Genomic DNA, 104,384 nt, shown 5'->3' on the forward strand with positions numbered 1-104,384 from the left:
AGCAGTCACTTCAAGATATTAGCGAGCATATGCATATGTACTCTAAAACTGCTAAAGTAAAAAATTTAATAGAAAAATATCCTTCTAAAAATCATTTGGGCTAGTATTGCCTATCAAATCTATAATTATAGCTCTTATTTTATTGGCCCATCGTACTCCTAACTATAAAGTTGTAGAGTCAAATCAATATATATATATATATATATATATATATAAAGTTATAACCTTACCTTTTATCGTTGTATCAAGACCTACTCTTATATTATGTTACACTACATTATATTATATTGTATTATCTTATATTATATTACTATATTACATTAGATTTCAACCATTTCCATATTTTTCTAAGTAGACTTATATAGGAAAGATTCAAATTGGAGCTTTTCTCTAATAGACGCTTAACTTTTGGAGAAAAGTAGAAAGATATTTTAAATCTCTTACTAAATATCTCAAAATTATTTTTTGTAAAACATCTTTATGCAAAAGCAAAAGAATCCAAGATACTGATAAGTAAGAGCCCAATTCCTCAAACCATGCCCTGCAGTACCAAGAAGGCATAATAGTGCATGCAGTATCTTTGATTTTTGTTGGTACAAATATATGCCAGAAGCATTCATTCATCCTCCGTCCTACCATTTTAGCTTTTTTTACCTAGATATCAAAGATAGTACGAAAGTGGTCTCCATTGTCACCTCTTGAGTTCTCCAAACCATAGTCACAAGGCTGAGGACAATCCCTTCGTCCTTGCGTGAAGTGCCGGTTTCTTCAAACACATCATATGGATCAAAACAGCCAATGATCATACATCACTGATGGCCATGTAAGCATGTCATATATAGTTCATGATGGTTCCAAAACGTGCAGTCTCAAGTTTCCTTTATACCAGGGAGGTTTATTCTGCCATAGAATGCCGAGAAAAACCCAACCAATCGAACTATGTTATCACAAATCCACACCGTTAGGAATTACTGATCATTTGATTTTGAAATCAACGACTGCCAGGCTGAAAAATAGTAAACTGTGCAGATAACAATACTGAGTCACTTGTTTTAGTAAAATTTGAAGTCTAATAGGTGTAGGATAATGCAAGAAACATGAAATGAAAGACTCCGGAAGCATTGCCAAAATTGGAGTTAGTTCGTTCCCCTCCACAAGCTTACCAGAAGCTCCCATTTCATGTGGCAAAATTGGGTAGAAATAAAACGATGCCTCTACCCGTCAACAAACTCTAATAAACTCTCCACGGCATGGCCACAAGCAGCACATGTTTTCGGCACCGTCTTTAGGTCTGGTACACACCGGCGGCATGCAATACGATCTGCGCATGGTAAGCAGGTAACCGTTGCCTTGGCCCCTTGGCAAGCAAATTTGAATTGGCACGTGGAGACTCCAGCAGTTGGCCTTGCTCTGAGGCTTGAGGGAGTTGGCACCAAGCTGTGGTGGAGAGATGGACTTCTTCCACCCATTCTCTGCAGGTCGAGCAACTCACCAGGCAGCACATATTAGACCAGCTCACATGAGGATACATACATTACCTACCTACTTAGCTTAGCAAGCACTTCCGAGCACATCTCTAAGTTTGGGACAGAGAACTCAGTTTGCCTAGGATATTTGGGTACTCAAGGCGAAGTTCAAGCATTGGTCTGAACTCGAAGAATTCTCGCTAAAATCTCAATTTAGCAAGAGGAAATCTCTACCTACTTACCTGCAGAGGTGGGTAGTCTGGGTCTGATGGCGGATGCTTGCATAGGTTGATGCCAGGATGGGCGCAAGGCTCGAACCCACGCACAACAGCATTGCAAATCACACATGTTCTAGGGGTACGCGTCGCCATGCAAGCTTCACATGCCTTGTGAAGGCAGGGTACAAGCGCCAAGGAGCCTTCCCGGGATTGGCAGACAACACAGAAACCGCGTTCAAGCTGCATAAACATCGGTAAATCTACATGGTTGCCAGCAAATCTAGCCTAACTTCAAAGCTAAGAGGCTCTTTTAGGAAGAGATATCCTCACCAAACCATGGTCCCACTGTCTCTGAAAGTAAGTAGTGAAGGGTGTGTCACTGCTACCGGGGCTCAAATTTGGTAACTGAATTGGTGGTACCCGGCCACCCGTTGGTGGTATCCGAATCATATACTCTACATTGGATGAGCTCGTGTATCCTGGCCTTAGGAATCCTGGATCAAAGAGATCCCTCCCAGAAATGTTAGCACCTCTCTCATCAGAGCCTATACTGGCAATACAATCCTTCTCCAATGGCTGGCTTTCCATGAGCCAAGTCGCGTCCTCACTGAATTCAGAGATGGAAGGGGAATTTGGGAGCTCAGCTAAGTTCAGTGGCGGATGGTGAACTCTAGGGGACACCTGTGTATCTGTGACTAGGAGGGGCTGCTGCAGCTGGGCTGAAGGTGAGAGCAGCTCGTGGTGGGGCCGAGAGAAAGATGGGAGGAGAACCATGTGAGTCGCAGGGCCAGCGCCTACGGGCACCACCCTCATCCTGCAAATACCTGGGAGAGCACGCATGAAGTCGCTGAGCTTCAGGAAGCCAAGTGAGGCATGGTCGAGCTCCATCCCACAAGTTGCCCTGAAGTCCCCCTTCAGGGAGGATAGAGGATACCATTCTCCTTCCCCCAGACGCCTAGATGCCTCCTTGAGGAAAACTGGTAGCCACTTCCTGAACTTTGACAACCATGGAGGAAGGTTTTGATCAGACAGTTGGGCATCTGGCTTTGCCATTTGTTGATCAGTCGCTTCGTTTTTTGGCGAACTAGATGGTAGCCTCTCTTCCCACGATGCTGACTTTGTATTCCTCATATCATGGTCCTGAAGGAGCTGCAGTTGCAAAGAAGGGGTTTTGGAAGACTCTTTTGGTATGGTTGTTTTAGCAACAGCACCTTTGATCTCAACCTTCTTGCCAAAGATGGTGACAAAGTGGGTTTCTAATGCAGCTGCCACTGTTGCCTCTTGTCTGAAGGTGACGAAACCAAACCCTCTGGACTGCACCTGGTCACCTGCCTGCATGCCAATGACGACAGCCTCCTCTACAGGTCCGAACTCCGCAGCAAAGAATTCCTTGAGATAGTCTGTTATATACCAAATAAATGCAAACAAATAAAGTTCACTGAATATGACACTATCTCATCGCAAATTTAAGTCTACTGACAAGGGGAAGAAGAAAGAAGGCGGATGAGCCCACCTGAGTCAACAGAGGGCGGGAGACCCCCTATGAAAACCTTCCGACGGAAGTCCTTTGGTAGCTGGTTGGAAAAGATAAAAAGATTACGAATGATTCCGGCAATCATGCAATTTTCTGTCTTCCACGCAGTTAGCCTACCTTGGTTACAAACTTAAAGGGAGCCTGCTTGAGTCCGTGCGAGCAGCACACGACTCCTTTAAGCTCACCCTCCCCATGGGCATAGTAGCATTTGGCACCTCTAACACACCCACCTTGAGATTCATGGTACCGGCAAATCCCTGTTTTCGGCTGAGAGTGACCGGAGCTTGGTCTGCTACACCATGAGCGTCTCAGACACCAAGAGTTCTAACATAAGTTAACAGACGACAATATTTACAGATATCCTATTTTAAACTTCCAAACTAAAATGTTTACCTTTCGGTGGCTGCAGCTTCATCCTTGACTTCTAATTCATACATCTCTTCATGCATCACAAATTCATCTGGAGAAAGAACATTTTCATTCGTGAGGCTGGAAGGTTTCCCTGATACAACAAAAAAATAAAAATATAAATGGAGGTCAAAAATTCCCCTAGTGATTATCTTCCATTAGGTCCTGGCGTTACAAAAGGTAAAAATTGAAGGCTTACGGAATCCTCGACTGGTGGGGCTTAGAATGAAGTGCATGTCTCGTGACTTGGCCATGTCTATAGGTCTTTCCCTTCTGAGAAAAGGCAATGGAATGTTAGCAGATATTAACCTGAAAGAGCAGATTCCAAGTTCATATAAAAAGTAGTAAACCGAAGATTGAAGGCCTGGCTGTTGGCGCCAAAACGCAAGAGGAGCTGTGCGCAATCAATGAACCCGTTTCTCACAGCAAAAAATAGTGGTGTTTCTTTCGTCTCAGAGGCAAGATCTACGCATTCTGGAGCGTGAAGCAGTAGTATCTTGAAGAAGAAACAAGCATAGTAAGGTTTTTACATAAAAAGAGTCTAAAAAAAATGGAAAAACAAAACAGGGAGAGGTAACGGAAATGACAAAGGTAGAAAGGAGTACCTGAAGTGCCTGGTAATTGCCCTTAGCAGCGGCAACATGAACTGGTGTCAGTCCTAATTTGTTCCTGTGCGATACTCTGGCACCGTGCTTCAGCAGGAGCCATAAAATCCTGGGACATGGTAAGCACTGGCATTAGCTATCAAACAGTTCAAAACATAATCAATTGTATGGTATCATAGATGAACAAGCAGCAGATAGCTGACCTTGGATCCTGCGAACTAGAACCAACTCTGAGGCACCAGTGAAGCGAGGAATTCCCGTCGAGATCAGTTTCATTCATGTCTGGATTCTCCTTGAGGAGCAGATTGATAACGGCCTCATCTCCGGCCTGCGATAGAAACGGGAAGGGCTATCAGTTTTTCTGCAGCGACTTGCAGAGATCGAGTTGTTAAGCGGATCCATACAAGCCCAATTACCGGTACATGCGGATCAGAAGTAAGCACTTCCTAACAAGATAAACGGAAACTGTGGAAAAAATCATTCTGTGCAAAATCAAGCACTGAACCCTCGCCCGAAGTTCAGTGAGAACGATCAAAGAAAGTCTAGGATTGGTCAACACTTGGCGAGTTAAAGGACCATCAAAGGTTTGCCTCCACTGGACCTGTCCATCTAATAATTTCTCCCTGTTTGTGCCCCGAGGGAAGGTCAATCTTACAATAGCATCATTGTCAACGAACTCTCTACTGGACGGCCGGGGTTGACCTGAACCGCGAGCCGTGACCGGTACACTCGGACGGCTCATCTAAAAAGGACAAGGGACCGCAGCCTCCGGATACAACGTACGGACGTGTAAGTGAATGCCTTTTTATGGGACCGGCCTTCTAAGTAACATGGAACTCTGATCCAGAAACAAACAGACAAAAAAAATTCTAAAACGGGTGCGTTATTTAATACCTGGCACGCACGAACCAGTGGCGCCACGGCTTTTTTGTCGCTTGGACTGCCCCGATGATCGTCGCCGAACACGTGAAGAAGCTCGATCTCCCGGAGCAAAGCCTTTCGCTTCTCGCGACAGCTCTGAGTGGACTCCCAGCCATCCACGAGCCGATTCCCACCGAGTCGTCTCCCCGAACTCGCCGCTTTCGTCGTCTCCCCCAGCGTTAAAGCCTCTCCTAACACCGAATCGTAGACCGTCCTATAGCTCCTCCCGCTAAAACCACCTTCCCCGCGTACCGTCACCGGCGCGGTAAATTTATCCGCGGCAACAAGAAGCAGCACCGCCAGCGCCGTGACTCGTCCCGCCATGGCATTCGCATACGCTATTTCAGCAACTTCCCTAGTTCTCTCAGCCAGCAACCTGATGGCTGTGAAATCCTGCAATAGAACTCGTTAGAGCAGAAAATGCCTCAAATAAGCTCCTGGAAGTCTTTATTCGTTAAAAGCAAACCCTTTCTCTCAGAAGAGTCAGCAGCTCTTCGACTGAATCGCACGGGGACCAATCGACCTGCATCCTAAGGGAGTGCAGAGCGGAGAGGCGCAAAAGAGAAATCGATTACAAGAGATGGAGGAAAGAAATTGGAAAAATACCTGGAATTCTTGGGATCTACTCGGGTCTTGGAAAAGATAGCGAAAACGAAACGATAGGAGATACCGATCTACCTTTTGCTGGACAAGGCGATCTCGAGGGCGAGACAGGAGCTCCCGTCCTTGGATCTGAGATCCGTCCTCGCGTTCTGTCGGAGGAGCAGCTCGATGCACTTGGCAGAGTGCATCTCCGCCGCGTTCTGGAGGGGAGTCCGCCCGAATCCATCCATTTCGTTGATATTGACAGCCGTTCCGGTGTCCCCTTCGATGAGGACTCGAGCGCATTCCACCGAGTCGAGCTTGCAAGCCAGATGAAGGAGTCTGGCAGCATAGCTAGGGTTCAGGGTTTCTTCATCTCTGGCGTTGTCGTCGTTCGGATCGGCTTTAGTCAAGGCCTTGTCAAAGATGGTCTTGGCCAGAAAGACGAACTCAACACCGTCGTCGTTCCAGATGGCCTCGGCGAGACCCCTTTCATCGGTGCTCATCTCATCGGTTTCCTCGTCCTCCATCTCTCGAAGCTCGTCTTCGTCGAAGAGGAAAGCGCCGGTTTCGCCTCTGGTGTAGGTGAAAGGAGCCAGGTCCTTAGACGGATTGACGGCATCCATCTTGTTTGGATTCATGTCGTTCAGCTTGAAGCGGACGACCTGTGGAATAAGAAAAAGAGACAAAGATTTTTAACAACAATAACTCCGATCCATCCCAAGGCAACAAGGATCTGGAATATGATATTCGTAGATTTCTATTTCCGATGGAAAGATTAGTGAATGAAGCACGAATCGAGGTAGGAAACCCTAGATTTCTACAGAACTCTCAGAGGAATGCCAAGAAAAAGAACATAGCGGAGTGATTAATCGAGATTGGTAGCAGAAATAAGAAACTATCAAGATCGGCCTTGGAATCGGGAGATCGCCATACCTCCTCCATCGAAGAAACCCTAAGCCCGAGCAGAACCTCGCACGATCTCTACGCCGATGGTGCTCCGATCGGAGATCCAGCGATCCAAGGTGGGAAGAACAAGCCCAAAAATCTCGCGATCTGAGCTTCTTGCATTGGAAACATACGGAGAGGAAAACGAGATTGTTGGAAGAAGGGAGTGAGGTCCCCAGAAACAGGGGAGAGAGGGGGAGGCAGGGAACGCAAGATGACCAGAGATGGAACCATGCGCGCGCCCCTCCCATTTATAGAGCGCGGATTTGAATCGTGTCGGTGGCTTCCGTGGCAAGCAACCTCGGTCCGAGATTCACTAGCAGGTCTCGTACGACACACAGCTTTTTGTAGCTGCCGTGTTAATTTTTCATTGGCCAGGCTTGGTGGGACCTACAGGATTAAGCTGCTGTCCGCCTGCGGACCCCTCGGGTTCGTCTTTGACAACGTTGACAATGTTTCGGATCTTCCGGGGTGTGGCTGCAGTCTCCAAGCCACCGCTCTTGGTTTCTTTTTGGAAGAAGATAGGACCACTTACACTCACAGTCTGCAGTGAATCACTCGAGCGGTGAGACTTTGAGATACCCCTTCGGCCCATGATTAGGTTCTCATACACACTTGTGCAGTTTTTCGCGCATCATTTGATTGAATATAAAGACTTTGGGCTGTGAGTCCGTGATAATCGGCAGAGAAAAATTGGGCATTGGCGTGCGGCCAGGTTTATAATCGAATCCTACTTAGAGAGATCCGGTATCCCTCGTCGAGAGATTTATGTAACTAATAAAGATGGTGACATACAATGGGCTTAGACCTAGTATCACTTGCTATAAACTCAAAACCCAAAAATTTAAGCTGTTAGAAGAGTCCAAGCTAATACACCCATGCAACTCCCTTTTGATTAGTCAGGTCACTTTATGGCATGTTGTAGGAAGATGGTTTCTATAATTTTAAATTCAGTTGGAATCTGTTATGGTTAAGATGCTAAGAGAGGGACCATGGATTGCATAGGTCCTCAAATTGATTTGGAGGAGGAATGATTTCCAACCATCCGGTGGAAGCATTCGGGGTGGCCCGAATTTGGATAAGGATCCAGCAGCTTCCAATAGAGTACTGGAAACCCAAGCTTTTCCATCCCTATGGTTGCGACTATGGTGGGTAAACCTAAAACAACAAATAAACCAGAAACATTTGGAGATCGATGCAAGCATGCCAAAGGTTGTGTTGGAATTAACTTCAATCAATCTGTTAAGAGAGTTTTTTGTGTATGCCATGAGGGGAAACCTGTGCATGCGGAAGTTAAATATGAAAAGCTTCCAGTGTTGTGCTATCAATGCGCCATTATTGGACATAGACACTAGGAGAACAGGCAGAAATCTAAATTAAAGGAAGAAGAAAAAAACTAAATAATCCACGATTATTGAAATCTAAGTAATGAATCATAAATCATTACAGCATCAGGATCATTGCCAGGCCCCAGGCATCAGCTGATTATATCGGTCTTTTTGACAAAGTCAAGCCCATAACCAAAAATCAGCAATCAAAAAAAAATCCAAACAACTTGAAAGCACAAATCGAAGTAATGAATCATAAATCATTACAACATCAGGATCAATGCCAGGCACCCCACCTGCTGATCATATCGATATTTTCGACAAAGCCAAGCCCACAACCAAAATCAGCAATCAAAAAAACCCGACAACTTGAAAGCACAAACTGAAACCACATCCAATGTAATGATAGATGAATAAATTACAGAATAATACAGAAAAGCCTATCAAAGATCAAAGGTAGCAAAACCCAAGGGGATACAAAGAATACCCTCAGAAACAATGATCAATGGATATACAAATATGAAATTGAAAAACATATCTTAATCCTTTGTTAATATTCCCCCCATTATTCTTCTAACATAACATAACAATCTGTTCTTAAAAGAATGGAATCAAACCAGAGAAAATTATGTTAATTGGAATCAGAAGATAACTCGAAAGGGGGGTCAACAGCATAAGAATGAACATTGCTGGCAAGACCAGTCTTATTTCCTTTGTTCCTGGGTCGTCATCGTCATCGTCATGTACAGGCGCCAAATGAGCCCTCTCCATAATAGAATTCACAAGGAGATGAATCACTGGCTTAGGAATGATGGTGTGGGTGAGAGAGAATATTACAAAAACTCCTGAATTGTCTTACTGTTACCTTTCCCCTTTCATTTATCATCTATTTACAAGAAACCATTGTCTTTTGGCTCCCCCATCTTTGTTGATGGAAAGAAGAGATCTAGACTAGCATGCAGGCGTCAGCTAGAGGGGGTTTGACCTGGAGCTTGGCTTGCCGTTGGGACCAATAGCCATGTGCAGCAAGAACCCGGTCCAGAAGCTCTTGAGGTACTGGTTCCCCTCTCCTTTGACGAGGAGATATTTTTGCAGTGTGCACCAACGTCTTCCATTTATCCTGCATTCATTAAACCCCCTTACAATGATTTTTACGACAAAGGCATGACACATAACTTCTCCTTATAGGCAAACATTACTATAACAAAACAAGAAGATCCATTCCAAAAGGAATTTCTTTGGCCATAATGATACCCTGACAAGGAATTCCTTCGAGAAAATTTAAGCAAATTAAACACTGAAAGGATTCAGCAAGAGTCCATGGTTACAAATGCCTCGATACCCTGTTATTCCAAGTAAGACATACATCTGACCCTTTATGTAAAAAAGGAAAAGCAGATCACCTTTGTTTGGGTAACATAACTCACACTAGCATATTTAGGGCTTTCCCTAAGAAACACTAACCAACTTAAAGCTATGAAGAAATAAACTAATTTCAGTAAATATCCGCATCTGGCACAAGAGCTGCTTACTATGGAAAACTAGTGCCTGAGGTTCATGGCTAGGAAAAAAAAAGTCCAAGAAAACGAGTTTTCAAGCAAAGTTTTAAAGATGCACTTTAAGCATTAAGAATTATTAAATAGCGTGATGTTAGCTCTCCGTTCTTACTATATGTCGGTGTTTACATTGCCAAAATGGGTCCTTAATAGGATTGATCAGATGCGTCGTGTATTTCTTTGGAAAGGAGTGGACAAAGTTAGTGACTTCCATTGCTTGGTGAATTGGGATTAGGTGTGTAGGTCTCCAAGGAATAAGGAGGGTTGGGGATAAAAAATATTGAGCAAATGAACCTAGCATTTCTTGCAAAATAGGCTTGGAAGTTTTTGCAGAGAAGTGATTTTCCTTGGTGGAAGCTTATTCAAAGAGCTTACTATCGGAAGAAGAAATTTAGGATGAGGACTAGAAAAGGCCTAAGAAGCCTATCCCCTATTTGGAAAGACATCAGCAAACAACTGGAAGCCTTTTGGAGCTATTTGTTGTTTAAATTGGAAAATGGCACGAACATCTGCTTTTGGAACGATAGCTTGCTAGGGCCCTTGAAGCTCTCCTCTTTGTTTATTGAGCTCTATGCTAATGCAGCAAGGCAAGACTGCATGGTTGCCTCACAGTGGTCATGGAGAACACTCTCTTGGAAAGTTAAAGTAAAAGTACTCCTTACAAAACAACAGATGAATCAACTATATACTCTCAAAGAAGCTCTTTCTCATGCAAGACCGTCTCGAATTGGTGATGCCCTCCTATGGAAACTCTCGCAAAGAGGTTATTTTACAATTTCTTAATAATGGTGGCCTTCGCTGTGGAAGGTGGCTTGTGCTCAGAAATCGACTGCATACAAGAGAGATTCTTGCTAAGAAAGGATGGCGGGTTAGTGATGGATGTGTGCTGTGGGGAAGAAGAACTGAAACGATCTTTCATCTACTAAGTAGGTGCTCATTTGCCCGTAGTTTATGGACAACAATTAAAGTGCAGCTAAATTTGAGAGGATGACCTACAATTAAAGTGCAGCTAAATTTGCCCGTAGTTTATGGACCAAATGGAGAAACAAAAAATTCCAACCACCAATGAAAAAAGTTGCAGATCAGTTGATTGCTGCTATCTATTCCGAAATATGGAAGGAGCAAAATGCTCGAATTTATTAAAGAAATCAAGTTCTATCTATTATGTTTTGTAAAAAATCTTATCAATATTTTTTAGCTCGAAGTATTTGTATTTAGAGAAGCTACTTCATCCTCATCTCAAACTTGAGAATAACCTCGCAGCATTGGCATTGCACATTGAAAAACGTTGATCAATATTTTTTGAAAATGGTTGACTCATATTAAGATACAGAGTTTATATAGTTGCACATTGAAGATATAGAGATCCTTCAAATCACTTATAAGATTGTTCACATTCTTCAATAGTTTAACAGGTCTACTTATAGACCACTGCCTTTTGTAAAAGAATTTTATTGCTTTCTTATGTTTTTCTTTCTTGCAAATCTTTTATAAATAGTTTCTGTAAACTCCACTTTTCTAATAAAGGCTGGGTGGCTTTGCCTCTCTTCATCCAAAAAAGAATTATTATAAATGAGGGAAAATCTGCCAATTAGGTGATGGAGATTAACTCTGAAGCTTTGAAGGAATGCAGAAGTACACGATGCAAGGAGATCTCATACCTTCAGATCTACATAGGTCCGATGCTTAGCATTGTCAAAAGCTTGAAGTTTGACATCTCTCCACCTGAAATAAGTAATAAGAGACCAAAATAAGACCCATCAAAGATCCCTTTTTTTTTGGGGGGGGGGGGGAGTTTTTAACGCAGACCTTCCAGTTCCAAGCTTTTCAACTGCCTCAACCAGCGCTTCGACTTCAGAGACAGAGAATGGCCTCCTAATTCTACGTTGAACAAACTCAGACCGCCTTGGTTTATGCAATGGAACCATGGACACGGCATCAAAGCTCATGGCTGGGACAGGAACTAGAGCTCGTGAGTTTGATGTTGCTGCTGCCGCTACTGGTTTATTTACTAATTTAGTATCAACAGGAGAGTGAACTGAATCATGATCACTCTCAGGAAAATGCAGTGCAGAGGTCACCGGAGGCTCCGGACTGGCATTAAATATCTCTGTAACTGGTGCAGGAGAAGCAGCTGGATGCCTTAAACATAAAAGAAAATTTCTAAACAAGGGGTCACAAAATTAATTTCATGAACAAACATTTCAAATGCTACAGGAATTAAATGCAATTCAACAGCCCCACAGGACAAATGGGAGCCTATATAATTTATAAGATAACTTATATCAGTAACGAATATGAATATCACATCTAATGCGGCTAAATATTTTTTCTTTCTTTTTCCATATCAGAAAGCTGTCAGATGAGGACAGGAACAGATCGTCGTCATTAAACTTCCAAAATAGGAAATTAGATAAACCTATTAAAAATACATTGCTGAGTTGGTAAAACAGTCACCATAGCATTCAGTGAACTGCAGTGAATTTTTATGAAATATAGACATGAAATGAAGGAGAATTGACACCAGTGTTGTTAGATCAAGAAATAAGACAGTTGTTGTAGTTAACTGTGTAAACAAAGTTGCACAATGACATTACCTGGCTAATGGTTCAATCGCATCACAGGGACAATGGGTATGTGGATATTCAGGGCTTGTGACCGGTGATGAAGCTCCTGCAGACTTGGGCTCCAGCATAAAGCCCAAATTGTCCAGCTTATCAACATTAGATATTCCAGCTTGGAGTAGGGTTTTATTATCATCTCTAACCTTCTTTCCTTGGAGTAGAACTCCCACACGCAATCCACCTCCAAGAATAGCTGTCGCAGCTTCCATGATTGTCCTCTACAACATAAAACATACGAGAGAGATTTACATCTAAATTCACAAAGGCCATTTTCCTAGCCACTGAAAGTATATAAAGACAATCGAAGCCTAGGAAGGTGCAAAATCATAAAATAAAAACGAATCAAGAAAACCAAGATAAAGATCAGAAGAAAAAGATCCATCCGACCAATAGTTAGACCAATATAACTTCTTTTTCTTTTTCCTTTGAGAAATGATTAATATAACAAATATTAAAAATAGATAGAGAAGTAAACTGACTAATGCATGATTCACAAGCCAGGTTGTAAATATTACATAAACCTTCTAAAACATATTATTTATGGCTATGGATCTGCCTTAAATCATTGGCAAGATTCACATTTAATGTATTGGAAGAACATTTAGCAATCCAGATTCCCTATGGAGTAGAAAATTATAACATGTATCTAACAAACATGATAGAATGTGGTATTTGCACAGTACACCAGAGATCAGGAACGAACTGAAGTGAAGAGGAGGAACGAACTGAAGTGAAGAGGAGGATCGTATACCTTAAGCAAACCAACAGTAGCAGTTTCTGAAATCTCTATGAAAAGTTCTGGCACATTGAATGATTTGATACTGAGTTTCACTGCAAAAGAAAAGTACTTGTTTCTCATAAGACCATAATGACAGGGTCAAAAAAATGAAGTCAAATATTAAAAAGTCATCATCTTTCCATCAAAACCTATCATACCATGGAAATTTTCAGATTTATATGATGATATTTGACCGGAAGCAGGAGATGATGTGCCATTCCCTGCAAAAGGTAAAATATTTTGTTTAAATCTCCTAAAATTCAAAAAGGAAGATAGGGATGGTAAACTATATAAAACTTATATAAGGAGATACCTCCATGCAGAGCAGCATGTAAATTATTTGTTTTGTAATTTATTTCTTTTTCAGATGAGTTACACAAGCCTTTGCTACTAGTTCCCCCATCAGATAGTGACATTGAGCGGTGCTCAAACACCTTTTTCCTCTTAAATGAATACCTCTGTGTCCTTCGCCGTGTGTAACAAAATTTCAGACTGTGAAAAGCAGGCTTCATATCTAAATCTGATTATTAAAAAAAAAATCTAGTTTATGAGGTTTGCCAACATACAAACATTATTTACCAAAAATAGGACAGAAGTGACAGTATTGAGGTCATCTTCTGACAGGCAGAAAAAAGTCATGGAGATAATCAGCATACCAGTTTTAGAAAACAGCTTTCTTATTTTATGATATTGAGGCTTCAAGGCCTTAGAAGTTATGGTGCGAGGATGAGTGCACCCGGAAGAGTTTTCGTCATCATCTCTATCTGCAATTAGTTCTGTATCATCCCGACAAATGAGAAAGGAGCTAATACGAGGAATGTGATGCCCATGCAGAGGCACCTCAATGCTGCTGTCTGAGCTAGCCAAAGCAGGGGGTTTAGCATCCAGCTCCACTGGATTGTCCGAACTCCAGGAGTGCTGGATGTTTTTAACCACTGCAGCTTCAGCTTCATGCTGCTCAGATACGAACCGTGTCTTGATCCCATCCATGAATTCAGCTTCACATGACTCTGCAGAACCAGGAGAGTAACTTTCAGTGCAACAATTCTTGGCAGTTGTGCCAAGAGAATATCCAAGTGCTTCCTTGCTGCCATTAGCTGCAAAATCCCCAGTATAAATATCCTGGTTCAATACATCAGATTCTACAACAACAAAAGTAGATCCTGAAGCTGTTGCTTTTGAAATTTGCGAATGTTCCTTCAAAGTGTGGGCAATCTGCCTCTGGATGGGAAGTTCAGGAGCAGATGAAATTTCCTTACATCTTACTTGATCAAAAGCTTCATCTTGGCATAGCTTCTCTTCATCCAGTTGTTTCTCTTCCTCCAGTTGCCCCTGTTTAACATTCTGGTTAGAATTTCCGAGTATGCTATGCAGGGTCAAAGAATTTTCTCTCTCTAGTATCTTCCCTGCTACAGCTGCGAGCAAGTCAAATGCACACATTTGGCCATCCACCACCTTCCTTCTAACTGAACGCTTTCTCTGTAACTCAACTATAAGAGATTAGAAAGAGTTCACCGAAACCCATTTGGAAAAGGGGGGAAAATCCAAGTAAATGGCTTGTGATAGAAAACAAATACCTTGGCAGATTTTGGAATTTGAGGCATTGCAGGAACGTGGTAGCCATTGAAACTCTTCTTAAACACCATGTCTCAGAGACTCATGACTTCAAGAAGATCATCGAGCAGCAAGGAAAACATCACTGATTCCACGACCTTTCTTCAGATGCAAAAATGGAGACGCATACCGTATGCAGGTTCAGTTGCTCCATTAATCCAACGAGTATATGAAATACATACCATGGTGCTGGAATGAAAGAAACAACCTGCAAACAGAGCAGATATTAAATTTGCTGACAAAGAGATGCTTCAATGGGTAATATATATATATATATATATATATATATATATATATATATATATATATATATATATATATATATATATATATATATCACAAGGTACTTGAACCAACCATGAAGACCTATGACTAGGTATGAATCAAAAATAAAGTTACTGATTGTAAAATCCCAACACTAAACGCCCTTCTCCCAGAAGCCTACCAAAACTTCATTGTCCACAAAACTAACAGATGGATAGCGGTTCATATGGTGTCATACATCACACGAAAGACATTTCAACAAAAAACCCTAAGATTGAACCGACAAAGTATCGCAGCTTCTAAAAGAAAAACTAATCAAAATGTTTAACCCCTGCTACAGTAATCGATCAGAAAAAGGATATATGCTTCAGCTTCCATTATAGCAGGATATTTAACAGCCAATCAATTTCTATTATATTGTCCAAATCCCAACAAACTGCTAACGAATCTAAAAGCTATATGAAGGAGTGATAGATTTAATGAACATCAGGAGATCCAATTAAGGAAAGAAATCCAAGAAAAGCGTTAGAAGCTTCATAAAGGGAATGTAAGTGTAATTAATGGAATCAGAATTATGAAGCACCGTATTAAAACACAAAACCATGAGATATTAAAAAAAAGATCATAAATTTAAAGCGGAAACAGATCAAAGATGTTACCTTTAAGCGCCTCTGATGATCCTTAGATCCGCTCATTTCTAAAGAAAGTCATACCAGATTAAAGAATCTATGGCATTTTGTAAATAATTCCTGCAAAGTTATAATAACAGAAAAACCTCTTTCCTTCCATCTAAAGCAAAATAAAGCTTATATCGTCCCCCTTTTCAAAAAAAAAATGTTTACAAAGGATCAAACGAGATCAAGTACAAGAGGAAAAGGAAAACGGTAACAGCATCAGGAACCGCGAGACAAGGAATTCAATTGATGGAGAATTCAACAAAAAAAACACGAAATCCATAAAAAAGATAGGATCTTGATTGTCCTGTGGCCGTTTTTCCTTTGAAAAAAAAACAGAATTCAGGAGAAAGTTTTCTTTTTCAAATAGATCATCACAGACACGTCCAGAAGAGAGCAGAACCAGCACGGAAAAGGAATCACGAATTTTTCGAGGATCGGAGAGAAAATAATTGGAAATTAGCTCTCAAGACCGTCTATCCGAAGAATACGGGTAAGAAACAGCATGGAATCCGATCCGCTCCTCACCTCCGCAAGAAAGATTCGGTCAGAAAACCGCATAAAATTCCTCAAGATTCTCGTCCGAAGGAAGATCGCCGAGAAATAGAACAATTCCGGCCAAGCCCGGCAGCGACGATATCGCCAGAATGCGAGAAAACCACCCCCGATCTCGATGGGAATTCAAGATTTGCTTCATGCACGCGATCTCATTATTTTACCAAGAAATCTCTAATTCGGACGGAGCCTAATTCGGAAGCCTAATTTTTCTCTTCCATTTCTAATCGCCTGCTCTCTCTCTCTTTCCCTCCCTCCCCCTGACCGAGAGAACACCAAACCCCATAAAAACCACCCTCTGTTTTCCTTAAGCCCCAGCTTTTATACCATTGACACCTGCGACCGGGTAGTCCGGTAAAATCCACGGGTTCCCAGATCGCCGGTAACCAAACCTCCCTCGCCTTTTCCTCTCCAAGTGCTGAACTTATTCCCTTTTGATGCCCGCCACGTGTACAGACCAGCGATCGTACGGTTAATGATGGTGATCTTTGATCCGAGACGTGATATGGCAAGTATTGCCTTCGTTATTGCTCAAATCAGCATGGCAGCAAGGCTTGAGTTATTAGGTTACTAAATATTCATCTGGCAGACTTGCACATTAAATCTTATGACCGAGTTAGGAGGGCCGTTCAAACTTTCATGAATAACTAAAAGGCTATGAATGTTAGTATAACTGCTACATGTAATCCTGGTAATCATCATTTATTAGATGCTAAATCTTTTACTTGGTGGTAAGTGAAGCTCAAGACCACTTATCACAAAAATAGCATACAAGTACACGTATACATTAATGTATATAATTTTCTACAGTTTTAATTGGCATCAAAAAAAAAATCCATAGTTTTAATAATTCTAGTTTTAGTACCTCTTTTAAGTAAAGAGTCAGAGTTAAATGAATCAAGATGTAAACCCCTGCTTCATGCGGATTAAATAAAGCGTTATTTCTCAATATCGCAAAAAAAATAGTTAATAGTTAAACATGCAAGCATAAGTAGTGGGAATCGTGCATCTCCAAGATATATTCGGCGAATAACCGATGTGGGACTAAACACATACTCACATGAGTCCTCACAATCTCATCCCTATTTAAGTCCTGACATCTTCGTCAGGTTAAGGGTTAAGTTCATTCAAATCTAATCATAAATACCATGGTTGGCCTATGGTCAACCCCAATAGAACCGTGCTGCAGTGTTCTCTAGTCTACATAGGTTATAGGCTGAGTCCGCTCTAATACCGTTTGTAATAACTCAGGATCTTGCCCAAAATAACTAATTAGAAGATATTATTTGCGTTTCTTAATCCTGTATAAGTAGTCAAAATCTATCTAGCAAATAATCAATATGAAACTAAATAGACATTCGTATGAGTCCTACAAATGTCTGCCGTCCTTCCCATTTGAGCCGGTGACGTTGCGCCGGGGAACGGATAGCGTGGCCCATGGAGCGGCCGCTGAGGGCTAGCAACATTGGTACGGGGATAAAGGGGAAGGCGAGGTGAGGGGTGGAAATAACTATTTTGTGCGGTGGAGAATGAGTGGGGTCCGGACGGTCGAGGGCGAGAGGAGAGAGAAGCACCATGCCACCAAGTCTCCCGCAGCGCGGAAGGTCTACTCTGATCATGCTACTACAATGGTTCCTCGCGGATCTCCAGGCTCCAGCCAAAAGAATTCCTAATCATCATGCCCTTCTTATATTCGAGTGATTAAGAATTTTGATAAAAACATTAGAGCCATGACTTTCTAGATTCGAAGGAATCAAAACATTAGAGCCATGATATAATTTATTTGACTTAAATATTTATATATTTTTAGCATAAAAACTAAAAAAAGAAGAAGAATTAAAGGTAAAGGGAAGACTATGCATGATCTTAGAATCGACGTTTCAATATAACTATTAAACTTGTATTTATTGTTTTGTCCTAAGATGATATTATTGCTCGAAAAATATCATATTTTAAAAACTTTATTTTTTTATTTCTTATTTATTTTATTAGCTAAGATAAATTTAATTGTGGTCCCCACTGCCCACTTGGGTAATCGTAGATGGCTACCTAAAATAACAATTTTTTTTTGCATGGATATTCTTCTGAAAATTTAAATTTACGTAAATACCCTTTTAAAATTTATATTTATTTTTGTCCTCTCATAAAATATTGTTTTGTATGAATGCCTCTAATATAACAGTTCTTCTAACACCATTAATAAAAAGCATATTTATTTTAATTAAAAATAAAATAAATTTTTGAAACTATCTTTTTGTCTTCCATCGCCATCGTCTTATAAATATTTTTTTTTGCACATTTAATCATTAAAAATATTTTAGTCATTAATTTTAATTTGAAATCGTTAATTTTTTAACGACATTAGATGGCATGGGTACATATGCAAAAATAAGGATAAAAAAAGATAAAATAAAAAAACAAGTGTTTTACGAGGATATATATGTAAATATTAATTTTGAAAGAATATTTATACAAAATTTGATATTTAGATGGCCCTAAAAAACCCAAATAAGAATAAAACCCCATTCGGAATCTTACGCCAAAAGGATCATATTAATGGCTTTTTTTGAACTACCAGTTTTATCTGGCATTGTTTTTGTGGCTGCTGTAAAACTAGTAGACTGCTCTTGATTTATATTAAATGAAAAATATATGACACGCAATACACATGGAGAGACAAGAGCAGCGTAACAGAAGATTTGCAATAAGGCTAACATCTACACCTCTATCAGCATTTATTAAGAGTAGTTGACGATGTTGAGAGATTTTCCACATAAACACTAGTTGAACCAGCATAATAAAAATGAAAATTAATTCCTCACGCTTCCGATGACAGATCGAAAGTTGAATTCAGCTAGAATAGCTTAACTAATTTTTTCCGCACAACAAGTGTTAGCTTGCAGCCATCGCATGGTTGAAGATAGAAATGTCAGCGCGTGCTATGACTGTGATTAAGAGAGATGGAAGGCCAACTATTAAAAAAAATAACAGAAGAAAAAGAAAAAAAAAAAGAACATGAGGCCATATAAATTATAAAATATTGCAAGACCAAGCCTCGTCTCTATCCAACGACATCTACTGCGCGGAGTCATCTAGTAAAATTGCAAGCGTATACAGCAACAGCCAAATTAAAAACTTAAGATATTTAGGTGAGTTTTTCATAGTTATATATATATATATATATATATATATATACACACACATGCAGCCAATGCAGATTACTCTCTCTCTAAAACATTTGAGAAAGATCAACAGATCAGCAGATATATTCATCTTGCTCCCACCTCTAACTCGCCTCTCTCTCTCATCTCAGAGACCAAGAGCGTAAGAATCCAAGTTGTCTCGTTCAAATTAGATTGATACGAAGCTGAGACAGAGATATTGCCGATACAAACTATAATTGGGATGGACAGACCGATCTCTAACTCGGTGGCGACTAAACATGCCTAAAACCTTTACCAAGACAGGAAAAAACGCCGGCAAATTTTATAGGATTTCTGTGTCATCTTCCCGTGGTTAGATGCAGTAACAAGATAATGATGATATGACAAGGCGACAATCGACAACCAACCTAACTAATAGCCCGTTTGACCTTCGTCATCTGGAGAAGGAAAAAAGCACGAGCTCCTGGTTACCCCTAACACTTTGAAATTAAGAAGTCTTGATCAAGGTCATGCAATTAACACGAAAAAAAAACATAAACAACGAGGACATATTCCAAATTTCTCGATTGGTCTGGAGTTTGGTGTTATTTATCTGCCATTACAGTAGAGGACCATGATATGTGAGAGACTCGATTAAAATAGTAATACTGGTAATCAGAGCAGGACCCACGGCATACGTCAGCACGTCGGACAATTGAAAACTTGGTGGCTTGTGGGAGATCATGGGTTCATGAACGCATTGCAGGGAAAAATGATCATACTGCACAGTTTATTCCAACAACCGGCATTGCAGGCTTGTAGTGGAGCTACCTCTATTATTCTGAAGCCCACCGACACTTAAGCATGTATTTAAAAAAAAAAATCTTTATTGTTTTCCAAATCAATTCATCATATCTTTTTTATTAATCCTTTCAATCTTTAGATTCACATATTGATCCTCACAATCCTATAACTCTTTCCATATATCTTTTGGGTTTAGTTAAGAAGGCCTAAACTGAATATACTTAGTTTAGTGTCTGATAATATTAAAAAACATGCTTAGTCTCTCCCAAAATCTCTCCAATGCTCATTCAACTCGCTATTCTTCCAAGCTGTAATGGCACTTATTTGGGCCCCCAACAACCTACCTATCTGCCATGTTATGGCAGTAGGAAAGTAGATTTACGCAACTTGGAATGAGACTTTCGGGTAAATAAAGCATCCTAATATCAATTTACTAGTAGTTCTCATTCTACTAACTATTTTGGCCTTAAAAGGGAAAGAGGGAGAGGAAGGATGAGAGATGGTGGGCGACTTAGGTAGAATGGATAATGGGAGCAGTCTCAAGTATAAACTATATTCATTTTTAGTCAGATTTTGTACTAGACCTATTTTGATTTTTTTTTTTTTGTGCCGAACCCGGTCTATGATTACGGAGAGGGGTGACCTAATTCCCTTGTCTTGATTACTTTCAAGTTTTTTTTTTTTTCAAGTCTATGATTGAATTTTTATGTAAGGAACAAAAACCTAAGTTTTTTTTTTATAAAAAAATCCATCATTTGTTTAAGGAATACCAGCATACACGTACAATACAGCATATTGCAAGAATTAATATACAAATTAAAAAAAAATAGAGGGATTATGAAAATATGGAAGATTATAGGGACTCATATCCCAGAAAATCCAAAAGAAGAGAGGTTTTGTTTGGTTGGGTGGTGGTGGTGGGTAGGGGGCCAGCAATGATAGCAGCAAGGAAGAGATTATAGGTCTTTGCCTGCTATATCATTTTAAGGCTTGGTGCTCTATGTAATACCCTAAAAAAAAAAAAAAAAAAAAAGAGAAAAAAAAAAGGAAAGAGAGATGGGCCGGCCCGAAAAGACCGGGCCCATCCCTCTTTTTACGATCGTGCCCTAGGCACGATCGTGGATGAAGAGAGGAGAATGGGAGAGGGGGGCGGCGGCGTTGGAGGGGATCGTCGGAGAGGAGATGGGCGCCGAGGTCCGGCCGGCCGCGGAGGAAGACCACTTTCCTTCGGTGAAGATCCCCACGGGTGAAGAGACCTTGGAGCCGTGCGCATTAATCCGAGCTGCTCGCGGACTTTCTCCACCGAGTCCTCGCCGGAAAAGTCGCCGGAACACCCCGTCGGACCGAGGTAAGTGTGGCTCCTCTCCTTGCATGTCATTTGCTAGATTTAGGGCTGCTTTGGTTAGGGATTTGCCCGGTGAATCGTCGGAGAAGAGCCCGAAACAGGGTACCCCTGTTTCGGCCTCTTCTTTCCGGGTTTTGGCCGCCGCCGGCCGCCGGGATGGGCCGGGATCCATGGCATTGGGGGTCGGTCGGGTCTGTGTGAGGGTCGGAGAGGGTTTTCTATGATTTATTTGAAGATGGGGATGGTGGACCGAGGGCTTCCTCTCGTGGTTTCACCCTCTTCTTCTCTCCCTCTTGTCGGTTCGCTGCCGGCCGGCGACGACGGTGGGACCTGGACACTGTGGCTGCCATCGGGTGGGGGAAGCCAAGCCACCATCATGGTGGTTTTTCCGTGGATGAATGGAGGAAGGGGGAGGGGACCCTGTGTCGGTTTTGGGGGAAGAAGAAGAAGAAGGAGAAGAAACTTCTTCTTCTCTCCCTCTCTTGGTCGGCCACCATCGCCGGCGACTGCAACAGTGGCGGCCGGCGATGGTTCGGCCAGTGGTGATGTCGGGTTGGGGAAGGAGAGGGCACAGCCACCATGGTTGTTGCCCTTGGATCAAAAAGGATTTGAGGGAGGGAGATGTATTCCCAACCATGAAGAGAGACGGATCATCCCTTTCTTTTGGTCTCTTCACTGGGACCGGCCATCATCGCTGGCGTGGCAGCGGCCATGGCTGGCGACGACATAGACCGGTGGTACAGGGTGGGAGTCGGGCCACCCCGACTGCCCTAGATTTGAGGGATTGAGATGTTTGGGGACCTGGTGATGGACCCCATAGTAGATATGAATTATGGTTTAGAATATTTAAATATTAAATAATTTAGTTGTGATTTATAATTGATGTTGTAGAGGAAGAGTCGGCGGAGCCAGGAGGTTTGATCAGGGGACTCAGCACCCCAGCGCGTAGGTTGTGATTCGGACCGTATTTGAGTCAGTCTACAATTTCGGTAAGGATCCTTGTACGCCAATCCTGCATGATATAATATTTTTATACTTAGATATGTATGATATGCTATAATCCAGATAAATCAAAAATAGTTTTATATTAAATTATATTTTGATCGTGTTGGCTTGTGGTTGATATTATGATCGTATTCTCTTGTGGTTGGTATTATGATGGATGCATGCATGCGCATAACTTACACCTACATAATTGGACTGATGGATGTGGTGCACTAAACTAACTATGTGATATTGGTTGCCCCGTCACGGGCTGGAAACGTGACCGTGGTTAGTTTAAAGCCGGAAATAAATATAAAGGAATTGATGTGTGGATGTAAACTGGATTGTATGAAAAGGGACTTTGGGTTTATCTTGTTATTATGGCAGGCCCCGTCACAGGCTGAAAAATGTGGTACTTTGGTAGGCCCCCTCACAGGCTAGAAATGTGGAACTATAATGTGCAGGCCCCGCCACAGGCTAAAAATGTGATACTTTGGTAGGCCCCCTCACAGGCTAGAAATGTGGAACTATAATGTGCAGGCCCCGCCACAGGCTGAAAATGTGATACTTTGGTAGGCCCCCTCACAGGCTAGAAATGTGGAACTATAATGTGCAGGCCCCGCCACAGGCTGAAAATGTGATACTTTGGTAGGCCCCATCACAGGCTAGAAATGTGGAACTATAATGTGCAGGCCCTGCCACAGGCTGAAAATGTGATAATTTGGTTGCCCCACCACAGGCTGAGAAATGTGACTGAGATTTGACCCAAAGTCGGAAAGATAATTAATCCGGATCAAGTTAATATAGAATGAAAAGAAAAAGCATTGAAAACATTAATGAAGATTTATGAGCTATCGTATGCTATATCATTCTTGCGTGGTTGGACTTTTATTGATATTTGACGTACATACTTATATTGATTATTTGAGCCTTTTGATAGCCGGTTTATGATTTCATGAAATGTACATCGATTTGTCGTGGTTTTCGAATTCATATTATTATTGTGTTGGTATGGATGTGTAGGGATTCTTACTGGGCTGTAAAGCTCACCCCCTCTTCTTCTTTTTCTTTACCAGAGTTACATGATGCATTGATTTGGACGGGATGGGCGCAGAGTGCGAGTACCCGAGTCATTAGTTAGTTGGTTTGTTTATCTTTCTTTGATGTTGATGAACATTTGAAGATCTTGTAATTGAACTAATTTGTTTATCTGGTGTGGACATGTTAGATTTGTCTATTTGAATTACTAAATTAATTGTGGATTTATTGGAATTTTTGATAATCATAGGCCTTGCATGATCTTTAGGGCACTGCTCTAGGGCTCATGCGGCCGGTCGCGTTTCGGACCCGGGTGCTGGGTTCGGGGCGTGACAGAGTGGTATCAGAGCTTAAGGTTAAGGTATCCTAGAGTTTATGTTCAGGTGAGTATCAGTGGAGAATTATGATAGAAAAACTATCAGAGATTTGGTTTATAATCACTTGAGATTGTAACAAGAATGATATTATAATCTAAGGTTTAAGACCACTAGGGACTGTGGCCCTAGTGGCATTAAAGTTTGAGGTTTAAGATTATTGGAAAATGTGACCAGTTGGAATCTGAGCATATGATTAAGATCACTTGGGTTTGCGACGGAAATATATCATAGCTTAAGGTTATGATCACTTGGAGCATGACAATTAAATTCAGTGCTTAAGGTGTAAGATCACTGGGCATTGTGATAAAATATATGCATCGGGTTTTGGTTTTCGATGAGTGTGGAAGGAAAGTATAAATTATCTTTGATCATGATAAGAGAGGTTTGACCTAAGATAAGTGTAGGAAGGTCCACAATGGCATATCAGTTATACCATATTCGGATATTATTTAAATGACCTGCAAGTTCAAATTTGATATGGGTTTTGATATAATCGTACTTTTGGTTTTGCTGCTAATTATTAGAGTGGGATTTGTACGTAGATCTTCCATAGTATTGAAGTGAGCTAAGAAGATTTCATAATATTGAAAGGAATGTTCTTCAAAGTTGAATATGTATGTGGTATTGGCATGTTTGGATATTACAAATAGGTCTATTTTTTTATTGATATATTTGATTTTATTTTGAGGCTATTGAGTTGGCATATTGATGGGGGAATTCTAATTATTGAATTCATATATTTGGATTGGGCTACTGAAATTGTTTTATAATTGTTGGAGACTATTGGATGTGTTAACTTGAACGCAAGTCTAGATTTATGATCTAACCAGAAATCTTTGTAAAATACAATATTGAGTAGAGATTTCAATTTTGAGATGCTTATATGAGTTATCACATGTAGCATTGATGTTAAACATTAAGAATCTTAGTGAAGAAAGATTTGGAGGATAATGGAGTTAATTCTATTCATAGTAATATTGGCTCAACAGTTCTAACCCATTGAGTTTGAGGTAAATTCTGTTGGAAGGAAAATCAATGTAGATTTTCTAATTAAATTGCAAAGAGAATACAAGAATTACCCCCTTTAAATTAAATCTAGATATTTTGGATTCTAAAAAGGTTGTGGAGATTGTGACCTTAAACTTGATTAATGGCTTGAGGGTTAGTTATGGTTAGTATCTTCTACATAAATTTCAATTAAAGTTTTGAAATCTGGATTTTCTTATTCCTAGTGCAAAGTGATATTTTGGTCATAAATCATTTAGAGACCTTAGAGTATTTAATGGATTAAATCAGAGTGCACAGCGGAAGTGTGGTGGTTTGAGTTATTTTGAAATTGGTTAAGGACATTAATATTTGATGTAAAAGGTATTATGATGGAACACTTGAGTTAGTTTCTAGTAGAGGAGAATGGTGTTGATTCTATGGATGATCTAGAGGTAGCTATGTAACTTTCACCAATGGGTTCTTCTTTTGTTGACAACCTTTGGAAGAAACTTGGGCATGTTAAATTTAGTGTTAACGGTTGATGATTCCTTGGTTGGTTTTAGACTTGGAATGTTTTAACATGGATCTCTTATTTGTTGGAATGATATGGGAGAAAGAAAAGAAAAATGATTATAGAATATTAGGAGCATTTGATACTAAAGATTTTTTTCCTATTTCTGTCAAGCCAATTATGATCTCTGGGTAGAATTAAGAGAAATTAATTTCTTTGGGATATAATTATGGCATTTTAATCCAAGGTTGGGAGTTTAGAATTCTTTTGAAGGAGATCAAAAGAACTTACTATGTGTGGTAAATAGAAAGGATCAAGTTTTGAGATGATGTAATTTTTGTATGTCAAAACCTTGTGGGTAGGTACTCCGAGAGGGAGACTATTTGAAATCTCAGGGATGATATAATGGATGCAATTTTTTTTAAAATTTGAGGCTTCAAGTAAGTTAATTTCGAGGACGAAATTTTTTTTAAGGGGGAGAGTATGTAATACCCTAAAAAAAAAAAAAAAAGAGAAAAAAAAAGGAAAGAGAGATGGGCCGGCCCGAAAAGACCGGGCCCATCCCTCTTTTTACGATCGTGCCCTAGGCACGATCGTGGATGAAGAGAGGAGAATGGGAGAGGGGGGCGGCGGCGTTGGAGGGGATCGTCGGAGAGGAGATGGGCGCCGAGGTCCGGCCGGCCGCGGAGGAAGACCACTTTCCTTCGGTGAAGATCCCCACGGGTGAAGAGACCTTGGAGCCGTGCGCATTAATCCGAGCTGCTCGCGGACTTTCTCCACCGAGTCCTCGCCGGAAAAGTCGCCGGAACACCCCGTCGGACCGAGGTAAGTGTGGCTCCTCTCCTTGCATGTCATTTGCTAGATTTAGGGCTGCTTTGGTTAGGGATTTGCCCGGTGAATCGTCGGAGAAGAGCCCGAAACAGGGTACCCCTGTTTTGGCCTCTTCTTTCCGGGTTTTGGCCGCCGCCGGCCGCCGGGATGGGCCGGGATCCATGGCATTGGGGGTCGGTCGGGTCTGTGTGAGGGTCGGAGAGGGTTTTCTATGATTTATTTGAAGATGGGGATGGTGGACCGAGGGCTTCCTCTCGTGGTTTCACCCTCTTCTTCTCTCCCTCTTGTCGGTTCGCTGCCGGCCGGCGACGACGGTGGGACCTGGACACTGTGGCTGCCATCGGGTGGGGGAAGCCAAGCCACCATCACGGTGGTTTTTCCGTGGATGAATGGAGGAAGGGGGAGGGGACCCTGTGTCGGTTTTGGGGGAAGAAGAAGAAGAAGGAGAAGAAACTTCTTCTTCTCTCCCTCTCTTGGTCGGCCACCATCGCCGGCGACTGCAACAGTGGCGGCCGGCGATGGTTCGGCCAGTGGTGATGTCGGGTTGGGGAAGGAGAGGGCACAGCCACCATGGTTGTTGCCCTTGGATCAAAAAGGATTTGAGGGAGGGAGATGTATTCCCAACCATGAAGAGAGACGGATCATCCCTTTCTTTTGGTCTCTTCACCGGGACCGGCCATCATCGCTGGCGTGGCAGCGGCCATGGCTGGCGACGACATAGACCGGTGGTACAGGGTTGGAGTCGGGCCACCCCGACTGCCCTAGATTTGAGGGATTGAGATGTTTGGGGACCTGGTGATGGACCTCATAGTAGATATGAATTATGGTTTAGAATATTTAAATATTAAATAATTTAGTTGTGATTTATAATTGATGTTGTAGAGGAAGAGTCGGCGGAGCCAGGAGGTTTGATCAGGGGACTCAGCACCCCAGCGCGTAGGTTGTGATTCGGACCGTATTTGAGTCAGTCTACAATTTCGGTAAGGATCCTTGTACGCCAATCCTGCATGATATAATATTTTTATACTTAGATATGTATGATATGCTATAATCTAGATAAATCAAAAATAGTTTTATATTAAATTATATTTTGATCGTGTTGGCTTGTGGTTGATATTATGATCGTATTCTCTTGTGGTTGGTATTATGATGGATGCATGCATGCGCATAACTTACACCTACATAATTGGACTGATGGATGTGGTGCACTAAACTAACTATGTGATATTGGTTGCCCCGTCACGGGCTGGAAACGTGACCGTGGTTAGTTTAAAGCCGGAAATAAATATAAAGGAATTGATGTGTGGATGTAAACTGGATTGTATGAAAAAGAACTTTGGGTTTATCTTGTTATTATGGCAGGCCCCGTCACAGGCTGAAAAATGTGGTACTTTGGTAGGCCCCCTCACAGGCTAGAAATGTGGAACTATAATGTGCAGGCCCCGCCACAGGCTGAAAATGTGATACTTTGGTAGGCCCCCTCACAGGCTAGAAATGTGGAACTATAATGTGCAGGCCCCGCCACAGGCTGAAAATGTGATACTTTGGTAGGCCCCCTCACAGGCTAGAAATGTGGAACTATAATGTGCAGGCCCCGCCACAGGCTGAAAATGTGATACTTTGGTAGGCCCCCTCACAGGCTAGAAATGTGGAACTATAATGTGCAGGCCCCGCCACAGGCTGAAAATGTGATACTTTGGTAGGCCCCATCACAGGCTAGAAATGTGGAACTATAATGTGCAGGCCCTGCCACAGGCTGAAAATGTGATAATTTGGTTGCCCCACCACAGGCTGAGAAATGTGACTGAGATTTGACCCAAAGTCGGAAAGATAATTAATCCGGATCAAGTTAATATAGAATGAAAAGAAAAAGCATTGAAAACATTAATGAAGATTTATGAGCTATCGTATGCTATATCATTCTTGCGTGGTTGGACTTTCATTGATATTTGACGTACATACTTATATTGATTATTTGAGCCTTTTGATAGCCGGTTTATGATTTCATGAAATGTACATCGATTTGTCGTGGTTTTCGAATTCATATTATTATTGTGTTGGTATGGATGTGTAGGGATTCTTACTGGGCTGTAAAGCTCACCCCCTCTTCTTCTTTTTCTTTACCAGAGTTACATGATGCATTGATTTGGACGGGATGGGCGCAGAGTGCGAGTACCCGAGTCATTAGTTAGTTGGTTTGTTTATCTTTCTTTGATGTTGATGAACATTTGAAGATCTTGTAATTGAACTAATTTGTTTATCTGGTGTGGACATGTTAGATTTGTCTATTTGAATTACTAAATTAATTGTGGATTTATTGGAATTTTTGATAATCATAGGCCTTGCATGATCTTTAGGGCACTGCTCTAGGGCTCATGCGGCCGGTCGCGTTTCGGACCCGGGTGCTGGGTTCGGGGCGTGACACTCTACTCTCCACTTAGGATGAGTTGGCTGCTGCATATATGATAGTCCCGCAGCCCTGCTCTTCTACTTGAAATTGTGTGATTGAACCCGGCTATTGTTGCCAAGATATCTTATATAATTGCAAGAGTTTAGGACGTGGATTCTTTCTCTCTAGCTTAGAACATACCCAACCAAAGGGTCTTTGGGGGAATAGCTGCCAAAGAAAGAAATATGATTTGGATAATCAGATTAGACTAGAAATGTGGAGCGAAATGGTTAAGATATGCATTAAAAAAAACAATTACTATGCATCAGTACATATCCTAGGATGGTGGGGAGGAATGGAGTTTGAGAATCTTTCTTTCTTTTTTAAAAAAAAACTTAACAAAAAGACTGTAGGGATGTTAAATGCCCAATTCAAGTGCATACATGGGAGGTCCGAATGAATGATGTACATGAAAAAGGATGACCGAAAAGAACGATGAGAGAGTGAAAGAGCAGAGGGAGGAGAGAGAGAGAGAGCATTGCCCCTTTATGTCAAATCCTGCAAAATCATCGAGTCCCTCTGCACAGCGTAGCTTTTCCTTCTCCACCGCCGACTCATGGCGCGACACATACCTTCCAAAACCTCCCATCATTCATGAACTTGGAGCGAAAAAAAATGATTGACTATGAAGCTCCGCTTGTCTCTTTTTCAGGAGGCAGAGAGAGAGTAGATTTGTGATTCAGGACCACGAATACAAGTGCGTAGTAGCCGATGATCGACGGTATGTAAAGGCGTCGGGCATGCAAAGCATGCATTAGGGGCTGATAGTATTTGCTTAGAAGATGGCTTAGCTATGATGATCGACTGGATTTAGAAATAATACAACAATGACAATCAGCACTTACTGCTTTAGAACATGTATAGGATTTTGAAAAGACTTGACACTTTGCAGGTCACTCATATCTTTCGGAAAGTGAATAACGCCACCGACTGGGTTGCTTCCTTTGCTGCACATCACTCGGAAGAGTTTTTTTGAGAGAGCCCTGAGGTTGTTCCTCCCACTCTTCGTCAACTTCTTTTGTCGGATTATTCTGAGTGCACTCACACTTGTCTAGTATAAGCCGCTGTTATATAACGCAGCATTGCTATTGGTCTCACCTGAGCTTTTTTTTTTTTTTTTTTTGTCCCCTTCCATGTTGATTTTAGCCGGTTCAAATTGGAGACTTGACACATGAAGTAAGTCCTTCTGAGTTTAATAACAAATAATTTTATTTAGCCTGCATTTTTATTGAGCTTTGCATACTTACAGTTGACCTGTGTTCTATAAAATGGCCTCCAGTGATCTTATTTCAGAAAAGTAGATGATCAAGAAGAGCTTGGCCAATAATTTATTCAGTTGACCAAGAACCGTTGCAAATCTCCATTATGACTGCTTGGATTGACTAACTTATTAGTTTGGTAAAGACAGGGAACAGGGTGAAGAGCTTCATCTACTTTGTATGATTTGCTGAGTGATATCAAGGAAAAGAAGGAATTGGCTCATTTTTGTACATTATCGTGCCTTCTAGTTTGTCTACCCTACTTTTGTTTCTCTCTCTACAACAGTGCTATCTGGAGGGACAGGTATAATCAAAAAGGCATATCTACTAAGATGATCAGGAGAATTTACACTTGCGAATTCCGGGTATATATTTTTTTTTGATATAATTAGGAATTCATGCTTCAACTGAAAATAGACATGTCCAGCTTGAATTGGATGAATGCTTGCAATTGTCCGTGCAAATGGTTTGGTCGGTCCAAATTTAAGACCCAAACACCAATCCGCTCAGCCTGATAAAACCAGTTCGACGTTCTCGATCCGGCCTTGGATTTAGACTGACCCGCACTCAATCCAAAACCAGAGACGCACTCCAACCGGACCGAACCGATCTCATGGGCGCCGATCCCTCCCATCCGCCACGAACAGGTGTCAAGAACTTGGCAATCGGGGCCGTTGTGGACGTTCTCTGAATGCGCTCCTGTGTAGTGTTCCCGCTCGACGATCATGAACCCAACGGCCCAGATCTTCTAGGACACGGGTAGAAAACCGAAGCCCGTTGTAGGGGTAATCCGTGTAAAAGCGCAGGGGCACTCGACGATTCAAAACGCAGAAAATTAGGCGACGGGAACGATTTCACCCCTCTCTTCTTCCCTCTCTCGGACGCTCTATTCTCTCGATCCCTTCGTCCATTCGAATCGCCCCGTCTTTCCTTTAGGTACGCACGCCCCCATTGCTCTCTCTCTCCATTCTTTCTTTTCTCTTTCCTTCTAATTTTCTTGGTTAATGGAATGGCCGGGCTAGGGTATATCAGTTTCTTCCAGCGATTCCTTTAATTTGAACGGAAGAAAGAATAATTCTGCTGCAAATTTACTCTGTTGCAATCATAGTCATTAAAAGTGAACAAATCTTTGATGCCCAAGAGCCGATAAAATGAGGGTTTGTGTTTTAGGCGCGTCGAGTTCATTGAGGAGGAAGAATGAGTAATTACTATTGATAAGCAGTTTAACAAGATAAAGTCAACGACAATTTTCTGTCTTTAACTTTGTCGAACAGCTATGCTTTCTTTAGGAAGTGCAAAAGCAATTTGGAAAACTAGTCTTTGTATCTTTTCTGTGCTGAAATATTGTTTAACATCAGAAGAAATTCAGGGTATATGCATAAGTCAGAAATGTTCCAGGCCAAAACAAAGTTTTGTGAAATTTATTCCACAGCTGAGATTCTTGATTCCATGTGGTTAATTGTCCAATTCTAGTTCAATTTGTGACATTAACAAGACCTTTTCCCCCAAGAATACTGCATGATGATAATATCTTTTATCTAAACTTTAATGTGGCACTTCAGGCATGTCAGCAGGCTCGATTTTCAGTCCTTGCTAAAATAAGTTCGGACTCCCCTTTATTTAGCTCCCAAAATGCATATCCCCTCACAATAGATGGTCATGGGAACTACCGAACTCGGCTTATCTGCTTATCATATCATGGTACTTCTTAAAGCTCACAGTAGCCATATCCAAAGCTTGACACATGGGCACTGATATCGACATTCCATGGGTTTATCTAAGACTAAGTGTTATCCTTCTTTGTCGCCTCTACTTCTTCAAGGAGAATTTGAACATGGAGCAAACATGCAAGCATCTCTTCATATAGGGTAGTCCAGTCCTCTGTTCTTCCTCCACTCTTCTCGAAGCCTTCCACCATGATGGTTGTCCTTGGAGCATCTTGTTGCCAACTTTCTCTACCCCATTCACATCTAAGATGGGTCAAATCTAATTCTTATTCACCCTTGTGCAGTGATTTTGCCACATGTAGGATTGTAGTGGAACCAAATGAAGGTGTTCACAAAGAGAAAAAGGGGTCAAAAAAATAAAAAATCTAACGTCCTATGAACACTCTAGACAATGTTTGCATGCAGTCACTTAAGCAAGTTACATGCATAATGCCCTTCCATCACATTGCTTGCCCTAAGAAGTGCCACTTCACATAAATGCTTGCCCTTTATGCGTAGCAGTCCTTAAATTTAGAGGACTATCCTTGTGAACGCAAGGTCCAAGTCATAAGTTACTTCAACTACACCAAATGAAATAAGAAAATGTCTGCTCAGAGGGTCTCAACCCCCTCCCCCCTCTGCAACACACACAACCCATAACCCTAAACATGTAGGATGTAAAATCATTATGCAGCTAACTAGCTCAAGTAAAAGGAGGGTTAGGTGCATAAAGACTTCTATTTATTGGTGGATGCTTGAAGCTATGTTACAGATTTGTATGGCAGGTTTATCCTTATAACAACAAGTGGGTGTGGCATACACTATGCTTGCCTGACTTAGCAACGAAGAATGTGATTTTGAAACATGCAATATTGCTTGATATATATGTACACACACACATATGTATATGCGTATATGTGTATATATGTTATGTACATGTATATATGTATATATATGTGTATATGTATGTATGTATAGACATCCTCAATCTTGTTTTAGAGTCCACAAGACACCGTTTAAATGATGATATGTCGTATTGAGCTTTGGCAAGGAAATGCATTAAGTTGCAGGTGGGGGTTAATATTTTTAGTAGGAAATTGTGTGGTAACTACATCAAATACCTGTGGACTTCATAATTTACCTTGTAACTTGAATGCACTTAAAATTTCTATTCATTGGACTTAGGTATTGGATAGGCTTGTTATTTTATTTTCACAGAATGGTTAAAAGTTAATAAAGTTTTCTGTCTGAGCTGTACCAACACATCCTTCTCACCAGACATGCTGCTAAAAGATGATTGTTACTAATCTTGTAGTTTTGGAACATTTATTCATGTTATGATTTGATGACTGAATGATATTGTTATCAAAAACCTGATTGATTTCAGATGGGATCACCAGAAGAGGCCATAGAAATAAATATCTTGGAAAGACGCTTGTTGGCAGGTTCAACTTCAAATGAGTATTCTGATGCTGATGACGACACAATTCTCTATAGTGCATCTTTTGAAGAGATGGAAGATAACTATGTCAAATATCAAACAGCTCAGTGGATTCTATATTCCTTACTTCTGATGTTGGCATGGGGAATAGGGGTCTTCATGCTGCTTTACTTGCCAATACGAAGACGCATATTGCGGAAGGATTTTCAGTCTAGGAAGCTATATGTGACCACCAATGCTATTATTTACAAGGTAAAATCAAGAAATTGTTGGTTTTATTGTTTTTATTGTAATGCTCTATGACTACTTAATTGCTTAAAAGTGGAGTAACAGATGTTTATTATAATTACTACTCAGCTTTGCTTGAATATATGTTATATGACTTTGAGTTATTTCTTATAAGGAAACTATTTTTCTTTTCCTCCTTTTTCTTTTTGATGGGTAGAAAGAGTCCAAGTACTTCATGCAATTGCAAAAGATGACAATCTAGTATATTTATGTATGATAGACTTGGCTATTGGTGATATAATGCTATTGTCATAAGCTAGGTGAAATTTTTATGGCATAACATTTTAACTTTTCATTAGGTAGTGATTATTGAGGATGAGGTGGCGCATTGTCTTGCTGATTAAATTGGTTGTATGGGTAATTTCATGAACCTTTGGCCTTGCACATGCTTTTGGTACTTATTCTGGCACATGATCTCATTCCCGACCCCCTTTTGCATTTCTAATTCATGTATAGATAGATCCACAAAGGACATTGACGGTATCCCAAAGTGACATGATCTAGGATGGGAACTTGGAGTCTTCCAATTTCCAAGATGAGGTTGAGATCTGATACATGATCCACGTATCTCAGACCTATCTGTTCATTACCTAAGATGAAGGCCTAAACCAACCTAGATCTTCAGTTGAATAAATTTGGATATTTCCCCTTTTTAATTGGATCCATGCCATGCTAGATCTAAAAGGGTAATTATCCAATTATGGTCCTAGCAATTCAGGGTCCTGGAAGAGGCAAACTGGTGTTAGATCTAACCTCCTTTTTTTTGTGGGGGGAGGGGGGGTACGACGTGGCTGCTCCAGGATTCGAACTTGTGCCATTGTGCTTGTCAGTCCAAGCCTTTTACTATGGCACCAAGTAATGGCCTCTCAGGTCATGTTGGATCTCCACTCTAAAAACCTACTGGAACCTAATATAGAGCTTTTTGCCAATAGCAATGTGGATTGGGAAGGAACGAAGTTCAAAGAGGAAGAAGGGGGATAAGCAACAAAAAGGGATTCCATTGTCTTAAAAGAGTATTTTTTAGTATTCATGGTGAAATTCTTCTGAAGAACTAGAGATGTGGCTATAATAGTTGCAGAAGATGATCTGATTTTATGGAGGTATTAAAGACTTATCTTGTAGAATCCTACCCATTGTACTTTGATCTTGAGTTCCTTCAGGAGATTTTGCTTGCATGATTGAGGGTAAGACATGCAATGCCTCCAGTTCAGTTAAAGGGAAGGAGCTACTTTGCTGATTAATATATGTTGCAATGGCATGGTTGGATAGCTTCAAGCTTCTTCAAACAAGTTATTGGAGATGGAAAGGGAAACAGTTGGGCAAAGGGCACCATGTAGCTGGAAAAAACTTCTCTGGTGTTGTATCAGTTTCCGTCAGCTATCAACTGTGGTTTCCCCTTTTCTTTCTATATCTCCTTTATATAATATCTTGCTGTTGCATATAGAAATCAAGTCCAACTTGTAATATAAAGTTGCTGAAGTTCTAATCTCTATTTGTCTGTACTATGAAAAGTGTTGTACAATAGATCCAAGTAACATAAATGGCTTCACTCTTTGTTCATTAGCTCTAGACAAAAAATTCAAACTTTATTATGCTTTTTCTTAGATCTTGAATTTGTCTTCACTTGTTTATTCACTTATTTTATTTTGGTGCAGGTGACAAGACCACTATCTTTCCCTTGTTTTGGAGTTCTGAAGAAGGAGAAGCATGTACTTCTCCCTTCAGTTGCAGATATTGTAATTGAACAAGGTAAGGGAAGATCAAGAAATTGAAATGCATTGCATGAATATGCTATATGCGTAACATGTAGACATCTTTTTGTAATTTTCTGGCACCGGCTAAACTATCTTAGTTTTCATTCAGTGTTCCATAAAATCATTAGTTAGGATTGGTCCAACCCCACATAAAGGTATAGAGCAGTAAATTAATATGAAAAAGGAACATATTTTGATTTCAAGAAGGTTTTTGAGAGTTATTGTTGGATTGCAACTCTTCATAAAGGCACCAGCCTTGTGTATTTAAAACAAGAATAGAAAGAAAAGATGATATTGGGAGGCCAATGGAAAAAATTTTCCATCTGGCAAGTGAGAAGGTCATTTCTCAAAAATTTCTTAAGGTGTGCCGACATCTTTTCTGCTGCTAAGTAGTGCAATCAGGTCTCCTACATCTTGTAATATCATTTGTCTAAAGTTGTTTACCATGCATTTTGCATGTTTCTGTAAGCGCATTTTCCAGCTGCTTAACCTGTTGGCTGAAGCATGAATGCCCTGCTTTCCTACGGGAAGTGGGTGGGTGCTATTCTTTATGAGTGTGGAGTTGATTAACAAAAAAAGGGGAAAAAAGACTGATAGTTCTCGATTTTTACGTTTGGACTGTCTTCAACAACATGTTTCCAGCTTCTAGATGCAACAGTTGTTATTTACATCTCTCTCAGGCAAGCAACTTTGGTTTGAAATACAAATTTGAAATCCTAATTAAGCAGTGTAAAATAGGTCTTTTCAGTTAAGTCATGGATTTGGATTATACACCTTTTTGGGCCTAGCACTGAGACTGCTATGATTCAACAATCAGTAGTGTCCTGGACTCTACCACCGGTGTCCAAATGGGATTGAGGTAACATCAAAACAGCCCTTTGTTACATCGTTCCCGTAGAGTGCATATAGGACCATCAAGACCTTGCCTTCAAGGACACACATCGGCTAGTTGTACTCCATCTATTGCTCTTGTTTGGCCCTTTTTGCCTTTTATAGAGAATATTTACTCTCAATGAACAATTATTCTTCAGGAATATTAAATTGTTAATTTTCCCCTTTCCACTTTGCTAGTTTTTTTTTTCTAACTTTGGTTGGTATTAGGAGCATTTTTCTTGTTTTTTGTGTGAGAGATGCATGATAAACTACCCTGCTAACTTGTGAAAGTTTGAAACTATTACATTATCATATCATCAGCACATAATGGTTTCTTTAACCTTTTGAATGTTTAAGGTTTTTGTCTGCATGGAATACATCTTAAATGCCCCACAATTAGCATGTAGTGGTGCTCAATACGCCAAGTGGTTATTTAAGGCTGATTCATGCTGTGCGCAGTTGTGTTGTAGAAATAAAGATGAATTCATTTTACTGTGGATCAAAGAAACCAAAATGGTTTATACAAAACCGTTTTTTAATGAGAATCAAAGTTTTGATTCGAACATTTACAATGAGGGCTGAATCATCACCGTGATACTTGTCAACACACTGTTTTTTGTTACCAGGATATCTGCAGTCCTTTTTTGGGATATACTCTGTCAGAATTGAGAATGCAAGAGTAAGAAGGCCTGCAAGTGATGATGTTCAGATCCAAGGAATTGCTCATCCAAGGGCTTTCCGGAAGGTATTCCTTACTACATTTTTTTGCCTTTTGCCAGAATGTCATAGTTTTGATAACTCTACCCGTGCTTTGCACAGGCTGTTTTAACACATATTTCAAATATGAGGAGTGAAGGCTTCAGTCAGCAGGCTTCTGTAAATGATGATCCCCAATCTTTGGTTTCTGGTCCTCAACCTGGTACTTGGGTATGCCAAATTTTTCTTTCATGCTTACATCCCTTCACTATATATTTTACTTTTAAATCAATTTGTTGTGCAATAAAATATGTTACTATTGTTCCAAGCTTATCAATAAAATCAGCACTGAGCTTACATTGGCTAGCTGAACTTTTAGTATTAAGTCCTGCAATTACAAATTTATCACACTGATAATCTAAATGGCTGACTTTCAGTCATACCAATGGGTTTTTAAAAAAAATCCATGCTTGTCAACTTGGGAGCTCAGAAACCATTTTCTCAATTGAGCTTAATATTTGTCTCAATTTCTTCTTTGTAAAGTTCCAGCTGTTCACATGTCGTTATTGTGAAGAGTGTAAACATTTTTTGTATTACTCCCATCACTGGCAGCTGATGTCATCTTTTGGTCATGACTTCTTAGAAAATTTAACATTGTTTTGTAACACTTCAAAACCTAAAATGTATCATGATATGTCGATTGCTTCATTGGAAGAGATTTTCTTGTAAACCATGAATTTGCTTGCTAATTTTATCACAGTCTTAAGTACTTTATATAAAAGGCTTAATTCTGTTGAATTGTCCGATGTTTAGATTGCAGATATATATATATTGCAGAAATGTTATGAGTTTGTGAAAGTTCAAATTTTATTTTTTTATTCCATAATCACTGCTAGTTCCTGTCAGTGTCGGCCACCAAATGTTTTTAGCAAAGTTACTTTTTTAATATTACAAAGACTTTCAAATTTACAACAAAAATGCTTGTTTGCTAATTCATGCCATGTAAGTCGAACGAAGCTCCAAATTTCATTTTGTATGCCAACATGTTAAGTCTCATCATAATTGTCTTCGATTGCAAGCTCACTTGTACTCTATTTTCCTTGCCTTTACCTGCAGATGTCACCGTATGGAGATATGATATTGCATAAACTTGAGGAGGTTGAAAGTTCTATAAAGGTAATAAATCTTGAATTTACTCTTGATTATTTTGTACCCCCTTCCCCCCTGCCAGATTTTCTGGGAATTATAAAGTTCACCTCATTTGTTGATTTTTGATTGTCACTGAACTTGCAAAATCTCCCTGCCCTCCACTTTACATTTGCTTTTTAATGTGTTCTTCCAGCATGTAGGTTCTAACCATGGCTATAACATCTAACAGTCACATTCTTTTGCAACCAAAGTACACTTATTTTTTCACCATATAATGGTTTTCTCATCACTTTAAAGCAATCATTTAATATAAAACTGCATATTAAAGTGACATGCTGGCTCCTTGCGCATGGCAGCGCCGTATGTCTACTTGATTTCTGGAAGCTCCTGCATCCTAGATCTGTTAATGGTAGCTGCCAATGTTTTTGGATGCCTGCAATTAGTGCCACTTTACATGGGGCAGCTAGGCCTGATGTGTATTTGATGCAGGCTGTAACTCTCGATAGGTGTGGCCCATCAGTACCTGCCTTTTACCTTGTACCTCCACTGCCACATGGGCAGTCTTTTCTTCTCCAGTATACCTTGTGTCATCACGTAAAATAGAGGTCATTTTTCTCTGACCTGTCTTCATCTCTAGCCTCACCCTCACATTGTGGTGAATTATTCATCCACCATAAGCTGATCAAATTAGGTCCATGTGACAAATGCTTTCTCCATTCATAAGATTCCCTGCTCTCTTAGCAACCTCCCTCAACCACCTTAGAGAGTGTCGGGCCCTGATGCGCACCATCAATTAATGATTGGGATCTTTTAAGTGTTACGTGTAAAATTGACAAAAAAACAGTTTTACGTAAGTACTGCTTATTGTGTCAATAACACCCACATATTCCAAAACTATGACTTGCCATTCCTGTGTTTACGGGGGCTGTGTTTCAAAAAGCAATCAAGATATAGGCATATGAGTTTTGATTGTTGGTTTAATTTCTTGATGTATCAATATCAAGGTATGTCAATTGTATAAGCCACCATTGGGGTTCATCAGCTGGACATTCCATGCATATGCATGCCAAGGTGCATCAATTTGGACTCGAGAAAAATATTGGAAAATGACAGCTTTCTATTTTTTGCTTCCAGCTATCTTATTCTGTTGTTTCAGGTCTTTATAGCAGGAGTTTTTGTTTCCTGTCTCTCTATAAAATTCCTTTCCATTCATTTTTATTGACTCCCCTATCCTTCCAATTCCCTCAACCAAAACACAATTCCTACTAAAGTCAAAACAAGAACTCCTCTCCAATATCAAAGACCTAAGGTTTGATGGGCATGAGGCTCACCTCTGCCACCACCTTTTCTCCAGGCCCCTCATATCTATTTTAGACTATGGCACAAATTTCTTCCATTAAAACCTGAATCTTCATGCCCAATAGCTTTCTCCTAGGACAAGATTGGTGCTTGAAGTTCCCGCATTTATTCATGGTCATAATAGTGGAGGCGGTTCACTGATGCTGGTCCTGCAGACTGCAGTGGTGTCAGCAACTTGGGTATGATGTAATCATGACAAATCAAGTTAACAACATAGTGAAATTTAGGAGGCATTAACTTTAAACATTGCACCCTGCAAGGTCAGGAAGCCGGAAATTGGTAATGCTGCAGATCAAAGAACTCCTTAGGCAGTGTACTGAAAAAAAAAGGAAAAAACTCCTTAGGCAGGGCCATGTTGACTTCAACCTGTGGCCATCAATTTATCTTATTGGCTCCTGGAGATAAGAAAAGATGAAAACATAAGAGCACGAAAGTATGTAATAGGAGTAAATAGGGCGTAGCATATATAATTGGGAAATAGGAAAGCAATGCCTTAGAAGGATATCTGCAGAATTGGGCAAACATTTGTCATATATGGTCATAAAAGGGGGGAGGGGGGGAGAGATTGTATTTTTCTTGTGAAATAAATTATACTGCTAATAGGGGAACCTCTGCATACCTAAAATCTTTTCTTTCCCTAAAGAATATTGTGGTTATTTGCCACCACTCAGATTTGAACCTGAGATCTCTCACTTGGAGAGATGGGTGCCAGCTACCTGCTGTTGGCCACACAAAAAAAAAATCTTATCAGGCTTAAGTTTCCTTATGACCTTAGCTGCTAATAGCTGAAAACAAGGTATTACTTATGCTTTTGATTTGTGTTGTAATTCCTCAATTAACAACATGTTGTCAATTATGCTGCAGAAGGTACATGCCTGGATTGAGAAGCAGGCTCGGAAAGCAGAACCTGTAGTTTGATAAGAGGGAACTCCATATATGCTATTGATCAAGGTTTTAGTTCATTAATTTGCATCTTTACGTGATTTTTCTTATATATGTATATGTACATTTATGTATGTATGCACGGTGGCTCCAACATTTTATGCATGGTTTGCAGATGAGCTTAGCTTTGCCCCATATTCTTTTCTACATTCGTGCAGCACCTATCATAGGTCCATAACCTCCAGCTTTCATTGCCTGGACCTTTTTTTGGTGTTTTTTCTTTTGATACTATCACTAGATTATGTCTGCCTAATCAGAACTTTCCATTTTCTGTTTGAAGTCTCGTAACATCCAACGTATCAGTGCATAATAGTCTTTGTCATATGTCTAATTCCTATTATTGATGATTTGGCTTTTTTCATTTTATCTCCTCCGACATGCAAGCCACTCTTTTGGCATGCATGGGCAGAAATTTAATTCCAGCATTCATTGTCTTCTTACCATCATTTTCCCTAATTCATGCTTACTGTTTGATTGAGTTATTGCATTAGAGAGCAAAAAATTACTGCTTAGAGATTGGTATATAATACACCACCCTAAGCCCAGCTTCTGATTTAGGTATCTGTAGATAGTTATTTGCAGTGCCAATAATAGTGTCATTTATATGGTTGAATTAGTTATTTTCAGAAACAAATTTCTGTTTGTGTGGGCTATCAATTCTACAGCTCATTTATCAAAAGTGCCTGAGCTTTCTGTTGTGAATAATATCTGAAAAAATGCTGATAATTTTGGCAAGAAAAATCTTTTCAACAAGCAAGTAGCTATATTTAGTTACACTCAAGTTGATTTCCACTTAGATCTGTTCAAGTCTATTTGGACGATAATGATCCTACATCAATGATTTGAGCCATTGGATGTGATCTAGCATCTCTAAATTATTTACATGTAAAAAAATCATATGATTTGGAGGCCTCTAGTTTATGCATCAAATGGTCACAAAAATTGGACAGTTTAAGTAAAATTAAATCATATATATTTTTTGATCAATTGATGTATAGGCTAAGAATTTTTAAATTACATAATTTTTGGTATATAAAAAGCTTAGTAGTAGATTATATCTAATAGCTCGGATCATCGATGTAAGACCTTCATTATCCAATATAAATCTGACTATATCTGTGTAGAGATCCACTAAGTGTAGCCAAATCCATCTCTCTCTCTCTCTCTCTCTCTCTCTCTCTCTCTCTCTCTATATATATATATATATATATATATATATATATATATATATATATATATATATATATATATATATATATATATATATTGCTTTCTAATAATTTTAATTTAATCTAAGCTCCTGGTTTTGAGCCCTGAATAAGAAATAATTATACATTTTAATAATTTTAATTTAATCTAAGCTTAATTAGCGTAGCATTGGCTAACTAAAATAATCATTTACATGGATCTTAAAAAATGATGACAGCAATTTCCACTGTAGTTTGGACATAAGTCTTGTTTTGTAGAGGATATGTTTGTTACACTGAGGATTCAAGTTTAGCGCAAGTGAGATCCGCCCAAGCAAGTAGTATTTTTTCTCATCTTATCCGCATATGAGATTGTGGTTTCCCAAATAATTGGCTAGCCTTGTCTCAAAGATGATTGACTAGGCTCAACTTGGATCTGATATATGACTATGTTCCAGCGTTCCAAATCAGTAACAGATTTGATGGTACCTTCACCTCACGTAATGTTTTCCTTAACTTGTTGATGGAGCATCTTATGTTGCAATGAAAGCTAAATTAGAAATTTCCTCCCACAATTTGCAAATTGTCATCGAGTAAATTCTCAGGCCAACTGTCAATTTATGCAAATTAAAACCTTCCACGATGCGGAGTCTAGACAGCAGTAACGCATCTCAGGCTGATGATTTTGAAAAAATCTATTGACCTTGACATCAGAGTTGAAGGTCCCGAGATGAAACAGTGGCAAATAAAAGACTGCACATCTTCAATACATTTGGAGTAGAGCTGATCCTGAGCCCGATTTGAGCATAAAAAATGTCTAATTTTAAATAGACTTGGCCTGAAGAATTTTTAAAATGAATGTAGTTTAGGTCCGAAGAAGCCTGGCCCATTATTGATTAATTCTAATTTGGAGCTGTATGATGAGGTGCAAAACCAAAAAAAAAAAAAAGCGTCAATAGGTGGTCCTAATGGGGCTTGCTTAAATTAAATTAAAATTATTAGAAAGAAACATATATTTTGGCCGGGGGATAGCGATAGAGCTGGGTTATGGAAAACATTGATTGCACCGAGCGCATGTAATGAGGGTATTTTTTTTTTTTTGGTAAATAAGAGGAGGGGAGGGGGAGGGACCAGCCCACCCGCGTAGCAGCCCCATTACTGGGCTCCTCTTCCACTAGGGAATGTTCGATACAGATCGCAGGTTTCGCGTGCCTTTCCCGATCCGTGGGTTCACCGCCTCACGTGTGGGTACGCCATCTAGTGCCATCTTGATACAAGTGGAAGGAAAACATAACCGCCAACAAGCCAGCCGGGAGTGGGGCATCCGGTTTCCTAATTTAATTGACACCCGCGTGTTTCGAACCCGGGCAACTTGGGCGGAATTATCACCTTCTTACTACCAGGCTACTACCTTGGTGGCCCAGTAATGAGAGTATTAGAATGCTGTCTCGATAAAGACTTGGGTCCTGCAACTTCCATTTATAGGACTCAAATGCATGATCTTCACATGCATATGAGGGTAATTGACAAAGAGAATGTATTCAATGACAATTTGTTGTTATATATGTATGTGGGAAGAGACTTCTGATTTAGCTTTTTTTACGACATAAGATGCTTGACTAACATGTTAATGAGAACATTGCGTAAGTGATTTGGAAGGGTTGAACATATTCACATACGAGATCCAAGTTGAGCCTGCTCAATTATTTGGGAGACCACATTTCTCATACGTAGAAAAGTCGAGAAGAATTAACTATTTGCTTGGGTGGGATCTATGTTGGGTTGAACTCCACAGTATGAGAAAACACTGGGACCAACGTATCCTCTGGAGACTACAAATATGACTTTCATCCAAACTATAGCTTTAAATACTAGATAATTAAGATTACATTGAATTAAAATTATTGGAAACAAATATATATTTTGCTAATTAAGCTTAGATTAAGTTAATTTTTTTTGGTAGATATATTTAATTATTTCTAGATAAGCTTAGATTAAATCAAAAATATTAGGAAAAAATATGGTTATTGTTTACTTAAAAAATTTATTATGGTCCCGGCGGGGCTCGAACCCGCGACCTTCGGCTCATAAGACCAACGCTCTAACCAACTGAGCTACGGGACCAGATGTTTGAAAATGTAATAAAAAAATATTAATAGCAAGATCGACATGTTGTAAAACTTTTTTTTAATAAAACCTAGCTTCATTTGTTGTCAAAAATCCAACATGGGTCTCATCTTTCTTTTTTTATCGAAATTAGATGCCTATTATATGTGCCGCATGCATGGCGGCGCTTAAAAACATGCTACATGGTCAAATCTAATTGTGCTCCCATTAGGACAAATCTTTGTCAGACTTTGCTTGTGCAACCAATTATTTCCCTATGCTCCTTTAAATATTTTAGGTTGTATGTTGTCATCTGCTCAGCTCTTTCTAATCTTATAGCGATTGTGAATTGTCATTGAAATCTCAAAACCTCTCCATAAGAGGCTAAAATATTCTAATGTTATATGGACATCCAAAAAGGTGTCAAAGAAGACAACAAGATGGGCTTTTAGGCACATGGTTCCAAACAATGAGGGCTATGTTTAGCAATATAATATATTTGGTTATCAATTCCTATGTATTATATGCTTGATGTGACATGTTTGGTATTTAACTAGATAGTGAAGGAAACAAGGCATCTTGATGCCCGCCCCCTAATCTCATTTCTCAAATTGTTGTGCTCGACGATTTGCTTTAATTGAGAAGTTAGAATGTACCAATAGTTGCTCCAAAGGAATATTGTATTAAGCGCATGCAAATTTTTTTGGCATTCACAAGATATAATTTGAGCATATTCATTATCGGCTTTACATCGAGATGATAGCTACACTATATTAGCATTGAGCATCTACTGTGCACATGCATATGAAGAGAGAAATAAATTATTCTTCTTTTTTTAGTATTGTTAATTTAAATTAGAAAGCAGATGCAAATACAATTAGTTGCTGAATTTACAATATTTTTCTTGGATAAGAAGAAATAACCTAAGCCAAAATACGTATTGAAAATACCTACTGAAAATACCTACAACTACGTCATCTTTGGATGCTAATTTGAGGATGAGTATTAATACGAAATTATCGGGTTAAAGTGGCAAACTCCATCGTAAAGTTGGTAGATAAATTTATTCAGTCAAAAGCCGAGAAAGATATTTATCTGCACATGATTATTTCAGAAAGAAGGTGAAACAATGTTAACCATCCAAAGCATGCTCTCTCTCCCTCTACCTCTAACTTTCACCTTAATTTGCTATGAACCATGCAAACACCAACTGAATAAAATTTTATTTGCTAGAAAAACGAATGTCGATTGCTAAATATGTTCGAGGGACGGATAGCTATTCTGCATCCAAACATATTGATCAAGATGATATAATCTGGTTTAATTTTCTGCATGTTTTTAGCAACATTTTTAACCTGCTGAAATCAAAATAAAAAGCCTTTCCATTTCTCGGGAGGGATAATGAGAAGGGATGCTGCCAGAAAAGCCGTCAATGGTGTTTATCCTCACGGTTTCTTCACAGCCTTGAGTCAAAAGTTTGATCCCTCTCTTTTCCCTCCCTCCTTCCCTCGAAAGTCATTCCCGTCCCTTCGCGCTACCGAAGCGATAGAATTGATTTTGCTCGCGTGGCGCTATTCGGTGGCTCGCCGTTGAACGGCACATCGGCACGTGCCGAAAATAAGACACCATCCCGAAAAATGTTCGACCTTTTCGTGGTTATCGCCGAAAAATATTCGTCGGAGTTCCAAAGAGAGATAAATACTAGGAAATCAGCTTACGTCTCGACGTTGGAGTCCGGTGCTTCGCCGGCGTCTCTCATGCTTGGTTGGTCCGCGCCCTCCGCGGAGCCTTTTCCCTGGAAGCGAGGGTATTAATATTGGTGGTAGATGTGAAGGTTTGTCGAAGGCTGGTTACCTCCGGTCAGCGGAGCGGAGGTCGACATCACTATCGATGGAGAAAGCTAGGGAGGAGTGGCGGAAAAGATTGGGCACCAAGGGATCCTCTCAGCAGGGGAAGATAGAGTGGTTGGCCCGGCCACCGGCGGCTGCAGATGATCCCGGTTAGAGCCGGTCACCTGCTGGATTCTTCTGGTGATCGGAGATTCCTGTGCTTTCTCGGCCCAACACGTGCACAAGCCCAATCTCGCTATACTCTGCACGACTCCAGCTTTTATAGCGCTCCTCCACTACCAACTGGGCTGCCTTCTTTGCTGCACTGAACCATGTGCCTGCACTGGCACCTTTCTGTAGTATTTATTTTCTGATTTTATCGACCGCATTTATACACATCGGATATAAACAATCATTGTACAAAATAAATAAATAAATAAATAAATAAAATAGTGCTCCTCCATGCGCTGACTTCTGAGTGGGAAGCTTGTGATATCTCCATCAAGATGCATGCTGATTCAGTGTTTAGATGCTGGAGGAGCCACATAGAGCACTAGAGGATACATGTGATTTATGTTGCTTGTAGATTGACACCATCATGTAGAAGTGATATAATCACAGTGATATTTATGTATGTGACATATACCTCTTCCTATTAAATGTTCTTTTCTTATTCTGTTTGTCTGAAATTTTGGAGCACTTGAGATATTGTCATATATATACTCATCAGAATGCATTACTATAATTGAAGTGGATCAGTAAAAGTCGTGTGAACATATTAGATGTATGGCGAAGTCGAGGTAAGGGCATCTGAATGAACCCATGCATTTGCTTATTTGGTGTCTAAAAGCTCCCTCGATCGATAAATGTGCTGGATTCTTGTTGGGGTTAAGTGGGCAACTTGTCGTAAGGATGTGCCTAGAAATCTGCAGGATATAAGCCTCCCCGAGGTGTATTAAGTTCAATAATTTGCTTGATTTAGCTTAAATCAATTTCTATTTAATGTTTCAAGTCCCGAGCCAGATAGTTGAATAGTCCCAAGTTTCTAATAGGGCATTCCTTTCTTTATGCATGTTTTTTTTTCTTTTCTTTTTCATGAGGAATAATATTATCCCATATTCCCATGTGCCCATTATTGTTTTGATGATTGAATTCTTGAATTCTTCTCGTAACTGTATCTGAATATTATTTTCTTCTCCCAACAATTTTTGTTAATTTAATTTTTTGAGAGGTCCTTTCCCAAGATTTATTTGATGCAAAGTGCTCGTCGGCGTTGGTTTGAGCTGCGGCTCTAGCAATCCTCCTTTTGCTTCTCGGTCACATCCTTACGAAGAAGGTACCACTTAGGCACAAACATTCGATTTCCCTTGGAGCAGCCCATCCAAGCCTTATTGATCCTTCTCTATCACAGATGAGGAAATGGAAACAACTAAGTATTAGTTAGGTTTAGGTTGCGAAAATAGTAACAGCGGCTAAAGCCATTAATTGGTAAGGTTATAGAATAAGAAAAAGGAATGGGATGGGGCATTCATGACCAACTAATGGTTGAGTTGTGATATTCAAAAGTTCAACTCCAATGTAGTAAAATGTCGATTAGTTATGGGATGAATTAAGCCATGTGACCATTTCTGAATCTTAAAGGTAAATGAAGATATAGCCTAGAGTCTTATGATGTAAGTATTCACATAAAATGTATGGAAGTAATTTATAAATTCAAATTATAGTTAAGATCATAACCAATTTTTATTTATACTGATTTGATTTGATGGAGGAGATTTTCTTCCGTTCAACTCGAATCTCTAAAAAAATATAAAAAAGATGAAAAATTAACAAAAATAGGGTTTAGATCCTCTTTATCTTTGTTGATAATCAAAAAAATTTAGGTACATAGTCTCCATTTATAATAGTAATCCGTCCTTACACAATTCTGGTTAGATTTCTCTTTTAATTCGTATATGACTAGTTTTCCAAAAATAGGCATGATTAATAAAAATAAATATAAAAAAACTAAAATTTTATAAAAAGTAGATCTCAACTCCTATATCCACTTTTTTTTTTTCCTGTTGTTCCACCTAATTCTTTCTTGATTAAGTAATATGTCCACTCATATTTTTGTCGAAAAAATATTTCTATTTGACTAGTCTATTTGGAGCTGAAAATGATGAAATTTGGACTTGATCGCTAGTCGTGCGGTCCTTTAAAATGTGATGCCATATCATAGATCTCAAAAATTATCCAAATTTTTTTAAAAAAAAATTATCTCAATCGAAGCATTGTATGAGTAAATGGTATTGCATGGTGGAAGAATGCATGCACCATCTAGAAAATAATCTCATGTTGATGCACATGGGTTGAGCAAGATGAAAGGGAAAGTAAATTATATTCTACACCACGTTCATTAGTGTGACTGTGTACCATATTAACTAGGTCATCTCATTCCTTTGGGCCAACCGGGACGAGGCCTACAAGAATAAGATGATCCGATTGGATTTGTTCATGGTCATATGGTGCATGTTGTGCAGGATATATGGGAGTTGCGAGATCCCTATGTACATCCCATCCACAATTTATATTTCATTACTGGTGTTAGTTTAGGGGGATCCGTCGCGTACCAATGTGGAAGCATGTCAAAGTCCGAGGTTTGTGACCTAGCCAAATCCTGAACAATAAATTATAGAGTCGTCCTTTCGAAAGAGATAAATTATAGAAGAGGCTCCGTTTTCACCCAGCCACAACATTTGCCCACACGACAGCGATTGCTCCTATAATGCAACTTACGTCCAACCAGAATGATTACTTCCTCCCTTGGATGACACATAAAATATATATCTTAGACTAGAGATAAAATAATTTGTACATGTTCTGTCGAATATTATACTAGTGGCAGTATATTCATTACAGCATATACATCACCGAGAATTACTTTCCTCAGCTCCTGTACCCCAATAAAGGACTTGGTCGTTTTCACTTTTCTCCTGCCCCAAGGCTTCATCTAATCTAGTGTTTTTTTTTCTGTGATGGTCCTGTGGGTAGTCCAACACGTGGAAAGGATACGATGGATACTGCCGTCATCCCATGGATTACTGTATCAGCCGACGGTCTGTGGTCAGCACAGCAGACAGCCTTCTGCCACAAAACTTGAAGAAATCTATTATCAAATGTGGCCCGAGATGTCAATATCATGGGACAGTGCGTCAACCACTGCAATGAATGAAATGGGTGAGGAAGTTTTGTTCCGTTCTAGCTAGTTATCTAAAAGAAAACATTAGTCAAGAAGAGGTCTCGGGAAGCTGGACGAACATCATTGGCTTGGTAATTGGTCACTGGTTTCTTGGTTTCAATCAGCAGGTTTTTTCAACTTTCCTCCCTATATAGTTTTGGATGCGTGTCTCTGAATGGAGAAGGCTTTGAAATATTGCCCAGATATCCGTATGCGCAGGTCGAAGCCGGAGAAAACCAAGCATTGACTAAACCGAGGAGTGGTTGATGGTAGGGTGTAAAAGGTTTTTTTTTTTTTTTATATCAATTCAAAATAAGTTAAAAAAAGAAAAACGCTCAAGGTTGCTCCTCTAGTATTCTTTTGTTTCTATCAAGTGCTGACTTAATTGGTGTTCACGGGATAATCGAACCATGCATGCTGGAACCTCATCTGACATATTATATCAATATTCGCTAAAAATACAATCAAACTTTTTTTTGCTTTCCTAATGCTTGATAAAGCTTTCTCTCCGTATCCAAGAGGACCAAGACATGCATGTAAGGTTCCTAGACTTGGCAGAAAATGCTAAATTGTAGAAAGATGTGATTCCCAACTTTCAAAAAGCATATCACAAATGGGGCTATGTTAGTTAAAAAAAAATCCAACACAAAAATATTACATATAATAGACTAATAGTCGACAACTCCATTATTGTTTCCTTTCCAAAATATGCCCGTCATCATCAATAAAAAATTAGAAAAGTCATAAACTTCACCTTCATTACTTCATGTATTTTCAATCAAAAAAATAGTTTAATATATATATTATTCTTGAAAGCAATAAATTATGATGAAGTGGGTGACAAGTGACGAACACTTGTTTTACAAAAGGAGCCAGCCTATTAATTTGACAATTACCTCGTCCATGCTTTCCATCTTTATAAACCATCGGCATGAGCTGATTCATCTAAATTCCTTGTCAAAATTGTTCTTGCCGAGGGCGAATGAATGATTGAAAGAATGGAGGGTCGAACAATATATACAAGTCCCGGAGAGAAAAAAATCTGCCACCCTTATATCATTCACGTGCATGCGGTCCCTTTCGCACACCATGCATCACAAATACGTCACTCCTCCTGGATACGTGTATCACGTCCATCTCTTGCCACGTGGCAGCCTAATGGCAGCACCAACAGTCGGATTAGAGCAGCACGAACAGTCAGATGGCCGTCCCACGTACGAAGCATCGTGTCGTGGCACGTGGCGACAAGAAGCTTGGCGCTCAAGCTAGCGGCGATAGCTGACAGCGGCGAGGAAATGCCGCTACTTGGCCGTCAAACTCGCAATCGACCACGTCGCCTCGCGCTCTAATTCAGCGGCGCGCGTGACCGGCGAATCGTCGAAACCACCGACGGTAGCCGGTGACGGTCTCCCAGGGTGCGCGCCCCGCGAAGGTTCCTTGCCGAAAAAGCAGAGTTTTGGAGGTGGATTTTTACGAATATTTTATTAACTCGAGCATCGTCATAAATAAGCGAGCCAAGGACCGGATGGTTCCTCCCCAAGAGTGGAGCCCCGGAGCCCTGTCCTCTTCTCTCCTCTCCTCTCCTCTCCTCTCCGTTCGTTCGTTTCTTCCGTCTAGGGTTCCAATAAGGTGCGCTGTTCTCCATCACTTCCTACTAGATTTCGATCGGTTTCTAGGTCTCTTGCTCGAAATACTAGCTCTTTTCCTGCAAAAATTGCTGCAAATTTGCCGAATTTCGCGTTAGTTAGAGCTAGATGATGTGGTTTTGATTTCCTGTTTCGATCGGTATTTCTTGGAAATCTTTGATCCTTGCTGTTTGGATGATCTCGTGGTCTTATTTCGTCCAATTCCTGGGATTAATTTTCGATTTAGCGGCGCTGTTTTTGTCCGTCATCATTGTTAGTGCATGAAATTTTACGCTCTTTATTTGCTGGCTTACCAGAGATTCTTGATCCGTTAGAAGGGTTTAGAACTCATCATCTCACCAGAGTTTCTGAGCTTTTTTGGCGTTTTCTTCTTAAAACATAGTGGTAAAAAGAAGAAGAAGAAGAAGAAGAAGCCATCGAATTAGCTTTAGAGCTCCTCTTCTCAATAGCCTTCCGATTTTTTCTCTGTTCTCTGTTTTTTTTTTTCCGTTTTGTTTGTAGAAATCCGTGGTAAAAAATGGGTAGAGTAGCGTAGGATGGCAGAATTCGATGGTTCCGGGGACGCGCATCCGTGACTTGCGAGGAATGACGAGTGGATTCAAATACGAACACCTCTTCGGTGACCAGAATTCCGTCAACAGTCTCAAATCAGGAGGGCCACCCATATTAGACCAGAAGGGCTTCATCGACCTCCCAAGTGTCCCCCATAATTCAACTCTCCCCGGTCCCACATCCTCCATCCTCACCACAAATGCCAATGCCTCGTCTTCCTCTCTGATTACAACCGCGGAGATGGATCCTGCGGAAGATGCGGAGATTTTCTCCGACATAGTCCTCAGCTACATCAGCCAGATGCTCATGGAGGAGGACATCGATGAGAAATTCGAGCACCCAGCTCTTCTAGCTGCGGAGAAACCCTTCTATGATATCCTTGCTGAGAATAGTTCTCCTTCATCCGATCAGCCGCCGCCGCCGCCGTTTTCCAGCCAAAGCTCGGATAGCCCTGATGACTCTGCCAACAATAACCAATATGGGAGTTCCAGCGGCGGTGTTATCAACAATTTGGCGGTGGATGATATCTGGCCCTATGATTCACTCGAGTATCAGCAGCTACAGACTCACCCTGTTTCCGTTGATTACTCCTCTCGGTCTTCCTTTTATTCCGGCAGCGTGGTGGAAGGATTGGATGAGTCTTTCGGAAATACGGCCGCGGTTCCTGATCTCCTTTCTGGGAGCCAATTACCTGCTTGGGAGCAGTTTAGGAGGGGAGCCGAGGAGGCGCGCAAGTTCCTGCCGAGCGAGGATAAGTTTGCGATTAATCTGGAGGCCAACGGGTTCTCGTTCCCTCGGGAACTGGAACAGGAGAATGGATTGGTCGAGGTCAAGGCAGAGGAGGAGGAGAGGGAGTATCTGTCGCGGCGGTCGAGGGGTCGGAAGAATCCGCATGGTGATGATTTGGAGCTGGAGGAGGGGAGAAGCAACAAGCAGTCGGCTGTTTTCCCTGAGCGGACCGTTCGCACCGAGATGTTTGATAGGGTCTTGCTGTACACCGGGGATCCAGGCAGAGGTCCTTCTGAGCTTCGAGCTGCAATGCAGAAGGAGGCGAGCAGAAGGTCTCAGAGCGGCCAATCTAAAGGGTCTGGCGGCGGAAAGGGTCGCGTGAAGAGGCAACCCAAGAGGGAGGTGGTGGATCTTAGAACCATCCTCATCCACTGCGCTCAGGCTGTGGCGATCGATGATCGCCGGAACGCACACGAGCTGCTGAAGCAGATCAGGCAGCACTCTTCCCCTTATGGAGATGCGACTCAGAGGCTGGCCCAGTACTTTGCCGACGGGCTTCAGGCTCGGCTGGCTGGTACGGGGAGCGAGATCTACAACTCTCTCGTGGCGAAACGAAGAGGTGCCGCTGATATCTTGAAGGCGCACCATCTTTACATGTCGGCGTGCCCTTTCAAGAAGATCTCTCATTTCTTCTCCAACCAGACCATCTTGGACGTAGCTGAGAAGGCGACGAGGGTGCACATCGTAGACTATGGCATCTACTACGGCTTCCAGTGGCCATGTTTCCTCCAACGCCTCTCCGCTAGGCCTGGTGGGCCCCCGAGGCTTCGGATCACTGGTATCGATGAGCCCCAGCCAGGTTTCCGTCCGACGGAGCGGATCGAGGAGACGGGGCGTCGATTAGCTGATTACTGCCGGAGCTTCGACATTCCCTTCGAATTCCACGCCATTGCAGCCAAATGGGAGACCGTCCGAGTCGAGGATCTCAACATTGATAAAGACGAGGTGCTCGTCGTCACCTGTCTGCACCAGTTCAAGAATCTCATGGATGAGACCGTCGTGGTGGATAGCCCGAGAAATATGGTCCTGAATACCATAAGGAAGATGAATCCAGTTGTATTCATCCACGCTATCGTCAACGGCGCCTACAGCGCTCCCTTCTTTGTCACACGCTTTCGGGAAGCCCTGTTCCACTTCTCGGCGTTGTTTGATATGCTCGAAACGAATGTGCCGCGTGAAGATGCTCAGAGGCAGCTGATCGAACGGGACCTCTTCGGAAAGGAGATCCTTAATGTCATCTCATGCGAAGGCTTGGAGAGGGTGGAGAGGCCCGAGACTTTCAAGCAGTGGCAGGTGAGGATCCTCCGGGCGGGGTTCACGCAGCTCCCGCTGAACCGAGACATCGTGAAGAAAGCCAAGGAGAAGGTGAAGATGAGCTACCACAAGGATTTTGTCGTAGATGAAGGTAGCAGATGGCTGCTGCAGGGGTGGAAAGGGCGCATCATCTATGCCCTCTCCTCCTGGAAACCCAACGACGCAACCTAGGTTTCTTTCCGCAGACTTTCCCAACATATGCTGTAAATGGACACTCATCTTCCACTAGTCTGTCTTACCTATGACTGCTCTTGATGACTTATGGTAACCTCCTAGTTCTTAAGTACCTTTTTGTTTAATAACATGGATCTCTCTTTCATAGTTTTTTTTTTTTTTTTTCGTCCTTCGGGTGCATGACTTACTTAGGCCTTACAAGGACTTCCCGGTTGTGACGCAGGTGACCGACTGAGGCCTGGCTTTCAGAACGCAGATGGTGTTGAAGTAGTAAACGGGAAGTCCGAGGAAAGGATTCCCACAAACTTTCCACGTAGAGTGGGGTCCCTATCACCGTTCGCTGATATGAAAATTTTGTAGGATTGTTTTGTATAATATTATGAAGTGTGTTGGAACCTTTGATTAATGACAGATCAGATAGCGTACCTTGGCAAACAGATTTGTGGTGCTTTTGATTGATTGTACCCGGGTTGCTCCATGTCGGGTACAATTATAGTTATTAGTTGGCCCTACTGCCATACGGACGCCTGGTGGCGGATTCTGTAAGGATGCAGGTGCTACCTACGTTCCAAGCCCTGCTTTGGCTTTGATAATTGGCATATCATCGTGTCTGTTTGGTAGCTACTCCACCCAAAAGCATACATATTTGATAAATGAGATGTAAGATCATATCTGATTAATAGCTGGACTCTTGTGCTTTTCTTTCATCCTCCACGGTACAACTGGTCTTGCTTTAGCCGGTAAAATGACATGGAAAAACCTAAGCAACCCTTCCATAATTCAGATATGTTAGAGCCACGCCATTTGTTTTGCCAAGATGAACCGCGTGGCTACGATTATCGCGCACGCATTCGTCTAACCTGTCACCAAGCATTGGAGCATTAGGTAGTATTTCTGTGGTAGTCTCACGCCGACACATTGGCCGCTGTGAAGAGCAGAACTCTCCACCAAGATGGTAGCATGGTAGTAAGGAAGCTTGAAGGAAGCTTGGAATTCACCTGAGTTGTCTAGGTTTGAAACACACAGACGTTGATTAAATCAGAAGACCGCATGCCGACACATCCGGATAGCTCTGTGTAGATATGCTTTCCTTCCATCAGTACTGAGATGGCATTGAGGTGATGTACTCACACGTAGATAACTCAGTGGCGGAAACTTGCGACCCACATCAAATATTCCTTGGTGAAAGGGGAGCCCAATAAGGGCTGCTACGCAGGTGAGGTTCTGCCCCTCCCCCTCCCCTCCTATTATGTACCAAAAAAGGAAAAAAAGAGCGGAACTCCATGGTTTGCACTCATGGGGCACTTCAGCCAAAACCTCCTGAGCACCATGACAGCAAATCTTCTCAAGAACTGTCTGAGCTTCCACATCATTTCCCACGATAACCACCTCTACCATGAATTGCCATCCAGAAGAACAGTCTGATTGCGCACTTGCACCAATCCCATTTCTGAAATACCAGAATAATGAGCCTTCCTCACTTACCACGAGATGGAAAATCACATAAAGGATGATTATGTTTTGGATTTCTTCTCATTTCATCCGCCTAGCTGACTCAGGCCATCTAGCTCCCACAATCTGCCTTTTTTTACCTGTTCTGAAGAAAAGTCTGCATCGACAAATATACCAGAGTTTATATTAAGGTGGCTAGTGGCAAGAAATATAGCATCAGATAAAAGCATAGAAAGTTTGAATAAGTTACCAAAATAAATATTGAAGAGAATGGCAGGGGGTCTTTTTTTTAATGTTAAACAATCAACCATTGCTCCCCGATAATCGTAAGGATAAGGCCCTCATAAGCAATATAGCAGAGTGACACCATCATATCAATATTTTGTGAAAGTGGTTTGCTTGTCCCACTCAGGTGGTGGCTTGAGTCCATGCCATCATCTTTTTTTTCTTTTTCTTTTTTCAGAGGGTGAGTACATGCCACCATCTACACCATATATTCTATATTTTAAAGAGCCTTTCCAGCAATGTTAAGATGCAGAAGAAAATCCTATAAGGAGCTTTTAATTTGGGATACAACATCCTGTGGAGATATGCTTTCATGACAGTTCCAACAGTAGTATAAAAGACCGTATCTGCAATGTCTTCATCAAGCCACTGCATGCCCAGAATAATAATTTATAACAGGAAGAAGAAAAATGTTAGGAATCTTTTTGGAGGTAGTGATAGTCTGTTGGCAAAGAGACAATCTGCATTGACATTGTTCATAAATCTCTAGTATTATAACCGCCTCGTCAGTCATCACAATATCTCTAGCTTCATAAAGAAATATCAACACAGTGCTCAAATTAGTTCTGCACCATGGTTTACTTGGGGGAGGAACCACCTGATAATACACCATGCAGATCAAGACAACATGGTTCAGTCAATCATCCATCAGGAGTGCCATGAAATAATACTTATGGAGAACAGACAACGCAAGGGCAAGCATATGTTAAAATAGCTGAAACCCAACTTGCAGTTTAAAATTATGTGCGATGCTATCAAGACCAAATTATATAGGTCATCAAGACCAAATGGGACCATATAAATGGTATTCGAAACAAGTTAAATGCAATAAGTTACGTTAAAGAACAGCCAATGCTTACCCAATCTTGTCACTTTGCTCTGCAGATATAATATTGTTCTTGAGATTGGAATGATCTTCCATGTATTTGGTTCATACATGAGATAGTTGAGAAAGGTTTCTGTCCTTACAATCTTTACAAATCTGCTCCCATAAATAGATGAAAATAAGTAGGGGCTTACCAACAAAGTAACAACAACAAATGGGCACATTCAATGTTTAAAACTGCAGATAAATGGAAAAAAATGAAGAGAAGTTTGATGATTTTGTGCATCACGGTTGAAGGTCTAGCCAGATCTAGTCCACGGTCTAAATCCCATGACAGACAAGTGGCAGAAAGAGAAGCTAGTAAGCACTTGACAAAAAGCTAGCTAAATCTAAACAAAAACATGCATGCAAAACATGCATCTCAGTAAAAATAATCAGGAATATACCGTGCATGAACATCTCAACAAGTAGAACAGAATCATTAAAAATAATCAGGAACATACAGTGCATGAATATCTCAACAAGTAAGATATACAGTGCATTATAAGTTCCCTAAAATGGGAGAAGAAAAAACAGCAAGCATGCAAAACATGCATCTCAGTAAAAACAATCAGAAATGTACAGTGCATGAACATATCAACAAAACACATACATACTTTTTGCCTACTATTGCAAAATATTTATCATTAATCAAATGATTCTCCCTCATCAAACCACTTGGGACGATCAAATCCAAGGCCACCTGCAGCATACCAAATTGCCAGCTTAAACAGAGTGCTACATCCTCTGAATATAAAATAGGTAGAACTTCGTGAGAATGGTAGAAAATGATGAAAATCCACTTTGTGTCACTGAATAATAAAGTAGAAAGATCCACCTCTCGAATAAGTGATGCATCATAAGCATATCCATCACGCATTTCGCACTTGCCCCAACAATTTGGAAGATAAAATGAGGACTTAAGACATTGCGAAGTCATTTAGATGGTAAAAACTATGTCAACAACTTAATTAATGCCAATATCATGTGATTGAAAACAGTATTTTCCTTTTGATGTTGTTGAACATGCAGTTATTAACATGATTACTGGCTAGCTGTTCATATAATGCCTGAGATGGATTGAGTACTAGCTGACCAATGTTTAAGATAAGAGACTTTGTTGAGGGCATTTCAGAATAGAGATTAAATTCGAACTAGAAAAAAATAGAGGCTTTCATTTGAAAAGGATGAATATCCAAACAACAAGGTCCAAAGAATTCTTAAAATCCTAGATCTGCCCCAAACCTATTTTTTCTGATTTGCTGGGTTTAAGCAGTTTGCGATTGGATGGAAGCTCTCAGGGCTTTAGCTTGTCTCTTAGTGTCAGGACCAGGGTGGCACCACAGTAAGTGGCCATGTACGTAGGTCAAAGGAGGAGAATGGATAGGGTAGAGCAGAAAAATAGAAAGTGTGATAGGGTAATTGCTTATACACTGGGATAAGATCACAGGAACAGGCAGGTGATGTCCAACCAGGGTACAGGTTTCTTCCCTAACAAGTTTCCTATATTATTCGTATACACTATTCATTGCGAGCATTGGATTTTTCTTCTTTTGTTGGGGGGTGGGGGCAGTTTCCCTCCTAGTTTGTTGTCCCATCATCATTGATAAATTGATATCTTTTCTTCCTTTGACTTCTCTTGAAGTATACTTTGATTTTGTTAATGCTTACTTTACTGCTTGCCACAAAGATACGTGGGGATGAGAGGCTTTGGAGGTGGACGATTGATGGATATGTTTAGACTTCTAATCAAACAAATTAATCTCTGCATCTGGAATCTCAATCCTTAGTCTGGCAGATCAAAAGCTCCTACATGGCTGTTTTTAGTGACATCTCCACTCACAACTATCTCTTAAGATTCTTTTTTACTTGTATAAAACTATAATAGAACACAAAAACAATGGAAAGACATTTAACCATGTTATTGTTATAACCAGGAAAACACTAACCATTTAATGCATAGCTTCAACCACATGCCATGCAACAACCAACTATCAGTTTAAGAAAGGGGCTTTTGCCTCAATAAATATTCAATCATAAATATTTGAAAGGTGAAAAGGAAGAACAAATAGGTCTAAGACAGAAATATGTAACATCTATTCATCAAGATTTGTGGAATAAAATAACTTGCTACTGGAATCTGGCACAGATGCTACATTTAAAGTTACACTTTACATAAGGAATCAAATTGATGAAAAACATCTGGCAAAGCATGAATTCAAAGCTTCAGCCCTTGAAGGAAGCATCATTACTCCATTATTTTGTAATCATGTTTTTAACTAATTACAGAACTATAATCATGAAGATAGTAACATGGCTGTACTCTAGAACCTTATCAGGATGATAATGACTGTATCTTCCTGAGCAGATAGCAGTGACATATATTCAGAAAAAAAGGCAACTTTTAGAAGCATGAAAATTTATTTTATATCTGAATTGCTCAACAAGGTGCAAACTAAGCAGCTGGAAATGGGTGCAAAATGGAAAACTTTAGCATCTAATGCATTAAAGTTTTCTAGCATAGGAAAACTGGATATTGGAATATATTTACATGCTAGTGTGTAGTATGCTTACATGTTACAATTAAAGAACCAAGAATATGGCAAAAAAACTTAACAAAGAACAATTAAATCTCACAGTGTACATACAGTATGTATTTGGTTTGCATTTACATTGAAATTTCTACACTTAGATAATAGCATCTTATCAATGAGAACACAAGTTAGAGGCAACCAATTAAACAAAATGCCAACTGTGGTCATGTTCCAAGAAAGATACCGAGGGGGTTGCAACGGCAGAGACACCAAGCTGTCAAGATTGTACCCATTACAACGCCATACTTTTTATACGCCTGCTTTGAGTACCCGCTGCAAGTTGGTACATACCGACAGCTTGATGGCAGAAGCAGTGATATCTCTCCTATTTATAAATAATCCAAAGTTAGCAAGTCAAATAACTCAAATGGTAACCCTTGTTTCTATTCAAAACAAACAAGAAAAAACAGAAAAGAGAGAGAGGTCATGCTGTCCAGAATTATATAATATTTAAGACGGAGATGCTAAAATCTCATCAGAAAATCCTTAAGTCGCATTTGTAAAACTTCAGCGTTAAAAAATGCTGCTCTGGAAGTACATACACATCTAAAATGCCTTGCCTCGCATTCTACATGTAACAAACACTCAAATATACCATACGCATAATTTTACAACACTTAAAATATATGTATAATATTTCGCTGTAATAATCCGGATATTACTACAATTCATTCTTTAGAAGAAAGATACTGCAATTAAGATACCGAGAACGCTATCTAACTTCTGTGACACCAAGAAGCCTCATCTTACTATGATGATAATAACACCAGCAACCCTAACTTACTTTTGTAAAATTTCAACATGGACAAGGCCGCTCTGACCCCCAAATCCGTAACCTCCTCATCTGAGAATCCACAAAACAGAACAACGTAATCAACAAACTGAAAAGAGACGACTACAGCACGAGATGAGAAGAAAAGAAGAACAAACCAAAACCCTACCCTGCGCCGCCTTCTGATCCGAATCCTCCTCCGCACCATCAGCAGATGAAGATCGAACTCGCTGCATTTCATTAGAAGGAAAGACGATTAAATAGAAGAAGAAGAAGAAAAATAATGAAAGGATTCGAGATCGAGAGAGAAGTGGGATTCGAGGAGTGGAGCCAGGGTTTGGCGAATTACGAGAGACAGAAAGGGGTGAGCGCGGCCTACGGTTCCGAAAGAGAGGCGAAGAGCGCCATTGCTCCGTCCGAGGAGAGTTTTGGAGAGAGAGGGAGGAGTTCGAGAGGAGGAAGAAAAACAACGGAGAACGCCATCACCGATGCTCGTCTAGTTCGGCCAGCTAGATTTGGGCTATAATCTTTTAGAACGGATATAATTTTATTGGATCTCCCTGGGTCGAGCCCAAGCCCATTCCACCATGGGCTCCCCTCCCCCCTCCCACAGCTTTTTTAATGCCTTGATGGGCCCCCAGACAGCTCATGGTCTTGTTCAAGATTGAACATCCATTTCCACCGGCTCTCCGTCGATCAAGCCCAAGGCCATTTCCTACATGGATCCCCAAGTCCTAACCCCCACTTATTGATGTTGTGACGGTCTCCCAGAACTCATTGAACCATTTGATGGTCTTATGCAACATTGACCATCCATCACACCCAGATTAGCATGGAGGCCGAGGTTGCATTTGATGGTCGTGTATCTTCATTCATAATCGGACGGCCAAGGTTGCATTTGATGATCTTCCCTTGTATATATTGTTTCGCTGTAGCAGGCCTTGTGGGTTGCAGGCCGAAAGGTGTTTTTTCTTTTAACTAAAAACCCCGTCCTCATGCACTCTCTCTTTGGATAATGTTAGAAAGACTCACCAAAGATAAAGAGTATATTTGTTACCGATACTTATGAAGTCTAATTAGAAAAAATCTATTTAATTTTAAATGTCTTATTGGCTGGAGGGTGATAATCATCCATCAAATGCCACTTTTTGATTCAGTAGCTTATCAATATTAATTCGGATAATTAAAAACATATTGATGAGGAAAAATCTAATCTTGAGCAAATAAATAGATGAGCAGAATATATTCATTCATGCAACTATTCATCCATTTAAAACAGTCATGTGGATTGCATGTGGTAGAAACAAAATACTTCCATTAAATACTCTTTCTTTATTAATAAAACTATGTGCATATATGTCCTAATTTTTTTTTTTTTTTTTGATGAAGAGGGAGGCAAAGTCATCCAGCCTTTATCAGCAAAGGAAAGTTTACAGAAACTATTTACAAAGGATTTGCAAGAAAGAAAAACATAAAAGGGTAATATATAAAACTCTTTTACAAAAGATAGTGATATGTAAGTAGACATGTTAAACTATTCGGCAAGCTGAACAATCTCATAAGTAATTTGAAGGATCTTTATATCTTCAGTACGCAACTATATAAGCTTTGTATCTTGATGTGAGTACGCAACTATATAAGCTTCGTATCTTGATGTGAGTCCACTTTTTTCTAAAGAATAGATTAATGTCTCTCAACGTGCGACACCAATATTGCAAGGTTATTTCAAAATTTGAGATGAGGATCAAGCAGCTTCTATGAACACAAATACTTTCGGCTAAAGAAAGTTGATAAGAATTTCTGCAAACACAGTAGATAGAATTTAATTTCTTTAAGAAATTCCAAGCATTTCAGTCTTTCCATATTTTCTAACAGATAATAGCAATCAACTGATCCACAACTTTTTTTATTGATTGTTGGAATTTTCTATTCTAAATATTTAAAATATACTTAGAGAAAAATGGAAACATCCTACCCGTTTATCCAATCACGGTCATCATCAGTCAAGTACATCTTTCTCTGGAGCTAGTCATATGCATGACAAGTGGCAAATGTTAATACCCTAACCTTTTCTTGCTGTAGATGTATGGGCAACATCCTCAAAGTGAGATCAATAGGCTGCAAGCAGCATACATGGAGCCATGCATCAGAGAGGGACTCTCCTGAAAACTAATGCACCTTTACCAGTGTTCAGGTGCTGTGATCCCAATGTCTCAAGGAGGAAGATGACTGATTTCATGTTGCCCACAATCTATACTAGCATCAGGGATGTGTGAGTGTTAGTAATTAAAATTTTCACTTCGTGAATGAACAGTTTAGATTTTTGTGCACGCGTGTGCGCGTTGGTACATATGTGTTTGTTCTTAACAGGTGTTCTCAGTGTCAGATCATAAGGGGGGTGGGTATAAAGGGAGTATCTCCTAAAAAGGTGGAATTCTTTCTTGGTGGATTGGTGAGTAAAGATGATGCTTAACTACGACATCTATTTAATCCGGCAATGAACTATGTGATATCCTCCAAACGGCCAAAAGGATTGCTTAGGGAAGTGAGTTGGTTCAGACATCCTTCTCTTGCTTAGAAACCCGGAGAAGGAAAAGCAAAGAGAAGACCATCACCAACCCTTCAGTTACCAACAAATGTTTGTCAAGCAGCCAATATCTAAAATAAAAGTTTAGGAAGGACAACGGAAACAAGGGCTTGGTTCTTGTCTAATTGTTTTTGCCAACTGGAAAAGGACCCTTTTAAATGCGAGAACAAATGATGTAGTTCTGAGTTCTAATTTCCTTGATGTCCAAGGATAACGGTATGGGTATGTGTTTGGAAGCAACAGGAACAATGCACGAAGAATTTCCTTCATACTTTTTGCCCTTTTGCATGAAAAATAAATACTATCACTACCACGTTAAGCAAGCCTTTTTCAGAATGCATGTCCTAACGTTCGGACACTGTTTAGGAACTCTATCCTTTTCGGAAGGTTGGCCAATGTAAAGTCGAATAAATTAAATAGAACTAGACTTTCGCTACACTCCAAAGCTAAGCGAGGCCAGCATTCCCCTGGGGCGACCTCGTCAATTCACCTAACAAAACAAGCCCAAGCTACAACCATATCCACCAGTATAAATAGATATTTCGAGCTCTTGTAACTCCGTATCCACCTATACTTTCGAATCAATTCTTCTGGCCATCTAGCTAGATATCATTCCTTCTCTTTCCAGTTAGTTCGATCCACGCCATCACGGAAACAAAAATGGCCCTCTCTCTTCTTCCTTCATCCCTTCTCATGGCAGCCTTGATGTTCTCGACGGTCACTCTGCTTCTCTCGCTGGATGGCGTACGTGCACAACAAACTGGCATAACCAGGCACTATAGATTTGACGTATGTTCTTATATACAAGTTACATTAAACCATCTATCTATCTATATATATAGATATTCCTTTCTTCTGAAATGAATCATATTTGCAGATAAGAATGGCCAATGTGACACGGCTGTGCCATACGAAGAGCATTGTGACGGTCAATGGGCAGTTCCCAGGTCCCAAGATCGTTGCTAGAGAAGAAGATAGAGTTGTGGTTAAGGTGGTTAACCACGTTCAGTATAATGTCACTTTACACTGGTACGTCTGCTAAAGGAACTTCGTTTTCCCATTACACTTCTATTCAAGGTGTTTGAGTGTACCAACGAGTGTTTAGTCTCCCTTTTTTTCTGCATGACGATTTTTTAACAATAACATGAATGTTTTGCGAACCAAATGATGTGCGGAACGAGCAGGCATGGTGTTCGCCAGCTGAGGAGTGGATGGGCGGACGGTCCGGCGTATGTGACCCAATGCCCCATAGGGAGAGGGCAGAGCTACGTGTATAACTTCACCATCGTAGCCCAGCGAGGGACGCTCTTCTGGCACGCCCACATCTCGTGGCTGAGGGCCACCCTCTACGGGCCCATCATCACCCTCCCTGCCCGCGGCGTCCCTTACCCCTTCTCCAAACCCTATAAAGAAGTCCCCATCGTCTTCGGTACATGCATATATGTTTTAGTTGTTACAATCTCTTAACTTCAGGTTGTCTTTGATTAGAAGCTTAGTAACATATATGGAGAATTAAAAAAAAATTGTAATATTTGTAGGGGAATGGTGGAACGCTGACACGGAGGCCGTCATTAGCCAGGCTCTTCAGACGGGTGGTGGTCCTAATGTCTCCGATGCCTACACCATCAATGGGCTTCCTGGTCCCCTGTACAACTGCTCGGCTAAAGGTACCATATTAAAGTTATGTATCCTGATTTACCAAACAAAAAAAAAAGTTATATATCCTGGAGTTTTTTTTTGTAGTTTTTAGGCAAAGTAATAGCAAATTAATGGTGGGTGCTGATGTATGGTAGATACATTCAAGCTGAAAGTGAAGCCCGGAAAGACGTACCTACTCCGTATGATCAATGCTGCACTCAACGACGAGCTCTTCTTCAGCATCGCGAACCACACCCTCACCATCGTTGATGTTGATGCTGTTTACGTGAAGCCCTTCGACACCGACACCCTCATCATAGCACCAGGTCAAACCACCAACGTCCTCCTCCGTTCCAAGCCCAGCTTCCCCCATGCCACATTCCTCATGGCTGCAAGGCCCTATGCCACCGGATCCGGCACCTTCGACAACTCGACGGTGGCCGGCTTTCTTGAGTACCAAGATCCCAAGACTTCCTCCACAGCCAGCTTTGATAAGAAGCTCCCACTCTTCAAACCAAGCCTCCCATCTCTGAACGACACGGCGTTTGTCGCAAACTTCACCAGCAGATTACGGAGTCTGGCAACCGCTCAGTTTCCGGCCAAGGTACCACGGACTGTGGAGAGGCAATTCTTCTTCACCGTGGGGCTTGGCACGAGCCCGTGCCCGAAGAACCAGACTTGCCAAGGGCCCAACGGCACCAAGTTCGCCGCGACCGTAAGCAATATATCCTTCGCGATGCCGACCACAGCTCTCCTCCAGGCCCACTTCTTTGGGCAGTCCAAGCGCGTTTACTCCCCGGACTTCCCTTACAGCCCTCTAATCCCATTCAACTACACGGGGAGCCCTCCCAACAACACACTGGTGAGCAATGGGACTAAGTTGATGGTGCTTCCGTACAACACCACCGTGGAGCTGGTGATGCAGGACACCAGCATTCTAGGGGCGGAGAGCCACCCGTTGCACCTCCACGGCTTCAACTTCTTCGTCGTCGGGCAAGGCTTCGGCAACTACAATCCGGCAAAGGACCCGGCCAGGTTCAACCTGGTGGACCCGGTGGAGAGGAACACGGTCGGGGTGCCCGCCGGTGGGTGGGTCGCCATCCGATTCCGTGCTGATAACCCCGGTAAGTGCATGTAGAAATGCCTGCTCGACCTAGGCCATGCCATGTCCTTATACCTCGATCAATGCTTAGCTTTGACTATGAATATTGAGCTGTGTTTTTGGGGCCCGTGCAGGTCTGTGGTTCATGCATTGCCACCTGGAGGTCCACACGAGCTGGGGTCTGAAGATGGCGTGGTTGGTCTTGGATGGGAGCCTCCCCAACCAAAAGCTGCCTCCTCCGCCATCAGATCTTCCCAGATGCTAGGCTTTGGACCTAATGGAACGGTCCGGAGTTTTCTGAGGTTTGACTGCTTGACTGATAGGATGCTCCAGGAGTCCACTCCATCCCATTTTGTTTGTGTTCGTGTCCTTTACTTCTTTCGGTGTGGTTTGTGATTGCTTCACTAATTGGCGTACGGTCGAGATTCGGGAGAGGAGAAAGCAATTTCTTGTTTTTCTTGGCCAACTTGGCCTGTACGATCGTGTCATTTTTTTCAATGGCGTGACAACAACCTAGGATTTCACGTCATTCATATTTTGTTTGTTTCAGCAATAAAAATTGAGTGAATTAATAACTTAATGTGAATTTCTAAATTGGTGGGGTCTCTTTTCTTTTTTTATCACATAAAGTATTTCAATAGCTTCAAATGAAAAACTAGTTATGAGTTCCAAAATAAGGTTTAAAAAAAAAATATTCCAAGCATGTAAAATATACTCTGATGCAGAGAAAGCGAGTCAAAGCGAGCACGTCGCCTTCGATAAAGAATGGAAGAGGAAGAGCAAGCACATTGCTCTCTTGTTTGATGCAGAGGAAGCGGGTCGAGGCGAGCATATCGCCTTCGATGAAGGATAGAAAAGAGAGCAAGCACGTTGCTCTCTTGCGATCACACCAATAAAAAACTTGTAAAACAATTTTATTACTCAAAACTTCAATGATCCCAATACAAGGGAGTGGAGCCTTTATATAATAAGGGCAAGCTACACATAAGTAGAAAGATAAGAAAAATAAAGCAAAATTTTAGAGCAATAATTCTAAAAATGCTGAAAAGATTTAATGGGTTGGTTGGCAAAGATTCAATGGGTTGGCTAAAGTAAAATCTTAGGGCAATAATTTTAAAAAAATGCTGAAAAGATTTAGTGGGTTGGTTGGCAAAGATTTAGTGGGTTGGTTGGCAAAGATTTAATGGGTTGGTTGGCCTTTCCTTCTTTGATTGGATTCTCCAAACTAGGCGCAGCTGAGATCGCGGGTAGGTGATTTGGAGTAGTCGCTTTGGTTGGCCTTTTCTTCTTTAGCTGGATTCTTCAAACTGGATGCGGCTGAGATCGCGGGTAGAAGATTTGAAATGGATGCCTATATCATATTCTCTTATTAGTTATTTCTCATAAACTTTTCAGAGTAGAAATGTATGCATTTCCCATGGGTTCCCCCTGAACGTAATTCTTAATATCACCATTTAGTTTGAATCAAGATTGAAGCCAAATCAAAACCTAATTTCTAAGCAAGGCACTAAAACAGTTGCATGAATTGAATCAATCTATAGGGGTTTTTGAATATATACCATTCAAAAATTGTCTTAATGCATACTCGAAAACCCAAATATATATTTTCCAAACTATGCTCGAAACGAATTTTGTGTCATACAAGCGTATTTCTACAGGAATTAAGTTTTTAAGGAATGTAAGCAGCAAATTTCATGAAAAAAAAAAGAAAAAAAAACACTATTGATCTCGGTCTTGTACAACGATTTTCAAAAGATTTAACACATCTTTTGTAGTTAACGAGATTATTAACTTCGTTCATGGCGTATCTAAGAGAAATCTTTCTCCTTTGAATGAAAGGGGGGGAGACCCACCCAATTGATTGAGCAGCAACCAAGCTACAACGTTTGGATATCTAAAAAAAATAAAAACATGACATTCATACAAAAAGGCTCCACGATTATCAAAAATAGGATGGGGGAAAGGCTTGCACCAGAAGTTGTCAAAGGAACAATTCAAACAAAACGATCACTTCAGACTCATTGCAGATATCACTACCGATTAAGACCTGACAAATAAGGCTGAAGGGAAACCATCACCAACCTAGTACCCAGATTCTCTCATTGCTTACATCTTCCATAAAGCAATCCACATTCCTGAGTCCTTTACACCCCTATACTATCTATAGCCACTACAAGGATATGAGAGAACGATGGCTGTAGCATCCAGAAACTCATGAGCACCAAATTTCAAAACAAACTTCCATAAGAACTGATTTTTGAGTGAACCACAGCATATAAACCATTATTTTATTTCGACTGAACCACAACATATAAGCCATTATTTTTAATTCTCTTCTTAGTCTGTCATCAAGTTCTTCAGCTTAAAGCTACACCAACGAATAATTAAGGGTCCATTAATGGAGCCTCATCATTGGCTATTCAGAAACGAGCACCGGTTTGGGCAAAGAGCGCCCCGAAGTCTTTTGTTGGTGTACCCACATTCTCTGGCTTTGACGCCAGATCAAATGCCTTGAACTTTGCCTCCTGATATTGCAGAGCCTGTCAATCACAGAAAGCAATCCTTAAATAATTGGTTTACATTTTTGTAGAAGAATTTGCAGTTATGCTAAATGGTAGCAAATGATATTGCCATATTCTTAAAAAAGAAAAACAAATCACTTGTACTTTGCCGTGAGTTTGTGGCCATGATACATAAACATGGTGCCTGCTGGAACTGTCCTAATTCAAGTCTAATGATCAGCAGGCAGAATATGCTTGTCAGCAACTAACATATGCTTTACTGGTTGCAATTCTAATTCTTATATTTCACAAATCAAACCAACAAAGTTGCTCAACTAAGCCGTACCTGAATGCAAGCTTCTGCAACATCAGCCCTAGGTATCGTCCTAGTTTCTGTCTGGAGAAGCTCATCATCTTTTCCCACAAGCAACTCTCGCTGGCCCCCATCTTTATCTTGCAATCCTCCAGCTCTGGTCAGGAATATGATAGGTCAATACATGATCCCATAACTGGGCATGTATGATGTTACACTTGAAATGTTTAATTGCAGTTTGATGCACAAAGATGAAATATTAATCTTCTGGTGAGTAGAATCAGCAGTTGGTTGTTCATTTAAAAGGTTATCATGATACAGTTATGCTTGCTTTAGAAATTTGGAAGTTTTTATGATGAAAGTGTCACACAAAGAGCCCATGATCTATGACTAGTTTGGCTCCTGTTATAACCTGATTGTCTGGCAATAAAAAAATGCCACCCCCTGCTTTCCAGGTTCAAAGAAAGAAAAGGTAATGGAAAAAAAAAGAGAGCATTGTCATATGCAAGTGCACCTGATGCTCTGGTTTAAGCAAGAATTCTTAAAACTGATGGTTTTTTCTAGTTAAAACTTTTATAAGTAGAGAACAGAACAAAGAATTTGCATCTTCAAAATGGCATCACCTGACTGCTAAAGGTGTAAAGGCAACCATAGGTTCTGAATTTCAGGTGTTAAACTCATACTTTGATTTTGGAAAAGAAGGTTATGGGTCAGAAATATATATGCTTTCACTAAAATTATACTAAACTTGTGTATAAGAAAGAAATGATTGGTTTTGTCTGTGAAGCCCATTCTCTAATTTCTGAAGAAAATGCGAGCAAGCAACATACATATACATAAACATACACATATATGCATACATTCATCTATATTTATGTGTAATATGTATATCCAACAAAAACCCGATATCCAACTTACTTAGGACGAAGTACAACCAGTGAAATGGAAAGTCATATATATGAACATTAAAACAATATATATAAAATGACCAGAAGTTATCACCCAAAAAACTAATGCAGTATACTTTGATTTTTGATAATATATTATCAAAAGCCAAACCTTATAATTGTGTATGGAATTCCAGAGTCTGCTAAGTATTGCTCTGCCTTTCGTTTCCACACCTGTAATTCTTCAAACATCACCATTATCAGGACTTAACATTTGTGAAGCAAACATTGAATTCAAATCAAGATTACGAAGGTCATTCCTACTAGACCTTAGAGGTTATGAACTATATATTCAGAAGATTCTTATGGGCACCATTACGATAATTTGGATTTGAGAAAAGCAGCCATACTAATTACTGTGGACATTACAGTATTATCTAAAACTTACTGCAATAACTGGAAAGCTAGAGATATTAAATTTAAGTGACAGTTAAAAGAGGAATGCTTCACAGCTTCACCAGATCCAAATTGGAAAGACCAGACACTAAAGAAAGGCCCCCTGTAGTACAACGTAAAGTGCTAATTTTACCATGTGCCGCTGCCCAACGAAATTATTCCCCATCGAGCAAGTGCATATGAGTAAACAATCTGCTTAGTTGTTGCAAGAAGACAAAACAACGTCATTCTAAGGGTCAATTGCTCCAAGTTGAATGCTTCTTAGTATTTGGAGGCACCAACTGAGAAATATGTCAGTGAACAAATCTTAGATGCTTGGTTTTCAGTGCTAACACGGGTACCATGCAAGCTGGTGGACTGAAAGAAGCATAGAATGCTTAAAAAGCAATGACACTACCTTTTTTATCATAGTGACACTTTATTGAATGAGTGTTCTGGGATTTAAGTGATTGAAGGAACTTCTGGTATAAGAACTGGTGGCATTTCCATGTCATTTTGGATATTTCATATTAAAACATAATTATTGCATAACTTGGCAATTGATGAAGTCCTTTGGGACTTCATCTGAAGGTGGAGATTGAACCAAAGCTATTTGGCAATTTCTGAAGATGGAGATTCACGCAGATATGCAAAGAACAAACTAAGATGCAAACTACATAAAAGTCAAATGTTCTTCTCTTAAGTTTGTTGAAATCGCATCCTTTAACTATACCATCAACCCAACAAAATTTTGACAATAGATCCCTTAGATTCATACACATTCCAGTGAGGGCAGTAAACATAATAAACGGCTTGTTAGTAATCACTGGAGTATCTGCGATGGTGATGAAATATTGTGCATCCACGATGAAAATGTTTTGTTCAACGCTAATACAGGTTTAGTCAAGCATCAAATCTCACAAGATAGCTTGCAATTCAAGGGCAAAAAGAAAGACATGGCACCAAACACGAACTGTCAACTGACCCAACAACTATCAACAAGGAGACCAAAAACAGAAGTTAGAGAAGAAGGAAAAGCAAAAGGAGAAACATAAACATCTAACCATAACCACCTAAGAAAATATAAAAAAGAATACAACTACAAAATTGAAATCCAACCACTTACCAGTATATTTCCATTTCCAAGGCTGTTCAAGGGATGATTAGGGTTTGTTCCGCCCATAGACCCAACCAAAACTATATGCTTCACCCCAACAGCCTTGGCTGTACAAGAGGGTGACAATGTTTAACTAAGCATATAGTAATTCAAAATTGGATGAATGAGTTAGATAATAGCGAGACTTACCAGCATCAATCTGATTCTTCTGACCAATCCAATCAACCTAACATACCAAACATTCAGCCCATGAGTAAAAGGGAAAAGGTTTAGTAGAAGTACTGGCTTGCAAGAAAATCAACAACTGACTTATACCTGCTCAGGATATAGTCCATCTTCAAAATAGAACTCAGGGCGTCCACCTTTGGATGGGTCTAACCCTGGCTTCATTTTTGGAACAGCACTCGTGAGAATGATCAGAGCATCAATTCCCTGTACAGCAGGAACAATACTTGCAGCATCCCTTATATCAGCTACAAAAATGTCATCAGCTCCTCCAATTTTTTCTTTGCTTTGCTGAGTCCTAACTAGGCCCCTCACAATGAACTGATCTGTTCTCTCCTTCAATTTTTTATAAACAATTTGACCTGAAATTGAATCAAGAGGGGGAAAAATCAAAGAATGATATAGTAACAATTTTATTTTCAGATAGAAGAACAGAAGGTAAACCATCCAATACTCTATCTGCTACTGAAAATCTAGGGATATTTTCCTTTTTATTTTAAGAATAGGAGAGGCTAATCCCCCACTTTCTACCCTATACCCACCCTATCTGTTGAGAGCAACTCTAACTGGAAACAAAACCCGATCCCCTTGGTGATACCATCAGAGCAAGCGCTCAGTGGTCTGAAAATCCAACCACCAAAACCTTCATTTTTGCAATTTTCTCCATCATAATTGCTGGCTACAAATAACATGGCATCACCTGGAAGCACTTTAATGATGGTATAAAATGCAAACTGATGATGATTGCAGCAGGCCTTCAATAAGAGTCATAAGGTAATCGTATTATTTGACAACAAGTGACACGATTTAAACATATGCAGGTTCCCTTGGGACCAAAGCTTCACTAAAGCCTGAGTTTTGGATACCAGTTACAGGCATGAGGGCAAATTCACATAGACGCGCATATAAGCACTTTAATATTTGGCAAAAATCGATCTTTCTTTCTCGTACAAAATCTGGTAATAAACTTTATTAGCGAGAACATACGTGGAACGCCATATTTAACTAGCAGTGAACCATTTTGATTTTATGACTTCATTGCCGTCTAGCAATCAGCTGGATCTGATAATTCTATCAGCATGCTTAACAAATCTGATATCATTACAGTGGCCAGGTTTGTAGATCACCTTTTATATGCATGCACAGAGTGATTACTTCCAGGTTCTTACCAAGAGAACCAGTCAAATTCACCAACTTCGAACCTATGTGATTTCCATATATCATAACAGACTCCCCAGTCCCAAAAAAGCTCAGACTTACCTGCATCTCTTTTGTAGCGCTATCATCATGTCATCCAAAAGGACAAGCATCGCGCAAGCACTTACTAAAGTGTCATCGCGACCGTATTCATCCCATAATGTCGTTGTAGTATAGTGGTGAGTATTCCCGCCTGTCACGCGGGTGACCCGGGTTCGATCCCCGGCAACGGCGAAACATGGTTTCTTTCTTTTTCTTTAAATAAATCTTTCGGCAGGGGAAATAAATTTGCTTTATTTTTTTAACTAAGTTAAAAAAAAAAATCTTTTGTGGAACGCATCTCCGTTCTCAAATTTTCTTTATGGAACCCTAATATCATTTTCTTCTAAAACAAAGATGCATAGCTCGCATCTCCGTTCTCAAATTTTCTTTATGGAACCCTAATATCATTTTTTTCTAAAACAAAGATGCCATCTTATAAGCATCAAATCATGACACAAACGATTTTGGTGAATTCATCTTAATTGACACTAGAAATCCACGAGACGCTCAAAAAAAAAAGAGAGAACCCTCGATCGAGATAGAACACGAATAGGTAGTTTTCTTTCTTTAAATAAATCTTTCTGCGGGAAATAAATTTGCTTTATTTTTTTCAAACTAAGTAAAAAAAAAAAAAATCTTTTGAGGAACAATAGCTCGCATCTCCGGTCTCAAATGTTCTTTATGGAACCCTAATATCAAATTTTTCTAAAACAAAGATGCATAGCTCGCATCTCCGTTCTCAAATTTTCTTTGTGGAACTCTAATATCATTTTTTTCTAAACAAAGATGCCATCTTATAAACATCAAATAATCCCTGAAACACAAATGATTTTGGTGAATTCATCTTAATTAACACTAGAAATCCACGAGACGCTCAAAACAAAGAGAGAGCCCTCGATGGAGATAGAACGCGAATAGGTAGTTTGATTCGGGAAAAGAAAAGAAACAGGATCGGGAGCGGGGGTCACCTGTTCTACCTCCGGCGCCGGTGACGAGAACTGTGCTCCGGGGGGCCTCCGCCATGGCCGTCGCTGTGAGAGAGAGAGAGAGAGAGAGAGAGAGAGAGAGAGAGAGATGGACTGGAGCCGGGGTAGGGGAGGAGGGAAGAAGACCGTTTGGATTTCTCCAGAAGGTCTCGGGCAGCCTGGACACGGGAGGGAGTTATTGGAACACGTGTCGGCATCGTAGCCATCGGTAGTTCGACGACGGCACGCCTGGAAGTTTAGCCTATGACCCATCGGCCATCGCCATCCTAGTTTGATTTTGGCCGAATCAAATTGGTTGCCTGCACCCTCGTGTACGGGCAGTCAGTTACCGTGTATAAAAACAATTTAAGCGCGTGGGCCTTTTTGGCAGCGGATGCAATTTGGATTAGAAACCATCATGCCCGATATAAGGTTGGGAAATGGTTGAGCCAAACACCATCCAAACCTGACCCTAATCTAACCTGAAACCCAATCTATCCAGGTCCTAACCCGATCCAACTTTATACTAAATAAGCTTATGAGAGATCTGCACGTTCTATTTCATTTATATGTTCAATCTTGTTAAATTATTTAATTGCATGAGTACATCCAAATATGATCCAACCAAAATAATACTAACCTAAAAACAATACTAAGATCTTTTTTCGATCACGAATTACCAGTATAACATATTTAACTAGATTAGTGTGACCCAAAACTCAACACTGATGCTGTTCAAAACAAACTTAGCTTGAGAAAATGAAGGGTTAGGTAGGGTTGGAGAGATCAATACAAAAGTTGGCTTGAGTTAGGATTAGCCCTCGACCTAACCTAACTTGTCCCAGCAGTGGCACTATATTTTATGCTCCATCCGGCTAATATGAGCGGCATCAGGATTATGGCGATGAACAAGGGTAACTTAGATTCTCATTAATCTCGAATTACATGCATTACGTTAAGTTCTGCGAATAAATACAATCCAAATTCTACCAAGTTTAAAGGTAGAGAAGGATAAACGTAGAAATTTCCATAATGAAGTCTCACATCATGCTTAATCAATCAGCAGATAATGATATGCACAACCTTTTCTGTAGCTGCCATAACCTAGTTATACTCGATGTCCTTTCGTTTCTTTTTTTGCTTTTTTTTCTTTTGTTTCTTTTAAAGTGGGACAGGCGGAGACCCAAGTAATCATACCCAACGTCATGTTCAACTAAGAAACAGTTACAAAAATCTCACATAAAGAAAAGAAACCCAAAAATCAAAATAAAAAAACTAAAACAGAAGAAGTAGACGAAATAGCAAAGCCAATTATAAGCCATCCACCTGAGTGGTCTAAATTGTGGATTGCATTCTAAATTCTTTACGAGCAGAAGTAGAACAAAATTCAAACTTCTTAGTAGTCTCGAAAGCATAGATCAGTTCAGAACATTACCTGGTCATTCATTCAAAAGACGTTTATTAGTGGTAATGTGATGCACACTCTAAAGTGTTTGCAAGATTTTTTTTGATTAGGTATTTTTAGCACTGTGCATCAATTTGTGTGAAAACAAACTGCTATTTTAATGGGCAGAAAAGGTTTAATTCAGATCCCTTCAATTTTTCTTTGTCAAGATTACAGCCTGGTTAGGAGAAATTAAGCCTTGCACGCTTCGAACTTTATTATATACTCTCTTAAATATTATAGGCGTCGCACCTTATCCTTACCACGAGGCAGGGACCGTCCTATCAGTCATATCAAGCGAAAAATAAACCATCGTGATTGGAAAATTTGGCCTTGTCCAGTCTAATCCAAATTGGAGTGGATCCTGCTCGTATTCTACCAGCCTGCCCGGACCGAACCGAACAAACTTTATTATTATTATTTTTTTTTAATACATCGGCCAGTCACACCCAACGAGCGTGAAAAAGTTAGAAAACATTATTATTTTTTCAAATTGGTTTAGAACTATGAATTTGTTTGGTTCAAAAAAATTTTAATTAAATTTTTTAAAACTGATATTTAAATATATAATATTTTAAAAATATTTTTTTGTATATTTGATTGATAAAAAAAATTGTCATATTCAAAAGTAATTTACGTTTGAGATCAATTTTTTTTAAAAATAGAAAATATTTAATATATATTTAATAAAAAAATATTTTATTCTATCTAAAAATATTTTTGAAAAAAATTAATTTTCATTTTTTATATTTCGGATGTATTTTTTTCGCATAAAATAAAAAAAATTATTTTTATAAAATAATTTTTTTTTATTTTTTAAAAAATAATCATATATATATATATATATATATCGGAATTTTTCTCTCCATTTTCCACGAAACGAAGGAGTCCTATATTATTTTTCGAACCAATCTCGGTTTCAATTCAAGTTTATTTGATCAAGAGGTGAGACCAGGCGTTGTAGCCGGATTGGGGGGTGGGGGCTCTGTTCGAACGCCCCGGCTGCGTGATGGTGCCATCCGGCCGGGTCGACGCTGGGAAGGCGGAGGCGGTGGACCAGGGGGAGAAGCCGTCGCGGCCTCAACCGACTGGTCGGTCGTGGGCGGATGTGACGAAAGGAACGGCGAGACCGCCGCCGCCGCTCTGGACAGACCACAAAATCTCTGAAGCTGATCTGGAGGCGCTGAAGATGCGTTTCACGGACGTGGTGGAGATACCGCCGGAGGAGGGGGAGCTGGCAAGGGCGGCGTGGAGGGATACTGCAGTCATCGTTCGGAGTGTAGGTCGCCGGGTGCCAGCGGAGTGGATCTGCCGGGAGTTGCGAAGGGTTGGGAAGCTGGATTACGATGTCGAGGCCTTCGTGATGTCGAGCGAGACCTTCTCCTTCCGCTTCCGGACGAAGACGCATCGGGAAGCCGCCATGGATGCCGGGCCGTGGCTGGTGGCTGGCCAGCTTTTAGCCATGGAGAGGTGGCGACCTAACTTTGTCCCGGATGATATGAATCTCCATCGGCTCATTGTCTGGCTGAGGCTTCCTAACCTGCCATTGGAATACTGGTCGAAGAGCTTGATCTGGAACATCGCTGTGAAGGCCGCCCGCCCTCTGGCACTGGACAAAACCACTGATCTTGGCCGGAAGACTGGCTTCGCACGAGTCAAGGTGGAACTGGATGCCCGGGAGCCGATCCGACCGGGGACTTTCATCCGGATTGGCACCGACCTGCACTGGCAACTCTTCAGGTTTGAAAACCTCCCGAGTTTCTGCTACAGGTGTGCCCGCCTCGGTCATGGTGAGGAGGCTTGCCCGCTTCCTCCAACTCCGATGGCGACTGCAACTGCAACTGCCCAGCAGGCTCCGTCACCGGAGACAGGGGAGAGGAATGAGGGGGAGAAGACGGGCCTACCATCTGGGAATAGGAACCTGGTTGGCCCCTGGCTATCGACATCTAAGATCCGGAAACCGTGGGCGAGCAAGCCGGCGGCGAAGAAGATGACTGAGTCTAAAGGGGAGACATCACAGGTACGCCATCCACCTGAGCCGGGGCTAGGTTCTCCGTGTGTGGTGGTGCGCTCTCCCGTGTCACCGGCGGATACGGAGGGGTGGCAAAAGCCTACCAAAGTGGCCAGACAGAGGTTGCCGGCGAAGGGGGAGGCGAGTAGCTCCGTAGCCATGAACGGTGAGTTTCCCCTTCTCGGAGTGGCGACCGGGTTGACCGAGTTAACTCGGAACTCGGTTGGGGGAACGGGCCAGAAGGTTGGCCCGGATGAGTTGGTCCACCAGGCGGACCATGGATCGACTAAAGGGCTGGGTCAAAGCCCAATGAAACGGGCCAGGAGCCCATCTAAGCCTAGCCCAGCGGTGGGGGCGGGGAATCCGGTGAATGGGCCGGCCCATTGTCTGCCCAGAATCACGTCGTCCCCTTCTTTCGACGGTCTGGCGAATCGCCGGAGGGAGGAAGGAAGGAGACACTTCCGGAGTGCCTCCTTACCTCCGGTGAGGGCTCCCAATCGTCAGAAGCCGGCCGGAGCTTTACTCAGGGGGGTCGATGGCTCCTCAATGGTGCTGCGGTCGACCTCTCCACGGGCGGACGGCACGGCAGTGGATGGGACGGAGCTGGCGGATGGGATGCGGCCGGCGACGACGATGGAGGCTGAAGCTCGTGAGCAGGTAACCTTGGTATCGCTTCCTTCCTCCTCCTCCTTGGATGCTCAGAGCACTGTTCTGTGTCGGATGGTGCCGACGAGTGGGGGACTGTCGACGCCGGCGACTGTAGCAATTGATGGCGAGCCGGGTCAATCCACGGGTGGTAAGCTGGAGGAAGTCCCTGTGGTGGAGTTGGGCAAGGAGAAGGGGGTCCTGAGGTTCCCGGTGGAGGTCTCTGTCAATGGCTCTCCCAGCCCGTCGACCACTGTATCACTCCTACCTGGGAGAATTCCTCCAGCAGAATTGGGCAGCCCGAGAACAGTGGGTTGTGCAACTTTGCCAGCAGGGGCGGTGGTGACAAGGGGAGTGCCAGGGGGATCCCAACAGGGGTCTCCTATTTTGGATCATGGGAGGGTTGTAGATTTGTTGAAGGCTTCAATCCAGGAAGGCGCCTTGGCTCCTGGAGTGGGGAAGATGAATTAATTTTTAATGAAGGTTTTAGCTTGGAATTGTAGGGGGGCGGCCAAGCCATCCTTTTCCTCCTCATTCAAGAGGTTAGTTCAGCTTCATGATCCAGAGATTTGCCTTCTTTGTGAAACACGGGTTTCCGGTGACGGATTGCAGCGTGTACAGCGGCGATTGGCACGTGACTGGGAAGTCTTAGCAGTGGAATCCCGGGGTCTATCTGGAGGTATCCTGATGTTGTGGAAGCGGGGTATAGGCACAGTGGATGTGTTTTGTAATTGCTCTCAACTGATTGTCATGGTTATTTCAGAACCAAATGAACCCCCGTGGGTGTTATGCGGGGTTTATGCTAGCACCGACTATCGGGTAAGGAGAACCCTGTGGAGAGATTTGACTAGTTTGTTGACACAGGGAGTACCGACCATGGTGGTAGGTGATTTTAACTGCATCTTAGGCCCAGCTGAGAAGAGAGGAGGCCGACCATACTCTGATTCGGTGGATAGGAGGGAGTTCCGGGAGTTTCTGGGGAGGAATGGGCTGGTGGACCTGGGCTTCTTTGGACCTCGATTTACTTGGTGCAACAATCAATCTGGGCAAGCTAGAGTGTGGGAGCGGATAGACAGGGGCATTGCATCCCCAGACTGGATCCAGCATTTTCCAGCCTACCAGGTCAGTCATCTAGCTCGGATTGCTTCTGACCATTGTCCTCTTCTGATATCGACATTGTCGGGATCTGTGCATCATAGCCCCTTCCGCTTTGAAAAGCTGTGGTTGTCATATCCCCAGTCTTGGAAAATAGTTAGGGAGGCGTGGAGGGTGCCAGTACGAGGTGACGCCATGCAGAGGGTGTCACGCAGGTTGGGGCTCACTAAACGCCGTCTTCGGCGTTGGAACCGGGAGACCGTTGGCAATGTCTTCCGGAGGTTAGAGGAGGTGGAGGCAGTGATATCGGATGCCCAGGTACGGGAGGATCGAGGTGAGGTGCTTACGGAGGCCGATCTGGCAGACCTGCGGCGATCACTAGTCTCTCATCATTCCTTATTGCGTCAGCAGGAGATTTTTTGGAGACAGAAGTCCAGAATTCAGTGGGTGAAGGATGGTGACCGGAACACTAGCTTTTTTCACCGATCGACAGTTATCAAAAGGCAGAGGAATATGATCCGCTCCTTGAGGGTTGGGGTGGGCCACCGTGTGGAGGAGGACTCGGCTGTTAGGCAGTGCTTATTTGAGTTCTTTAGGTCGAGATGGACTGAGGATGGGGGGATACTTGAGACTGGAGTTCTCCCGCGGTCGGAGTTCAGAGTGGAGGAGTCAGAGAATACAGCATTGATTCAGCCAGTGACGGAGTTGGAGGTGCAGGAGGCAGTTTGGGGTCTTGCAGAGGATAAGGCCCCTGGACCGGATGGTTTCCCTCCATTCTTTTTCCGTAGATATTGGTGCATTATTCGGGAGGCAGTGGTGGCGGCAGTACAGCTTTACTTCAGCCGAGCTGGCATGGCAGATGATTGGAAGGCCACCTTCATCACTTTGATACCGAAGCGTCCCGATGCTTCGGAACCGAGTCATTACAGACCCATTAGTTTATGCACCACTTTGTATAAGGTGGTGGCGAGGATCATGGTGGGGAGGATGAGGTACCTTATGCCACGTATCATTAGTCAGGAGCAGGGAGCCTTTGTGGGAGGGAGGAGCATCTCAGACAACATTTTGCTGGCCCAGGAGATGATGGGGGATCTACAGCGAGCCTCGAGGAGGCAATGCTTGATGGCAGTGAAATTAGATATGGAGCGTAACTATGACCGGATCCGGTGGGACTTCCTACGGCGGGCACTAGAGAGTTTTGGGTTCCACCAGGTTTGGATTGATTAGATTTTAGGATGTGTGCATGGGCCTAGCTTCTCCATTTTGGTCAACGGCACACCATCGCCCTTCTTTCGTGCCACCATGGGGCTACGTCAGGGATGTCCTCTGTCCCCGTTTTTATTTATTATTTGCTCTGATGTGCTCTCCGGAGCTTTGCATGCTGCTTGTGGGAATCGGGAGCTGGTACCCTACTGTCCAGCCCCGGGTTCCCAACCTATCTCTCACTTACTATTTGCAGATGACTGCCTTCTACTTGCTAGGGCGAGGGTGTCAGACGCCAGAGCCCTCCAGGGCGTGTTAGCAGAGTATTGTGTGATGTCTGGGCAGAGGGTCAACCTACAAAAGTCCACCATCTTCTTCAGCCCTAGCACTGTGGGGAGGGTGCGCCGGGAGATCAGGGCGACATTGGGGATACAGGAGCAGATAGGGGCTCTGGTGTATCTTGGGGTTCCCATTACAAGGAGGAGATTACGGGTGGCAGAGTGCTCTACCCTACTGGAGAGGGTGCGGAGCAGATTACAGGGATGGAGGGCATCTTCACTTTCCATGATGGGGAGATTGACGTTGATCAGGTCAGTTCTATGTTCCATGCCTCTTTATCTGATGGCTCATACAGTAGTGCCGAAGACTGTGCTGATGGGGATTGAGCGACTCATGCGGAGCTTTCTTTGGGGCTCCTATGGGGGGGCATGGGATACATTTGGTGGCCTGGGAGAGGGTGTGTCTACCACTGCGGGAGGGTGGGCTGGGGGTGCAATCACCCCTGGTGCGACGTGAGGCCCTCTTGGCACGGAGGGCGGCACAGTTTGTCTTGGAGCCGCATGGTTACTGGAGCCAGGTTATGATAGCCAGGTACGGCCGAGCGGGCCTCGAGGGCCAGGGGACAGCCCGGCGGAGGAGATCCTTCATGTGGCGAGAGATTGAGAGGCATGTGCCTATGGCCCTGGCGCATTCGAGGTGGCTGATCGGTGACGGACGGAGTATTGATGTAATGGCGGACCCATGGGTGGATGCACTTCCCTTGAGACTATGGCCGACGACTCTCAGCACTGAGGCGGGGGAGGGTCTCCGAGTTTCCGATCTGCTCCGACCAGGAGGGGCCGAGTGGGATAGCGACAGGCTGGGCGAGCTGTTTGGAGAGCATCTAGTAGAGCGGGTTTGGTCGATTCCCCTTCCGGGGTCTGGAGGTCCAGATGTCAGAGTCTGGAGCACCACCAGTAGAGCGAGTATTGGGGTCGGTGATGTTGCCCGGATTGTTCAGCCAGGTACACAGCCGGGGCTAGACTGTGGCTGGGTGTGGAGGTTTGGGCTACACCAGAGGGTTGCTCTCTTCCTCTGGAAGGTGGCCTGGGCGCGATTGCCGACATGCACAGAGCTGTGTAGATGCGGTATGGGCCTTTCCCCCTCATGCCTGGACTGTGGAGTGGATGAGTCGGTGGATCATGTTCTATTCCACTGCGTATGGGCGAGAGGTGTTTGGAGCCTGACTGGGATCCCGGAGGATACCTGGAGGAGTAGGGAGGTTTATTTGGAGGAGGTTCGGCTTTGGGCCGGTTCTGCTCGGATGCGGGGATTGGCTATTAGGGCGTCCTGCACAGCGTATTAGATATGGTTAGCCAGGAACGCCCGGGTGTTTGGTGAGCGTCGGCTGTCCCTACGGTTCGTGATGGAGCGGGCCTGTTCTCAGGCGACAGAGATGATCCAGGCAGAGCCAGCTCATAGACCTTTGATAGCTCGGGACATCTGGGGATCCCACAGTGCTTCGGCAGCTCCACATAGGGTATTCTTTACCTGGGAGCCCCCACCCCCGAGTTTCCTCAAGGTCAATTTTGATGGCTCTGTCTTGGACGGTGGTAGGAGGGGAGGGGCCGGTTTTGTTGTTAGGGGCCCGACGTCGGATGTGGTGGCAGCAGGGGGCCGTCAGATTTTTGATACTTCGGTCCCAGGGGCAGAGTTGCGAGCGACCTGGATGGGCTTGTCCTATGTGCAGCGTGTACTTCGAGCGAGTTCGGTTCTTCTGGAGGGCGACTCGGCTACGGTGATTAGCTGGATTCGCAGGGGCCCGGTTGGTCACGGAGATGCCCATCCTCTGCTTCGTGACATTTGGATGATGGTGAGAGAGGATGTTACGCTACAGGCTATGCATGTATATCGTGAGGCCAATGGGGCGGCCGATTGAGTGGCCGCGTTTGTTGCGAGCCACTCTGGAGGCACCCTATGGGCTGGGGAGAGAGAGATGCCCGGAGCACTTCGGGACATTTTGTATTCTGACTCTTTAGGGTGTATTCGTACCCGTGATGTATGAAATGCCCGTTTAAACAAAAAAAAAAAAAAAAAAAAAAAGGGTTCTAAACCCGGTCTAGGGTTTTAGCGGTCGATAGGCCGCGAAAGGGGCCTCGCTCTGCGCTGAGACCTCCTCCAAGGCCAATAACCCACCCGGCAATTGGAGGCGGAGCTAAGGAAATCGGAAGATATGAGCGGTGTGGGTGCGCCGGATTTCTTCTACAGAGAGGCTCAGCGCCTCGGCTACGTCGCCCGTTCCGCATTCAAGGTTCCACCTTTTTCTTTTTCCTTTTCCTTTTTTTTTGGCTTTTTTTAGCATTTCCTTCGATTACAATCCAATAATAACATCGTTATTTTGCGGCAGCTTCTCCAGATGCAGAAGCAGCACAAACTGATTACTCCGGGGGCTTTCGTCCTCGATCTTGGATGTGCTCCTGGTGCTTGGCTTCAGGTAAAGCTATCTCCCTTTTTTTTAACCCTTCAACTTTCTGTAAAAATTTTAGACAATTCTTTTTTTTTGGTGATCTTTTTAGCATTTTGTTTAAGATAAATGAACAAAAAAGTAACTTTTTTTACTTTTTCTCATATCAATCTTTTTGTTTTAATTCAAATTGGTTGATTTTTGTACGTTCTACATGTTTTCTTTTTTAATAGACTGCTGCTTAGGCTGTTTCCTGGTTCCGAATTTTTACGGTAGCTGCTGTCTCTTCTGGGATTTTCTTTTGATAGTTGTTGTGTTATGTTTAGGTGGCTTGCCAGAGCTTGGGTCCACTGGAGAAAGGTGGGGTGGTGGTGGGTATTGATCTGAAGGTCAGTCATGGCTACTTAGTCTAATCGAGGAATTCACTGAGAGAGTCAATTAGATTGCCTTTTGTGTTCTTTTGGGTTGTTGTGATAGTGGTTTCATTGGTTGCAGAGCAGAAGGTAAAGGTTCCTTCTTCTCACTGTGACTCGAGGGTGAGAACAGTTTGTGCTGATGTGATGAATCTTTTGAAGAATCAAGTTAGGGCAATGTCTCCTCAGGTTTTATCTCATTCTTGCTCATGACCTTAAGTGTAATTTTAATTTTATAATTTGTCAATTTCTTATCTTCCTACTATCAAACTGTTGAACTTTACACTTCAAGTGCTCGGGATATTCGTGCTTATTTATGTAAGAAACATGACTGCTCTGAATAGTTTGTTAAGCTAGTAAGTATGACTGAACTATTACATTGCCAAAACCACCATGGCATATAGTTAACAACTCACAAGGTTAATGGAGCATGTTACTTGTTCGGCATGTTGTAGCATATGAAATGCAAGATGTGAGAGAAGCTTCTAATATTCTTTTTAGTTTTCGTGTGTTGGTAGGTGGTAGTCATTCGGTGAGGCAGTTACTTATTCTGCAAAGACAAGTGTTTGCCGATTGTCTTGATTAAACATGAGAGAGCAAGGCAACTTAGGCAGAACATGCAATAGGCTGCCTCCTAGCTCTTTGTTGTTTCTGTTCTTTTCCACTTTGTGAATTATACCTCTATGAACTACTTCTTGGTGATATGTTTTTTCTTTTCATCACTTTATTAGGGTTTAGCTGGGTAATGTGATTATCATGCTCCTTGTACTCTACTTTGCACCACTTTTCTCCAATGGACTTCTCGTGGTACCTTCACTTTGGGAGTCTCTAAACTCTTGTTGATTATGACGCAAATAATTTCAAACCTATGAAGGATAAAGGATGTAACAATGTAGGGAGGGCTTATACTGCCTTCCGCATCGGCAATGATGCTGGCTTTTAAAATTTTTAAGTGAGTGGTGAAAGTAATTTTTATTTGGTGATCTCATTAGGTGAGGAGACAAGGATTTTGATATCAGAACTTGCTCTACTTGCAGGATGGTTGTGGAGGGTTTAAAAGAAAGGACATGACTACAAAGGAGGGTTACTGTTGTGATATTGTCAGATTTATAAAAAATATTTTTGGAAATTAGAAATATGAATTTGGCAAAAAGAAATATTCTATGGTAGGTTGAGGAGTCGCGGCTGGCGATCGCCACCGCTCTCGCCGCTCGTCGTCACAGACCCCTCCGAGGTCATCGAGGGAGTCGCCGGCATCCGCCTCTTCGGGTCCCGAACCACGACCGGGGACCCGGGTGTCAGGCAGAGGTCCAGATTGCACGGCGGCGCCGCCGCGTCGTTCTTGGTGGGGGAGGCCTTCGGCCGCTTGGCTGCGGAGGATAGGGGCCACCCTCCCGCCCTCGGCCGCCCGTAGAGGAGCCCGCCTTTCCCTCCTACGACCGCGGCGACGTCGTCATGGTCGGCGGCGGTGACAAACAATTTAGCAAACAATTTAATTGTGTTCCGTTGCCCATCCTGCCTTTTGTCAGTCAGTTCATCTTCATCTATCTAGTCTACTAATAGACTCAAATGATGCAGTGTTGTGTGTAAGGCTCCATTCCTTCGCCTCCACGATTCTCACTGCTATAACTACTCCCATTTAAAATGAATACATCCCCTTGGTTCAGTTCTTTTTTTAAGCAGGAGAAACAAGGAAAATGCACCTTCCAAAATTGAAGGTTTTTATTATAAATGATAAAAAAAGTAATTAGATTGGAGGATCTTAGCCGCCCATGCTACTTCTCACTTGCACTGTACATGTTAGACTCTAGTACGTTATAGTCAGTGGTTGAAGCATGCAGACATGCATGCGTCTTTAGTAGTTTCTACTTTCTACCAAATTGAATCATGAATTTACAAGCATGGTTGTCCATTGTGTTTCAGGAAAGAGGATTTTCTGTAATACTGTCAGATATGTGTCCTGCAGTTTCTGGAATCACAACAAAAGATACAGCTATATCATGTGAGCTGGGGATGCGAGCACTCTCATTGGCTGTTGGCAGGGTACATCAACCTAGTTCAGCTATTAATGCAGATCTAGAGGATTATCTGAGCAGTTCTGAACCTGATGCAAATGAGGATGGTGTTCTTCGACGTGGGGGCAACCTTGTGATTAAGCTTCTCGAGAGTGAAGATATACAAGGTTATTACCCCTCCTGGAATGCAAATAGTGGTGTTATTCTGTGCATGTCGCTGTCACTGCTGCTAGTACATTGCCATCTAGATCTCACTTTATCGTTGTTCATATGGTTTCAGGATTTGGCAAATTCTGCAAACTTCGTTTCAAGAAAGTATCATGGTTAAGGCCCAAGGCAACCAGATCTTCTTCCAGAGAAATTTATTTGATATGCCAAGGTTTGCGATAGTGCCATTCAGACAGGATCATGCTGGAAAAATTGTGTTCTATTTGTAAGATGCTGGGGTCACTCAATTTTGATCTGATGACTATGATGCAGCTATCCAATACGCTGTTTCTGAATGTTTTTGATGTTGTATGCTGGAAGCTGATGCAGGGTGCTCAAACTCTTTGGATGAAATTTGAGATCTCTAAATAAGTTAAAATAGAATTAGCAAGAATAGACCAAACTGAGTAAATTCTTTGATGTAATCACTCTTTTGAGTTTGCTCAAGGCTGTATTAGATAGATGTAACTAATATCTATCCAGGATATCAGTTGTTGCTGCTGCCCTTTTAAACAAGAAACAATGATGAAAAAAAAGTTCTTTTGGCAACATTATCTGTTACTAAATGAGATGAGTTTATTGGATGCCTGACATGTACATTTTACTTAGGCGTTCGTTGTGCTTCTTTGAAGTCAACACAGTTACACCAAGGTACTAAAAACCTTGGAGAGCTGTTGAGAGAACCTAATGCTGCTTTGAGACTAATATAAATTTGCCATTGCAATAATTTCTCGGAGTCATCTGAGGAAGCTTGACAACAACCAGGTCGTGGCAGTAAATTCACTTTCACAACTGTAATAACATTTGGTAATGAAAATAACAAGGCTGTAATAAAGCCACACAGCAGGTGAGAAAACACCAGCACTTGCTTACAGAAGACAATTCTGAAAAGAACAAGGTTTTTTTACCAAAAAAAAAAAAGAACAAGGTTTCATTTGGTTTTCCTTCTCTGAGACCTTCACATATAATCTCTTTAACATTTTTCTGATTAGACCATTTTATAAAACAATGGTTAGCATAAGCCTAGTTTAATGCAAAGAATGTTTGTGAATCAATTTGGGTTTATCCGAGGATTAGACTTGTACTAAAGAATGATGGTCATCTGATGTGGGTCCGCCCCAAGGACCAAACTCCAGAGTCACGTACAACCTGGGAATGATGCACCTTGTTAGTATGGATCATATCATTTCCAATAGCCTAAATTCACTGGGCTGAGCAACGCCTCATTCCAAGACGACTTGAGATTTGTATAAAGGAATGCTTACTGGTGTTTTTGCAGATGGAAAGACGTTCCAAAATCTTAGTGTCTCATCACCAGCTCCAGTGACTATAGTCTGAAAGGTAAGCTCAACAGAACATATAATGCGTTAAATCGATGAAACATTAGTGATTGATGTGAATGTATTGGCATGCTCATATGCTTGCATTCACCAACTAGGGAGAGTGGATGGATACCTGCCCATCAGGTGAAGTAGCAAGGTAGAGTACCCTGAGAGTGTGACCAGTTAGAGTAGCTACCTGTTGGTTTCATTGAGATCAGTTCAACTTTAAAAAATAAATAAATATGATTTTGCAATCCAATAAAAATATAGAAATGGGGTTAAATTTTCCAATGCCATAAAAGATTGGCGGATCCCGGCGAGAATGAAGGAAAATACTGTAAGAATACAACAGTAGCATCATCATGGGAGGAAATATAAAGGAGCGTTCATACATGTTCAGAAAGATCATTGAATAGAAGACAAAAACTTGGTGAAATTTATGAGTAAGGTTTTATAGAAGTCCTTGTTGCTGAACGCAGCAGTCGATGAAATTTTGGTTGTTGTTATGTTGTTTTCGAGCATTCTTTTACATTAGTGGACCAACTCCACATCATGCTGCCCCCCATAATTACTGTAAGCGAACTTAGATTTAAATGTAAACGAAGCATACCTTCCCCAAAGACGGATATTTCCATATCATTATTTGGTTCTGGGAATACCCATGAGTGCTGACTAATTCGTTGACATTCTTACACCAAGCTAGATTGCAAACCTGCAAATTTCCAAATGTTAGATCCGGTCTTCAACATACAAAGTTCTCAATAACAAATCTAGATGTAAAAAGTCAGCACCTGACTTCCCGAATCCACACATTTCAGCATGTTTCTGTTTGTGGTATTCCAGAAGCGTATGCACCGATCAGCAGTTCCACCACCTGATGCGAGAAGGCCGCTCTGATGCGGCGACCAGGCAATGGCTTTAATAGCTGCTGTATGCTCTGTAAATTTTGCAACTGGCTGCTGAGAGTGCTGGTTCCATACTAATAGCTGATCCACAGCTCAAGCAGAAACCAAGGAGATCCATTTAATGAGCTTTAAGAAAAATTCAAAACAAAAAAAGGAAAGTAGATAGATGAGAATATTTAATAAGCTACCTGATTGTCATTTCCACCTGATGCTAATTCTCGGTCATCATGGGACCATTTCAATCCACAGACCTGGTAACGAAATGGAATTTTATTGAAGAAACATGTAATTAATTATAAGATTATCCTCGTTTATTGATGCGTTTTCTGCTTTGTACAAATCTGAACATGTTAACTCTACCTCGGATCTGTGGCCAACAAGCTTGCTGACATAGTCCTTTGAAACACGAATATCATGTTGAAGAATATGTTTGTCTCTACTTCCAGAAGACAGCATGCATGAACTCCATGCCAGAACTCCTGTTCTAGTCTGATGGCCGCCCATAGTTCGGATCTGTTTGCACCGAGAGCTGTCCCAAATCTGTTGGACGAAATTGAGCCATCATTTAGACGGTTACCTCCATGAGCAGAGTTTGATAGAATGCATTCTTTTAAGAATTCTAGCAATCCATTTTACAAGGATTTATTAGCACAAGGACCCAAGAACATGAGACCTGATAACGGTCCATACCATAAATCCATATATGCGCCTTTATAAAAGCAAACTCCTCCCTTATTTATATAATTCCTCGTGATGTTCTTCCACCGTAACATTAATTTACTTGTTTCTTGCCCTCACATTTTGGTGAATGTCGACAGCATATAAGAGTCAAATTCTTTTTCTTTGTAAGGAAAAGGTTGACGCTAGCTCTTTTCTTTATTGGGTTTTTAACAATTGAAATCAATATTTCCTTCCTCTATCAATCTCTGGGACTTTTCTTCTTTATTTTCGATCCATCTACTTCAAGTTTTTCAACTCAGCATTTATTTCTTTTGCTGGACATGCAGTACTACGTAGAAACAAATTGTTGAAATTTTGAATACAAATGTATTTCTTTCTCATTAGTAGGATCTTTCTAGTAAATATGTCTAAACTATTAGGACAAACTGAAACTGTCATTGAGGCAGAGAAACACAATGAGAACATTTAGCTTACCTGGACATCTCCCATATAGGTTCCAACTGCGAGATAGGATCCTTCTCTAGTCCATTGGACTGCACATACACCATCTCTGTTGCCCAAGTCGCATAGTTTAGTCACCTGAGATCAAGAACAGCAAGAAGTTTGCGACATTAATCAGTGACCCATGTTTCCAAGAATTAATTTTTTCTTTTTCCGGCGGCGCTGTCACAAAAAGATTGCAATCGGACCAGCGTAATTAAAGTAGGAATTATTTTTCTATATTTTCAGATCGTAGCATTTTAATGGGTTATTCTATCCATGAAACACGGCATCTGGAAAACTAATAGAAGGCAAGATAGAGAACCTTGCAGGTGGCCGCGTTCCATAGATAGACACAAGTGCCCAAACCAACGGCTATCACATTCTGCGAGGACCAATCAACCAGATTCAGATAAAAATCATCGTGAAGTGATGGAGCGTCCAGAACCTGCAATATGTCGAAAGATAATTATCACAAAGCCATTTTTGCTATCGATTTTCTTTTCCTTTGTAGGTTTCTTCTACTTTTTAGCGATCGTTTGTGAATTTTTGTTAAACCAGAGCTTTCTCTGAGTAGCAAAAGCAGAGTTTTGGGTACCTTATAAGCAGTCTTGGGTATTTTCCTCGGCACCTTTGGCGGCATCGAGGCTTCTGCCGATCCTCCCCCATCCTGACCTGAGATAACCGCCGACAGCGGCGAGTTGGGGGCCGAGTGATCCGTCTTGAACCGGAACAGATTCTTGCTTGGACTCATCGGCGATCCCTGGCCTGCAGGAGAGCAAGGCACTGAATCGGCTCCAAAGAGCTCGGTCCTCAGAAGCCTCGAATAAGCCTCGTTTCCCCCTTCCTTTACCGGTGAAGATTTCTCCACCAGCGCAAAGTTCTGAAGCCTCGACGCCGACCGCAGCGGTATGAAACGATCGCTGTATGTCGTCTTCGATGGCGACGGCGTCTTCGGGATCGAAGGGAAGTGGGTGGGGATTGTGTTGAGGCGCAGAGAAGATTCCATACCAGCTGGAAGATTCAGGCTTGATTTCCTTGAATCCATTTCGAGTTCTACTCTTCCCCTCCTTCGATCTTTCTCGATTTTTTTCCTTTTTTTTCCGTTGCCTCCTGTGACGACGGGCAGAGGGGCCTTGGGAGAATGGGAGGCCGCACGGATACAGAGCTAGAGCGAGTGGGAGATCCCAACTGTAGACTAGGTTTCTGTTTAAATTCTTGGCTGCGCTCCATTCACAACGGTCACTTGATTACCAAAAGGAAAGGCAAAGCGTGGGGTCCGATGGGCCGACTAGCCGTTGGAAACGTGGCAGGTTGGAATCCTAAAGGTTGGAATAGATTAAGAGCCGATCCCACGGATGGATTGAGTTGGATCGGATACAGGCTGGCCCGGGTGTAATTAGAAAGAACACTAGCCGTTGGTTCATTTCATGTGGAACCTGATGATAGGCAATGTGATAAACTCAATGGACCATTGAGAGAGACATGCTAAGATTGAGCCAGAGACCGGCCGGGCTCATGGAAGTGCATAAAGGGCTTGGTGGAAGGTACTGAGATATCTCTAAAATAAGCCATTTTCTTAAAACTTTTCAGAATGATACATATCCGGAGATCTTTGGGCAATTCTGCCCTAAAACATTAGGGAATAAATGATCTCAAAAATTGTGATCTAATTTGGATAGTTGGCTTATAGACTGTGCCTTAAAGATGGATGCAACTCCCGATATCAAACCTTGCAATCTCATGTCTAGAAGAACCTTGGAGGGTTGCAGGTTGCTTCTGGATTGGATGACCTTACAATGTGCAACCAACAAGGTTGGTCTTGTTACATGCCATTGGCTCTCTAGTTCAAGGTCAGGCCCCTCTCTTACCCAAAGTAGGAATTTGACTCAACTGATGTATAGAGCAGATGTCAGAGCTTGATCCTATATAGACGGAACAAAACTTGCTGGGAATGGTTTAAGGACATGGTGTCTTAATCCCTCACGGCGTTTCAGGGAAATTGCTGGAACTCTTATTTAGTATTCAGATTTTTTTTTTTTTGATGGAAATGGAGGTACCCTGAGGCTTCCACCAGAATTTATTAAGAGAATATGGAACTCTTTGGATTTTTTTTTTTTGGGAAATCCATTTATTCCACCATCATAGCCCTTCATTAAGTCAATAGTCCAGATAAGACACTTTCTCTTGTTCAAATTTCGTGTATCTTTGAAGCTGGGTTTTTCCCGTTACTTTCAGACTTGTGGAGGAAAAAGACTGATGGGGAAATAAAATGGAGCTACCAGTGGTGATGCGATTTGGCCCCCCTAAAGTTCGAAGAAGTTAGTAAAATACGAATTTTGGGACCAGTTGGCAATGTGCTTTTATTGTTTCAGCTGTTTTATCCTGAATTTTATTGTTTTGTTCATCAGATGAGGAAACTAAAGGCTAGCTGTTTCTTGTTTCAGGATTTAGCCATCTCGATGCCGTCAAAAGATGAATTGTTATGCACCAATAGATACTTGGAAGCAATTTCCACTGCAGTGTTTGAAAGGGAAAAGAAGAAAAAAAGAAAAAAAACGACCCTCCTAGTGAACATGATACACTAGGAGGAGATCCAAATCAAGAATTATCGACACAGACTCGAACCAGGTATGCTGATGAGCTTGGAAATGTTATAGCTGATCCATACAACATCATGAAGTACTGATGAACAAACATGTCAACTACTTATTGCACAGTGTTCCCACGTGTTAGTTGTTCAACGATCACAGTCATGAATTTACAAAGTAGGTAGGTCCATAATACCATGCATTAAACTTCTGATGCATGATACCAGAATCAAAATTTATAGAGTCATCTTTCCTAGCCTTCCACGTCGCGTGTTTGACTTGGGATGGTAGTGCAACTTGATGCAATCGTCATTAATCATGGGTGCCCTGTGGAAAGTGAGGCATCCAGTTGAAAATTAAAACAAAACAAAACATTAATGAGAGCAGGTATAATAAAAACTAACCTCCTATTAAGTTGACTCTTAGAAAGCATCACTCAACAAACAACCGCCCTCATTAATCAAGGGACCCCATTTGTTCAAGTTTATCACTGAATCTTCTTTCATGTTAATCTGATCCAATTGTGAGCATTAGCACGTAGGTTTGAGATCCAAGTGGTAGTATTAGGGCTCTTGGCCATTGCCGGCAGATATGAAGAAGGTCTTCCAATATCTTTATCACAGAATATTTCTAGGTCCTAATGCACCCAATGCCATATATCTGCCAATAAACATAATCCAGAAAGCAGAATATGTCCTCTGCTGACACCTTAAAAATTTATATTCCCTTAAATACATAATCAATTATGCAATTTACCAACCCATTGTCTGATATGTTATATATGAGACTACTCTGCCTGGTTTCAAGTTTAAGGCAGGTTCTTTACCAGATCAGATGCTAGAAATATAGAGCTAAGATTCAGGTTTGGAAACATATTTGGATTAACAAGGTTGGATAGCAGCAGGTTTAGGTATTTAGATTCTGAATCTGGATTCTCTTTTTATTTTTTTCTCTGTCATCTGATCAACTAGATACACATCAAGCCGATTTTCTAGACCTTGACCGAAATTAGGATACAAAATCTTCCCTAAAGGCCTGTTTTTATTTTGTAATATTTGGATCAAACTAGTGTAGGGCTCATGAAATTCATCTTTATACATTCAAAGAGCGAGTTATTTTCTTTTCTTTTAGAGTTGCAAGTTAGTGAGCTTTTGTCAATACTTGATCCTTGTTATTTTTTCTTTCCGTCTACACTGGACTCTGTTCACGGATTTGAATCTAAAGAAGGCTTCGATTTGCATCTCTGGAATTGACTTAGTAGGGTCTAAAGTCAGATCACTGGGATCATATCTTGAGAAGTCTCGGCGGGGTTTCAGTCCACATGAATTATTTCTTGGCAAATGATCTCAGCCAATATGTCAGTATTTATGCTCTAGTTCTAAATAGTGATTGTTCCATGCAATGCATGTGAGATAAAGCTTGTCCGGCCGTATGAGTTTTGCACGTGTGTTACTGTTAACAGAGATAGGTCCCCAACAGCGAATTGGTGTTTGACCAAAAAAAAAAAAAAAAAACAAAAAAAAACAGCGAATTGGTGTTATCTATCATTCACGTTGAGAAGCAGAAGAAGAAAATCAAGCAGAAAAAGGGAACAGTAAGATGCTGGGTCTGCAAGTTAAATGTGGTGGGAGAGCCAAATAATATTTCCAAGCCCCCCTGTTTCATTTATATCTTAATTAGAGCGTCATTTTTTCTAAGTGGAGATTGATGTATTTGGTTCTTTTTCGTTGAAAATCTTAAGAAGCCATTAGAAAGAAATAATAAAACGGTGCAATTGCTCATCTTACTTAGTATAAATCATCATGAAGGTCAAATTGGAGATCCCCATGCCATGCAAGCGTGCTGGTATCGACCATTCATGCATAACAACAGGCCGACCAACAACTCCCGCATTTAGTGTACATTACTTCGCAACCTAATTTCCTTCATGTTGGCGTTCCATGCATAGTGTGTAAGAGAAGAACTGGGCCCGACATTTCCAAGATACAGTTGCAATGGTAATCCTTCCACCAATTTGTCGCGCTCAAATCATGTTAGAAAGTATACCTGCGTCAAGATGAGCTGAGTCGGGAGGCCAAGAGTGGGATGACGGGTAGTGAAGAGAAGTCGCCTGAGAGGAAGTCTGAGGATCATATGCTGAGGTGGTAGAGTTGCAGGGCTTCCTAACCAGCAAGGGCACGATGTCTTCCAGCAGCCCTTGTGGGCACTGCGCATTGTCGTCGGCTGGTATCCCTTCTTCTCCTAGTACTCGGCTGGGTGGAGCATCTCCAAGGAGCCTTCCTTGAGGGCTCTTCTCACCAGTAATCACAAGCTGCTGCTGCTGCTGCTGCTGCGTTGTGGTTGATGCTTCCGGCTTTGTAGGTCTCACCTTTGGGTTCTCAAGATCTTGTGCCTGTTGGACCTTGGGCTTCTTGGGCACAGGAAGACTCGTCGCAGAGTTGCCTTGCCGTCGGGGAAACAAGAAATGGGAGTAGGCATAGTGGAGGTGGAGGCCTTCGTAGGTGATGATCAGCATCTCTGGATCTTCTATGGATCTCTCTACTTGCTTCTTGGCGTTGCAGCGAGGGTTGGAGCACCTGTAGTAACTCCTGTTTGGCAAACAAATTAACAAGGGCAAAATTTTTCTGTGAGCATATTTGATGATGGAAGTGAATATGGGAACATGCATGCATGACCACCACTCGGTCATTTTCCAGCTTCGCTGCCATTTCAAATTCCAAAAATACTAGTGACGTGATGGGAGCAACTTCACAACCAATTTTGGCACAGTGGCTGCTACTCCATGAAAGTTCGGCCTTGGGATTGGGACATTAAACTACCGGCAGTCTTTCGCACAAATTAACCGGCTTTATCCAATTGAAAATCTCTATCGGGTGGCTTGGAATGCTTAGGGTGATGCTTGCGTGCATGCACGCACGCACTTGTTTGCAGCCCTTAAATGGCTCGTTGCATGGCTTGGAAGTTAAGGTAGCAAACGCGACATCCTTTCTGGTTTAGACGGGAATGAAGTCGGTCCTTTTTATGCAGAGTGGTGTGGTGTCCAAAAGCCATGAGGTGGTGGACTACACCTGTTTCATGGATTACACCCCAGAACGGCTGCAAAGTATGGCAAGGGTAGCATTAATTAAAAAAGTAACGCTTTTGTCCATGTTGCACCTACTCGTACAACTTTTGTATTTCTATGAAAATTATACTCTATGCACCAATACCGCCGTGCACCATTCTAACCATCTTACATATTCTCTTTTCATAAGCTTTATTCATCATGCACTCATGTCAATGATTAGCCGACAGCAATGAATTTTTACATGTGCATACACTCCTGTGCTCCGAAATTTAGGGATATTTAGGCCCGACACCATTATATCTAAGAGCTAATCTTCTCAGGTGCTTGTGGAAAACTATGCCATGTTGGTTATACGACAGGCGGCCGCTGTGGCTTGCTAAGAGAAGGTGTTGAAATGGAAAACTTACACTTGGGGCCGGTTTTATTTTTCTACCGTTCTCATTCTCTTGAATCTCTTCATACCAAGATGGTAAAAAGGTTAAGCCAAACACGGCAACTGACTTCACCTCGAAAAAAAAAACGCAACTGATTAACTTCTTTTTGAGCAAAACGGCGGCAAGCCACCTCACCGACAACCGATTAACTTCAGCAAGGAGATTGAAAGAACTCGGGTGAAGCCAATTTGACTGAAAAGTGGGTCTGAGAGTAGAAGATTTTTGTTCGTGAAAAAAGAATACGCCTTCTGAGTCACCTCTTTCGATGGTAAACGCGGTGAAAAGATTGCTATTGGCAACAGAAATGGACCTTGGGTTTGGGTTGTTCTTGATAGATTTCTGACCATACTTCCTCCACCTATAGCCATCATCTGCGAGTCCATTCCCACAGCTCTTGATCCTCAGCGTATACTTACTCTCCATTTTACCTGACCCTCCCTCTGGGAACGAAATCCTGCAATAAAGAGAATCAGATTCAGTAATTAATAAAAGAGAACTAATGAGGCAAACTATGTTGAGAGTGAGAACAGAAGCCTCTGCAGAAGAAAAGCCTAGCGAGCATACACAGCTTGAGAACCACTGCGACCATGTTGAAAGCTCATGGACAGCGCACTCTGGATGTCTCGAATTGTAGGGCCAGAGTAGACAGATGAGATGAGCTTGTTAATGACAGATTTTTGAGAAGCAGCTTCTTGAGATTCTGGGACCTCAGGTGGGACGAAGAGGGGGGACTCGTCGTCAAGGAGCTCATGGATGAGCTCCTCTACTGACCCATCAAACCAACTGGCTTCTGATTCATCTACTTCCTCCATGAAAATTGATGAGAAATGGTGGTTTGGATAGGAGAAATAAGTGAGAGGAGGGCAGAGCTGATATAAGGAGGAAGCCGTGGAGCTCTACACTAGGTAATTCCCCGTTGAAATGGCTTGGCTTTTATAGTCTCCACATACAAAGAGTTGCCATTTTTTTAAAGGCCAATATACCCTTGTGTGGTTTCTAAATCTCTTGTGCCGTTTTTTAACGAAAACTACCCTTCTTTTTTTTCTCTCTTTTTTTTCTTTATTTTTTTTTATTTTTTTTATTTTTTTTATTTTTTTTTAACTACTAAAGCGAGCATTTCATACAACACGGGTACGAATACACCCAATCGAATCAGAAACCAAAATGTTCCGAAAAGCTCCAGGCATCCCTCCCTCCTCAGTCCATGTAGTGCCTCCTGAGTGGCTCGCTACATATACCGCCACCCAGTCAGCCACCCTGTTAGCTTTGCGATATATGTACGTGGCCTGGAATGTAACACCCTCACTCACCATCATCCAGATATCGCGGAGTAAGGGGTGAACTCCGCCAACACTGTTCGGGCCTTCTCAGATCCAACTAATAACCGTGGCCGAGTTACTCTCTAGAATGACTGAGCTCGCCTGAAGCACCCGTCTCGCGTAGCACATGTCCATCTAGGCTGCCCGTAGCTCTGCTCCAGAATTCGAGATATCAAAAATTTGACAGCCGTGCTGCCACTATACTGAAGCTTGAGCCCCTGATGAAAACTACTCCTTTATCGACAAGATTTGGCACGTCGCCTCAAATGGACCAAAGCCACCTGACCCGCGGACTGCCCAAACAAGCGGAAAGGTCAGCCACGGGACTCCCCCCGAGTGGGTGTGCGTGTGAGAGAGAGAGAGAGACTGCCGCTGGATAACGCATGCAGTCTTTCTTTTGCATGCATTAAGTCATTGTATAGTCTCTATGCGGTATAGACATTGGATCAAGACGAAGTAGATGTGATGGCTACAGGCCTGTTAGAATTAAGATGGCGGATGAAGTACAACAGCCACACTATTTTGCACTGTCCATGGGACGCATTCCTGTGACCGTTTCCACAACCTATATTGCGAGTGAATATTTGTGTCTCTTTCTCACTAAGCAACCACCACGTTAAAGAGGAACTGATCGGATCAATTAAATCCTCCCACCTAACCATGCTCATGCTTTTGCTAACCGTAATCAATTCCTTCCATCTCCCAACCAGCTTTGCCCACTGTTTTAACAAATAATTATAATAATATTTAAGCTCTCCTGCAAGTCCAATATATGCCTAGCTACCTCTTATTCCGATTATCTTCATGAAAAATAATACATATTTTATGTCTTTCGGTTTTTACATATGATAGACTTGTTAAGTCTAGTATTCATTATCAATCCTTTCATTGTAAACTTTTAGCTTAAATTGTTTGCTCAACATGGCACCGGCTCAAGTTTGCTGGCGAGTTCAAATCCTTTCTATGCTAATTATTTATTCAATTATCTCGGTTATTGTCCTATCTTATTTCAATCATGGTTATTGTTCCACGTATATGGTCTGGGTCACAAGAGGTAGGGTATTAAAATTATTATACATTGTTGACTCTTTTATCTATTGGCTTAAGTTTTGGAGTTGAATTGGTGATTATTGACCTTTTTTTATTCGTTTAAACTTTTAGATTAAATTGACAAACTAGATAAAAATCTGGTGATTTGTTTTAGATTGTCTCATGTTTCATCTTATTATTTCTATCATCTACCCTATCTAATTAAAGAAGCACAAACCCGTGTCAGATCTATCACTTTTGTTCAAGATAAAAGAAAATGAAAATTATAAATCTTAATATTTGGGGCTCACTATAAACTAATTTGAAATGTTAAAAAAATATTTTAATTTTTTAATTAATAAATTGTCTTCAAAAAATATTCAGAGATAGAGAGAGAGAGAGAGAGAGAGAAATGTTCGGAAGATGAAGCATATAAACTTATAAGATCATCTTGGTCATCGCACCTCTCCTCATGGAATTTTCATCTCTTACACTCAAGATGGTATAGTCATGAGAACTAGTGCAGAGGCCTCTCATGTTCTTCTTTTTTTTTTTTTGTGCATCACAATGGTTGCACGGTAGCCGCCAAAGCGTTCAAAGGAGAGTTAGAAAAGGATTGGCCTTAATTATGTCAACTTGCACGTGTGTTGACTTCATGGTGAGGGACGACAGATAAGATAAACCTAACAAGGAGACAAAAAAATTACATTAAAGAAGAAATGTTGACTATTGCTTCCCTTTACGTCATTTTTTTCTGATTTTTTTTTTGGATATACTTACACTACAACTCAGCTCAACAAGTGTACGTGTGGAAGTCAGCAGCCAGCTTGGAAGTCCGGATGTTCGCAATCGGATCTTGTGCAGCCAATACAGTATGGCCTTCTCCACGGTAGCTGTCACGCCCCAGATCCGGATCCATGACACGGCCATGCTATTGCCGACTACCGCCCACAATAGCACGAAGCCTCATACATGGGGAACAGGATAGTCAAACCAACCAAACCTTTATATATGAAAGCATTCTTAGTACAACATGCTGGTCAGTACCCACATATAGAGCTTCTATGTAGTTTATGCACACAAAAGTATATTTATTTTACCCCAAAGGAAAGAAGCCCTGATACTAAATTAAAGTGTCTCTGACAGCTATCAATGGTGAGGATCTGAAAGAAAAATGTAAATGAACGGGTATGAGCTACACGGCTCAGTAAGTAATCATACATAATCTTACCGGATCAAACATAATGATAACCATGTTTATGCAGGATTTGAGAGGCTAACATATACATCAAATGTCCATTGTTCCATATACAATATATATACATGCAAATCGAGCTGTAAATTAGTGCATGTACCATCATGATATTTCATAAACATGAAATGCAACGTAAAACTTTGCCATTAATCCAAGATTTTAAATCCATACTCCCAGATAGTAGTGCAGCCAAGTTATTATACCCACTGGCGGGGGCCATATGCGCATGCCGAGTTATTATACCCACTGGTGGGGGCCATATGCGCATGCCGAGTTATTATACCCACTGGCGGGGGCTCTTGCATAACATCTGAGAGTTCATAAATCATAATTTTCATAAATCATACTTTATGAGTTATTTGAAAACTGATTAATGGCACCTCAAATTATTAAGTTCGTGGTCATGCTATAAATGTCATTTTAATGTGTTTATGACACTATATTTCATGGAATACATGATACACTTGAACCATGCTATCCTTGGTAAATCATGCACATCTACTAGCATATGCTTGATTCTGCAAAAATACTAAACATGTTTTAATAGGGTTTGAGAAGCTGACATATATATAATACAACAAATCATCATGATAAAATATTCATGCTGAAACAATAAATCCCTATTTCATAGCAACAAGTATCTTACTTAACAATTTATTATGATGAAGTATGTATACTGAGTCAATAAATTCGTGTTTCATGTCAACAAGTATTTTCACGAAACAATAACATAACATAAAACATCCACCGGCATGCCGTGGTCATACTCTCAGATGCTACTGCGAAGTCATTCTCGGCCACTGGCGGGGCCAGCTCAGTTATTAGGCGGCCACTGGCGGGGCTGGCTCAGTCATTCTCGGCCACTGGCAAGGCCGGCTCAGTTGCATTCGATCAGTAGCTCTTAAGAGTTCGTAGACAATACTTCTTATAGGTAGTACCTCATGGATGCTACGGCGAATTCATTATCGGTCACTGGCGGGGCCTGCTCAGTTATTAGTCAGCCACTGGCGGGGCCGGCTCAGTCATTATCGGCCACTGGCAAGGCCGGCTCAGTTGCATTCGGCCCGTAGCATCGAGAACCCTTAGGTACCCCTTGCAAGATGTGCAAATAACTAAAGGCAATTCATCATCATTCTTTACACTTGTAACACAATTATACTAATGACAATCATGATAATGTAATCCAAATCATCTTGCATGCATAATAAAATCTGCCTAAGCATAATGTATGCACAATCATAAATTGTGTGACTGACCCGTGCCACTCATATACAAGATTCATAATTCATATCTTAGGATATAATATAATCCAATTATTTCGTAGGCATAATGGAATCTGCATAAGCATAAAGCATACATAATCATAACTTGTAAAACATGCCACATACATTCCCAGTTCATAACTCATAATTTAGGGTACATGATCTACAATACAATTATGACGGGTTAATTTCATGCGTGATCCATAGAAGATTAGGGCAGGTTACTTACATTTTATAATACACCCATTCATGAAATATATACACGAATAACACTTTAAAATCTTAATAAACATAGTACTCACATGATCTACAATAAGATTAAAATAGATTACTTACAGTGATTCGCTTTCCAAATTTCTCGAGTTCAGGTGACAAATTCTTAATCACCTAAAACAACATCATAGGGATTACATTATTTCCTATTTATTTATTATAAAAATTTTTATTTCATCATACTATGAACTTACTTGCTTGGATCCCATCCAAGGATCTAGCCCAAGTCCAATTTACCCAATTTAGAGCCTTTGGGGCTCAGTTTAAAACCAGATTGGGTCCACATAGGTTAATTGGGTTTTTAATTACAGGATTGGGCCTGGTTCATGATTGAGTCCAGCCTTTTCTAGCCAATTCAGTCTTCTGATCTGGTCAATAGGCTTAGTCCCAAGTTTAATTGGGTTTAATTTTGGTTCAGGGTCCATGTGGCTCATTTGGGCCTGAGTCAGGGTCGGCCGGAGTCAATTTAGCCTCACATTAGTTGAATTGGGCTTAAATTGGGCCTGATTTATAATCAATTAGGTCTGCTAAGACCCACATACTTAATTGGGTTCGGACCTGGTTTAAATTGGGCTCGTCCAGACTTAGCCCAATCTGATTGGGCTCGGGTTCAGGTTCAATTGGCTAAACTAATTTCTTATTATTGGGCCTAACGGGTTTCAGATTCGAACCCGAATCCGACCTGTTAACCCACTCTTTTCTTTTCCCTTCTCTTTTTTTTTTCTTTTCTCTTTTTTTTTCTTTTCTCTTTTTTTTTTCTTTCTCTTTTTCTTTCTTTTTCTTCTCTGTTTCTTTTCTTCTTCCCGAAACTTCTTCTCCCTTCATCTCTTTCCTTCCTTCTCTCGCGATCCCTCTTTTCCCTCCCCCTTTCTTCTCCCGCGAAGGGAGGAAAGCGAGCTCGGGAGAGGTCGGGCCATGGCTGGCGGCGCCTGCGGCCGGGCTCGCGGCGTCCTCGGCCGAAGCTTCTTCTCCCTTCTTTCTTCTCCCGATCCATCTTTTCCTTCCCCCCTTTCTTCTCCCGCGAAGGGAGGAAGGCGAGCTCGGGATGAGGACGACGGAGTTCTCGGGAGGCTAGCCGAGGCTGGCGGCGCCTACGGCGACCCTCCCTTCTCCCGCGGAGGAGAGACACGCCGGGAGAGCTAGCGGCGTCGCGGAATGCCCGCAACTGAGCCCACGGCCGCTCCCCGCGATGGCCGTGGCACTCACGGCCGGCTGCAACGCCGCGGTGCTTGCGGCCGGGGCCCGTGGCGCCGGCGATGCTCACGGCCGCACGCGGTGAGCCCTGTTTCTTCCCCTTCCTTTCTCTCTTTGTTTCTTTCTTTGTTATCTTGAATAAATTAGAAGACAGGGAGGAAGGGGCTTACCTAGCTTCCACGGTGCCAGCGACGCTCGCAGCCGCACGCGGTGAGTCTTCTTCCTTCCCCTTCCTTTCTCTCTTTGTTTCTTTCTTTCTTTGTTAGCTCGAATACATCAAGAGGAGAGAAGGCAGGGGGTTTGGGGATTTCTTAAGCGGTAGTCACCGCTTTAGCAACACTGCTTCAGCTACACCCGGTGCCGACAGCTGGACTCCTCTGTCCTCTCAATTAACATGAGGTGGCAGCCCTCAAATGGGCTGCCAACCATGGGCCCAACAGGATATTGGGCTCAGATTGGGCCCGGATATTACAGTAGCCATGGTGTGTCCCGATGCACAATATGGCTCCCACCCCGCGAGGCAGTTGAGCCCCAGGAGGCTTGGCGTCCTGGCAAGAAAAAACCTACGATTTATTTTACCAAGCTTATATTCTTTTGAACCCAAAGTTGCTGAATATAAAGACTTATTTGGTTCGCGGAAAGCATTTTTTTTCCTAAGAATATGATTCCTGAGAAACAGATTCTTAAGGAGAGAATGCTTGAAAAAGTACTTTTGGCATGTTTGATTGATCATGAAAAAGTGACAAATTTTCATAGTGCATATGTTTGGTTCACCATCCACTTTTCTGAAAAAGTTATGTATAATTCCTATAATACCCTTAATAAAAATTAGGTCTTTAATGTCTTTTTAATGTTAGAGGGTTTTTTTGGAAAAAAATAAAAATAGAGTGATTTTTACTTTCCCATGAGAATCATGGAAAAGATTTTTCCATGAAATGTGGGAATCATATTCTCATGAGAATACAACTTTTCTATCTCTCTCTTTTAAAAACTCCAACCAAACAAGAGGCATCTCATTACTTTTTCATTGACCACATTTCCTCCCCTTTTTTTTTTTCCGTGAACCATACGAGCCCTAAGTGGATACCTTTACGAGCAGGTGGAAATAGTATCCCATGATACCTTGATAAAAAAAGTTGCCTAGGGACTCCTACACATTCCTACTTGTTAACCATTGGTTGAGCCAATTGCCATGCACAAGGTCACATGCATGCAATACAATGTGCATGTGGTACGACACAAGGCCTTTCACAGGGCAACCATAACAATAACATGACATGGCATATCATGGCCTTCATTCATGTTGCCCTCCAAACAGCCACAAATTTTAATATAATATAGCTTGCAGATATTTGCTCGATCTTACACCTAATATTTCTTGACCACTATAAACATGGACTGCGCTGATCCCTTGATGGTTGTATGATGAATCACATGAGGGTTTACCTTCTATAGATGGCTTAAGGGGCAAATTTAGGCTAGCTCTCAATAAAAGCAACTCGCCAACCCCACCACCCTGATACAAAGCCAACCATAAGCTATCTAATAGGTCAAACTTTCATTTTCCCCCATAGACTTACCCAAGATAACAACTTATATTTTCAGCGGGAATACTGTTAGAAATTTTAAATGGACTTTCTTAGTAGTAGAGTAGTATTAGAATCTATGCTTTAAAATAATTGCTAAGCATAGTTGTACATATGTATTGGATAGCATTTCAATATATTATTCATATACACCACTTGAGATCTTGGAGCGCACTAGTTCTTTATATATTTTCCAACATATCAGTTGAGATCTTGATTCATCTTGGTATCAGCAATCCATTAAGATGGTTAGGAAGACATGCTTTAGAAACCTTGGGTAATCGAGCTAATTGTTCGACAGACTAACCCTTCAACATCAGGACATAATAGTAAAAGTGTGACCATGCATAAGTAATATTCGTTGTAAACCCATGTGCATTGTGATGGAAGCAAATCATATTTGAAGACATTATGCTATGCTTCTTTATAACCCAATGCATTCCAATATCGTTTCAGGGAAACAATTTAGTTTTACGACCAATGCACAAATATCGTAAGCTTGTTCTGATGTTACCAGTTGGCAACTAGCTGTATAAGTGGTTGCCAAGGTCTCTTCTACAATAACCAAGATATCTAATACAGTGTGACTTAAACCTGTCCTGCGCTTCTTTTTCCTTTCTTTGTTTTTTTTTTTACTAGAACGGAAGTATCATACATAACGTTTACAGATACAACCAAGAAAGTCAAAAAGTAATACATCACGGAGAGCACTAGGTAGCTTCGCATCGCCCACCTATAGGTAATTTTCTGAATGGTCAGCAACAAAAGAAGCCATCCAATTCGCGGCTCCATTAATCTCTCTGAACATATGCCTCGTCTGAATCACCATCCTATCACAGACCATGACTCGAATGTCTCTCAGCAGTGGATGGTAATTGCCAACCTTATTCGAAACCTGTAGAATTTACCCAATGACTGTTGTCCTCTGCTTTTTTTTTTTTTTTTTTTCTCTTCTTTCTTTCTCGTTAGCTAAGCTTTCCACCTGACATGCTCTAAATTATTTACTAGCACGTTGCAATATTGGTTTGGGACCCATTAACTTCAACTCGGAGATGGTCCACCATTGTGCACCCTTGTCGCCTTGTGAGTTGTGAGGCGCTCAATGGCACATTCTCACGTTTTGGTTTAATTTACCCTGCACTCCTCTTTTTTTTTTTGAATAATTTGAAGAGGGGGTTGTCCTCTTCCCCGGCTCTTATTAAAGGGCCCCTCCACTCATAGAGTGTATTTTGCTTACCATTAATTGAAAGACGACCGCGATCTTTTTCTTTTTTTTAAAAAAAAATCAGAACTCATTAAACCACTCCAGATTAGATATGTTCCTGAAAATCTAAAAAGAAAATGTTTAACAATTGAGGAAAAAAATATCAGTATCCCATATGAGCAGTAGCATATACTATTCAATCTGTAGCACTATTAGATTTTCTAAAAATATGTTTAGGTTCAATAGACTGAAGAGATGCATGTATTGTGAGACAATTCAGTCTCAAGAAGTGATTCAAGAATTTCGAAGATGTTGAATCCATCAACCATTGAACAACCATCAAAAAATCTATGCGGGCTCGTTTGGTTCGCGGGAAGAATTTTCTTTCTTAGGAATATGATTCCTGTGAAGAAGATTCCTAGGAAGAGAATGCCTGAGAATGTACTTTAGGCATGTTTAGTTTAATATGGAAAAGTGACAGATTTTTAGAGTGCTTATATTTGGTTGACCATCTACTTTTCTGTAAAAGTTATATGTAATTCCTATTATACCCTTAATAAAAATTAGGTCTTTAATGCTGAAGGGTTTTTTTGAAAAAAAATAAAGATGAAGTGATTCCCGCCTCATGGTAAAGTAATTTTTCCATGTTTCTCATGGAAAAAACTTTTCTATGAAATGTGGAAATCATATTTCCATAGAAATACAACTTTCTCATCTCGTTCCTTTGAAAACTCCAACCAAACAAGAGGGATCTTATTACTTTTCCGTTGCCCATACTTTCCCTCCTTCTTTTCCTGCGAACCAAACGAGCCCGTGAAAAATTAGGAAGATCAGATCTTTTGCATGAACCTGTTGCATCTGCAAAACTTGTCATGGCTTTTCATAGCGCAGAGCAATATGCTGCTCCTATACGTAACAATGGCACCTAAGGGTCGCTAATCCATTCTTCCACTTGATCAGCACGAACTTGATAGGCGTAGTTCTTTGTTAATTCTTTTTCAATGTAAAATGATCAGCCTTATGCAGCGGAAATTAAGAATGAAGAGAACTGACAACCATTGCTGATATCAAAACCACCCAAACTGGTAAGGAATTGCCTAAGGCCAGACAGCTTGTACTCACTTAGGCTTCCTTGATGAGAACTAGATATCAAGTACGATGTTTGCTCATCATAAGTAATGGTAATTCCTCAAAGAAAAAAAGTATTAAACAAATGGTAGGAAAATTATAAATACTAGCATTAATTAATTTTACTGATTCAGAACAACGTTAGCTATAGTGTTTTAATGTGCAATCGTATAGATAGAAATACTATACCTAGTATTAGAAACATGAGGATGGTACATAGATGAACACTGGTACTAGTATTGGAGAATTAGTGTGGCAGATGTTTTTGGGCTGTGTTTGAACATCGGGGCTGCTGCGAGATGTCAACGGAGCAGCAGCAGCAGCAATTGGAGCAAAAAAATCTGGCTAGTATTAGATATTTTAGATCATCATAAAAAATAAAAAAAGAAAAGTACTAGGTATGTTAGAACCTCTGACTTCCATGAATGTCTGGAGAAACAGCAACTACAGCCTGGAGATAAATATTTGACTCAGCAAAAATACAAAGATGTACAGACTGCAAGTCCATAACACCATTAGAAATTTAGACGATCAATGGCATTTAAAAGCAAAATTATAAGAGCATGGATAGGCACCAGCTTAATCATGGACTTGTCTAGGATACTGGTGGGAATAGACAGTTGATGAGGCATCAAATCTTAACCCTCGTTTCACCAATTAAATATCTTGCTTTCTAGTGCGGTCACCAGTGCCAGATCAGCCATCACTCGAGTCTACCTTCTTCTCTATTTCTCCTTTCTTTTGTCTATCATCCTACATCACTTTCCTTCGACTTCTTGCCTGAAGACAACCTTTTTGATCCATACCATCAGGCTATTGCAGTATATATGTATATATATTTGATGAAGAGGGAGGCAAAGCCGCCCGGCTTTTATTAGTCAGAAACTATTTATAAAAAATTACAAAAAAAATACAAAAGAGCAATAAATTTTTTTAACAAAAGATAGTAATCTATAAGTAGATCTGTTAAACTACTCAACAAATTGAGCAATCTCATAGGTGATTTGAAGGATCTCTGTATCCTCAATGTGCAACTATATAAAAGTTCTTCTTCTTGATGTGAGCCGGTTTTTTTCTAAAAAGATAAATCAACG

General features: G+C 41.4%; 9 protein-coding genes, 1 long non-coding RNA gene, 2 other non-coding genes and 1 pseudogene across 23 annotated transcripts; 6 read left to right on the forward strand and 7 right to left on the reverse strand.

The window, feature by feature from the left end:
- Positions 1-1,028: 1,028 nt before the first annotated feature.
- LOC103704167 (uncharacterized) lies at positions 1,029-6,806 on the reverse strand. 4 transcript variants are annotated; one of them, XM_089925131.1, is made up of 14 exons: positions 6,671-6,806; positions 5,831-6,399; positions 5,619-5,682; positions 5,126-5,545; positions 4,435-4,559; positions 4,232-4,340; positions 3,977-4,122; positions 3,826-3,899; positions 3,612-3,678; positions 3,336-3,507; positions 3,198-3,258; positions 2,015-3,084; positions 1,709-1,924; positions 1,029-1,472 (listed from the first exon to the last, which is right to left on the reverse strand). In XM_089925131.1, the coding sequence occupies exons 1-14, from the start codon at positions 6,677-6,679 to the stop codon at positions 1,215-1,217; spliced, it is 3,360 nt and encodes a 1,119-aa protein (XP_089781257.1). In that variant the 5' UTR covers positions 6,680-6,806; the 3' UTR covers positions 1,029-1,214. The 4 variants fall into 4 exon arrangements, with proteins under 4 accessions (XP_089781257.1, XP_089781256.1, XP_038980971.3 ...); XM_089925130.1 differs by having other exon boundaries at positions 3,336-3,510; XM_039125043.3 differs by having other exon boundaries at positions 3,612-3,720.
- A 1,724-nt stretch (positions 6,807-8,530) lies between these two features.
- On the reverse strand, positions 8,531-16,391 carry LOC103704166 (telomere repeat-binding protein 2). Of its 5 annotated transcripts, none has more exons than XM_088703670.2 (11): positions 16,049-16,372; positions 14,546-14,790; positions 14,228-14,447; positions 13,625-14,065; positions 13,282-13,488; positions 13,127-13,189; positions 12,942-13,021; positions 12,164-12,408; positions 11,376-11,708; positions 11,228-11,291; positions 8,531-9,130 (listed from the first exon to the last, which is right to left on the reverse strand). In XM_088703670.2, exons 2-11 carry the CDS (start codon positions 14,612-14,614, stop codon positions 8,957-8,959), a joined length of 1,896 nt encoding a protein of 631 aa, XP_088559796.1. In that variant the 5' UTR covers positions 14,615-14,790; positions 16,049-16,372; the 3' UTR covers positions 8,531-8,956. The 5 variants fall into 5 exon arrangements, with proteins under 5 accessions (XP_088559796.1, XP_088559795.1, XP_038980975.2 ...); XM_088703669.2 differs by adding an exon at positions 15,506-15,543 and having other exon boundaries at positions 13,625-14,447; XM_039125047.3 differs by having other exon boundaries at positions 15,506-16,372.
- A 4,648-nt stretch (positions 16,392-21,039) lies between these two features.
- Positions 21,040-23,573, forward strand: LOC149753082 (uncharacterized). Its single transcript, XR_016396315.1, has 2 exons — positions 21,040-21,370; positions 22,259-23,573. It is a non-coding gene; the product is annotated as an uncharacterized LOC149753082 (long non-coding RNA).
- A 7,022-nt stretch (positions 23,574-30,595) lies between these two features.
- On the forward strand, positions 30,596-40,144 carry LOC103704165 (uncharacterized). Of its 2 annotated transcripts, none has more exons than XM_008787353.6 (7): positions 30,596-30,739; positions 32,897-33,202; positions 34,894-34,987; positions 36,492-36,610; positions 36,685-36,792; positions 37,678-37,737; positions 39,934-40,144. In XM_008787353.6, exons 2-7 carry the CDS (start codon positions 32,897-32,899, stop codon positions 39,985-39,987), a joined length of 741 nt encoding a protein of 246 aa, XP_008785575.1. In that variant the 5' UTR covers positions 30,596-30,739; the 3' UTR covers positions 39,988-40,144. The 2 variants fall into 2 exon arrangements, with proteins under 2 accessions (XP_008785575.1, XP_008785576.1); XM_008787354.6 differs by having other exon boundaries at positions 30,598-30,739; positions 39,937-40,144.
- A 3,104-nt stretch (positions 40,145-43,248) lies between these two features.
- TRNAI-UAU (transfer RNA isoleucine (anticodon UAU)) lies at positions 43,249-43,322 on the reverse strand. The gene has a single exon. It is a non-coding gene; the product is annotated as a tRNA-Ile (tRNA).
- A 6,363-nt stretch (positions 43,323-49,685) lies between these two features.
- LOC103704163 (scarecrow-like protein 9 pseudogene) lies at positions 49,686-53,263 on the forward strand (annotated as a pseudogene). Of its 2 annotated transcripts, none has more exons than XR_015968456.2 (3): positions 49,686-49,982; positions 50,382-52,918; positions 53,052-53,263. The product of XR_015968456.2 is annotated as a scarecrow-like protein 9 pseudogene, transcript variant X2 (transcript). The 2 variants fall into 2 exon arrangements; XR_015968455.2 differs by having other exon boundaries at positions 49,859-49,982; positions 50,501-52,918.
- A 1,759-nt stretch (positions 53,264-55,022) lies between these two features.
- Positions 55,023-59,508, reverse strand: LOC103704196 (UPF0161 protein At3g09310-like). Its single transcript, XM_088702153.1, has 8 exons — positions 59,467-59,508; positions 59,146-59,292; positions 58,966-59,026; positions 58,809-58,868; positions 58,209-58,349; positions 56,048-56,133; positions 55,426-55,547; positions 55,023-55,163 (listed from the first exon to the last, which is right to left on the reverse strand). Exons 1-6 carry the CDS (start codon positions 59,506-59,508, stop codon positions 56,078-56,080), a joined length of 507 nt encoding a protein of 168 aa, XP_088558279.1. The 3' UTR covers positions 55,023-55,163; positions 55,426-55,547; positions 56,048-56,077.
- Positions 59,509-61,943: 2,435 nt separating this feature from the next.
- On the forward strand, positions 61,944-64,706 carry LOC103704164 (laccase-17-like). Its single transcript, XM_008787352.5, has 6 exons — positions 61,944-62,172; positions 62,261-62,412; positions 62,568-62,812; positions 62,922-63,050; positions 63,177-64,145; positions 64,258-64,706. Exons 1-6 carry the CDS (start codon positions 62,044-62,046, stop codon positions 64,386-64,388), a joined length of 1,755 nt encoding a protein of 584 aa, XP_008785574.3. The 5' UTR covers positions 61,944-62,043; the 3' UTR covers positions 64,389-64,706.
- A 1,671-nt stretch (positions 64,707-66,377) lies between these two features.
- Positions 66,378-71,970, reverse strand: LOC103704195 (uncharacterized protein At2g37660, chloroplastic). The gene is made up of 7 exons (XM_008787383.4): positions 71,809-71,970; positions 69,692-69,963; positions 69,566-69,602; positions 69,386-69,483; positions 67,997-68,058; positions 66,971-67,094; positions 66,378-66,663 (listed from the first exon to the last, which is right to left on the reverse strand). The coding sequence occupies exons 1-7, from the start codon at positions 71,861-71,863 to the stop codon at positions 66,544-66,546; spliced, it is 768 nt and encodes a 255-aa protein (XP_008785605.3). The 5' UTR covers positions 71,864-71,970; the 3' UTR covers positions 66,378-66,543.
- TRNAD-GUC (transfer RNA aspartic acid (anticodon GUC)) lies at positions 70,961-71,032 on the forward strand. Its single transcript has one exon. It is a non-coding gene; the product is annotated as a tRNA-Asp (tRNA).
- Positions 71,971-80,567: 8,597 nt separating the features above from the next.
- LOC103704162 (FtsJ-like methyltransferase family protein) lies at positions 80,568-84,109 on the forward strand. The gene is made up of 6 exons (XM_008787349.4): positions 80,568-80,772; positions 80,869-80,955; positions 81,252-81,314; positions 81,426-81,527; positions 83,262-83,520; positions 83,634-84,109. Exons 1-6 carry the CDS (start codon positions 80,695-80,697, stop codon positions 83,741-83,743), a joined length of 699 nt encoding a protein of 232 aa, XP_008785571.2. The 5' UTR covers positions 80,568-80,694; the 3' UTR covers positions 83,744-84,109.
- A 260-nt stretch (positions 84,110-84,369) lies between these two features.
- On the reverse strand, positions 84,370-88,153 carry LOC103704161 (protein FIZZY-RELATED 3). Of its 2 annotated transcripts, XM_008787348.6 has the most exons (10): positions 87,547-88,153; positions 87,274-87,396; positions 86,943-87,047; positions 86,148-86,327; positions 85,976-86,038; positions 85,674-85,868; positions 85,493-85,594; positions 85,016-85,078; positions 84,826-84,894; positions 84,370-84,709 (listed from the first exon to the last, which is right to left on the reverse strand). In XM_008787348.6, exons 1-10 carry the CDS (start codon positions 87,994-87,996, stop codon positions 84,659-84,661), a joined length of 1,401 nt encoding a protein of 466 aa, XP_008785570.4. In that variant the 5' UTR covers positions 87,997-88,153; the 3' UTR covers positions 84,370-84,658. The 2 variants fall into 2 exon arrangements, with proteins under 2 accessions (XP_008785570.4, XP_038980976.3); XM_039125048.3 differs by lacking the exon at positions 87,274-87,396 and having other exon boundaries at positions 87,547-88,152.
- A 3,160-nt stretch (positions 88,154-91,313) lies between these two features.
- On the reverse strand, positions 91,314-93,931 carry LOC103704194 (putative WRKY transcription factor 49). Its single transcript, XM_008787382.4, has 3 exons — positions 93,605-93,931; positions 93,351-93,494; positions 91,314-92,127 (listed from the first exon to the last, which is right to left on the reverse strand). The coding sequence occupies exons 1-3, from the start codon at positions 93,850-93,852 to the stop codon at positions 91,563-91,565; spliced, it is 957 nt and encodes a 318-aa protein (XP_008785604.4). The 5' UTR covers positions 93,853-93,931; the 3' UTR covers positions 91,314-91,562.
- Between the last annotated feature and the right edge of the window lie 10,453 nt (positions 93,932-104,384).

The sequence above is a fragment of the Phoenix dactylifera genome, chromosome 8, assembly GCF_051530095.1.
Source record: "Phoenix dactylifera cultivar Ajwa chromosome 8, Ajwa_hap1_PhDact_Kaust_v1.1, whole genome shotgun sequence".
Taxonomy (NCBI): Eukaryota; Viridiplantae; Streptophyta; class Magnoliopsida; order Arecales; family Arecaceae; genus Phoenix; species Phoenix dactylifera.

What these genes read in the sequence shown, in the direction of transcription:
- LOC103704161 (XM_008787348.6), bottom strand. Translation starts at nt 87,996, where the DNA reads ATGGATTCAAGGAAATCAAGCCTGAATCTTCCAGCTGGTATGGAATCT. An exon ending in CCTATATGGGAGATGTCCAG is followed by an intron (nt 86,328 to 86,942) that starts GTAAGCTAAATG and finishes TTCGTCCAACAG; the next exon opens with ATTTGGGACAGCTCTCGGTG. An exon ending in GTGTGGATTCGGGAAGTCAG is followed by an intron (nt 85,595 to 85,673) that starts GTGCTGACTTTT and finishes GGAAATTTGCAG; the next exon opens with GTTTGCAATCTAGCTTGGTG.
- LOC103704166 (XM_039125045.3), bottom strand. Translation starts at nt 14,614, where the DNA reads ATGGTGTTTAAGAAGAGTTTCAATGGCTACCACGTTCCTGCAATGCCT. An exon ending in GAAAAGCTTGGAACTGGAAG is followed by an intron (nt 11,292 to 11,375) that starts GTCTGCGTTAAA and finishes TACTTATTTCAG; the next exon opens with GTGGAGAGATGTCAAACTTC. An exon ending in GGACCTATGTAGATCTGAAG is followed by an intron (nt 9,131 to 11,227) that starts GTATGAGATCTC and finishes TAATGAATGCAG; the next exon opens with GATAAATGGAAGACGTTGGT.
- LOC103704164 (XM_008787352.5), top strand. Translation starts at nt 62,044, where the DNA reads ATGGCCCTCTCTCTTCTTCCTTCATCCCTTCTCATGGCAGCCTTGATG. An exon ending in CCAGGCACTATAGATTTGAC is followed by an intron (nt 62,173 to 62,260) that starts GTATGTTCTTAT and finishes TCATATTTGCAG; the next exon opens with ATAAGAATGGCCAATGTGAC. An exon ending in GTACAACTGCTCGGCTAAAG is followed by an intron (nt 63,051 to 63,176) that starts GTACCATATTAA and finishes GATGTATGGTAG; the next exon opens with ATACATTCAAGCTGAAAGTG.
- LOC103704195 (XM_008787383.4), bottom strand. Translation starts at nt 71,863, where the DNA reads ATGGCGGAGGCCCCCCGGAGCACAGTTCTCGTCACCGGCGCCGGAGGT. An exon ending in CGGCGCCGGAGGTAGAACAG is followed by an intron (nt 69,964 to 71,808) that starts GTGACCCCCGCT and finishes ATTCAATTTCAG; the next exon opens with GTCAAATTGTTTATAAAAAA. An exon ending in TTGGAAATGGAAATATACTG is followed by an intron (nt 68,059 to 69,385) that starts GTAAGTGGTTGG and finishes GAAGAATTACAG; the next exon opens with GTGTGGAAACGAAAGGCAGA.
- LOC103704162 (XM_008787349.4), top strand. Translation starts at nt 80,695, where the DNA reads ATGAGCGGTGTGGGTGCGCCGGATTTCTTCTACAGAGAGGCTCAGCGC. An exon ending in TCGCCCGTTCCGCATTCAAG is followed by an intron (nt 80,773 to 80,868) that starts GTTCCACCTTTT and finishes ATTTTGCGGCAG; the next exon opens with CTTCTCCAGATGCAGAAGCA. An exon ending in TTAGGGCAATGTCTCCTCAG is followed by an intron (nt 81,528 to 83,261) that starts GTTTTATCTCAT and finishes ATTGTGTTTCAG; the next exon opens with GAAAGAGGATTTTCTGTAAT.
- LOC103704194 (XM_008787382.4), bottom strand. Translation starts at nt 93,852, where the DNA reads ATGGAGGAAGTAGATGAATCAGAAGCCAGTTGGTTTGATGGGTCAGTA. An exon ending in CGCAGTGGTTCTCAAGCTGT is followed by an intron (nt 93,495 to 93,604) that starts GTATGCTCGCTA and finishes TCTTTATTGCAG; the next exon opens with GATTTCGTTCCCAGAGGGAG. An exon ending in AAGAACAACCCAAACCCAAG is followed by an intron (nt 92,128 to 93,350) that starts GTCCATTTCTGT and finishes TTTGCCAAACAG; the next exon opens with GAGTTACTACAGGTGCTCCA.
- LOC103704167 (XM_039125044.3), bottom strand. An exon ending in GAAGCTGCAGCCACCGAAAG is followed by an intron (nt 3,511 to 3,611) that starts GTAAACATTTTA and finishes CTCATGGTGTAG; the next exon opens with CAGACCAAGCTCCGGTCACT. An exon ending in CCTTTAAGTTTGTAACCAAG is followed by an intron (nt 3,259 to 3,335) that starts GTAGGCTAACTG and finishes TTTTCCAACCAG; the next exon opens with CTACCAAAGGACTTCCGTCG.
- LOC103704165 (XM_008787353.6), top strand. Translation starts at nt 32,897, where the DNA reads ATGGGATCACCAGAAGAGGCCATAGAAATAAATATCTTGGAAAGACGC. An exon ending in CCAATGCTATTATTTACAAG is followed by an intron (nt 33,203 to 34,893) that starts GTAAAATCAAGA and finishes ATTTTGGTGCAG; the next exon opens with GTGACAAGACCACTATCTTT. An exon ending in ATCCAAGGGCTTTCCGGAAG is followed by an intron (nt 36,611 to 36,684) that starts GTATTCCTTACT and finishes TGCTTTGCACAG; the next exon opens with GCTGTTTTAACACATATTTC.
- LOC103704196 (XM_088702153.1), bottom strand. Translation starts at nt 59,508, where the DNA reads ATGGCCTTGGGCTTGATCGACGGAGAGCCGGTGGAAATGGAT. An exon ending in CTCACCCCTTTCTGTCTCTC is followed by an intron (nt 59,027 to 59,145) that starts GTAATTCGCCAA and finishes AATGAAATGCAG; the next exon opens with CGAGTTCGATCTTCATCTGC. An exon ending in CATGTTGAAATTTTACAAAA is followed by an intron (nt 58,350 to 58,808) that starts GTAAGTTAGGGT and finishes ATTTATAAATAG; the next exon opens with GAGAGATATCACTGCTTCTG.